This window comes from Amphiura filiformis, chromosome 19, assembly GCF_039555335.1.
Source record: "Amphiura filiformis chromosome 19, Afil_fr2py, whole genome shotgun sequence".
Taxonomy (NCBI): Eukaryota; Metazoa; Echinodermata; class Ophiuroidea; order Amphilepidida; family Amphiuridae; genus Amphiura; species Amphiura filiformis.
This window is the reverse complement of record NC_092646.1, coordinates 40,549,030-40,693,208: the sequence shown is the minus strand read 5'-3', so window position 1 is coordinate 40,693,208 and position 144,179 is coordinate 40,549,030. Positions and strand designations below refer to the sequence as shown.

The following is a 144,179-nucleotide window of genomic DNA, read 5'->3' as shown; positions in this document are numbered from 1 at the left end:
ATACACACACTGACCACCACTCACTTCAGGCAAGCGCAACATTTTACACTGTAGCCATTTTAAACCATCTTTTTAAAATTTTAAAATTGGCACATTTTTGAATTTCACCAATATTCATTTTTTCAAGCTTACATCATTAGCCATAGAATCAAAATAATTTTGGTGTTCTAATCATAGTTATAAACTAGGATTATTCATGTGAATATGGGCCCTGTTTGTTCAACGTATATTCTACATGTTGGTAGAACACTGAAATATCAACTGTAAGACCCATGCACATTTCTGCATGCATATAATGCAATACTTGTATTATATTGTTAATATGTTAGCATGTTGTTTAATATTCATTTTAAAAGAATGTAATATCATTAAAACCTTCACCCATCATGTTATAAGAGAAATATAATATTTGTACACTATTTTATTTGGTCATTACGTTTCACTACCTGAACAGAATTGATGAAAGATTGAATTCCCTCCTGAGGTTAGTATCTGTCAATGAATTGACCATCACCAGGCTGCCATTATAGCTAGAGGTAGTATATGACACACATGGGTCAATGAGTTACATAAAAATGACCTGATATTTAGGTCCCAGCTAATTTGTGGTTAAATGTTGATCCGTCACTATGGAGTTATTTCCATTGATTTGGTTGGAAAAGGAGGTGAGACATGATCAGTTCTGTTCAGGCAGTGGTACCTAATGTGATTTTTTATTAGTAATTGTATTGTGCATGTGACATGCTCACTTTTCATGCATTAGGCATGTACCTGCATTGTGCTATGTTGCATGATCATAATGATTTGTTGCATGAATGTTATAAATTTTTATCTATAGGAACCAAGGTACAATTAAGTGTTTTGTTGTAACTCATTTTACACTTACATTTTTGTGATTTGATTTGTAATTTATCACAATTTGTCAGTAACCTTTTGTTAGGATATAGTAAACAAATATTGAAAACGCAGGAATTGAATGGTTTATGTGAGATATAAAATGTATTGGCACAACTTCTTTCTATCAAGTGTTCAAAAAGGAACCGCATGCCAATCAAAGTAGATTCATCATTAACGTTCAATGTGAAATGTTTGAGTCATATTTGTTGTGTTTGTTTTTTTCTCCCATAAAGCCAGTCTATTCATTCCGGGTGATTATAAAAAAATCCACCCTCATCTCGGCCAAGTTCGTGTTTCAGGTAATAGACTAATACAAGTTTGGCTTGGGTGTCGTTGGTTTAGAGTTAATCTGTATGGCTTTTAATTCAGCTGACCATTTTCTTATATCCCCAAATTGAGCTATTCCAGTTCAAATCCATTACACCCCGTATGGTAGACATGATCTTAATCTCCCACATCTAGGGAGTGTAGATGTCAAATGGACTCACCCATTCAGATAATCCCATTTGAAACACACACTCCCTGTGTGAATGATTATAAGGTCATTTCTTCCACAGAGGGTGGATGGATTTCAATTAGAATAGAGGATACATCAACACCAGTGCACATCGTTCCAAACATGGTAATGCGCACATGTTGACTGATGCCGTTTTGTTGCACATGTGTACTGGTGTTGATGATGTAGTTGCGCTTTAATTTTGCGCTTATCATGATTATGGGAATTACCGAGATGGTCTATTGTTGGTGGTGTTTTGTTTGCTTACTATTAGGTTACAGCGGCTTTGTAGTTTATATTGGTCAGATGTGCAGTACTTGTTCTAATCATTGCGAGGTATAATCATTTAAAATTGATACTTGTCCACATGGTCCCTCCGCACGGTTATTAACTTTGTGTTAGTGCGCGTGTTACCAAAGAAATTTCTCTGTGGTAAATCTGTTGTGTTAAGCTTCGTGTTTATTATCATAATACTTGTTCAGACCGGCGCTAACACAGACAGGCGTTAACACTAAGTTACCTCAGAGGTAGCTTAATGTTAACACAAACTTAACTCTAAGTTGGAATTACCATTTGAACCCAGATGGGGTATGGTTTGGGGCACTCACTGATATTTGGTGACACAGTTACTGTGTGATATTAGGTGATGAGTGGTTGTGGGGGTGATGGTGCCAGTAATAATGATATGGGTTGGTGACTGTACTTGGTGATGCAGGGGAATGTTAAACCTACCTCAACCATCACCCACCTTTGGTGGTACAGGGTATGGTATAATTATTTAATGTGCATTATTAACAAATGTTGTGATTGTTGCTAGGTTTTTCATAATATTTCTTCATATTGCATATTCTGATAGTATCAAGCTAGATCTTTGTGCTTTTGGTGTCGGTTACCATGGTGTTCACTTGATGTGGAACAAGTAACTGGTGGTATTTGAAGTCAGCCATATTGCCTAGTTAACATCCTTGTTATTGGAAGAGTTAGTCGGCTCTAGTGTGTAATTTGCAAGTTTTGGAGTGGGAATAACCAACAGGTTGTGTGGATTAGAGTTAGGGTTCCTCTGTTACGATGAGCTGGGCCAGGCACAGGGTCAGAGGTTAAAAGAAATTGTACATCAAAGGTCTTCCTATTGGCAGATTGAAATGGGGGCGAACTTGGGGTTCTCTGTGTGCTTTTTTGCCCCTTGATAGAGGTGATCCTGTCCCCTATTAACCCTCATGTTGGTGGTCCTGTGTGGTGGCAGTTGGAATCAATACATGTATTGTGGGTTATGTATAATAACTTAATTATTGTAAATGTGGGTTTTGTTGTGGTTTATACTTGGGATTTGGACTTCCACTTGTTTTTCAACACAAGTTGTGTATCATAGGTGATTTCAGCTGTCCCCTGTTATTAATGGGTATAGTTTTTTAGAGAGTTTGCACTAGCTACAATCTTCCAAAAAGGCCAAAAGATGTATTTTGAACAATTATTGTCACAAACCGCTCACGGAAGTATCCTGCACCTTCTTGAGCCACTTCCGGTCCTGCCGGGACTCGAACCCATGACCCTGGGATTAAAAGTCGAGCGCGCTAGTGTATGAACTAAAAGAGGACTTCCCCCTCAGGTCTATAACACTAACGCACTTATACCTCTGTGACAGTATCTATAGTTTTCCTTGCAATTTGTCCTTTTGGAGGTAGGAAAATCTTGAAGAAAAGTTCCAGCCAACATAAATAGAAACAATAGTTAAAAGCTCAATATAGACAAGCATAGAGGAGAAATACAGAAGCTATTATTAGATGAAGCTAATTAATTGATAAAAATGCATAATATATCGTTATGAATTTGGCAGAGTTACGAATCGACAATTTTGAGCAAATTGAGTTAAAGCACTGATCAAAGTGTACACAAATTTTCAAACACTGTTTAATCATAACAGTATATTATTATTATATTATATAGAAAGAGAATGCATCGGCAGTTGCAATATTAGAGTAGGTAGGCAGATATATAGGGGTACATAATTATGCAACCGCCCTCATGGCAATTACAAAGATGTACCTCATTCATTCATGAATATTCATCAACTTATGACTAAAAATTACTTACCAAGAAAGCCTACTGTTTGATGCTGTTTGGTGAAGACCACCATTTGCCCCTCACTAGGATCCACAATATACTCATCTACATGTATCAGGGGCACAGTTCTTTAACGCCAATATATTTGTACATTTATTGAATGACCTTTGAAAAACTCATACTCTGTAACTTAAGGTCAAATTTTGCACTATGATTGTGTTATTGAGGTTATTGAACTATGCCATTGGGATGAGGCCATTGTGGTCCATAGTGCCTGTCACATCGGAAAATTCCACCCACGGACCAAAAAGGTCCACTTTCTCAAAAGATATCCTTTGGTAATGGCCTATATTTTACATACAAATCTGCACTTTCAGACATATCAGACACTCTCTCAATATGACACATGATTCAAAAATCATTCACTTTAATTTGTTTTATGGATGGGGTAGCACTGAGGTGCAAAGCATCATGATAGAAACTGAATATTGCATGATTTGCAATAATTTAGACAGTTACCATAGGGTATTAAATAAAATGCTCTAAATTTAATGCCCATGTGACCCATGGGCGCCGCCATACCAAGACCACCAAGTGATCAATAGATGTGCTACAATGCTAAGAGATAGGAATTTTTCAGACAAAGATCATCAAAATTGCTGAAAATTTTAAAAGACACCTTAATTATACATTGGGGGATTCTGTTTTTTAGTATGTTTTCAAGAATTAAATTTCGAAAGTTTTGATCGACGCAAAAAAAAGTTTTCGATGGAAACTCTTACAATAATACTACAAAGTTGCCAAAAAATGACAAATTTACTAGAAAATTTGGACATACATCCCACGTTTCCAATTGAAATACACAGGAAGACAACCCGCTGTGCCAAATGTCACTTTTCCAGACATCCTGTCTAGACGCTGTAATGTCAGCGCCCATCTGGTTACGTGGGCATTAAATTAAGTGCCTTTATTTAAATGCCCTAAGACGACTGTTAGAGAATTGACACCTGCTCCTAGATTGGGTCAGAGCCAGTTTCACAAAGAATGACCAATCTTACATTTAATTTAGTAGGGTTTAACATGTAATAAATCAAATGTAGGATTGATCATAAGTCTTTGTGAAATGAGTATTTTATTATATAAAGTTATATATTTATTAATTGAACTCTATACTGAATTAATATATACTTTGAATTTGTTATTAATTGAACTCTGTATAATATGCCCTTTGACCCACAGACACCAAGCCAGTGACCTCCATCATCAGCCTCAAACCAATAGAAAACGATGACAATCATGGCAATGGATTTGCTAACGGAAACTCGCCATCACACATGACAACATTCTCAACCTCTACACCTATACAAGGAGCTAATGGATCACATACAAACCCTATGCTACCTGGGATCCTTGAGGATGAGATTAATATCGGAGGGACGAGTATTCCGGTGGTGGAGTTGGAAGAGTATGTGATGAAGAAAAAAGCTAACCAGGGAAAGGGATTCCATAGTGAATATAAGGTAAATTGTGATTGGTAGAAAGAGAACTGATGCGATATAAGGTCATTGATGATTGGTTTATATAAGAATAAGAAGAGAGCTTATGAAGGAAACGTAGGCCCTATAGTGCAGGCCCTATAGTGAATATAAGGTAAACTATGATTGGTGGGAAAGAGAAATTGTAATGTTTGGATGAATTAGGAAGAGAGCTAATCAAGGAAAGGGATTCCATAGTGAATATAAGGTAAATTGTAATTGGTAGAAAGAGAACCGATGTGACATAAGGATAATGATGATTGGTTTAAATAAGAAGAGAGCTTATGAAGAAAAGGTTAAGGCCCTATAGTGAATATGAGGTAAACTATGATTGGTGGAAAGAGAAATTGTAATGAATTAGGAAGAGAGCTAATCAAGGAAAGGGATTCCATAGTGAATATACGTGTAAGGTAAATTGTGATTGGTAGAAAGAGAACCGATGTGACATAAGGACAATGATGATTGGTTTAAATAAGAAGATGATATTGGTGAAAGGGATTCCATAGTGAACATAAGGAAAGCTACGATTGGCTCAATCTGGTTTTGTATTGATTTTTATGTGAGTTGTGATTGGCTGCATTCAGAATATGAGAAAATAGTTATCTTTGATTGGTTAAGACAGATGTAATGTATGTATTAATGTAATGCTGCCTGAGATGTGAATTGAAGATGAAGTTTAAAGATATGTTCCTGGTTTAAAGATATGTTTATTTAAAGATATGTTCCTGGCAACATCATTTTGTACTCTATTTATGACATAAAAGAACCACGTTATACCAGAATCACCTTTTTGCTATACAGCTTGTGGTTTAGCGAATCAGATGCCAGTATTTCATGACATGATTCAAATAGCCAATCAGAGCCTTACTTCCATATTTATTGCATGCAAATGCAACATCAACAACAAAAGTGCGAAATAACTCTATTTCAGCAAAGGATGACAATGAGATTGAGCAGTGATTATTATACTTGATTGTGTTTTTGTTTTATGGATCATTATTTGAAGTATGAATCATTTGGTATTTCAGAAATTACCCAACAAGAAAGATCATGATTGGAAAGATGCGATGGAGAAGCAAAACATACAAAAAAATAGATACAACAATATTGTACCATGTAAGTCAAATGCCTTTGTTTGTTGTTTACTTGTAGGGTTGTATACAGATTTTTAGACAGCCAAAAACTGCATTGGTAGTAGAACTAATGCTTTCAGTGTAATATAGCCTGAAATGAACTTTTAGATGGACAAATGCCCAAATTTGTAAATTCTATAAAATAACAATATGAAGACACCAGTTGTCCTCTAAAACAACTGTAATGGGCTATTCCATTTAAAATCCACACTACCCCTGTGGAAGATTTTGGAAATATCTTCCATAGAGGGAGTATGAATTTCAAATGGAATGAACACATTAGCAGCTCCATTTGAATTTCATACACCCTCTGAGAAAGATTCAACCTGAATCTTCCACAGAGGGAGAGCGAGTTTCAAATGGAGCAGCTAATGTGTTAATTCCTTTTAAAATTCATACCCCCCCTGTGGATGAAATTTCAGAAATCTTCCACAGGGGTAGTGTGGATTTTAAATGGAATAGCCCAATGTGTTAAATCCAATACCTACCCCAAAGCTAGAGACTGGTTGAACTTAGCTAAATAAACTGGGGCTCAAAAGGAAACTTATAATTTTTCACAAGAACATATCTTAAAATCCTATCCAGAAAAATGAACCAAAATTGCACACATGATTACTTCAATACTCTAATACTGCTCAGTAACCAAACAGCTGACACAACAGCAAAATGCACTGACATGGAACAGTTTCCTGGACCACATTCACAGCCAAATAATTGGCACCCAACACAAGAAATCTGTGAGTAAGTGGAATAATGTGGAACAAGACCTGATTCTTGAAGAAAGAAATCATCACCTTTATAAAGATCTTGTACGCATTCTCACAGATTTCTTTTGCTGGGTGCCAATTATTCGTCTGTGAATGTGGTCCAGGAAGCTGCTCTGTGTCAGTGCATTTTGCTGTTGTGTCAGTTGGACAACTGCTTGGTTACTGATATTTGTTTAGAGTAGAGTATTGAAGTAATCCTGTGTGTAATTTTTGTTCATTTTCATGGACAGGATTTTAAGATATGACCTTGTGAAAAATTATAAGTTTCTTTTTGAGCCCAGTTTAGTTCTAAAGAGATTGATATTAGATTGGGCTATTCCATTTAAAATCCACGCTACCCCTGTGGAAGATTTTGGAAATATCTTCCACAGGGGGAGTATGAATTTTAAATGGAATGAACACATTAGGGAGCCCCATTTGAAACTCACCCTCCCTCTGTGGAAGATTCATGGTGAATATTTCTCAGGGGGTGTATTAAATTCAAATGGAGCTGCCTGATATGTTCATTCCATTTAAAATTCATACTCCCCTGTGGAAGATATTTCCAAAATCTTCCACAGGGGTAGTGTGGATTTCAACTGGAATAGCCCATTTTACTTAGAAGTCATTGTGATTGATATAATTATTGTCTTAGACAAACTTTTAACTTGACATGTTTCTTACATACTCCTTTCCCTCACATTTACACTATCATATCTTTATTCAATAACAGATGATCATTCTCGTGTTAAGTTGCAACCTAAAGATGGCATCTCCAACTCTGACTATATCAATGCATGCTATATTGATGTGAGTATCATAATCTTCCATATTTTTCTTTAATTATTAAAGCTTTGATTCTCTTGTCATTGTTTTTGTGATATCCATAGCTGGATCGAAAAATCAATTGCTGTAATATCGGTCAGAAGCTGCTATGCCCTAGTGTCAAATCGTAACTATACTGGGAATTTCAATACAATGAACACAGCTTTCAACAGCTGTATTCGACCCAACCGACACACAACCGGAGGTCACTCCCATTGTGGCCTGTACACCATCCGCGATAATGAAAACACATAAAAAGGGTAGTTTTTCGTGGGTAGGCACGATACGCGCGTAACACGTTTAGGGTGTCAAAAACATGAAAAATTGGAAAAAAGGGTAGCAAAATGACAATTGCTAATAAGCGGAAATGAAATTTAGGGTATGAAATTTGATGCAAGGAATAAAATCCCTGTTTAGGGTGTGAAAACATCTGTTTAGGGTATAGTTTTAGCCAAGGGTTAAATCCTAATTTAGGGTGCTTTTCAAAAGTTGATTATCGCGGATGGTGTACAGGCCACAATGGGAGTGCCCCGACCCCCACAACCTTAGATAAAATAATCAAAATACTAACCAAGTGTATTGGCATTGTCAGATTTATGTCCGAGTCCAGCACACTCGAGCGTTCATCACACAGTGTATGCTAAAGTCTTCCACAGAGGGAGTATGAGTTTTGATATGCAAGTGGGTAACTTGCATTTGAAATATGCACTCCAGTTGTGGAAGATGTATGTAAAGACATGATACAGGGGGAGTATGGATTTCAAAATGATTAACCCTGACCAAAACATACTCCCCTTGTGGAAGATATTTCCAAAATCTTCCGCAGGGGTAGTGTGGATTTCAACTGGAATAGCCCATTAATTTGCTAAGTACTGCCATTTGATCACTAACAATTTACTGTCTCTCTGTGACTGCTAGTATTATAAATGATGTTACTGGGAATGGCTTGATTCTGATAATGCAAAACTTAGATTTTTGCACTTTTTATGAATATGCCAATTTCGCATGTTGCCAATGATCTATTCATTATCATTTTTGTCTTGTTTCTTTTTGTAGGATTACAATCAGAAAAGGAAATACATTGCCACTCAAGGTAAGTAACTTGATTAGCAATGAATCTTTTAAGAAAATATCAATTTGAATTTGCATTTTTTTAGGTAATATTATCAGTATTATCTGTGTTCTCATCACACATGTGGCGTGCGTATGTGTTTGCCGCAACGAGGACACACACAAGATTTTTCACCCTAAACTGCGGACTTACTTCCAACCAAGGACAGTCCTCAGTCTTAACTGCTGCAAAAGACCTCAAATGCATGCTAAATGCATTATAGTGATATTGCTCCAAACCGTGGACCATATGTGTAAAATCTACATTCAGCAGTTGATGGATAAAATTCGTTTTTGTATTATACACAAAAAAATCCGCCATTTTAGTCCACGGTTAGGCGATGAAAACACAATACACAGGTCCTCGGTTCTATAGCAATACACACTGTCCTCGGTTGGCGGCAAACACACACAAAATAAGGAAATTATAGCCAAAGGACTTCATTATATATAGTAAGATCATCAACCTGAAACCTTTCAGCAAAACTTACCAACAAGATTATAAAGTATTCATGTTCACTAAAAGATAAAATTATAGCCCCTGTCTGTTCTCACAAAATACAGGAAAATATCAACAGTCACTTGCCGTATCCCATTCAGGCCATGCAAAATTTGAATGTGTTCGTATTTTATGAACAAGCAGGGCGTAGCTGTTAATAATACTTGTATCTTTCCGGGGTATCTTTATATCAACATTTTCTAACAGTTTGTTTTTTACATCTTTATTACAGGGCCACTTGATTCGACAATATCTGACTTCTGGCGTATGATATGGCAACACAAAGCAAGCAAGATTGTTATGTTGACAAACTGTGTAGAAATGGGAAAGGTATATTGGAAAGAATTCCCTTTAAAGTCAATAATCATCTACATACAATTCCCTTGAAATAAAGTCCCTACTACCTCCAACGAAATACTTAAAGAAGTATTTCGTGATCCTAGCATCGTGTTTTTATGACATTATCCAGTAGATATCCACAAAAAAAAACTTATTCCCAAAATTTCAGTTGATTCTGATTTTGCGTTTGCGAGTTATGCATGATTATGTGCATTACACTGCTCCATTGACAATGCGTTGTTATTTCATTCTGGTGTACCAGAACGTAATTCAAATTTCATACCACAGTGGTATGAAAAATCTCAACTTTTTTGAGAAAAGTGGGGGGATGATGCTGTGGATCACGAAATGCCCTTTTAAATGTGACACAACCAAGTGATAACAGTGTAGTGTTAAAAATATTCAATTTTAACTTGTTTACTATCATTCAAGCTAACAACCATGCAATATGTGGATCAGAAGGCGCTAGCATGTTCAACATCAAATCGCTACCAGTTGGGCTCCAGGCTACTTGATTTTGTCTGAATCCATTGTAATGTTTGCACAATGGCTACTAACATTTTTCTGCAAATGCTAGTATGATGCAGGCATCCATTCAATTGATATACTGCTTCAACCTAGAAGTACAAACCAAATCTGTGGCATCGGGGGTCGATGCTTTGTGTCACACGCACTGCGTATTAAAAAATGTGACGCATAAAGAACATGGTGTGCTCGGCAAGTACAAAACGCGCAGCAGTTGGCGCGCCAAAGAAGCATTTACACACAGAGTGCGCTGAAATAATTAATCTTGTACCTCCACTTTCCGAGGTCTATTTACTTTGTACTTCTGAGTTGACGGACTATATGTAATTTTGTTCTCTTATTTACTATTAATTTGTCATGTTGCAGAAAAAATGTGATGTGTACTGGCCGGACTTGGCAAAAGGTGTGACTCAGACATTTGACACAATAACGGTGATACCAGTCAGTCAGGAGGAGTACTTAGATTATACCATCAGAACTTTCCATATGAACAAGGTAAAGTCATCAATAATACAAAGATAGTTTGGATTAGGGTGGAGTAACTGGTTTCATACTTGTCTGCCCCTTGCCGCTCTGACGACGACAAGCCGATATTATATTCATCACTCTACCGCTTTGCCCAAGCAGCAGCACCGCTAGAAGTGTATGAGAACAGGAAGCAATTTTTTGAGCGGCAACATTGGCTTTCATAGTCATGCCGCTCCGCTTGCAGAAAAGTACAAGCGGCATGATGAAGAACTACACTGCTCAGCAGCAAGCGGCAGAAAGTATGAAACTGCATTAGGGTTGGATTGAGTGGTGTAACATTGTGACAAAATGATAATGATTAAACCAGGTAGTTATAGATGAGGACTTGGATTATATCATCAGAAATGCCCATATGAATTAAGTAAAGTCATCAGCAATTTTGGGTTATGATTGGAGTATACAGGTTACAGAAAATTTGCTTAGGTTTGAGTTGAGACACTTTGACACTATGATGGTAATACCAGTCAGCCAGGAGGAGGACTTGGATTATTCCATCAGGAATTTTCATATCAGGAATTTCCTATCACCACCAAAAAAACAGGAACATGTCCACTTTTTAGGCCAAAAATGGTCAGTTCTAAGCACATTTTCAGAATGTTGACCCCTAAACCCCCCCCCCCCCCCAAATGAACAAAGGTGTTGCTTCTGGTCACAAGCTCAAAATTAAAACAGTTACATCTAACATATGCCAGATCACCAGTAATAATCAAACGGACTAGCTTAGTTGACATTTTTCTTTTTTTATTTCAGATTGGTGAGGAAGGTTCAGTGCACACAGTAAAACAGTTCCATTTTACAACATGGCCGGACATGGGTGTATTACAGTATCCTAGTGCTATACTTAATTTCAGGAGGGTTGTCAGGGAGTATGAAGCAGATAGTAGTGCACTCACAGTGGTACATTGCAGGTGAGTGATCGAACTTTCATTCAACATTTTAGTAGAAATTTGACATAGTGTGTGATAGTTAATATATAGAGGCCTTGCATGTGACATATCATCCCGTAAATATGGCGGACTACTCAAATGCATTAAACAAAAGCATGATTGCAATCTACCGTGACAGTTCGTCTCACACACATAACCCTGCACTACGATCAAATAGGTTGATGACAACATTTGATTGAATGGACTGCACTCTGCCATAACTACGGTGAAGGACACCGGCTCAAATCCTTTGTTTGGAGCCAATAGATAATTTCATGGAGGGCCTCTATTGGTATGCTCATGGACGAAAGAGTAACAGACCGCGTACAACCAGTCAAAGTCCCCGTGCATTGTATGCTGTGAGTTCTTGCATATTCATGTGGGCTGATTGTTCGTTTGTTCTGTGTGTAACAATCACGCCAGCATTGCATTCCTTCATGTATACACGATAGAATAGAGTGTTGCATACTTTCGCAATAGACTGTAAAAATATGCGGTAAGTGTGTAGCAGTCTTGCCTGTCACATATTTCATGGAACAATCGGCCCTCATTATTGGGTGATGCTGAGACTTTGACTGATTGTATGTGGTCTGTTATCTCTTTCACCCATGGGTATGCTACTCATAATAACAATTACAAAATAACATAATGGTAGACATTACAATTATTTGAAACTTGACTGGTCCCATCATGATCCAAACATGTCTCCAAGCTTCCCCACACAGAGCGACTCTATAAATCATGCTTTGTAAACATCAAGTATTTTTTATTTGAGAGTTTCTGTATTTCAATAGCAATAAGTTCAAGGTCAGATTGAGATATCCAATCTGGAGAAAACATGGGTTCCAGCTATTTTTTTTCTTCAAAACTGTCGCCAGTTGGTCACCCTGTTGGACCTTTGTTGTGTTGCATTTTCAAAAGTACCCGCTTGTCTGGTGAGGAAAACATTTAGGATGATTAATTGTGCTTCTTTAATAGTACTATGGAGTGTGGCCCTGGTTCTGGGTAACATTTCTCATAATGTTATGAGTTACCTGCCCCACTGGCTAGTAGCCAAAAAAGTGTTAGCACACCCCTGGTCACACAAACTGCATACTGATAATTGGCACTTGAAATAACACAGTTTAAACGCATTTTATTTTGTCTTGCAGTGCTGGAGTAGGTCGTACTGGTGCATATATTAGCGTAGATACTCAGTTAGATCAGGCTCAACACTCAGGCATTGTAGATGTGTATAAGTATGTCAGTGAGATGAGACAGCAACGATGCAAGATGGTACAAACAGCAGTAAGTATAATTTTGTTCATGAGGAACATTGGCAGTTATTTCTATTAGGAGTGATGTCTGCTGTTTGAATTGGCATTTCAGCCTTTTGGTATAAAGATGACCTTTTTTTGTGTGAAAATTGGTATAGATGGGTCACTTATTAATAAATTCATCTCAAGTTTGTTGGAAAATTGACCTGATTTTGAGAATCTTGAGCCAAAATTTTCCCAAACATGCTAATATTTAAAAAAAAATCTGAGCATTGGGTATCAGTGGCAGGTCCCTTCCCATATCAAACCAAACCCCAAGGTTTGTATGCACAAAACAACGGTTAGACCAGGTCTACCTTTAAACCTGTCTAACTATGGAGATTCGTCCTACGGAGAAGGAACTTCTTGGTATTTACGTACCGTATTCTGTATTATTGTAGATCCTGTAAAAGTCAAATAGATAAGGAGTAAATAGGAGCAAAGGACAAAAAGAAAAGAGTTAAAGGATCCCTCATTAAACATAACCTCCATAGAACAGAACTGGTCTTACTTGTTTTGTACATCGTAGCAGTACATTACATTTCTTGATACAACTATCGCTATATTTACATCACATATTATACTCGTGCGGTACACTCTTTTCATGTGCATTCACTGTATAGGAAGGACCTTGTGCACAGAAAATAGGGAAAGGATTTAGCATAACAAAGGAACATGCTCCGAGATCCAGTGTGAAAGTCATGGAGCGTGAAATTGTCTTATTTACATAACAAGGCGTAACATTTTTAGAGCCAACGCCCTTACTATTAATTTAGTTGAGAGCAGATTTCTCATGAGTATCTGAACAGTTGGAGGAAAATGAAAGATGGAACAACGTAATACTAGCAAATCTACCCCCTGCATCATACATATTCCTTCATATTTTCTCTAATGTACAGGAGCAATATCAGTTCATATATGAAGCCTTATTAGAAGCAATACTGACAAAAGACACCACCATACCGGCCGCAAACTTTGAAGAAGTCTATGCTAAGTTGAAGATCCATCCTGCCAAAGGTGTTAGTATGCCTTCGTTGGAAGAACAGTTTCAGCTGCTTGAGAAGCTTACTGTTGCACCAAATGTAGGAAGCTGTAAGGCGGCAACTAAGACTGAAAACCTAGACAAAAACAGATATAAAGATAGGCTGCCAAGTAAGTATATGTATTTTTCTCTAATATTTAATTTTTTCTAAAATTTTAAGTTTGTTTTAGAAACAGTTTAGTTTAGAAGCATTTTAGAAACATTTTAGTGAGAAACATTTCAGCTTAGAAACATGTTAGTTTATGAGCATTTTAGTTAAAGGGGCATTTCGTGATCCACAGCCTCATCCCCCCACTTTTCCCAAAAAAAGTTGAGATTTTTACACCACTGGATACCTCTGGCTACATAATGTTTATGTACCAAATATTTCTTGCAGATTAACTCGTTTAGCAAAAATATCGCTAAATTTGAATTTCGTTCTGGTGCACCAGAACGAAATTACAACACATTGTCTATGGAGCAGTGTAATACACATAATCATGCATAACTCGCAAACGCAAAATCGGAATCAACTGAAATTTTGGAAATAAGCTTTTTTCGTGGATATCTAATGAAAAAGAGGATGCTAGGATCATGAAATCCTCCTTTAAGAAACATATTAGTTTAGAAACATTTTAGTTCAGAAACATTTTAGTTTAGAAACAATTTATTTTGGAAACATTTAAAAACAATTTAGTTTAGAAACATTTAAAAACATTTTAGTTTAGAAACATTGTAACTTTGTAAGTTTAGAAACATTTTAGTTCAGAAGTTCAGGTGAATTTGGTTTAGTTTAGTCTAACTCAGACCTGTTGTTGATCTGAACAAAGTACACATGCTTTTGCCACTTTGCCCTTTACCATTGATAACCTTACCCTAATCTTTTCCAAAACCATTTCCCAACCCTAAATTTAAAAGAAAAGAGTATCAAATGGCATGAGATGCATAATTGCCCAAAGGTGGTATCATATGCATCCTGTTGTTCATCAAATGAAACAACAGTTTCACCAAAATCAAAAGATGATTTGCACGACATGATAATGGATATTACAGTGTATTAAAATGGTATCTAAATTAACAGGTCAAAATCAGACCTATTAAACATTTAAGTCCATAATTGGTCTACATTCAGTCAACATTAGAAGGTATATTTTCTGGACACATGACCAATGGGTATCATATCAATGTGAGTGTAACCTCGAGCCTGATCCCTGACCCCCGGCGGTGACAATTCTTAGTAATTTTGAATTGGAATAGTATTCTTGGCGACAATTTCAATAGAAATTTGTGCATTGCAAATTTATTGAATATTATGCAATCTTAATTTCTTCACAATATCATCAAAACGTAATTTCAAAAATATCTACCTACGGAAAAATATTTATCTGCAGAAACTCTTACCATAATATTATTAATTTGCGACAAGTAACATATTTTCCATCAAAGGAGGAATTCTTCCTATTCAAATACATCGGTAGACCACCCGCTGTGCTCGGGGTCACATTCCATAATGCTAATATATCTGCGCGCATGGGTGTCACATGTCCAGAAAATTTTCCCATGAAAATTTACCTTTTAATTTTGACTTGACTTTGTGATTTGGTAAGTAAAGCATTGTGGGTATCATTGTATATCTGTTTAAACTATTTATTAAAATAATGTTCAAACTATTCATTATTTCTTCTCATTTTCAGGTGACCGTGTGAGGCCATTTTTAGTGACGCCATCAGCTTCATCATCAACAGACTACATCAATGCAGCTTTAGTACCTGTAAGTGTGCCTGCATGTGTTGTTTATTTTAGGACCTAAACTTGAGAAAGTACACAATTTTTCTGTGGACATTATATCAGCTGTTTTAGGACCTTGCAAATGTCTTCATAAATAATATTATAATAGTGTAGCATAGGGAAGAGGAGGGATATGCATGCACACACGGTCATGTTCCATTCAAACAAGGATATTGTGCGGAACACACATATCTGAAAATATTTTTGATCATATTACCTTTCCAAGTATTTGGAATCCTTGAGAAGGCACTGATACCGGGGTGTGGGGGTGGGAGTGCGTGTGTGGGGTGGGTGCGTATGTGTTTGCCGGCAAATAAGGACACACAAAGATTTTTCGCCCTAAATTGCGGACTTACTTTCAACCGAGGACATTCCTCAGTCTCAAACTGCTGCAAAAGACCTCAAATGCATGCTAAATGCATTTGAGCACTACCGTAAAATTCCGTCTGCAAGCATATATATGCCTCTAAACAAGGTTTTTTTGACACAAGAGACAAGAGGCAGACACTCTCAACAAAAACGTTATTTGGAGTTTGAACAACTATATTACTGATAAAGGCGGCTGTACAAACATGTATATTTGTAAGACCAATCTATTGCAATGTTTTTAAGAAGGGTATTGGCCTTTCATATCTTTCGTTAAAAAAAACCCTCGTTTAGAGGCATATATGCTTCTAGACGGAATTCTACGGTATTTGCCTTAAACCGAGGACCATATGTGTAAAAACTACATTCAGCAGTTGATGGATAAAATTATGTGTGCATAATGGATGGGTGGATGGATGGATATAGATGGATTGGGTATGGATGAATGCTCATGTGCTACTGCAGGTATGTGCATGGATAGACATTGAACACATGCAACTTGAGTAGCGATTTTAATCAAATATTAAAATATTTTGTGCTTTGCAAATTTACAACTGTATCCCTTGTTTTCATATTTGTGTATTGTTATTTTTGTGGTATCAGCTTGGCATGTGAAAAGCGTAAAGACAATGCTAACACTAATTCTCCTTTTTGTTACCAGGGATACAGGAAAAAGCATACATACATATCAACTCAGATGCCTTTACCCACCACAGTCAGTGATCTATGGAGACTTGTGTACGACTACAAAGCGACCTCTATTGTCATGCTCAATGTTATGAATAATAATAATGAGGTATGTAAGATTTAAAGTTAATTTTTTATTACTTCCGTGGCCCGGGTACGCGCTGGTGAATTGTGATCGCATAGAAGTGACAAGGTCCGCGCCGACAACCAATGGGTCAACCAATGGGTCAACCGGCTTTGTGTCACATGCGGTGATCAGCCAATCAGCGTGATTGTTTATTTCTTCTGTGTGTACGCTCGTCTGTGCTTGGTGCACAGCTTGGACCACGGAAGTAATAAAAAATTAACTTTAATCGAATAAATTGTTTTTAAATAAGTATGAAAGTTAATAATTTTGGTACAGGCTGTATACTGCAGAAAATATGCCCAGTGGCAGCACACAGAATTTATTTTCAGGGGTGGGCAAAAGAGGGGGGGGGGGCAAGAACATTTTAAGGGGAGTGGCAAAAATCTAAAATTTGGCATTTTTGACCTAAAATGTGGAAATTTGCCTGATTTCTTATTATACAGGTGGAAAAGTTTAAGAGGGGGGGGGGGGACTGCAAGCTTGAGGGAGGCCCTATGCTCCCCTGGTGCCATCAAGCATAACCATACTCAAAATTAATTGGAATTATTCTGTCACAGAAAAGTGAACCATTTTGCCAAAAGGTGGTGGAAGCAAACAAAATGCCTCAATTTTTACTTGTTTTTATAAATGTTTTCAAAGTATGCCCCCTCCCATTTTCTTGTCATATGTTATTTGTAAACTTGGTCAAAGTTGTTAGATAGTGGTTCATGAAACACAAGTGATTGCTCAAAAATATTACTTGGAAATCTGTCCCACAAAATGAACCTTTTTGCCAAAAAAAAGAACAGCAAATAATGTGACACTTCAAAATAACTTTTGACAGAAAATCAATTGCAGATAGATTTATATAGAGTTGAACTTGTAAGAAGTAAGAGCTGTTGTCGAGTAGAACTTTCATTATTGACAATCAAAATCCAACATCGGCAAAATGTTGACAAAGCAATATATATCAATAAAGTCAAAATGTTAAGTACATAGACTATGTTATGCGTCATTTATTTACATCAAAATATTACCATAAACAAAAAGCTTTTAAAGTTATCCCCCTCTGTTTTTTACAGTGGGTTTATTGGTTAGACTAGCCTATGTCCCTGGTTCTCATCAAGCTCGAGTCCCCACAGTATCTTCTTTTATTCTAGTCACTGCTTGGGGACTAATTGAGATAGCTTACTGCTAATTATTCCAGTCTACCTGTACAAAACTCGGGAGTTGATCCTGGCTGTGACGGTTGTTATATAGCCTGATTAGGGTACTGTGCCTGTAAAGAGCTGCATCCCTGAATGATGCTAAAATGTGGTCAGCAGCTTTCTTTAAAAGGGCAATGATCATTTTGTAATTGCACTATATAAATCTGTGTTTTTTTTATGTGCTGGTAATCTAGCAGTACATCCATCAGCATTTTCAAAATAAATTGGAATAACTTTTTTTTTTAATCGGGCAAATGCAGTGTATCTTCTTTAATTTTATCATATCATTATTTTCAGACTTATGGTCAGTATTGGTCAGAAAGTGGTTCTCATATATACGGTGGTAACCTAGCAGTAGATTTTGTCGCCAGTACTATGCATGCCGATTCCATCATGATCAGAAAGTACAAGTTGTATACCATCAACGATGGAGCGGTAAGATATTGGGTTATTTCACTTGTAAATTATACAAATGTGACATGATCTGGTCCACGGGGGCCAAGGGAGGCATTTTTGAAAATTGAGTTACTGTAATTATTACATTTTACATACAATAGGCTATCATTTACTAAAAACACCAAACACCACTAAATATTTTTACCTTTATCTCAGTTTCAAATTTGACGCATTTGACCCCCATGGACCAGATCGTGTCACAAATAACAATTACAATATGAACCTTTGTCTCGGTTCCAGAATGCTTGTGCTCCTACACTAAACAAACCGTGTGGCGAAAATCAGGAGAAACGTCTCTGATCTATAATTTTTTTTGGTTTGATGAAATGCAAATTTAGAAGTACAAGTTATACTAACAAAAATAAGTAAATCAGGGTTGCAGCATCAAATTTACCCGTCATAGACATCTCTCCTGAGACGGTCACCAGACGGTTTCTTTTGGTGAGGAACCTCATGCCATCTAGAACCAAGACTACATTGTCCTCATGCAAATCACATTTACTTTGTTTGGCGATGCTAGACATCACAAAATATTCACACAAAAATAGTGGCTGGTATAAAGACTATGCGTGTATGTACATTTATACATTAATGTGTCTGAAAATTGCCAACATTTGAGTAAATCTGCAGTAACAAATATAAAATGCTCAGGACAGAGGTTGTACATACTGCCAGGGGCGTAGCAAGCGCCTTGGGGGGGGGGGGCATGGACAAGGAGCAGTCTCCTTTATTAGTTCTATCCCTTTTTCGCCTTCGCTTGGGCCCCTGAACCTCCGGGCCCCTAGCCCACATCATTCCATAAACCCTAGGCGCATCTATGCATGAGCTTGTCGTTCACCCCGCACAGTCAGTGGTGTATGGGTATTAAATATCATCATGTTCAAAAGTGCCAGGTTTATAGTAGTTTGGTAATTGCCTTTTGAAAATGCTTTGACGATATGTCCATAACTAAGGCACCACATCCAATTTGGTCCTATAGAACTATCGGTGCCTGGTTAGGTACCCATGACTCTTAACATCGCTCCATGGAGATGTAATAAATTGTATCAAGCATAATAATTAACAGTTGCATAGCATTATTGTTTTTCATATAAATAAAAAACGAATGCACTGTACAAATGTTCAGGGTACGAAAAAAGTACCATCAGTACCTCTTCGAGCACAGACAGCGCTATAAGACCAAATAAAGATGTTGTGCCTAAACAAGAAATACATATTTTGCTCCATCTTACAGCCTTCTACCTCACGTATAGTTCAGCACTTTCAGTTCCTAAACTGGTTTGATGACCAGGGAGTACCAGCTGACTCCAATGAGGATTTGCTGGCTCTGGTTACCATGGTAGATGAGTGGCAGAAGAAAACTGGTTCTGGACCGATCATTGTGCACTGTGTGTAAGTTAATACTAGATAAGGGTATGGGGGTATAAGCATGATATGATGAAAGTGTGGTACAGTGGAAACTCATTAACACAAAGTTGTGCGGAATTTAAATTTTACTTTTGTTATCAGGAGTTTGTGTTATCCAGTTCTAATAACATGTGAAATGTATGCTTGGGAATGTAAAACATACTTCTTGTTATCAGGAACTTCATGATAAGAGAGTTCGTGTTAACGAGTTGCCAATACGATTACCATGGTATATGAATGGCAGAATAAGGACCAATCATTGTACACTGTGTGTAAGTAAACTGTAGATAAGGGTATGGGGTAAAAGCATGATATGATGAAAGTGTGGTATTGGTATGATCTAGGGGGTATTTTCTAACTTCTGTGAGGTTTTATTGTCCCTGGTTACTATGGAAGATGAGTGGCAGAAGAAGACTGGACCAATCACTATGTACTAAGTTAGTACTGCGTAGATAAGTGTATGGGGCTGAAAGCATGGTAAAAATGTGGTACTGGTATGGAAAATAAGGGGGTACTTTCTAACTTCGATGAGGCTTCATTTTCCCTGGTTAACCATGGTAGATGAATGGCAGGTTCTGGGCCAATAATTGTGCAATGTGTGTAAGTTAATGCTATGTAGATAAGTGTATGGGGATGAAGCATAGTGAAAATGTGGTACTGGTATGAAGACAGCGGGAACTGTCAACCTACCATGAGGCTTTATTGTCCATGGTAGACGAATGACAGGTTCTGGGCCAATCATTGTGCAATGTGTGTAAGTTAATACTACTACCTATTCCAGAAAAATACAGAGCTAATTTTTTTGGGATTAAAAAAATATCCTGTTTTGCCAAATGAAACATAGCTAAATCTTAATCCTTTAGTTATTTCTAACTAGCAATAAAATTCAAATTTTAATATTTAGCCAATTTTTGGAAATAAGGGCCAAAAATATGTGTTTTTAGGGTGTTTTTCATATGCTGTGACAATCAAGCCCTAATATAAGACTAATTTCAGTTTATGCATTCTAATTTCTGGAAAAGACATGTTTCTTTCTTTTAACCAACCATTTAATTAAAGTAACCCAAAAAAAGTGAAAATTAGAACAAAAAACTCAAGATTTTGAATGCTCAGACTTGTTCTGTGATTTTTGTGACTCGATTGTCAGAAAACATGCCAAAAATACATGTTTTTGGCTCTTTTTTTAAAATAGTGAACATTTTCTTTTTTTCTTTTATCTCCAGTTAGGATTAAAGGAATGAGTAGAATTGAGCTATGTTTCATTTGGCAGAACATAATAATATTTTTTAATCCCCAAAAATTAGTGCTATATTTTTCTGGAATGGGAAGTAGATAAGGGTATGGGGTAATAGCATGTGAAAGTGTGATGAAGATAAAGGGGTACTTTCTGACTTGCATCTGTCCATGAGGCTTTTACTGGCCATGTTTACCATAATAGATGAGTGACAGAAGAAAACAATCATTGTGCACTGTTTGAAAGTTACTATTAGATAAATGTTTGGGGTAAAAGCATGATATGATGAAAACATGGTATTGGTATGATCTATGAATTATATTCAGGTACTCTCTAACTTCTCTGAGGCTTTACTGACTAAGGTAACCATGGTAAATTAATCGCAGGATAATATTATAAGACACAAATTGTGCTGTATTTCATAGTTGATGTTTTTGCATTTAGTTACTTAGGCCTCAGGAGAGCCTTACGATTTTCAACAACGCTAACTGCACATTTTGTCAAATCCGAATCAGTTCCTGTTCCATGCATTTATAATACCTTTGGTTTATTTATTGCCCTCCACTGGGACACAATCTAAGAGCAATGATCTTTAAAAGGCCACACACTTTAACTTTACAGAAAAACACTGATCATGGTGGCTTGAAATTACCATTCAATAAACCATTCCTGAAATCATCATTCCATAAACCATTCCAGGGGTGGATTTCTAACCAATAATTTTTATATTAATTGAATTTCAATATAATTTTCTTTCCTAATGTCAGTGATGGTATCGGATGCAGTGGTGTATCACGGTGGCCTGAAATCATCATTCCATAAACCATTCCAGGGATGGAGCGGGTGAACTAATCATCTTTATATTAATTGATTTCAATATTTTTTTCCTAATATCAGTGATGGTATCGGATGCAGTGGTGTATATTGTGCCTTATCAACTATCTTACAAAGACTAGAAGAGTCTCAAACAGTGGACGTATTCCAGACGGTGAAGTCACTGCGTATGGTTAGACCTCACATGGTTGAAACTCCGGTAGGTGTTCATTTATTGTACCTTTTATATCACCAATGGGCTATTCCAGTTGAAATTCACCTCCCCCTATAAAAGACATGACCTTAGTATCAAACACATAGGGTGTAAATTTCAAATGGAGTCACCCATTTTGGTAACCCTATTTGAAATTCACACCCCCTGTGTGGAAGATTAAGGTCATGTCTTCCACAGGGGGTGTATGGATTTCAACTGGAATATCACAATCTTACATAGACCAGATGAATCGCAAACAGTGCACATATAATTTGCAGACTGTAAAATCTACACTTAGTATATGGTTGGTTTTGCTTTGATTAAGGGAGTATTTTGTGATTTTAACATCCTCTTTTATGGTATGTATGAGTTAATATCCACGTAAAAAGTTTATTTCTAAAAAATTTAGTTGATTCTAATTTGGTTTTACAAGTTACACATGATTGTGTATATCACATTGCTCCATAGGCCACTTGCTGTAATTTTGTTCTGTTAACAGAACATATGCACATTTAATTATATTTTTGCTAAGCGAATGAATCTGCAAGAAATATTTTGCACAAAAACATTGATTGATTGATTGATTGATTTTATTCGATTAAAATTCAACATAAAATTACAGCAAAAAACAGAATATACAATATAACTTTGAATTACAAATACAATGTATCAAACAATGTTGAATTAAAATCTTGGATTACCCAAGAAAGCCTCCAAAAGGGGGCTTATTTCCATTGGGGTCCAATTATAAAAACATATATTATATAATAAGAAAAGCACATTCAATTCAATACAGAATCAAGAAAAAACCTATATACATATTTAAAGAGAAATTGAAAAATAAGCATATATAAAAACACTAAAAAAATACCATGAAATTATGAATTGGTTTCACTTAGGTAGGTCTTTATTGCACTTTTAAAACAATTCTGATTTTTGATGGATTTGATATGATTTGGGAGTGAATTCCAATCTTGGATCGAGGTAAAATAAAAAGTATTGCACGCTTGACTTTTGGCACGGGAAGAATAAAATTAAACTCACTGGAGCAGTGTTATAGCCATGTATATCAGAAAAGAGTTTGAAATTGTCCGAAAGATAAGAAACTGAGGTGCCATTAAAAATTTTAAAAACATGATTCATTTTAAGTTGAGTAACCCGATCTTTTACATAAAGCATGCACAGTCTGTCAAGTTCCTGTTGCCCTATATGTGTCCGGGAGTCTAGGTTCAGGATGAATCTGACCATTTTGTTTTGTATAATTTGGAGTTTATTTTTGAGTTTTTGAGAGAGAGCCGAGTACCAGGAAGTGCATGAATAGTCAAAATGACATTGGATGAGGGCAGAACACAATGTTTTACGCGATTTTTTATTCAGAAACGAACCTTGTCTGTATAAAAATTTAAGCCTGGCACTAGATTTTTTAATGACATTGAAGGCAATTTCATCGCAAGACAAGCATTGATCCAGAGAAATACCCAGGTACTTGACAGAATGCGCACATTTAAGAGGCATTATCTGTTATTTTGGAGAATTTTTTTTAAATGTTTGCCACGGTCAAAAAATGGATTTCCTTTAAACTTTCATATTTGATGCACCTTGACCTGAAACAAACACACATGAAATAAATTTGGGGAAAATATCCCCGTTGCCATGGTAACAGCCACATTTTCATTTTAGGCCTATTTTCACAATTTTTGCATTTTTCAGCAGTCAATTTGTCAAGTTTTGAAGCCAGTGTTACTAATATACACAATATATATATACTGTTTTCTTTATAAGGTATGAATAGGTCAAACCTTAGATGCCGCATTGAAAGTATAAAAATAATCCCCAGATGTCAGGGTGGGTTATACCATTTATTTGAAATAGGGGTGTTTTTCAATTTTTTCAAAGTATGAAAATATACCAACCTTGTATAGCTCATAAACCATATGGTAGTGCTCCGATTTCAACATCGACCACAGCATGTTGAGATGATACATTGGTCTTATGAAAAAGTTACATTTGAGCTTGGGGAAAACACATCTGTATATACAGTGTTGCCAGACATTTTCCTATTTTTCGAAATTCAACACAAATCTCACCTTAAGTTAAATGATGTGAAAATGAAACATCATCCTTTCAAGGAACATTTATTAGAAAGAGAGTTTTTATTCATATCTAATTTGATCAGTTATAATGGTCAGTCTTGTTCTAAACCACATGGGTGTTGCCATAATTGGGGTTTTATTGTGATTTGTGGATATTTTCAACTTTTTAAAAGTTATAAAAATACCAAAATGCATTTCTATAATAAAGAAAGAAAGATCAACCTCGTCATGTTGAGATGATACATTGGCCTTATGAAAAGTTATTTTGATCGGGGAGTAAAACATCAGTTTATACAGTGTTGCCAGATATTTTCCTATTTTTCAAAATTCAACACAAGTCTCGCCGTAAGTTAAAAGATATGAAAATGAAACTTCACCTTCATATGGAACATATCTTTTTAGAAAGAAAGTTAATTTCATATTCAATTTGATCATCTGGGATGGTCAGTGTTATTCTAAGCCTTATGGGTGTTGCCATAGCTGGCGTTTAATATGACAATATTTAGATGTATGTGAATTTAAATTTTAAATTTGAGTTCGGAAAATATTTCCTTCTATACAGTATTGCCAGATATTATCACATAATTCAAAATTCAACGTATGTTGAGCTTTTTGCAGCTTTTTTTCAGCTTTTTCAGCTATTTTTCAGTCTTAAAAATGCCAAAATACAATGGCATGCATTCCTAAAATAAAGATGTGAAAATGAAACATCGACCTCATCATGTTGAGATGATACATCGGTCTTATGAAAAATTTACATTTGAGCTTGGGGAAAAACATCTGTTTATACAGTGTTGCCAGATATTTTCCTAGTTTTTCAAAATTCAGCACTAGTTTCACCATAGGTTGAAAATGAAAGTTTATTAGAAAGAAATTTACTTTCATATTAAATTTGATCAGTTGTATGGTCAGTGTTGTTCCAAACCACATGGGTGTTGCCATAATTAGGGTTTAATAGCGAGATGTGGTTATTTTGAACTTTTTACAAGTTTTAAAAATACCAAAATACCATGGTATGCATTCCTTAAAAAATATGTTGAAGTGAAACATCAACTTCACCATGTTGAAATGATACATATTTGGTCTTATGAAAAATTTACACTTAAGCTTGGGGAAAACATATGTTTATACAGTGTTACCAGATATTTTCCTATTTTTTCGAAATTTAACACAAGTCTCACCATAAGTTAAATGATGCGAAAATGAAACTTCACCTTCACAAGGAAAGTTTATTAAAATGAAATTTACTTTCATATTAAATTTGATCAGTTGTATAAATGGTCAGTGTTGTTCCAAACCACATGGGTGTTGCCATAATTAGGGTTTAATAGTGAGATATCGATATTTTTTATAAGTCATAAGGGTTCAAATAGCGACGTTTTCACATATTTTTTGTGGACCTGAGAGCACATCAGATATATATTGAAATTTGCGATATAATATGGCAAATGATTAAAAATTGATATGTTTGAAATTTAACAGATCTCAAAAGTAAATTGTATAAATCTAGTGATATGTACTTAAAGTGTATGTAGCTGGAATGAAAAGCCGTCCATATGAAAATTTGACACATTTATTGAGGATATAGATTTTTCACCAAAACACCTAAGGTCTTTTGGGGAAAAATCTATATCTTCACTATGAAAGGTCAAATTTTTCAATTAACATTATTTAATTGATTAGTGGTCGGCTTTTCATCCCAGCTACATACACTAAGTACACATCATTAGATTTATTAAATTAACTGTAATATGTCAACAAAAAAAAAAATTCAATATGCATAATTTACCCTAAATTTTTTATTGTATCGCGAATTTAAAAAAAATCAAAATTATTTTATATCAGAATGCAATTTGGTATGTCCGATGTGCTCTCAGGTCCGACATAAAAATACTGTGCAAAGGTGGGTGACCAACCCCTTAAAATACAACACAGAAAACATCAAACGTGTATACTTTAAAATATACATAAAAGCCGTAATGTTTTTACCAATATACACATACTAGCTAGGCTAAAATAAATTAAAATAATATAAGATTGTTACATTGCAAAAAGATGCATATAAGAGTAAGATAATGTTTAAATTACGCCTACCCCATATTATTAAAACACACATCCCAACTATACTTGCAAAAAAGATATGGGGAAGAAATGAGCAAAAACTATATAGATCCAGCAAGCGCACAGAACCTTTTCACAGCCAGACAAATTAATGTCCAGTTACCTTTCCCGAGAGGAGCTCGCAGGAGAGTCGAAAGTATGAAAAAGAAATGACCATTGAAATGTTGCATGATCTCATTCAAGCATCCCCTGCTCATTGATGACATGAATTTGTATGAGCTTGTAAAAAGGAAGCAACTAAAATTAAGCTTTCAAGACTGAAGGAGATTTATATGAACACTTTTGCAGATACTTGCAGGATTAAAGCAAAATAAAAAATCACCAAATGTTGATAAAAGTTGTCTGAGGAAATATCCGTTTCAAGTAGAAAAAGAGGACTACTGGGCACAGTATACCTATGACATGACCCAGGAGGGGGTTCTCCCTGGTTAAAGGTATACGGGGATGTGCCACAGTTTTGGGGGTACCTTAGCAATTTTGGTATGTCGATTGGTGGGTTTGCAGTGGAGACAATACACCAAATTGGGTGCATTAAGGCAAAAGTGCCCATAAAAGCGCCAAATTAGGACAAATTTGTGTGCTTTTTGGGTGTTTTTTGTGAAAAATTGGAATACTATAGCTGTAACTTTAATAAGGTGTCATTTTAAAATTGAAAATGTATCCACATTTCACTATTAACTCCATTTATAGTGGCATCATCCATGTGGTTTATTCATGGCAGCGATTTAAACAATATAAATCCTAAAGTGAGACATACGTTGAATTTTGAATATATGTGATAATAACTGGCAATACTGTATAGAAGGAAATATTTTCAAATTTAAAATTTAAATTCACATACTAAGTGTTCTTAGGGTAATTTTTAACCTTAATATTGCGTTCATTCCACAATAATTTTAAGGATGTGTACTATTTTTAAGACTTGTAGAAAGCTGGAAATATCTAAATTGTCATATTAAACGCCAGCTATGCCAACACCCATATGGCTTAGAAATAACACTGGCCATCCCAGATGATCAAATTGAATATGAAATTAACTTTCTTTCTAAAAAGATGTGTTCCGTATGAAGGTGAAGTTTCATTTTCATATCTTTTAACTTAGGGCGAGACTTGTGTTGAATTTTGAAAAAATAGGAAAATATCTGGCAACACTGTATAAACTGATGTTTTACCCCCCCCCCCCCCAGATCAAAATAACTTTTCCATAAGGCCAATGTATCATCTCAACATGACGAGGTCGATGTTTCTTTCTTTATTATAGAAATGCAATTTGGTATTTTTATGACTTGTAAAAAGTTGAAAATATCCACAAATCACAATTAAACCCCAATTATGGCAACACCCATGTGGTTTAGAACAACACTGACCATTATAACTGATGAAATTTGTTATGAATAAAAACTCTCTTTCTAATAAATGTTCCTTGAAAGGATGATGTTTCATTTTCACATCATTTAACTTAAGGTGAGATTTGTGTTGAATTTCGAAAAATAGGAAAATGTCTGGCAACACTGTATATACAGATGTGTTTTCCCCAAGCTCAAATGTAACTTTTTCATAAGACCAATGTATCATCTCAACATGATGTGGTCGACGTTGAAATCGGAACACTACCATATGGTTTATGAGCTATACAAAGTTGGTATATTTTCATACTTTGAAAAAATTGAAAAACACCCCTATTTCAAATAAATGGTATAACCCACCCTGACATCTGGTGATTATTTTTATACTTTCATTGCGGCATCTAAGGTTTGACCTATTCATACCTTATAAAGAAAAAAATCATATTTATATTGTGTATATTAGTAACACTGGCTTCAAAACTTGACAATTTGACTGCTGAAAAATGCAAAAATTGTGAAAATAAGCCTAAAATTGAAATTTGCCTGTTACCATGGCAACGGGGATTTTTTTCCGAAATTTATCACAGGTGTGTTAGTTTGAGGCCAAGGTCCATCAAATATGAAAGTATAAAGAAAATCTATTTTTGACCGTGGCAATTATATTCTCAAAAATAACAGATAGTTCCTCTTAATAACTTCATCATTACATTTAACCACAAAATCAGTAGCTTTATTGAGTTTTTGTTTAGTACCAAAGAGGATGGATTCGGTTTTGCCAAGATGAAGGGAAAGCTTGTTGTCAGTTAACCACTCTCTACATGAATTGAGTTCTTTGCTAAGGGATTTACCAATTTCGCTAGGATCCTTACCAGAAATGAGGAGAGCACTGTCATCAGCATACAAAAGTAGTTTACAATTAACACTCATTGGCATATCATTTACATAACATAAAAATAAAAGTGGGCCCAAAATACTTCCCTGCGGGGCTCCACATGAGATGTTTAGAGGATCAGATTCCACATCATTGACACTAACGATTTGCTGCCTATTTGAAAGATCTGAACGGAACCATGATGAAGAACCAATGCCCATAGCGATAAGTTTATGACATAATATATCATGGTTCACTGTGTCAAAGGCCTTTTGTAGGTCCAATAACACCATACCAGTATAATTGCCTAGAGAAGTTTGAGTGCGAATGTAATCGGTAAGATGGACAAGACATGTATCTGTGGAGCATGATCCTCTAAAACCAGATTGGTAATCATAAAGCAATTTCTTCTCCCTCAAGTAAGATTCAACTTGGACATATACAGCTCTTTCCAAGATTTTAGATGTGACACTGAGGATACTGACGGGTCTGTAGTTCCCAACATCAGTTCTGCTATTCTTTTTAAACAAGGGCTTGACACGAGCCAATTTGAAATCATTGGGAACTGTATTAGTGGTGATGGAAAGATTGACAATATGTGTTATTGGTTCAACAAGCACACAAGCACCATCCTTCAAAAATCTAGAAGGAATATCATCAATGCCAGTACTTTTACTTACATTAAGTTTGCTAAGTTCTTTTAAAACAAATTCCTTAGAAACATGAGAAAGAATCAAGTTATCTGGTTGCACGCCTTGATCTTTGTAAAAATCAGAGAGAGCTTTTGAGTCAGCACAAAACCTATTTGTAGATGGCGGGAGTTTTTTTACAAGCTCTGAAGCTATGGTGGTATAAAACATATTAATATGATTAGCAATTTTGTCTGAGTCAAAACACATTGTACCATTAATATCAAGAACAACTTTGTTTTTTACCTTTGACTTGGTACTATAGCCAAGAGATTTGAGTTGTTGCCATAATCTCTTAGAATCATTTTTATACTCATCAATTTTGTCTCTGAAGTAAACAGACTTCGCCTTTTTAACCTCTCGTTGAACTTTGTTTCTTATTCTACGGTACTCAGTGAACAATTCAGGTTCCTGTTCATTCTTAAATCTGTGGAGTAATTGATCTCTTTCTTTGATACTCTCCAAAATTTCATTTGACATCCATGGCTCAGTTCTAGTTTTTATTCGAACTTGTTTAGTAGGCTTAATTGAGTCCAGGATGGAGATAAAAGTCTTTTTAAATCTTAACCAAGCTAAATTCACATCATTACAATTACATATATCTGACCAATCAACTTCATTCAACTTCACTAGAAGTCCCTCTTTGGTGTAATTTTTGAGGGATCTAATTTTGACAGTATTGTGTTGATTAAAAATACCTCTCGACACCTTACGGGTGCAATAAACAGCCATATGATCACTGAGACCAATATTTAAATTCCCAAATTGGCATATTTTATCAGTGTCATTACAAATAATGTGATCAATAAGCGTAGCTGAAGTAGCTGTCACACGAGTTGGTTTGTTAATGATTTGACTACAATTAAACATGTCCAGAGTTTGTTTGTACGTTTTAAACATACACTCGTTCTTTTTTTAAAGTCAATATTAAAGTCACCCAATACTATGAGTTCACTACTAGGAGAGACTTTGGAAAGACAAGACTGAAAATGATCCAGAAATTTACTATTTGTTTGTGGCCGATAACAAATGCCGACAGTTATAGGCCTAGTCTTGGGAAGAAGAATATCAAACCAAAGATTTTCAATGTGCATATCTTGGATATCTTCTCTTAACATAAAGGCCAAATCAGATCTTACATAGGCACATACTCCACCTCCATTCCGGGTTCTATCACTGCGGAGTATAGAATAACCATCAATTTCAATTTCTGAATCAGGAACAGTTTCATCTATCTTAGATTCTGAAATTCCAATTACTGAGGCTTTAGAGTTCTGAACAATTATCTTAAGTTGCGATAATTTAGGAATAACTGAATCTATATTTAAATGAATAAAATGTAAACCCCTTCTGTGGAAACAGTCATACATGTTCTCAATATTTGAATCAGGTTTAATAGTTTTAGGTTGCGTTTGATCCTGCATTTGATCAGGTAGACTAGTTATCTTCTCATCTTTGACAGTTGGTTCAGCATTTTCTATAGTAGAAAGGTTCATTTGGTTGACGATGTTTGATATGAGCGCCAGCTCGACATCCCCGGGTTACAGGAGGGAAGTTAATCTTCAGATCTTTAATTGTTGACCAAGTGTCATTTGGCAGCCACTGGTTTTGTTTGTTTCTGTATTGAAGAAGTTCATCGTGTGTGTAGCTAATTTTTCGTATAGCAGAGTTAGTACCAGAAGCAGAGATTTTAACATTTTTCTCATTGCTATCATCAGGGCCTGGGTTGGACTGTATATCTCCACAACTAAGGGAGTGTTCATAAATACTTTGGTGGGGGGCTGGAAAATATTTTTTTCATGTCTAAAATTTTTTAACCCCCCTCTTCGCTAACACAAAACTTTTTGACCCCCCTCTTAATGGACCTAAAACTTTTTGACCCCCCCCTCATATAGGTTCAAAACTATTTTGACCCCCCCCATCATAATGTACCATTCTACTAATTCAATTCTACTACCATTCAAATGGCATTAATGGTATTAAAATTTGTATTCAAGTGCAATAAAATTGTACGCATGTCATTGATGTGGAAATGTGGAAGCTAAGCGAATGAAATTTGATGTAAAAGTGGATAACATATAGCGTGAAGCGCGCAAAAATTTGTACTTTGGGGGCTAAAATGGCCAAATATGAGCTTAATTTGGTCAGAAACACACATACAAGCGTCAACATTGGGGAGATGGTTGAATGTGCCATCCCCCACTATGCCTAGGCCTATGTATTTTAGCCCAAAATACAGGGGCGTACGTAGCAAGTTTTCTTGGTCGGGGGGTGAATAAAATTTCGGGGACACAGACGAGAAAATAAATTGCAGTTGCAAATACATATACCGGTTTTGTTTTTTAGAGAGACTGTACATGTATTTGAGCTTCAAAAAAAGGCTTTATTGGGACAATACGCGTGCAAAAATTTTGTATTTCGCCCATGATGGGATGAAAATGCCTTTATTGTGACAATGTGGGCACACAGCGTGCACACATTTTGTATTTTACACTATTTTGGCCCATGATCGGGTTGAATTTATATGGAATATTGTCTAGGCCCTATAGCATTGCATTGTTTGTTGCATCGTATAATTTTCATTTGTCCATGCTAATCTCCTTTTTTTGTCAGAGGGGCACTTTTCTCTTTCATTTTTTGTCAGGGGCCCTTCCGCCCCTGTCTACACTACTGCCGAAATGGTGTGTTTTGCTCTTAAATTGATGGGCCAGTTAAGCATAGCATAAAATTTTGCAATTTTACCCTATTTGGGCCCAAAACATGGTGCTTTTCGATGTGCTAAAAAAAGTTGCACATGCAATTATTATTATTGCTTTTTTTTTTTTCATCTTTAGGGGTTTTGAGGGGATGTCCCCACAGAGAAAAAAATTAGAGGGGAGGACGTGTACCCCGCTTCTCCAAGCCTCCTCCGCCTATTGTAATGCAACATGATTTAGTTGTATATTAGTGATAATAAATGAATAATCTGTACTACATGAAACATTATTGTAAAAATTGTCTACACTAAAGAAGAGCAAAGATATTGCAGCTTTTAGTGATTTAAAGAGCTGACCAGAAAGAACTGACACAAACCTCAAAATTAAGTTATAGATGACAATTTATAACACTGGATCAAATGTACTTTTGTTCTGGATTAATATGGGAACATTTAGTGGCAAAGCGAGAAAATTTTTACACCCCCCTACATGCCGAAAAACTTTTAACCCCCCTGTTCATACACCCAAAACTTTTTTAACCCCCCCTATTCAGAACTCCTAAATTTTTTGACCCCCCTACATATTTTCCAGCCCCCCACCAGAGTATTTATGAACACTCCCTAAGTAGCCCTATTTGGAAAGTTATTGTACTGTTTGGATACAATGAAATCGGTTTCTGAACAAATTTGTCATGCTGCAGTATGTAGCTCATTGATGAAGACTTAGAGTTCAGCAAAGTACATTGTTGACATCTCACACCTGAGAGTATCAGGGTAATTATCAGGTACTTGAGTAGCATGGTTCTTGATGAAGTTATAGTTCAATAGTTATAGGTTCAATATAAAGTGGCAAAAACTCACCAAGAGTGTGATGAAGTGATCAAAGAGATCAATAATCCAGTCAAGTAATTCAGTACAGTATTACTGGTTCAATATGTAGTTACCAGTAGCAGTGTAGTGCATACATTGTACATTGTAGATCAACCAAGTTGAAATCAAAATCATATTTCGAGAAAATACACAAAATTACGAATGTCACAAACAGGAAAAATAGCACAAAATAGTCAGTGTATGTTCCAAAATGAATGATGCAAAAATTGCAATAACAAGTGCCCTTAAGATGGAAAAATGGGCACAAGTTGGCAGAGCTCTGCAAAGGTGCTGCCAGTAGGCGCCAGAGTTGCTAATCATCTGCATTATGTAGCCAGAGGTATCTGGTGGCATAAAAATCTGTTTTTTTTGTTGAGAAAATTGGGGGATGAGGCTATGGATCACAAAATGATGGATTGATTCACTTATTGATTGATTACTTGATTATTATTTTCTATGCAGATACAATATAATTTCCTGTATGAAGCTGTTCAGCATCACATATCTGCAGCAGGACCATCAGCACTGTAACCATGGAAACAGACAGAAATAAACTGTCAGGAGATGAAATAAACAGGAAATCAAACGGTTACATTTTTCTGGACGTGGTGGCTACTTAGGTGGCTCAACCCATTGTACTTATGTTGGTCTTTCATGCAAAGCCTTGAGTTTGCCAACCCTCACATGATAAATTGTAAAACAATGAAGAAATAGACTTCAAGAGCACTCACAAAGGAATTATTTATAATATATATATGCGATGGATATGCATTGTGAGTGTGTATAACTTCTGGAGAACTGTGGCGTCAATGCTGTATATTTTGAAATTGTACAACTCAGAGTAAAATATTGTCAACAACTATAATAAGGCAACAGAACCAAATTAGTTTGATCTTTTGATCGACCGTTGAAGCTTGGTACATCCTTATTATTTACGAAATCAATTAACCCCATGAGAACTACCTGCCGATTGGCCAAAAAGAAGTTTTCATTATCAATTGGACCAATCAGCAACATTGTTAGAATAATTTCACCACACAAAATAAATGGGGTGAATTATTTACAAAGCTCCATTCTGATTGGTGATTAAAGTGAAAATATCATGTAATTGACCAATCAGAGGCAATGTTAGATCAGCAGGTAGTGCTCAGGGGGTTAATTGACTATTGTTAATTGTGATTACATATGAATCTGTGCATGTAATGATATTGACAAATACAAATTTAATTAATTACAAGCTTCGAAGCAGCGTCGATGGTTGATCCAATGATCGAACAAATTTGGTTCTGGTGCCTAAAAGCCTTAATTGTCAACTCTTCCTTATCTTAATAAAAGGCGGGCAGTGGATTAGCGGTAGTGTGCACCTTCATGAAAAATGTACTGGGGTAGCAGTGCAAATATGTGTTGGCTAAGGGGCTAAAAAGAAACATTCATGATACATGGAAGTTACAAGTGAATAATAAGTTTACAAATCTACCTTTTTGGTAAAAAGAGAAAGACCAGGGAGCATCGACAAAACCAATTTTCTGGAGGCTGTAAATAAACCCATGTTATGATGTTCCAGCAAAATGTTTTACAGTCTGCTTAAAAGATAGTAATATATTGCTTTATTTTAAATCGCCATCTTGGTTTTTCTACTGATGCACTACGCTTCCAGAGAAGAATGGTACCCTCTGATGAATGCGCCCTGTTAACCCCATGTGAACTACCTGCCGATTGGCCAAAATGAATATTGTGTCCAATTTGAACCAATCAAGGATGGTATTAATAAGATCATCTGCAAATACAGGTTTGACCATAAATAGTTTAAAGCCTAGTCATATAAATTGGCAATTGAAATGAGCATTTCAAGTTATCAACCAATCAGTAATGCTGTTAGATGACCAGTAGTGTCCAGGGAGTTAATGAACGGCATATGCCATGCTTTATTTGTTTTCCCTTCATCATGAGCGCCCCTGTGCGCTAAATGAACTTTGATTGGCCAATCAGATTACCGGTCTGCTGTTAGCATTGAATTATTCTTTCTTCTCTGGAAACTGCAATCGTGAAAAATATGTTGGCGCACTTTGATTGTCTTTTGGTGAATTTCTGCCCCCAGGCGCTCCCTCAATTCAATGTTGGACAAAGCCATGCTGTCACCAGGTCTGTGAGACCCCCCAACATTGACCGATGGGGAGTGGGGAAGGGTGGGATACAGGTCTTATTGACAGGCCTGTATTACTCACTTCATACTATTGGTATGACATGTATTTGGATTGTTTTAACCCCGTGAGAACTACATGCTGATTGGCTAAAAAGAAGTTTTCATTATCAATATGACCAATCAGCAATATTGTTAGAATAAAAAAAAAAAAAAAAAAATAATTGGGTGAATTATTTGCAAAGCTCTATTCTGATTGGTGATTAAAGTGAAGATATAATGTAATTGACCAATCAGAGGCAATGTTAGATCGGCAGGTAGTGCTCAGGGGGTTAAACAAGTGCAACAACTATTGTAGTAAAGGTTGTAACTAGGAAATAAAGAAGGTCAACTTTTGAAATTGTCTAATATAAGAAGAAATAAAGCAATAAATATGAAATTGAAGTAGGCAACAATTAAGATTGGAGGATAATGTGATTCCAACAAATATATCTGAGTTTTGTTTATTTATTATTTAGGGAAAACAACAGGAAAGACACTAATTAATAAATATATAGTCAAGAGTAGACAAAAGAGTCAAGAGAGAAGCAGTCAGAGAGATATATAACCCACTGCCTTTTTACAGTGCCTCTGATTGGTTAATTACATAATATACACATCTGAGTTACCAATCAAAATAAAGCTTTTAGGTAGAAACATCGGCTACGGTGTCATGCACAGATTTGGTTTAAAATGATACAGGATTTGTAGTTGGGTGAGAAAAACTTGCCTGCCAAGTTTTAATTTTTGCCAACAAAGCGTTTTTGAGTTATGCCATTTTTTATCATTAGAAAGCCCCGTTGACTTTGCACATAAAGTGGTTTTGACACTAAGCCTCGTTCACTAAAATTGGTAAAAGTTTGAAAATGGATACTATGTTTAAATATTATTGTTTCTCCTTTCTATCCCATTTATAGAACTGCTTTTTGGATCTTTTTATTACAAAAATGTTACCAAATAATATTAGTGACTTTTTTCCAATATATTGGTCAGTAATATAGGGGATATTTGAAGGTAATGTTAGTACTTGCTCAAATTTTCTTGACTTGATCTAGAAACACTGAATGACCCAATTTCATAATTATTGTCTGAGCTAACCGTAGGGCCAATTTTAACAAACAAGGTGTCATATGAAAGGTTATTAAATTTAGAAACTTTTCTCGCCAGCTTTTTTTAATAAAGTGTTTCTATTTTAAGTTATGGGTGTTTCTAGATTTCCCTAATTTAAAAATAGAAAAAATGATTTTTCTCAAAAAATAAACACTTTATCCAAAAAATCTGGCGAGAGAATTTAGATATTAGGCTTATTAACCACCCCACAAACTATGGAGACCATATCACATTCCCTCTAGGCTAGCAATAATTATTAGTAGAAAAAATTAGGGAATTTTCAAAAAATAAAGAAAAACATAAGAATTGTTTAAATTTTCATGAAACATTAAAAATCAGTGGAGTAAAGACATATCTTCAATTGGTTATATATTTGAAATGGATACATAATTCTGATTTGAAATAGTGGCCATTTTCCTGCATGGGTCTATTATCCGATGCTCCTACCTTTAGATGTCTTGGCACTTTTAACCTTAATTAGCTTCAGTCCTACAGACCATTCTTACCATAGGCCTATCTCTGATTGGTTCAATAGATGATATAGCCATCTTTGGAACCAATCAAAACAGTTCTTAAAAGCCGGTAGTGTTCATGGGATTAAGCTCAACATTCTAGTTCTGTTGTAGAATGTTAAATTTAAGTGTAGATTTCTAGAACATTTTCAAAAACGAGCCATTATTAAAACCATGTACATTTCTTTTTATTGTTGTCAATAAGATATGCCAATTACTATGTTAACCTTGATCATAGTAAAAATGAAACATTTAATCATTTTCAAAACCACCAAATCCTTAAAAAGGATGAATAATAATTATGTGAAATAATATTGTAAAATGATGGACATGTATTTTTAGATATATATATTTCGTATGCCAAATGGTATTATATGTATATTTTGTCTACTGCTATTTTATTAATTTTGGTCTTGATATTTTTGCACCTAATAATTGAACATCACCCTGTATTCAATTTTTTTGATAATTGTTGTTTACGAGTAAGCTTCTGGCATCTTGATCGTTGATGCATGCTGGAGTAGTCATGGTCGTTCAGCTCCAGAAAATGTGGGGCAAAGGGGGCATGTAAGGCAACTTAGGGGGCAAAATTTGATAAGAATTGTCAAAAATGGGCTAAAAGTACAAAACAAGGCCTTAAAATATTATATATGTGACCATCCATCTCAAACTGCTCGTAAAGTCGGCAAATTGTATTTCGAAATACAGTGCAAAATGTGCATAAAGCTTGTATTCATAATGTACCTAATAATTGTCCTACATGTTTCTCATTTTAGTCCAGTCAAACACCAATCTTTAATCCTATTGTTGAAGAGGATAATAAGCTTATACTTAGCTTTAGTCTTTGTTTGCTTTGGCTAAATCCTGTTCAAGTGGTGGGTTAACCAACAATAAACAATGAGAGGACATTCCTGAACCTCGTTGACTTGGGGATGATTTGAAGTGACCGCCAATTATGACCATTTGATATTTAATATCAGCAATGTAGAAAAAGAGAAATATTGTAGCACCAAAATAATGTACCCTTTTACTGAAGGAGCAAAGTTTAACAAGCCATAACTCCGCTTCTGGATACCGACTTTGATATGGACTTTACAAGCGTTTCGACGTGGATGGTCACATATTAGGACGGCCAGCCTCCCACAGGAGGAGGGGGAAAGACTTTACACAGAGGGGTAGACAACTACCTCCCCTGGCTAGGCTAGGCCACTGTTTGAAGTGCAGATGGACAAGTCGATAACCACATGAGCTGGTTCAATCAAGGTAAATGGTTAAATTGTGCCTTGTTACACAATGATATATAAATGTAGTTTATTTTGTATACATTCAGCCCTACCAATGTAATCATTTTTTTATGTATAATTGTATATATTGTAATTTATATTTGATGATGGAATATGAAGAACTGAAATACAGATTTGTTGATACGCTCATGTTTAAGCCTCGAAATAAGCAGATCTGGACCAGGAGCCACACATTTGGAAAAAGTGGCTCCTGGTCCTGTGATTATCTAGTGAACCAGGAGTCATTTTTAAAGAGCTAAGAGTCATTTAAATGTTAATTGTACACATAAAATACAAAAACCTGCTTTGTACCAGGCTCTATTCTTAAAAAAAATGTAGAGCCTGGTTCACCTAATTTTGGTGTGGACCAAGAGCCAAAATGTTATGACCATTGGGTAAATGGCTCCTGGGTGCCTGCTTATATCGAGGCTTGCAGTTTGGATGGAACAAAAGTCGAAGGAGAGCAGTTAGATTTTGTCACATTTTTTTATTGATCTGTGATCTATAATACTGCTTTCACAGTTAAAATTGCAATTGTTGTTGGATAAGAAAAAAACTCCTTGGCCCCTGAGCATGTTTAAAGGAAAATCTATGTCACCTCTTGGCAGTATTGTTTTAAACATCTTAAGGGCCACCAGTACAAGTATAAGGAGGTTTTTCCTTGCCCAGCGCCAAAATTTAGCACCACTCATACAAGACACTGCACATGCACAGAATGTCCCATCTGAAACTCAGTTTAAACTCCACATTTTTTAACAAGATGAATTCCATGTCTGTTTATAATATAATAGGATTTTGCACCAAACAGCATAATCTATGATAGGCGCAAGGATGCACCAAGGAGGCCGGAGGAAAGTTGTCTCTTTTGGCTTAAAATGGGCTGTTCCATTTGAAATGCATACACCCCCTATGGAAGACATTACCATAATCTCACACAGAGGGGGTATATATTTCAAATGGATTAACCCATACAGGTAATCCTTTTTGAAATTCACATACCCTGTGTTAAAAATTAAGGGGGTGTATGGATCTCAACTGGGTTAGTTTGATAAAACTTGTGGAGTGCATCAGCTTGGCCCCACTATGTATAAGCCGCGGTTTATATTCGAAAATTTGCGGTATGTGATAATTTCCTCTATGGCTAAGTTAGCCATTAAGTTACTATCATTTTAATATGTCATTGGTTTAACTTTTGTTTATCTATATAGTACCTATGCAAGAGTTTTGGAAAGATATGTTAGGGCCCAATGAATATAATACGCCAGGGCTTAAATGTTTTTGGCTCGATTTTTGTTTCGGGAATAAAGGACAAAGACAAATATGTCTCTAAACAAAAGAACAGGGAAACATTGAATTTGATGTAAGTTTATAAATGAGAAGTAAATTGTCAAGCGAGTGCAAGAAAGTTGTATGTGCAGTAAGTTGAAATGTCAAATTTGAAGTACTACCTGCTGATTGGCCAAAAAGGAGTTTTCATTATCAATTGGACCAATCAACAACATTGTTAGAATAATTTCACCACACAAAAATATTGGGGTGACTATTTACTGTGACTTATTTGCAAAGCTCCATTCTGATTGGTGATTAAAGTGAAGATATCATGTAATTGACCAATCAGAGGCCATGTTAGATCGGCAGGTAGTGCTCAGGGGGTTAAGGCATTATTGTAACAGTTGTATTTCTTTTCTGCAAAATATTAGTTTTCATTGTCAGATATGTCCCCTTTTAATTTTGAGCCAAACAAATTGTAAAAGTAAAACAAAGGAAATCACTACTTAATTTCAGTGATCCCATGCTCATAATCCCACCGAATGAATGACTGGATTTTCAGTATTCATTAAAATGGGCTTTCAGTGATACAGACAGTAGGAGTCTTAATTGGGATATTCTATTTGAAATCCATACCCCCTATGGAAGACATGACCTTAATCTTTCACACAGGTGTAATTTTCAAATGGAGTCACCCATTCAGGTAAACCCATTTGAAATTCACACTCCATGTGTGGGATGTTAAGGCCAGGTCTTCCATGAGGGGTGTATGGAATAGCCCATTTACGAGGGGGTATCAAAAAGTTTTGAAATCTCCCAGAAGTGAAAGAGCTATATCAATGAAATTTTGTCAGTGCAATCACTGGTCCTTATGTACACTATGGTGCAAAAATGGTCTCATAAGTATGCTGCCCCAGTAACTGCGCATAAACTGCAAGATTGAGAAAATTCAGGCAAGCAGCGTTATTAAGATCCTGCATTTTGAAGGGTTGCAGTGCCTAGAAAATTGACGATAAAATGAAAGTTATCTTCGGTGGTGATTGTGATATTGTCACTGTTGCTTTTTGGGCACTGTAACCCTTAAAATGGAACTTAATCATGCTACATGCCTCAATTTTCTCCATTTTGCTGGTTATGCACTTACATAGGCAGGTACTGACATCTAGCGCCTGTAAAAAAGGTAAACGTTCTTAATATGAGACCATTTTTGCATCATAGTGTACATAAGGACCAGTGATTGCACTGACAAAATTTCATTGATATAGCTCTTTCACTTCTGGGCATTTCTAAAACTTTTGATACCCCTCGATATGTGGAGTGAAAAGGATAGGGCCAAGAAAAAAAAATTGTTTGCTTGTCCTCCACCGACCGACCCTAATCTGGAATTTTTTTTCTTTTACTGTACAAATGAATACCGACCCTGATTTTTGAAATTCCAGAAAAAGGTTGTTTTTTTCATTCAATATTTTTGATGTCGGGAAAAGTTTTTTTTTACAGTTTCTACACACTTCTAAACTGTTTTAAAAACATGAATGAAGTAGTCTACAGTAGAGAAATATCCCAATTCACAACTATTTGGGCTATTAAAGGCATACAGTCATGTTTTGGCTATGACCTTTAAAAATTCCGAAAAAGTTGTGGAGGACAAGCAAACAATCTTTTTTTTGGCTAGAGTAGCTGTCATTTTAGGTTGTTTTGTGAGGTAAAGAGGTTCTAGAATTTGTTATTCTTAATGAAAACATTTTCAGCTTATTAATTAGGTCACAACATGAAATATATGGAGAAAGTGTGAGTTGTATTGACAAAATCTGAATGTCTCTTTATGTTTGTTAGTATTTCTAGATAGTTTGCTATATAATGTATTTATTCTAAATTAAACACCATCTGAAATATTGTGTAATTAATTTTGGTATAATATGAACATAATTGTATTGAAATATAGTACATGAAGAGTGCAGATGTAAAATGTGCATGCTATTCAAGAAAATTATCTTTATTTCACCTAATGAGGGAAAATAAATGTATCACATAACTCTCCTTACTGGTCCATTTGAAACACCTGTCCAACGACACAGAAATATCAGGGGGCTGGCACATATACTGTTCATTACAAGATAATAACTCAAAATCTATACAACAAATTTTAAAACTGAAATAGGTAAAAGAATCCCAGTTTTCTGTACTTTTTGATACCTCATTTGTCTTCATAGCCAAAAAATTGTTGTCATGGTGACCCTTTGAGTGAAAAAGATGGCGATTCGAAAGTTGCACCTAAATTCAATGTTGTTTTTGTTGCTAGAATGTCTGGTTGTCACTGGTCACTACGGGTCATCATTGACCAATCATGTAGACAATGTATTGGTACACTGACTCGATTGGCATTGTAGTGCAACTTTTGAATATTGAATTTGCATTTTTTTTTCAGTCAAGGAGTTGCCATGGCTACCAATTTTGAACTATTCAGAATAAGGTATCAAAATTTGTAGTATTCAACTGAGTTTCTCTTTGCTCTTTTACTTTTTAATTTGATGCATATATTTTGAGCTACTGTTGCATAATCAGAGGTGTAAGTCTTCCGGAAATTCCCGGAAATGTGGCCAAAATAATAAAAAATCCGGAAATGTAATTTTTTTTTTTTTTTTTGGTTTTTGATGATGATAATTTGTCATAAAAGAGCAAAAACTAATTTTTTTTTGAGGGGGTGATACCCTGCAGCCTGTTCCCCGGACAAGCCCTGTGCACTTCCGGAAATTTGGCGAGGTGCTCGCCTTTGGCTCGCATGTTTTTCAGGGAGTGGCTCGTTACCTCGCTTACACCTCTGCATAATGATGGGCAACTACCTATTGTTACTTACTCAGTAACAATGAAGATAAAAAAAAGTAAAGCAAGTCGTCATATCATATTTTGCATCTGAACTGTTCATTATGTATACATGTATAAACAGCATTATGTATACTCCTACTCTGCTTGCTTGATAAATGTTTGCAGCTAATAAAATGGTGCTTCATCATCGTAATGGCACATTAAATAAAACCACTACTTGTCCGATTGTTTATTTGCTTCTTGGTTCAATGAAAATGGTTAAAATGCATGGAAATCAAATAATGGTCTGATGCAGAGATGCAGTGGCGGTGCCAGGATTTTTTTTTTTGGGGGGCAAAGTGAATTTCAGGGGGGCAAAATTGCTGTAAAAAGTGGAAATATACGTGATTTGGGGGTTTTGCCTCAAAAGTGGGGGGCAAGAAAAATATGGGGGAAAATGCCCTCCTTGCCCCCCTAGCACTGCCACTGCAGAGATGTAGCCAGAGGGTGTGGGGATGCACCCCACCCAAAATGCCAATTTAAAAAAAAGGCTACTTTTTCTGTAAAAAAAGTTGAAAATCTGCCCCTTTTTGAAGGAAAAATTCACAAATGTTCACTTTTTAGCAACCTCCCCAAATAAAAATCGGCCAGATGATTATCTAGACTGTTTCATGGGACGACCCTTACATTTTTTTGTATTGTACAATCAATTGGATCAGATTGAGTTAACTCATTGGGCTATCCCAGTTGATAACCATACATCCCCTATAGAAGACATGACCTTAATCTTCCACAGGGAGTGTAAATTTCAAATGGAGCAACCTATTTTGATAACACCATATGAAATTTACACCCAATGTTTGCAGTGTGGGAGATTAAAGTTATGTCATCCATATGGATTTCAAATGGCATATCCCATTTTAAAGAGAAAAACTCGGAACTCCATTTCGGGTATGTTGCAATACTTATGGCCAGAGTGTGTAGTCTGATCAGGCTAGCTAAACAGGTGAGAATCCTATTGTGAATGCCTAACCACAAATCCCCAAGTATCCCCCTAGATGCACTTAACAATCAACAATTTCCATTTGACATACTAGGCAATAGCAATTTGATTTATCATAAAAATGTGCCACAGATTAATCCAACTGAATCTGGCCAGGAGGGACATTATTATAACCTAGTGAGCAATTTAGTGGTTTTGGCCCAAAACTTTGGTTATTCCTTCATGTAATTTTACACGAAATTAGGGTTAGGGTTAAGGTTAGTGTTAGTTTAGGGTTAGGATTAGGGTTATGATTAGGGTTAGGATTAGGGTTAGGATTAGGGTTAGAGTTAGGATTAGCTTACACAAAATAATTACATGAAGGATCGACCAAAACTTTTTAGACCACACTATAGCTATTTGCTATTGATACTGGTATTGATGAAGTAGCTATCTACTGCTGATTCTGGCATTGTTGAAGTAGCTATCTACTGAGGATACTGGTATTGATGAAATAGCTATCTACTGCTGATACTGGTATTGTTGAAGTAGCTATCTACTGCTGATAATGGTATTGTTGAAGTAGCTTTCTACTGCTGATACTGGTATTGTTGAAGTAGCTATCTACTGCTGATACTGGTATTGATGAAGTAGCTATCTACTGCTGATGCTGGTATTGACGAAGTAGCTATCTACTGCTGATTCTGGCATTGTTGAAGTAGCTATCTACTGAGGATACTGGTATTGATGAAATAGCTATCTACTGCTGATACTGGTATTGTTGAAGTAGCTATCTACTGCTGATACTGGTATTGTTGAAGTAGCTATCTACTGCTGATACTGGTATTGATGAAGTAGCTATCTACTGCTGATGCTGGTATTGACGAAGTAGCTATCTACTGCTGATTCTGGCATTGTTGAAGCAGCTATCTACTGAGGATACTGGTATTGATGAAATAGCTATCTACTGCTGATACTGGTATTGTTGAAGTAGCTATCTACTGCTGATAATGGTATTGTTGAAGTAGCTTTCTACTGCTGATACTGGTATTGTTGAAGTAGCTATCTACTGCTGATACTGGTATTGATGAAGTAGCTATCTACTGCTGATACTGGTATTGTTGAAGTACGGTAGCTATCTACTGCTGATACTGGTATTGTTGAAGTAGCTATCTACTGCTGATACTGGTATTGATGAAGTAGCTATCTACTGCTGATGCTGGTATTGATGAAGTAGCTATCTACTGCCGATTCTGGTATTGTTGAAGTAGCTATCTACTGAGGATACTGGTATTGATGAAATAGCTATCTACTGCTGATACTGGTATTGATGAAATAACTATCTACTGCTGATACTGGTATTGTTGAAGTAGCTATCTACTGCTGATAATAGTATTGTTGAAGTAGCTTTCTACTGCTGATACTGGTATTGTTGAAGTAGCTATCTACTGCTGATACTGGTATTGATGAAGTAGCTATCTACTGCTGATACTGGTATTGTTGAAGTACGGTAGCTATCTACTGAGGATACTGGTATTGTTGAAGTATCTATCTACTGCTGATACAGGTATTGATGAAGTAGCTATCTACTGCTGATACTGGTATTGATGAAATAACTATCTACTACCGATACTGGTATTGTTGAAGTAACTATCTACTGCTGATAATGATATTGTTGAAGTAACTATCTACTGCTGATACTGGTATTGTTGAAGTAACTATCTACTGTTGATACTGATATTGTTGAAGTAGCTTTCTACTGCTGATACTGGTATTGTTGAACTATCTATCTACTGCTAATACTGGTATTGATGAAGTAGCTATTGGTATTGTTGAAGTAGCTATCTACTGTTGATAATGGTTTTGTTGAAGTAGCTTTCTACTGCTGATACTGGTATTGATGAAGTAGCTATCTCGCTCATTCTACAAAATCCGGTGCCAATAGCCTTTTTTCCATTCTTTGGTCCGCAAACACTTTGTTGAGCATTTAGGGCATCAAATATGTTGTTTTTCTGGTAGAACTCAACGAGATCTACACGGACATATATAGTTTTCCATACTTTAAATGCTTTCTTCAGCCTGATTAACCCTTGCAAAGGGTCAAAAATCGCTAAAAATGCGTTTCCACTGCTCAAGTGTCACATCTGACCCTGAATATTTTTTTTTTTGAATAAATGCGATTTCTTTACATATTTGTTGTTTTTTAATTAGATAACGCACCATCATATTGTTTATCAACATTATTTTTTAGTGATAAAAACGTCTTTGTGTAATTCTAAATAAATTGCACTTTCCACCAAAACGCTGTCAGCTACGTTACCCCTTTTTAACACACGTTATTGGAAAGAAGTAAAACAGAGGTATCAATGTAATTTGCGGTTTTTGAAAGGAAACACTCATAGGTTTTTAAAAATCACAGTAAAAATCGTGATGCTGTAGCATTTGTGGCATAGAAATGTTGTAAACATTGAAATTTCGACCGACCATGTTAAGATTGGTGAGCTACGTTACCAGGATTCTACAGTATGCACTTGTATTACATGTACTTCCTAATAATATGTGAAAGCTACCAGTGGTCGAACCCCATTTATATTAGAATTAACCGACATAACGTTCTAACGTTCGCAAATCACATTAAAAACATTAAAAACCCACGAACTACGTTACTGTGAGCTACGTTACACACTCATTTACGCATCTTCAAAACTTCTATGAAATGGTGAAATCGGTTTTACATTTCACTCAAGTGATCGTTAGTTTGCTTTTTATGGCCTTGGATTGAGTAAAACCAGCCCATTTTGTAGTCGGTAACGTAGCTCACATTACATTGAGTTTTAGTGTTAAAAAACATCATGACTTCCTGAAAGAAAAATATGCAAGTGGTGTTGGCAATTTTTTACACCTGAAAGTAGTGATACATTTACTCTTAAAAAACACAAAAAGCAGGTGTTTTTGAACAACTTTTATTTTTTCAATTTTTATAGTGGATTGGCACCGGATTTTGTAGAATGAGCGATCTACTGTTGATACCAAATACTGATATTGTTGAAGTAGCTTTCTACTGCTGATACTGGTATTGTTGAAGTAACTATCTACTGCTGATACTGGTATTGGTGAAGTTTCCTACTATAAAGACCTAACTTTTGAGACGGTTTTTGAGATGGTTGATCAACCGTTGAGCCTGGTCCCATCAGGACTCAAGCGTGTCTCCACACGGAGCGACCGTTTAAACAAACAAACAAACAAACCAGGAATACGTGGTAACTTTGGAAAATTTCTTAGGTTTTCTGTGTTATAATTGGTTCCTTTTTTGTATCGACAATGACAAAAATTTAAGGGGTCTATGAATTTTTGATCGGGCCTGTTGGTCAGTTTCAACTTGTAATTATGGGGTCCAAAACAAAAAGTAAGGGTCCTGGACACACAGACGCACAAGAATGCGACACCTGAACAACACATATATGATGCGACCAAGCTAAATCAGTCGGAACTCGGAAATATTGATTTTGAGATATAGCCACACAAAGGAAATATTTTCTTTTGTTTCCTTCTGTTTTGGAAACTCTTTAATTGCTCATATCTTTGGAACAGGTTGTTCAATTTCAATGGGGTGTTTTGCAAAATGCAGCTTAGTAAATGATTTTTACTATCCTATAAGAAACTGAAAATTTAATATTTCCGAGTTCCGACTGATTTTGCTTGATCGCATCACATATGTGACCCCTCAGCACAACTGAGCCCGGATGTCGCCAGTGCCACTATTGAGATATGCTCCATCGAACTTAACAATAAACAATAGGAAACAAAGGATTTATTGACTGTTTTATTGATTTTTCACTACTTAAATGTCAAGTACTATAGACATGATATACATCATTTTGAAGCTAATTTCAAGCAGAATATTTTGGTTGAATATCTCAAAAATGATGATTGGCGACTTCAGGGCTCAGTTGTGCTGAGAGGTCACATATAGTAAATATTCATTAGAATAAAAAATAGGGTCATTATATTGCAGTCGATCAAATATGACTACAGTAATATAAACTGGCCTCAAAAAGAAACTTATAATTTTTCACAAGGTCATATCTTAAAATCCTCTCCATAAAAATGTACAAAATTGCACACAGGATTACTTCAATACTCTACTCTAAACACATGTCAGTAACCAAGCAGTTGTCCAACTGACACAACAGCAAAATGCACTGACATGGAACACCTTCCTGGACCAAAATTCTGAGATTGAGTTATATAAAATCAGAAACAAACGAAGTACTGTTATTCTGACATAATAATCTTATTCTGAAAGAAATTTTAATGAAGAGAATGGTTTTCTCAAAATACTCCCCAAATTATATGCGTATTTTACATAATTGTATTGTTCACTTAATTTCAATGATATCTGAATAAGATAATACATTGCTGTGTTTTATTTACTGATATAATAATCATTGTTTGCCATATACCCAGCAAACACAAACATGTTTTTAAACGTGTTACAATTGAAGACCTGAGCGCAAGAAGACCATAAGTCCACTTGGCCCCTCAACATGTATACACTAAACTTGCGTAGTTTTGTATAGTTTGGTAATATTTTATACATGTTCAGGGGCCAAAACAAATCTTTCACAACCTTTTATGATGTTTTCACCCTGGAACATGTATTAAACATTATAAAACCCTAAGAAACTATACTTAACTTTAGTGTATACATGTTGAGGGGCCAAGTGGACTTACGGTTTTCTTGCGCTCATGTCTACAATTGTGTTTTGATTTGTATCAGTCAGAACATTTTGATGACATTTAAAGGTAGGGATATAAAAAGTCATGAAAACGTTTTTAAAACGTTTTATATGAAAAATACTACAACATTTTATATTTCTTTTGCCGACTTTTTTCTCCTTCGGAGCCAAATTTTGTAATTTTCTTAATGCAAACTAAACTGGGGGAACGCTAACACGCAAAATCGCAATGAAATTATTTTTTACTAATAAAAGTGATTTTCTCTTTCTATCTTTCTTTCATTTTCTTCCTTCCTCTATTCCTTTGTTTTGTTAATTCCTTTCCATTTCCTCTTTTTTTACCTTTAATTTCCACATTTTCATTTTTCCTCCTTTGAATTCAGCTCAATTAATTCAAAACATACGGTATTTATTATTGGTTCTGCACTTTGAATATCTTTATACAGTAATCTTCCACAACAACCAATTGATTTTCATCATTCATCAATGCCAAACCTGCAGGCTTGCTTACATCCTTGGTGAGGCAACCAATGTAGGCACCTGTCTCAGCTGAGTAGCAATAGATAACACCTGATGAGGTGTTAGATATGTAGATTTCATTTGCTGAAGTGCAACACATGCCATATGGACTCCACCCTGAATCTTGTGGTGCTGTAAGGGTCTGGAGATGAACTCCGTTTTCGTTGAGAATATGAACATCAGTGTCCATGCCTCCTGATATGAAGATTTTGGCATCAAGAGATACCGTAATAAACACTGGGCTAATGGGCACCTTGAAGCTCGTGATGTGCGCCCCATCTAGATGATGCTTGCTGATGTATTTTTGTCTAGTCTCTCCAACTAGTAGATTGTTGTAGTTGTCAATTGCTAAGCCCCAATGCGTTGTATCTCGAGTATCTGATGACACATTGTCAGGTGATTTGGTTGGGAATTGATGCTTCTGGTTACCTTTCCCATCATAAATACTGACAGACGCTGAGAGGTTGGTTACTATCAGTTTACCATCTGAGCTGACTACAACATTCCATGGATTATCGGGTACCGTAATTGAAGATTTGAATTGACCATCCTTCTTGTATATCTTGACTGCTGAATCAGCCATATCCGCAACTGCAATATCTCCTTCCTGTGTTATCGCAACACCACGTCCATATTTCAGCTTCTCAGCCCCAACATCTCCAAATGATCTATCCAATTTCCAAAAACCAACCCCTTCTTTGCGTTGCTTGACTAACACGGAGCCCAGCTTTTGAGCAGTTTTCTGGCCTATATGAGCTGGTTTGAAGTGAACTGCTGCTTTCTGCTTATCAACAGATGCTAGTTTTACACCCCGTAGCTCAGTCAAGTTGGTTTTCAGGGATGTGTAGATTAGAGCCAAATCATAATCAGATCCTGTCTTCACCACTTCATTTGCCATCTGTAATGCCGTTTGGAGTCGTGTTTGCTGAATCATAATTTCATCCTTTTGAGCATCAAGCTGTTTCTTTCTATCAGATGCAGCTTTCGTCAACTCTCCCTTCAGTTGGTCTCTACTGTCTTCCAATAACTTCATAGCCTCGTTGAAAGACTCATCTATTCCAGCTTCTGCTGTGGCAGCATTTTCGACAAGTTGGTCTAAGACACTGTCAATCTCCTTCAGCGCATCGTCTGTTTTTATTTTTATTGTGTCACAACCCTGTATCAGTTGTTCGATTTCCTTCTTATGTCCCTTTGAAGCGCTCTCCAGGTTCACCAAATTATGACTCGATGCAGGATGGTCTACAACAGTGCAGTCACGGCATGTCAACACCCCACACGTTTCACAGTAGAAGCGCACCACCTGTTCTTCATGGATCTTACAATACTTCTTCTGAGATAGATTCCTAATATCTACCTTCCCTGACTTCAGATCTTCATATGGAATTACTTTATGATTGCTATAGATTTTGAGCTTACTATGCATAGCAATACAACCCCCACATATGAAACCTCCACACGCAGAACAATGTCCTTCAATTCGTTCATCAACAGCTCCACAGCTTGCACAAGGCACAGTGTCTCTTGATTGAAGCGTCATTGCAGTAGCCTGTCTATCCTTCAGTGTGTTGATAAAGAAGTTCGTTCTGAAAGCTTTAACACCATCACCTGGTATGGAAAAATCTTGGACGCAAATTGGACATCTTATTATATCTTTTTTACCTTCAGCCCACTGACTAAGACATTTCAGGCAAAAGGTATGGAGACATGGTAAAGCTTTAGGTTCTTCAATCGTACACAGGCAGATTCCACATTCTGTGAGGTCCTTGTTGTTAGATATAGGTTTGGATTCTGCCATGATGACGCAACCTTAAATAACAAATGAAAAACAAAAAGGAACCTTATTACGTAAGATAATTATGAAAATCTATTTCTAAAGAATTTCGCAAAACCTGTGGCGACGAAATGAAGGCTGAGAAACTGTAAATTGTTGCACCACCTTGTAAAGTAAATTAAATAATTAAAAAATAGACCAAGGGAATTTAAAGCCACAATGTACGATTTCTATCCGATTTTAATTATCTTATTCTTTACCCAAATTGCTGAAATAATATTAGTAATACCTGAGGGGAAGGGTTTCTGTCCATTTTTAGCTAAAATAACCAGGTTTAGTGAAAAATACCCCAATGACTATTTTGGCCGTTTAACATGGAGTTCTGGGGGGCGGAACTTAACGTCATAATTATGAATTGCTCTATTGACCTAAAAACACAACAAATGTGGCCGATTCCATTTAGGTGTAAGTTGGGACATTGTAAACATTACTAATATGGCAAATAATGAAGTTAAAAAAATTTACTAATTTCATATTATAAGATCGTACGTTATGACTTTAAATAACACAGTGAAGAACATGTACTTGTATCCACAGCTGTATAAGTTCACAATTATTTCTCTCCTACATCGGGTTTTTTTTTTTTTTTTTTTTTGGGGGGGGGCAGTGTGCATCACCCCCCCAGCAACTGGTTATATCAGATTACATCATACATGTATATTATTTGGAAGCATATGACTTATGTGGAGTGAATTTGTAAATTGGTCAACACACCCCAAAAATGTAATTTTTTCTTATGTTTTTCTTGCTTCTTATTTTTGTCTATATTTCTATTTCATTATTGCTGATTTTCGGCTGATTGGATTAGGTCATGTCACCTATTGCACTTAAACTCGGAAGTGAAGTTTGTTAAAGGTACCGCTGTCCTGGGTTTCGTTTTAATATCATTGAGGTATCTAGGACTTCTTGTTTTTTCGGAGAAGAGCAGATAAGGCAACTACTAGTATTTGATTATGTTTCTACATGTTTATACTGCATCCTTTGAAAATTTCAGAAAATTTGAAAGAAAGTGGCCTTTATATTAATAACATTTGAGGTTATTGCGTCCTAAAAGGGCATATTATCCAAACGATTTCATGTAAACACAATAATTTTTAGAAAAACGGCCTTAAGATTTATAAACGCCCCTTTCTTTTACACCCACATTTTGCATACGGTGTAGATTCAATATCTGGAATGTAATGCAAGTGATGTCTTCGCTGATCTTCTAAATTCAGTTATAAAATATCCACTCTGACCAAGGTGGGTAAGAAATGAATGTAAACATACAGTCGGGTAATCATGACATGATTGACTTATTTCAGTGCATTGTCTTCAATGTATGATTTATTTTGTATTACGTAAAATTAAAATGACCGGAAAATGATGTTCATTTTTTTAAAAATCTGGTTAACCAAAAGCATATATTTTTATGTCAATTTATTATTGATTGATTGATTGATATATTGTGGTGCTCTTACCTTTTCCATTTGATTCCAACTGTACATAAACCACACTGATAACATAGATTTGATGATGGAAGTGAAACAGCTCAGCAACAATAAAATACCTTCTTGATATATCTTCCTTCGGTAGTTCTACACATCTACAGAAACAAAAACAATATGTTGGTTATTGCTTTATCATCCTTGAAAATAAACAGGTATGATAGTGGCAAGGGTAGCGCTAGGCTGCATTTTGGGGTCCCGGACTCGCCAAAATACAGTTCGGACCCCCTATTTTTAAATTTTCTGCAAGTTAAGGGGTCCCCGCAAACCCCAGTTTTTCAATCAAGCGCTACTATACTGCACACATACCATAATATGCTGCATTTGTACAACTCAGACTCACTAAACTCTACTAGGGACCCCTTACTTTTTTATTTTCTGAAAGTTCTGGGGTCCCTGCAGACTCGAGAGTGTTTTGTTCTAGCGCTACCCTAGATAGTGGACAATGGGCATCTCCGTTGCGTTGAGGGCAGTATTATATTATAAACCATTGATCAATGATGAAGGAGTAGGTCTATGTTACCGTACAGTAGCACAAATGGTACTCATGGTTTAATAGAAGGTTGTGGGTTCAAACCCCAGCGGCACCATCATGTTGCGACGTGTGCATTAACCTCTATGTGGCAAAAGTTTATGTAAACATATTCTTGTTTAAAGGCTCTGACACGTTGTTAAAAGGTTTCGGGCTCGAATCCCAGCAGTGCCATGTGTTGTGATGTGACAAGGACTTGAATTCTAGATGGCAATAGCCATTGTGAACAAATAATTTGTGTTCTTTTTAGAGACAATGTGTTCTTTCTGCAGACTATGCCAAAAGCAATTGATCAATTAACGTGCAAAATAGCACACATCTTACAGACTGAAAATAGTAATGGCCCTGTTGATGCGGCTCATATCTAAATATTATGCGACTTCATAAAATTTCATAATTTGATATCATTTAAGGGATCTAGAATGAGCGTTTATAGGCGTTTCGACAGTATTTTTGTGGGACATGAGAGCACCTCAAGCGTATCGAATTGCATTCTGAATACTGAAGCATGTCTTTCTGATATCAAATAATTTTCATTTTTGAAATTCACGATATAATACAAATTTTATGACAAATTATTAAAATTTGATATTTTTCAAATTTTTGATATATAACAGTCCTCGAAATAAATTTTATAAATCTAATGGTATATTCTTAAAGTGTATGTAGCTGGGAGGAAAAGCCGACGATCAATTGAAAATTTTGACCTTTCATATTGAAGATATGGATTTTTTTCCCAAAAAGACCTATTTTTTTTGTGTGTGTTTTGGGAAAAAATCCATATCTTCAATACTGAAAAGGTCAAAATTTTCAATTGATCGTCGGGTTTTTCATCCCACCTACATACACTTTAAGTATAAAGCATCAGATTTATAAAGTTTACTTCAAGTACTTTTAAATATCAAAAATATCAATTTTTAATGATTTACCATAAAATGTGTATTACATTGCTAATTTCAAAAAATCAAAATTATTTGATATCATCAGGACATTCTTCATATTCAGAATGCAATTCGATATGTCTGATGTGCTTTAATGTCCCACAATAAATACTGTCCAAACGTTCATTCCCTTAAAAGAAATACAGTGGAAACTTTTGAGATATTGTCAAATGAGTCAGAAAAAGAAGCCTACTTTTATACATTATTTTTTCAATGGGATAGTGGTAAGTGATATAAGTTTCACATGCAAGATATTGATTGATGTCAATATAATTATTACATGGTTGGTATACACACCACAATGACATTTAATTAGTAAGGGTGATATAAACGCTATCTGCCCACTGGTTACCAATCGTCGCGTGACTGTCAAAGCATGAACGTACTACCATTAGCGACCATTGACATGGTCAAATTTATCATATTATTGTTCAAGAATAAAATATGCTGAACAACCTGCAAGTGTTGTGTAACAAATAGTAAAAATTGTAATTGTATCTGCCTAACAGGATCCACAACTTTAAATATGTTCCCCGAAACATGTTTTGAAATAATTAAATCTAATTTTCTCTCCAAATGTAAAAATGCATGTGTAGCCTTATTCGTTGTACACATCTGATTCTGGACCATTTCACACAAACGATTTATAGCATCATGCTTCCAATCACAACTTGGTTTAATCATGGAAGTGGTTTAATTGTGTAGAAAAACAGAGGCCCTTTTAAAGGTTGCATCTGAGTCAATAGGAGTCAACTCTCAAACAATACAGGCATATTCTTGTGTTTGATAAAGCCTTAATTTCCGTCAAATTTTAATTTTGTTATTCTTTATTCAAAATGTTGGAATAATATTAGTAATAACTGACGGGAAGGGTTGGAGTCCATTTTAAGTTGAAATAACAAGGTAAAATAAAATAAACCCCACTGGTTATTTTGGCCAATTGATATGCAGTTCTATGGGAGGACATATTATCATAATTGTTAAATTTAATATGATAATATGTCGAACTTTGCTCTGTAGACCTACAAAGACAACAAATTTGGCCGATTCCATTTAGGTGTAAGTTGGGACATGTGTAAACATTACAAATAGGCCAAAAAATCAGGTTTGAAAAAAATTAACCAATTTCATATTATAAGATCGTACATTATGGCTTTAAGGAAAGTTGATGCCTATAGACGAATCCAACGAGCCAAGTCATGGTCAGGATTTGGTCGGCCATTTTTGGGTAGCCGCTAGCACCATCCTGGTGTTTTTAGCGCCCCATTGTGCAAATAAAAGCCGCCTAACACCTAGAGAAGATGCAAGGACGAGGATGGTTAATAGAATAATATATACTATAGAGATAATTCCGCAGGTAATCCCGTCGCATCTATTCATACATAGTCCTTTTGTTCGCAAGTACATCCATTTGTAGCGTTTGGTGTATGAGACCGCCATGGTTGATCAATTTCCAATGTTTCTATAATTAAAGGTCCGTGACCCGATCGACAGCATCATCCCCCCGATTTTTCTCATTTTTTTTCTAGGGTCTGTGGTTTTTGGTATCATTTAATAAATTATATTTTTCTCATTACCATCCTGAAATTTGACGATCCAATTTGATGTATTTTCGGAGAAATCAAGAAACAAACAGGCTATACTGGTAACCAGCTTCGACATTCTGGGTAGGAAAAATGATTCCGTGAATAGGAGCCGTGTTACTCCCATGCCAATTGCATTTAACGAAATAGGTCCGAATCAATGAGGCGCTATAATGATAAACGCTTAAAACAAAAATAAAGAAATACATAAGGGATGAAATAAATACAAAACAAGACCTTATCTTGTTAAGTATGATACGAGGAATATGAAAAAAATATGAGAAAAATGTCCCCACTATAAAATTAATTAATAAATTAATTAAAATATTATAAAAATCCCATTTTTCATTAAAACAGTTCCTAAAATGAAAGATAAGTGTAAAATGTACCGGGGTGCGTGATGATAATATACAAAATTAAAAGGAAATGTATCAGGGTCAAATAAAAATAAAAAGAATGAGATATTTTGTCACAAGAAATATGAGCGTAGTGGTATGGCGAAGCACTCGACGGGAGTGTTGTTTCTGGATGCCGGACCACAATGCAATTCATGGTACCAACGTATTGGCTTACTAATTGTGCTAATTATTCACTTTTACGCTGAAAATATTCTCGTTTTCTCACATAGATGCATAAAGGGGACAATATTTGAAATTGTATGTAAGTTTGAAGACAATCCATATCCTAAACTGATAGGGTTACCCCCCTTTAATTTGTTGGAAAGTATTATTATTAGTAGTAAATATATGCCTATAAGTTTATGATTTTTAGCATTTTTTCAGAGAAGTGATGATTATTGATCATTTTTATTTAGTTTTTTTCTGTATTTTCGGTGGTTTCCTGACGCCTGATAACCAAGATATTCTGGTACAAGCACTACAAGCAGGTTGCACTCATCACCTGTGTATGTCTGCAATCATAGATTGAATACAATACTGCTTTTTTCAAAGATACTTATCGTACAGGTGCGAGCGATCAGAATGATATGGTTCAATGCATAGATACCACGTGTAGTTAATCCGATTATTATGTCACTTCAACAGCGAATAGACCATGTAGAAGCTGTGTGTTTTGCCGAAGGGAGGGCCTATTGTGTTGTAAACTTTAATCATTCTTTTGTCTACCTGTGTTTTCACGGAAGGTGTAAAACGGGTGATGTAGTGCAGTTTAAAATTTCCGCCAAGGCCGAATCATTTCACATTTTGGGTGCATTGTAGCCGACGGCTACCCAACTAAAGGCTGCTAGTCAGGTACTGCAGGTGTAGGAATGCGTGGATTTGGATTCGTCTATATGGACTCAGGTGCAACATAGTGGTGCAAGAGGCAGGAATCACTTAGTCCTCTCTCGTTATCTAAAAGGCTGGAGCAAATATTGTGACATCCAAAAAAGGATTGTCAAGATGCAAGTATTACAAAATGACATTTGCTGAAAGACTTCTAAATTTGTAAAAATTGACTAAGTTGTGCATCTTGACATACAGCTGGACATAGACTAGGGATGGAGTATCGAGAACTGCGAGTCATAACCCAATATCTCCTCTTAAAATTATGGGTCATTGTCGAGTTCTGTCGGGAAGATCATTTAAAACAAACTTTTAAAATGGCCTCTTGTTAAATGAAGCTATAAATTCATGGTCAGATGTGTAGGCCTATTACAAAATACAAATAATACAGCATAGATTTTTTTAAATTCTTATATTTTCTATATAGTGCTGCGTTTTGGTGCTGTGTTTGAAATTCAGCATGATTTTTTTTTTAATTCCTAAGTTTTATAAACATCAATGCCGCATCAATGCCTTATTTCCAAAATACAGTACCAAAACACAGCACTATAATAGAAAACATAAGAATTAAAAATCCCAAGATGTATTTCCGAATACAGCACACAAACACAGCACTATATAAATACAAAACATAAGAATTAAAAATCTTCAAGATGTATTACCAAACACAGCACCAAAACACAGCACTAATTATATATTATACTATAAAACATAAGAATTAAAAATTAAAAAAATTCTGTCCCTAAATCCGGCATAGGACACGCAACACGGACGTACGAGGCTGGCGAAGATACAGGGCTGACAGCCCCATTCACAATACACGGTTAGCGATTATAAATGGACAATTAACATACTTGCAGTGGGGTACTTTGCAGAACCCCAACGGTTTTAGAGTAAGATAATTTTGCTTTGACACCACATAACAAATTTAGAATTGTTTGTGAAGATTTCATTATGTGTTAATCCAATGGCGACGTCAAAAATAGCGATATCGCATCCACCATCATCTGCCTAAATCGTGCAGCACAGGTTTTTATTTCCCCATGCATTGGGGAAACAAAAGTTGTGGATCCTATGAGTAGACATGGAATTTAATATCCGATTCCGAGTGTCTGGGTAAGTTTATAAAACATGTAGCAGGAGACTAGCATTCAATGATGTGTATCAGGATCATTACCATGTGACCGATGCAATTGATGATACCTGGATTGCAAATGTGAATGATAATATTGGTTTTACTTAAACTTACCTAGACTCGCTGAGTCTCATGGACGCCGTTCCTATGTCCATCAGACTCGTATTTCCCATTTTGGATGTCAATGGGAAATACACACTTAACGATTTTGCCGGTTAGAAACTTGAAAAAAATCTTTAAAATTTCATCAATGTATATAAAAGTGGTACCAACCGTATTGTGCTTGCTAATTTAAGACTCGGTTGAAACAAAATTAAGGATCGAAAGCATTTTAGTGTCCAAAAAGGCAAAATTATCGTCAAAGTTCTGCCGAAATCGGCACCCTTGCGAAGGGTTCAGAATTCGAATCGGGAACGAAAATATCCGATCTTTGCGATCAAAAACACAAAATTACAACTTTAAACATACTATTGGCAAAAGACATTATTGCCAAACAATACAGAATAGAAAATTTGACATCATTTTCTCAAAATATTGAAAAAAATTGCTCACTAGACATCGAAAAAGTACGCAATCCAATTCCCGTTCAAACGCGTGGGAAACTGAAAGTGCGATAATCGTGACTAAACTTACCCGTTTGGTGTTGCATATCTAGCAAGGATATAAGACGAAATTGATGCAAACAAAATGACAACACAACCACAAAATACTGGAAATCCCCGACACTGTTGTAATTCCGTTATTCACAACCCGTAGTCCTATGACCTAAAGGGCGCACACCACTATTATCACCACAGGTTTTGATTCTCCTGCTGACTTCACTGAGACTGAGTATGAGTCGCATTGTTTTTCGCGGGTCATTTGATTGGTAGGCTTATCACTCTTACCATCAAATCACTACAAGACGGTAAAGGTAATATATGTATAGAATAATATATAGTATTTGAAAAGTCATCAAGTTACTGTGGAATGAAAAATAAAACAGACAGTACCTATAGGCCCCCTAGTACTCGATTTGTTTTTGGGTGGGGTGTAGATTTGTTGTAAGTAGGAGAATGAATAGAACGGTCGATGGGCGTAGAACGATAGTCGCATCAAGAAGCGCAAGCATAACGGCATGGGGTCCAGAAGCTCACATGGCCCATCAGGGGTCATGGGCCCAGTTTAAGGGAGAATAGTTTCAGTTTGTACTATTTGTGATGTGAAGTTCAGAGCTTTCAGGAGATAGATGACACATAAACACAAAACGTCATTGAATCCTATGAAATCCTACTGACCATGTAACTCTTTGCTACGTAACATACCGTAGTCTACTATAGATATCGCAAATAGTGCAAACTGTTCTTTTCCTGAAACCACTAAGCCATTTGCCGTTTGAACCCTGCACTCATAGAAATGACTTGTTCGCCTTGTTGGCGCAATTCAAACGGAGTAAGTTTGGACAACTCAAAAATAGTGTAAAAGTTGCCAACACTAAATTCATTTTAGTTATCCGAACTTAAAAAATGCTGAAAAAGCTCAAAAAGTTCTGTCAACTAATCAACTTTGTTGGCATTACTTAAACAGTTTTTTAAGTAGCGTCAACTTTTTAAGTAATGCCAACTTCTGAATTGAAGTTCAGGGAACTTAGAAAAATAAACAAGGTTCAAAGAACCAATTAGTTGAGTTATTGTAACTCAACAAGTGATGTAACTCGTTCATATTAAGTTACTGGTACTTATTGTTTTGCGTTATCAGCTGCGTTATTCCAATTTGGTACTTGGTTACTTAATTCACGTAATTGGATCATTTTCTGCACAATTAGCAGTATTCAAATATTTATTTTTGTAACCAGTGCAAAATTTTGTATACTATAGCACACCTCTAGAAAATTATCCTAGGCTAGTTTCACTTTCTGAGTTGTAACAACTCAATAAAGTAAGTGCCAATGAGTGTGACCAACATAATGATATCGAGTCAGCGTTACTCAAAATTGTACGCGTTGGCATTATACTCGGAAAGTTGACGCAACGACTTACATTAACTTACTGAGTAATGCCAACGAACAATTTCTATGAGTGTGTACACACAATCCGTTAAACTTCTAAACGCTATGTCCTACGCGCACAAACCTTACATTTCTGGGATCCAAATAAATTATGTGATATGTTTACTGAAAACTGAGATCGGGTTTGGAAAATCTATAATTATGTAAATTGATATACAAATCGGGGTTTATGTATAAGCTAGAGTATGGGAAAGTGGACTACAGAGAAGTCTATATCGTAGCTAGGGTAGTAGCCTACACGTCACGAAATAAAATGCTTCGTTGTTTGCATAGGGCTAATTACCTATTTAATTGTTATGCATGTGGACATAATAAAGTACCAACAATTCCATAGTTCCCTATAGCTTTTATTATTTTCCCCTCGTGCGCTTATGTTTGTGTGCAGGGGGAACCAGATATAAAAATACTAGTTTGCGTCTGATGTCACCTGTCAATCAAACTCAGAAACGACGAGTAGTCGTTATAATCGAGTCTCTGAACGCGGCGGTGAAGTAGAGTGTACTAATGTTAATTCAATGCATTGAAATCGAATTGAATTGAAATGAAATTTGGGCGATTTTCATTTCAATGCATTGGAATTGAATTGGAATCGAAATGAGTGGGCTTGGGCATGAATTGAATTGGATTGGAATTGAAATCATCGTGAGCAATGAAGAATTGAATTGGATTGGAATTGAAATCAAGTTGAGTGATGAAGAATGAAGTGGAATTGAAATGAAATTCAGCTTTGATTTCAATTCAGCATTTCAATTCACAAGCAGATGTCTGTGATTCCAGATCATTCCACCTGTAAAAAGTACCCTTCCCCCATGAAGTTCTGCTCTGTTTAAACAAGCAAACTGTTTTCCCTAAACATGATAAATAAAAAGAAACAGTGGTCACCATAAACTGGTACAAAACATAAACATAAAGTGTTACAAAACATATTGCAACTAAGTAATCTGGAAAGCTTTCATTTAAAAATGATAGCATAAAATACACGTATATTGAAGAAAATTAGAAGTATTATGATATCATTTCTCACACACAGGTATAGTTAAACTTTTTGAGACTTTCTTGGAATTCTTCTTAATCTTTCTTTAGAAGAATATCAACTGTCTCTCTTGTCATGTGGAAAATTAGGGCCTATAGGTTCTATGTTCATAAAGACACTAATATCTTCTAACATGATGCAAATTGATTCTTAGCATTCCCAATCTTTTAAATTGCTTGATATGATCGATAATGTGAGTATGAGACCCCCCCAACTTGCCAAAGATCTCAAACTTTTGGCACTGATCATAAAGCCCTTATTTTTCTCAAGCTCCTAATTTTTATGCTCAAATGTCATTGTACATTTGAACAAATTTTGAGAAAACCATTAAAGAAAATGCTTAGGCCTATATCTTTGACAGCTTTTTCACACTTTTCAAAAGTACAAGGATTTTGGGTGTAACAAGTAGGGGCTATGTAATAGTATCAAAACCTTGATTTTTGACATCTTTGAGGTCAGTGTGGGGACAGGGTCCCATTATCAATCATACCACACACCTTAAGTTTAGAAAATGATGTGCATGGTGGACAAGAAGTTAGGACAAATATTAGGAAGTCAGTCACCTAAGAACTAAGAAGTTCCAAAGTTTCATAAAAATAGGACCCAGAGGTCAAGGATCACTCGCATTGTTTGAATGTGAAAAGTGAGTATAATTGGTATAACATTTAAAACATGCACTGCAAAAACAGCGTCTAAATGTTAAACACCATTCTAGACACCATCTTGTCCTCGATTTGTAAACATTGCTATTTGCTAAACATGTTTAGTAATTTGATTTTGATGCCTTGTGTTTAAAATTAATATTAAACACTTAATGTTTTGAAGTTTGACATTTGTGTTTAGATTTTATATGTGTTTACAAATCGAGGACAAAAAAGTGTTCAATCTCTAGACACAGTTTTTGCAGTGTGCCTTTGGTAAATTAACACAAACTGCAACTGTATTGGAATTGGAATTGAATTGGAATTGAAATGAATGCTCAGAATTGAATTGAAATGGATTAGCTGTTAATTTCACTGCATTGGATTGGAATTGAATTGAAATGATTTTGAAATTGACAAATTGAATTGGAATCGAATTGAATTAATTCTAAAGCAAGGTGGATTGAATTGGAATTGAATAGGAAGACTCTAGGTATAGAAAGAATTGAATTTGAATAGAATTGAAATCAATTTTCTGGAGTGAAATAACAATAGAGTGTACTATGGTTAACTCTGCACCTTCAAACATACAAACCGTCTCAAAAGTTAGGTCTCAATAATTAGGACACATTTTTTTGATGAGGGTATCATGTCAACAATGCCTTGAAAAGCTGTTGCATTTTGCTTTGTATAAGTACTGTAATTGACATTTTCTGTGATTCTTTTTTACGATGAAAGCATCAGATGAATCAACCTTCTTTTTGCGCGCTACTAACCAATCAAGGGTCACAGGAATTTTGATTGACAGTGACGTCAGATGCTGTCAAATTAGTCTTCTAAATTCAGTCTCAGATTCTAGGGAACCAACCTAACTATCTTATTATGCTACCCCTTGCACACTAAGGGACATTTTGACCCTGTATGTATACAGTAGTATTAGGGAACGTTCATAAATACTTTGGTAGGGGGGCTGGAAAATTTTGATTTCGGTATGTCAAAACTTTTTTGACCCCCCCTCTGTCTGTATGTTAAACTTTTAGAACCCCCCCTCTTTATGGACTGAAAACTTTTTGGACCCCCCCCTTTTGTATACACCCAAACTTTTTACCCCCCCCACACACACACATAATGAAGGTATACTAGTACTTAATATAATCCGCACTTGTTTCCACTATAAGTAATGCTTTATTTTACTAGTATAGTGGATTAAACGTATACAGTTTGAACCTCAGTGTTACAAATTCAAGCAAACAGATCCGCAATAAATTTCTCATTTATCAGTGTCACTCTTACAGGCCTTATGTCTATAGGCCTAAATTGTCAGGACATCATAAAATATGAATAAATTGCTTTCAAATAAGGTCTCAAAAGTTATTGCACGGATGTATCAGGGGTGGATCCAGCTTTCTTGGTGTGGTGTGGGGGCAAATAAAATTTTGGGGCACAGACGAAAAACAATTGCAGTTGCTTTACATACATATATACCGGAGCTTTAAAAAAATGCTTTACTGGATGTGCGCGCGTAGCGCGCAAAAAAATTGTATTTTACTCTATTTACACCTATGATCGGGATGAAAAGGGCTTTATTGTGACAACTTTTAGACCCCCCCCTTTATGGGTGTCAAAACTTTCTTGACCCCCCCCTTTTGCCACGTTAAAAACTTTTTTCCCCCCCCCTTTTTGGAAGGTCAAAACTTTTTGACCCCCCCTACAAATTTTCCAGCCCCCCCACCAAGGTATTTATGAACGTTCCCTTAGTAATATCATTTTGACCCTGAAGTCAATTTGGGCTATAAGGTGAAAAAGAATCAATCAATGGAAAAAAGGGTCAACTCCATAGCATTTGATACTTTTTCAAAAAAAGGGTAATTTATTTTTTCTATATTGCAGTTAAATTTAACTTGAGTACAGGGTGTACCAAAAGTCTCGACACCATTTTAAACGTTCATAACTCTAGTATACAACAAGCGACAACAAAGATGAAGGTATCGTTGCACAGAAAAAAATCGTGCAATTATTATTGTGACACCAAAATTGACATATAAACCCACTAACAAAATAAACAGTCTACATGTACGGTGAAACAGTTGGGCATATTACACACAAAACCATACAATAAGTTTACAGTACATCTCCGGATCCCAAGTATCCACCTCCTTCTCTCAACTTCTAAACCAATATCTCCCATTCAATTCCATTGCCATATCAAACAGTTTCCTATTATAAAAAATAGACTATATACAACACTATACTGCACCAAGAAATGTGGACTTATGCTTTGATTTTATTACGAATTTAAGCCAGTGAAAGCCATCTTCTGAAGTTGTGTAATATTCCATCCTTCAATTCTCTGTTCTGTCACAAGAAGCTACAAGACTCCTGCACCAGGACTGTAAGAACAAAATTTTATAATAATTCGCAGTGGATGATGGAAGACGGGCGGGGAGGTGAACATTGAAACATACATTACGTGTCGTTCTTCATAGTTTAACTGCAAACCGAAGTGTTTCAAAGTCAAGGCAATATTCTAAACATCAATTGTCACATTCGATCTTCAGTTGGTGCTTCATCATCAGTGTGATCAGGGCCAATGCTGATACTATTTGAATTGTTACGTTGGAAATTCTATGAAGAAATAATTTGAATTTATCATCATCAACCATATCATAACAGAATAAGTTAAGATTTTTGTTCGAAATTTTATTAGAAAAGAAGGTGAAGCGCATAGTCTAAAATCGATTTCATAATTCTCAACCAGAAACGCAAATTTTTGGTTACCAATATTGGCATGCCGCATTTGAGTTGTATTGTTCATTGGTCATGTATATCTTATGAACGAAGGGAAATGTATCATGTTTGGTATCCAAATAAATACACGCCACTCAAATTGCTTATTTTTCATGACGAACAATTTTTTAGATGACGAACAATTTGAGACCATTTTCTTTCGGAGCATTTTCAGTTTTTGACCCCTGTGTGGCCAAACCTCACCACCCACTAATTTTAACCATTCAGCTTATAACTCAAGAACGATCTGTCGCAGATAGGTTAAACTATACTTGCTTTGAATCGATCTACTTTGGCGCGGTTTTGGACAAAATCTGAGTTATTTTGAAATAATTTCAATCCTATTATATGAAATTTGACCCGTGTTGACCCCTAGGGACACTTTTTGAATTTTTAAACATTTCTACGCATGTTTTCTGATCTAGAAACGTTGATTGGAAGTATATATTTTTGAGGGTGCACGCTTGGCCCTTCTTCCAACTAAACTATATATATGTACGTAAATTTTTAAAATGCATAAAAGCTCCAAAACCTTAAACATGTTAAATTGCTGAAATTCAACGAACTCCCTCATTTTTGTTGCCATTACATCGACCATGTTCATAATTTTTCATCTTTTGAATATGACTAATAATATTAAAGAAGTCATCGCAAGGAATTGGTAAAGCCCATATCTGGGTATCCGTGGTGCAAGATATTCACGAGTTATACTAGTGTAAAGACTCAATTGAGGAATAAAGCAGCTTACAGAATAAAGCTGTATATCCTGCAACATGTTCAACAGCAGATTTCTGTGCTAAGCTACACAAAGGATAAATCCATATTTTTGCATCTGAGATTGAAATCAAAATCATAAAATCAAAATCAAACTAAATAATATGACACGCCAATTTTGACACGTATGGTGTCAATACAATTCATGCGTCTTATAACACGTTTACAGAAACTACTTCACATGGAACTGTTATTCGGACATCATAATCTTATTCTTTGAGAAATTTTAACGAAGGACAGTGGTTTTCTACAAATATTCCCCAAACCACATGCGTATTAACAAATTTGCATAGTTGGTATTCGCCCAGACCGCCCTGCACTACAAGCAGATGACACTAATCACCTGTGTATGTCTGCAATCATAAATTGAATACAATACCGCTCTTTTCAAAGATACTAATCTTACAGGTGCGAGTGATCAGCCTTTCTTTGTGGTTCAATGCATAGGTACCGCGTGAATGTTGTAGTGCAGGGCTATATATTCAAAACTGTATTCCTCTATTGCTATGGTAGTTAATCCGATTAATTACGTCACTTCTACGGCGAATTATTCACTAAATTTTTGCCAATTATAAGTTTCAATGATATCTGAATACAAGATCATACAGATTTGACATTAAGTAATGAATATTTCTTCACGAAGTGCCAAGACTCATCTGAAAGGGGTCTGCATAAACCGCACGGGATAAATATTTATTGGGGTGTTTCGGGAGATGGTGTTAAATTATGTTTGGTAGAAAATGTGCTTTCCAAAAGTTTTGTGCTCATAATGTAGTGAATTAGTCTAAAATGGCGGATTTAAGGAGACTGAATTTGTGGTGTTTTCAATAAGTGTTGATCGGAACTATAATGCACTTGTAATGTACCACTTTCTAAAGTGGGAGGAGCTTTAGAAATATGGCTCTTAAAAGTGGTACGTACTCAGAAAGTTTGAACGGCCCCCTGAGGCCAACTGTTATTAATTATTGTACACAAAGAAACAGCGTGAGGTAATTGGACATCCAGTAATCTGCGTAGCTGTGTTTGTACCGTATAGTTGACCCCAGGGGAGGCATTCAACCTGTCCGAGTACGTGCCACGCTTAAGAGCCATATTTTTAAGGTCCTCCCATTTTCAAACAATTGGTACATTGTAAGGGCATTTCAGCCATGACGAGCTCCAATTTCTGATGAAGTTTAGGAAATATCACCTCAAAACCCCAATAAATTTGATAATAATAGAACAAAATTGTGTCCCCACAAAACTCAAATTCAGCCTGGTGAAATCCACTATTTTAGGCAAAATTTGCTTTTATGAACACCCTAATGTTGACTCATTGAAAGCACATTTTCTATCAAACAAATATTTTACACCATCCCGACACACCTCAATTGATATTTATCCCGTGCGGTTTATGCAGACCCCTTCCAGACTAGTCTTGGAATTTAATGAAAAAAAAAAATCCATACTTAGTGTCAAGTCTGTACGTTGCAGCGTTTTATTGACTGCCATATTGATCAATTTTTGCAATATACCCAGCAAACACAAACATATTTTTAAACGTGTTACAATTGTGTTTTAATTTGTATCAGTCAATTCGTTTTGATAACATTTAAATGTAGGGATATAAAAAGTCATGAAAACGTTTTTAAAACGTTGTATATGAAAAACACTGCAATATTTTAAATTTTCCCACTTTTTTTTCTGCTTCGGAACCAAATTTTGCAATATTCTTAATGCAAACTGGGGGAAACGGTAACACGCAAAATCACAATTACATTTTTTTTTACTGATAAAAGTGTAATTTTCTCTTTCTCTCCTTTTCTTCCTTCCTCTATTGCTTTGTTTCGTTAATTTCTTTCCATGTTCCTGTTTCTTTTACCCTTAATTTCCACATTTTCATTCTGCCTCCTTTGCATGCAGCTCCATTCATTCAAAACGTAATGTAATATGTATGACTACTTCTGTAGTTTGAATATCTTCATTCGGTTAGTTTCTACAACAACCAATGTTTCTTCGTCATCCATCAATGTCAAACCTGTTGGGTTGCTTACATCCTTGGTGACGCAACCAATATAAGCACCTGTTTCAGCTGAGTAGCAATAGATAACACCTGATGAATTGTTAGATATGTAGATTTCATTTGTTGAAGTGCAACACATGCCATATGGACTCCACCCTGAACCTGGTGGAGGTTTAAGGGTCTGGAGATGAACTCCGTTTTCGTTGAGACTATGAACATCAGTGCCATAGCATCCTGATACGAAGATTTTGCCATCAAGAGATACCGAAATAAACAAAGGCTTAATGCGGACTTTGAAGCTTGTGATGTGCGTCCCATCTAGATGATGCTTGCTGATGTATTTTTGGGTAGTCTCACCCACCAGTAGATTGTTGTAGTTGTCCATTGCTAAGCCATAATGCGCTGTATCTTGAGCATCAGATGACACATTGTCAGGTGATTTGGTTGGGAATTGACGCTTCTTGTTTCCTTTCCGATCATAGATATTAACAGACGCTGTTTGGTTGGTTACAAAGAGTGTGCCATCTGAGCTAACTACGACATTAAATGCCCCCCTGGACACCTCAGTTGAAGATTTGAATTGCCCATCCTTCTTAAATATCTTGACTGCCGAATCTTCCTTATCCGCAACTGCAATATCTCCTTCCTGTGTTATCGCAACACCACGTCCATATTTCAGCTTCTCAGCCCAAACATCGCCAAATGATCTATCCAATTTCCAAACACCAACCCCTTCTTTGCTTTGCTTGACTAGCACGGAGCCCAGCCTTTGAGCAGTTTCCTGGCCAATGTGAGCTGATTTGAAGTGAACTGCTGCTTTCTGTTTATCAACAGATGCCAGTTTTACATCCCGTAGCTCCGCCAGGTTTGTCTTCAGTGATGTGTAGATTAGAGCCAAATCATAATCAGATCCCGTCTTCACCACTTCGTTTGCCATCTGTAATGCCGTTTGGAGTCGTGTTTGTTGAATCATAACTTCATCTTTTTGAGCATCAAGATGTTTTTGTCTGACAGATGCAACTTTCGTCAACTCTCCCTTCAGTTGGTTTCTACTGTCTTCTAATAATTTCATAGCCTCGTTGAAAGATTCATCTATTCCAGCTTCTGCTGTGGCAGTATTTTTGACAAGTTGGTCTGCGACACTGTCAATTTCTTTCAGCGCATCGTATGTTTTTATTTTGATTGCGTCACATCCCTGTATGAGTTGTTCAATTTCCTTCTTGTGCCCCTTTGACGCGCTCTCCAGGTTCACTAGATTATGACTCGATGTAGGATGGTCTACTACAGTGCAGTCACGACAAGTCAACACCCCACACGTTTCACAGTAGAAGCGCACGACCTGTTCTTCATGGATCTTGCAATACTGCTTCTGAGACAGATTCCTAATATCTACCTTCCCTGACTTTAGATCTTCACATGGAATGACGTTATGACTACTAAAGGTTTTGAGCTTACTATGCATAGCAATACAACCCCCACATATGAAACCCCCACACCCAGAACAATATCCTTCAACTCGTTCATCAACAGCTCCACAGCTTGCACAAGGCACCACAGTATCTCTTGATTGAATCGTCATTGCAGTAGCCTGTCTATCCTTCAGCGTGTTGATAAAGAAGTTCGTTCTGAAAGCTTTAACACCATCAGCTGGTATGGAAAAATCTTGGACGCAAACTGGACATCTTATTGTGTCTTTTTTACCTTCAGCCCACTGAGTAAGACATTTCAAGCAAAATGTATGTAGACATGGTAAAGCTTTAGGTTCTTCAATCGTACACAGACAGATTCCACATTCAGTGAGGTCCTTGTTGTTTGATGTAGGTTTGGATTCTGCCATGATGACACAACCTTAAATAACAAATGAAAAACAAAAAGGAACCATTATTTGGAGGCATATGACTAAGGGAACGTTCATAAATACCTTGGTGGGGGGGGGGGGCTGGAAAATTTGTAGGGGGGGTCAAAAACGTTTTGACCTTCCAAAAATTGGGGGTCAAAAAGTTTTTGACATGGCAAAAGGGGGGTCAAGAAAGTTTTGACACCCATAAAGGGGGGGGGGGTCTAAAAAGTTAAATACAAATTTGACACAATAAAGCCATTGACAAAATTGTCACAATAAAGCCATTTTCATTGTCACAATAAAGCCATTTTCAACCCGATCAATAAAGCCATTTTCATCCCGATCATAGGCATAAATAGAGTAAAATACAAAATGTTTGCGCGCTACGCGCGCAGTAAAGCATTATTTTAAAGCTCCGGTATACTAGTATATGTATGTAAAGCAACTGCAATTGTTTTTCGTCTGTGCCCAAAAATTTCATTTGCCCCCCCCCCCCACACACACACCAAGAAAGCTGGATACACCCCTGATACATCCGTGCAATAACTTTTGAGACCTTATTTGAAAGCAATTTATTTATATTTGATGATGTCCTGACAATTTAGGCCTATTAGATATAAGGCCTGTAAGAGTGACACTGATAAATGATAAATTTATTGCGGATCTGTTTGCTTGAATTTGTAACAAGGTTGAAACTGTACTAGTAAAATAAAGCATTACCTATAGTGGAAACAAGAGTGGAGTATTTTAAGTACTAGTATACCTTCATTATGTGTGTGTGTGGGGGGGGGGTAAAAGTTTGGGTGTTTACAAAAGGGGGGGTCAAAAAAGTTTTCAGTCCATAAAGAGGGGGGGTTCTAAAAGTTTAACATACAGACAGAGGGGGGGGGGGTCAAAAAAGTTTTGACATACCGAAATCAAAATTTTCCAGCCCCCCCTACCAAAGTATTTATGAACGTTCCCTAATGTGGAGTGAATGTGTAAATTGGTCAGCACCCAAAAAAATGTAAGTTTTCTTAATGTTTTTCTTGCTCCTTATTTTTGCCTATTATTTCTAAACACATCAAAAGAAATAAGTCCCCCTCTGAACATGTCGTCATAACATTGTAAGGTTTCGTTTTGTACCAATAAAACTAACTTTGAAATAATGACTGTTTACTAAGTGCTGTGTGAAAATGAGAGATTTCCATGACTTCAGGGCTGAATGAGCCTAAATTGAAGGCAAAAACTGCCCTTTTCAAAAGTCACAAAGTAGGCCTATGCTTGTCACAAAAGTTGATTCATGGCTTGTTACTAATGGAAAACCCCATGTGCTTGAGTGCAGTTTACAATCCTCACCAAGTGTTACTGTAATGTGTATCGATTCTTGATCATTCAGCCATGCAAATCCCCTTGGCGCAGAGTTCAGCACAGTGAGTTGTAAGATGGCCAGTTCCATACCTTGTCCCAATACGCCTTGCAGTTAACAAGCATAGGCTTACTTTGTGACTTTTGGAAAGGGCATTTTTTGTCTTCAATTTGGGTTCATTCAGCCATGAAGTCATGGACATCTTTCATTTTCACAAAACACTTAGTAAACAATCATATAATTATTTCTAAGTAAGTTTTATTGGTACAAAGTTTTACTTTACGATGTTATGACGAAATTTTCAGAGGGGGACTTATTTCTTTTGATGTGTTTATTTCATTATTGCCGATTTTCTACATGTTCATACTGCACACTGTGAAACTTTCAGAAAATTTGAAAGGAAATGGCCTTTATATTAATAAAAATTGAGGTTATCGCATCCTAATAAAAAGGGGACATTCTCCATATGCTTTCATGTAAACACCATTTATAGAAAAAAGGTCTTCAGATTTATAAACGCCCCACCATTCTTTTATACCCAAGTTTTGCATACGATGTAGATTCAACATCTGGATTGTAATGCAAGTGTTGTCTTCGCTGCTCTTCTAAATTCAGTTATATATGAAGAGCTTTGTTGCAAAACCCCTTGCCCAATTTTGAGAACACATTAAAAATCATCAAAAAGATCACTGATATAATTATGGGGGTTTACAACAAAAGTAGTTTTTAGTGGGATGCTTGGGTAGGATGAGCATCCCGCCAAAAACTGCTTTTGTTGAAAACCCCCTTATATCAGTGATTTTTTTCATGACTTTTTGATGTGTTCTCAAAATTGGGCAAGTGGGTGTAAGGGGTTTTGCAACAAAGCTCTTCATATATCCATCCCCCGGATCCATCCTGAGCATGCAAGGTGGGTGCATAATGTAAACATACGGTCGGTAACATGGTAACTAATCTCAAAGCAATCATGTATTCAATACGTGATTTATTCTGTATCACTTAAGAATTCAAACGACAGGAGAAAGATTTCACATTGACTAAATATTATAATTGATTGAATATTTGTTGCTCTCACCTTTGAAAATTCAGATGTCACTTGATTCCAATTGTACACAAACCACAAGGATAACATAGGTTTGATGCTGGAAGTAAAACAGCGCAGGTACAAACAAAATATACCTTCTTGTTGAAGATATCTTCATGCAGTAGTTGTACACATCTACAGAAACAACAATATATTTTGTTAATTGCTTACTCATCTTTGAAATAAACTGGGTTATAGTGGACAATGGGCATCCCTTTTGTGTTGAGGGTAATGTTATTAAATATAATGCATTGATCAATGATGAGTAGAGTCTATATTACCGCACAGTGGCACAAACAGTACTCATGGTTATGTTGTGGGTTCGAACCCCAGCGGTACCATCATGTTGTGACGAGAGCATTAACCTCTAGGTGGCAAAAGTTTATGTAAACATATTCTTGTTTAAAGGCTCTGGCACATCGTTAAAAGGTTGCGGGTTCCAAGCCCAGCAGTGACATTGTGTTGTGTTGTGACAAGGACTTGACATATATAGCAAAACCCAATGTAGAGAAATGTGTGTTCTTTTTGCAGACAATGTGTTCTTTTTGCAGACAATAGGCCTATCAACGCAATCGATTAATGTTCAAAATATCACAAAACAACCTACAGACTGAAAATAGTAAATAAATGGTTCTGTTGATGCGGCTCATATCTAAATATATGTGATTTTATAACATTTCATAATTTTGATATCATTTAAGAAAATACAATTCAAGCTTTTAAAGGAGTATTTCGTGATCCTAGCATCCTCTTTTTATGACATTTTTCAGTACATATCCACGAAAAAAGCATATTCCCAAAATTTCAGTCGATTCCGATTTTGCGTTTGCGAGTTATGCATGATTATGTGTATTACACTGCTCCATAGACAATACGTTGTAATTTCGTTCTGGTGCACCAGAACGAAATTCAAATTTCGCGTTATCTTTGCTAAACGAATTAATCTGCAAGAAATATTTTGTACATAAACATTATGTAGCCAGAGTATTCCAGTGATATAAAAATCTCAACTTTTTTTGAGAAAAGTGGGGGATGAGGCTGTGGATCACGAAATGCCCTTTTAAGATATTGTCACATCATGTGGCAGAAAACAAGCTTACTTTGCATTATTTTTGCAATGGATTTTATTTTGTGGCAAGTTACGTGGACATCATATCAAACCAAACGAATCCATGTGTAGGGACTATAAGTTTCACATGCAAGATATTGGTTGATATCAATATATCACATCCCAGCAAACACAAAAATGTTTTTAAAACGTTTTAAATAATTTATATTATATTTTGGGTTTTGGTTTAGGTAAAAACGTTTTAATAACATTAAAAGTCGGGTTATATAAAGGTCATGGAAACGTTTTAAAACGTTTTGTATGAAAATACACTACAACAATATTTTAAAAATGTTTTAAAAATGTTATTGTAAAATATTTGTTACAAACATTTTTGCCAAATATTTTGTCAACACATAAATAACATTATGTTAGAATATTTGCAGTAGGTTATCAACATATGTTTTTGAATGTTATGAAAACGTTTTATACCTTTTATGCACCCTTTATATAACCCGACATTTAAACGTTTTCTGACAACCTTTTCTAACCTTTTGCGAATGATGTCGAAAACGTTTTTTGCTTGCTGGGATGGTTGGTGTGCACAGTGACATTTAGTTTATATAATGCGTTATTTGCCCACTTGTTACCAATTGTCGCTTTGAGAGTCATTGACCACCATTGACTTGGTCACATTATCATATTATTGTTGCATAGAATACAACCTGCAAATGTTGTGTAAACAAATTAATAGTAAAAATTGTAATTGTGTCATCCTTATAGGATCCACAACTTTAAATACATTCCCCCAAACATGTTTTGAAATAAATCAATCTAATTTTCTTTCCAAATGTCAAAATGCATGTGTATAGCCTTATTTTTGTACACATCTGGTTCTGGACCATTTTACACAAATGATTCATAACATCACACTTTATGCATTCAATCACAACTTGGTTTAATTGTGTGGAAAAACAGAGGCCCTTTTAAAAGTTGCATCTGAGTCAATAGGAGTCAACTCCCAAACAATACAGGTCTAATTCACGCGTTTGTTTAGGAAAGTTGACGCCTATCGACTCAGGTGCAACTTAGTGGCGTAAGAGGCGGGAATCACTTAGTCCTTTCTCCTTACCCCAAAGGCTAGAGCAAATTGTACCATCCACAAAGGATTGTCAAGATGCAGGTCTTACAAAAGGACATTTCCTGAAAGACTTCTAAGTTTGTAAAAATTGACTATAAGTTGTGCCATCTTGACATAGACCAGGGATGGAACATCGATACTGCAGGTCATAACCCTATATTCCTATTAATTATGGGGTCATTGTTGAGTTCTGTCGGGAAGATAATTTAAAACAAACTTTTAAAATGGCCTCTTGATAAATGAAGCTATAAAATAATAAATTGGTCAGATGTGTAGGCCTACAACAAATAATACAGCATAGATTTTTTTTATTCTTATGTTTTCTATTATAGTGCTGTGTTTTGGTGCTGTGTTTGAAAATTCAGCATGATTCTTTTTAAATTCCTATGTTTTATAAAAATTAATGCCTTATTTCCAACAGAACCAAAATACAGCACTATAATACAAAACATAAGAATTAAAAATTCCAAGATGTATTTCCAAATACAGCACCAAAACACAGCACTATAATAGGAAACATAAGAATTAAAAAAATCTATCCTGCATTCATACAAACACAGCACTATAGGCCTAAATACAAAACATAATAAAAAAAATTCAAGATGTATTTCCAAACACAGCACTTTAATAGAAAATATAAGAATGAAAAACTCAATGATGCACCAAAACAGAGCATAAAACACAAGAATTAAAAAATTCCATACTGTATCAATTCCAAACACAGCACCAAAACACAGCACTATTATATAATAGAAAACATAGCACGATATATTTGCTGTGTTTTAGTGCTATATGTTCGTAAACACAACACATTTTTCTGTCCCTAAATCTTGCAGCACATGGATTTCTTTCCCCCATGCATTGGGAAACTATAAGTTGTGGATCCGTTGTCTAGCTAGACATGGAATTTAATATCCGAGTGTATATTATAAAACATGTAGTAGGAGACACACCGACATCGCCTGGCTAATAATTATTTGGTGCAGCAGAGACATTAAAATGAATACACAGGATCGATACACGTGAATTGCTATGCACGATTTTGATATCAGACGAAAATCTTCGGATACTGGGTTAGAAAATGATGAATATCTCCCGTAAATGATTTTTTCCTAAGAAACCAGATGTGGTCTCATACACTTGAAAATACGTGTTGAACAGATATGATAGTCGTTAGCGTGCGCTTTGAAAATTGGCCGTGCGTCTTGAACTCAAAATTTGACCAAAACTCTAATTTTATATTGCGTTGGTCCTGTATGGACTACAGCGCGCAGCAGGCTATAGCGGCACTCACTCAAGTGGAGACAGTTAAACCATTGACCGCAATGTCGTATACAAGCTTACTCACACAGCGAGAAATCAATTACCCCGTCTATTGTCCCCTATTGTCATAGCCTTAGTCAGGTCACTTCACTAATTAGGCATCTCATAAGGTCCGAATAAAATGGTTATGGGTGGCTGTGGATTCAACCTACCATGGCGATTTCTACCATGAAGATCACACCACTCCACGCCATACATAAATTCTGCCAGTCACATTTCCCCAATATGAAATTTTTTAAAAGTAAAATTTTAATTTTAATTTTACTTCATTAAAGTTTGGCGGAGGCGGGGTTCGAACTCACGGCGGTGGACTGCTTTGGATACACTATGAACCCAGCGCCTTAGACCACTCGGCCACTTGTCTTCTTGGAATTCATTTGAAACTTATTTGAAGATATAATCGCAACTTCAACATAGGCCTACCACGTGACAAGCAAAGGCAGAAAACGTACCATATTTTGGAATTTTATTTGCCTAAAAACATTTATGTGTATTATTAGCGATCAATTATTGTTAACTGCGTGTTTTATACAAAAAAAATCCAATAATAAACATGATAACTGGGCGTCTGTATGGACAATACATTAGGCTAATGGAACTCGATTGTTAGTTTCCTATTGACCTCCCGCATCACCTTTTCAATTTGACAAAAACTTTCATTATTTTTTATAAAAAAGTCAATTATCTGAAAATTGAGATGGAACTAATCAAAATTGATATTCTCAAAATGTCTGACATACCCTGCTGATCATAATCAGCAGTTTTTCTTAGTTGTAGGGGTAGAGGATGTGGTAAATAATGGAAATTTACGGATTACCTCATCATGTTTCTGGTGATTACAAAAATTGCAAATTTCTTTTCATTTTAATTAATTAAAAAAAATCTTTTCTCAATCTGTTGCAAAATGTCTGTAATGATGATCTAAGCATTAATACCTGTTTTGAAATGGTCTTTCATCAACAATATATACTTTGGTACTGGTGGGGTACCTAAATTTGGAGAAAGCTGTTCATAAAATCATTGATTTTGTTGACATAATGGATAATGAAAAGAGACCGAATAATGAATAATGAAATAGCGACCTCGTCCTTTTTTTCACACATCCAATCGGAAACTAATAATTGAGTTCCATTGGCCTTATATCGATTTTGACACGTGCTTGTGTCTCAGTACATTTCCATTGTCAGTAAAATACTATAGAGGAAAACCTACCATTTTCTTGTATACACGTTCGATGTTTTTATCAATTACATAAAAAATCCATTTTAGACCCCAAATGTTTTTTTCAGGAAATGAAAGATTAGATTACCATAAAAACGAAACAGTAATCTTTTGCCGGGTCTAATGTAATATTCACATAGGATTTTCAACGTTTTTTCTATCCTTATTTTTGCTCAATTAAAAAAATATTTTGGCGTATATAAAATTGAAATAAAATTCTCTGCTTCTTAAACGACATCAAATGTGGCACAATTGGGTATCACGAATCGTTATATATGATGTGCAGTTAATATTCATATTTTCTTTTATACAGAGCTAAGGATGCTTCAGTTTTGACAGGAAAAATATTTTCTTGAAAACCCTCTCACTCGGTTATTTAAAAAAGGTAACCACGCTTCCCTAGAATGTGCAATAAATTAGCATTAAAATTTTTCTTATTCTAACAGCAAGCGTTTCTAGAATGTATTATGGCGAAATGTGGTGTACATGAAGATCGACACTGCTATATACCGGTAGTCTCATGCTGTACGTCATTATGTTAATATGAATATTAATGAGTAATATCAGGGCCACTTTCGGGACAGCCAGTGGCATATTAAACCACTCTCGCACCACTGGCACCGGGCAGTACAGTATGGCGCGCGATGGCTGTGGTGTGGGTTTTTCTGGCTGGGTATTTTGGTTAGAAATAAGAACAATAGTTCATAATATTACAAGGTAATTGGTAGAGACAATTAAAAGAGTTGACACGATATTTTTCTCCTTCGCTGCTCGCTCGCACGTACAATGAGCAGTTGGCATGAAGTGCCGCTATGGTATGAGGCATCACACGTACGTGGTATAGGCTACAGTAGGTATACTACGTAAAACCCTGCAGCTGACCCTGGTAAAACCAAAACCCAGTAAATGTGATCGGGCGGGGCCCAGAAATATTCTTGACATTTATCTTACTAAGGGAGCGATCGTTATTTATGGCAGGGGGGGAATGGGTAAATTTAGGGGGAACATGAAATTTTTTTGTGGTCTTGAGGGGGAACCTGAAATTTTTAGTTGAACCAGGAGGGGGATTGTTAAATTTTAAATGGAGAAAATTGGGAAAACAAGGGGGAACGCGAAAATTTTGAGCGGACGGGAGGGGGGAACGCGAAATTTTTTGTCGATATTTTTGCCAAAACACCCATTCCCCCCCCTGCCGTAAATAACGATCGGTCCCTAATATAGGTCAACTGACATGTTTGGTGATAGGCCCTAATAGGGGTGTAGTAAAATTTTGTGGAAACAATGAAATTGCAACTGAATATGGCTCAAATTTTTTCTATGATCACTGCACTGAACTAATGCAAGAGAAGACCAATAAGGGACGCACCATAAGATATAAAGGGGGGAGGGGGCTTGATAGTTTTATGGAAAAAAATGTCTCGCCATCTGAGCAAAGAAAAGATATAACGTCAAGGGTAGAAAAAAATCACAGTTTGATTAAGGAAAATTGACGTCCTATAGGCCTATTATTAATAGTTTGTCTTAAAATTGGATTTGAATTTGTTCCAGCATGTAGGCCTACAGTTTGATGCGGACACTCAGTGCACTGGTGCGGGCCTACTGTAGGCCCTACTGGGTTTGGATGTGAGGATGTGAGCATGAATGATGATGTGTGTTATGTGTCATCACTGTCATGTGAGTAACTGATAGGCCTAGATGTTTACGCACAGAATTATATATTTTTCGTGAGAAAATTAGTAAGAAAATATCATGGATCTCCTTTGATATTTCTGCGCAAAAAAATCACTAGGCCTATTTTTTAAAACCTAAAGATAATGCTTTTTACGGCACATGAGAATTTAGGTGCTATATAAAACGTTAAAATGGTAAAAATATAGACTTAGGCGGCCTAGGCCTATTAATAGGTATGTCACAGTGGCTGCACAATAATTCTGTCATACTGTGCACGCATACATAACAGTGAATCAAAAAGCGCGCGGATCAAAGTTGGCCAATTTTTGAAAACATACATGTCAAAACACGATTTCCTCGTTATGTTTCATTGATCACAATAATTTGTCTTTTTAATATATGGTAGGTGAAACATTTCCTAAATCATTATCAACTCCGCCGAAATTAAACACTGCCTAGTTTAAGAGTTAAGACCTGTTTTATGAATTTTTTTAGATCGTCCATAAATCAATAAGTATAGGTCTCTCGAAATAGAGGACCTAGTACCACCGGTCTGAAATACCAGTGTTTGTTATCATGTATTTTTTTTCCTTGGACAATGAGTGAAACACTTCCCTATACCAATTGAAAACTCGGTGCACTTAGGCAATTAACTGCAGTTTCTTTATTCAACATCACAGCAGGTTCATATTTGACAAAATCATGCTGTATGAATAAAACATAAATAAAACATTGAAAAAGTAAAAATTACATATGCCTAATTAACATAAGAATGGCATAAATATATAATTAGATGTAATTAGCTAATTTGCATAATTAATGACTTTTTGTGTATTTTTTGTTACCAAATGAAAGAACTTTAAGTACTTATGTGTGCAAAAAAAACCGCATCCTCATATCATGTACGGTTCTCTGTTGGCATTATTTTTGCATATTAATTACTTGGACTTAGTCAATTTTGAAGCTTTTATTTGTCTGCAGATTGGTCAAAATGGCTAAAATTGTATATTTGGTGGATTTATTACATTTATTCGAGCATAGATTTTTTAATCTTGTTTTCTTTAACGAAGTCCGGAAAGATATGCAATTAATCTGTGATACTTAAATCAATGCTACCTTTTCAAGTAAGTGTCCGAATAAGCATTACAAATCCAAAAAATTACCATTTTGCCATTTATAGCAATTTGTGGCAGGTTTTCACCCGATTTCCGGGTATCTTCAAGTTGACGTTACATCACTTTGCATTATCCGATTTCAATTCTGTTTTTGTTTTTTGAAGCATTCATAACGATGATTCAATTAAAAGCGTCAAATAACATGTTTCTGCTGCGCTTATTTTTGGGGTGATATACCTACTATTAAACAACATAAAGTTGTTTAACCAATCCAAACAAAATAGAGAACTTAACGATGAAAACAAAAAATTGAGTCTCATGTTAATGAAAAAAACTTGCTTCACCATGGTGTTAAAAAAACCCACAAAATTGCTTCACCAAGGTGTTAAAATAATGCTTCACCGAGGTGCTAAACAAATGGACCCAACTACCCTACCCAGTCGACAGTCCCCCATTGATATCTATCGGTGCGTCCCTAACTGTCGTGTATTAAACAGGCTCTGTCGTGTAACTTGTTTTTCGCGTAGACGTTCAAGGCCGTGTCAGTATGTGGGTGTTGCCACATTGAAGTAGTTAAAAATAAAATGAAACTAGTTTTCCTCTTTGAAATCGAAATGCTATTTTCAGTACCCGGTCATTTTTCTACGAATGTTATTTCATTATTCTATAAAACTGCCTATACACTGAAAATATACTTTAGTCAATTGACAAATAAAAAATTGTCATACGGCATGTCTAAAACGACAAACTATAATTTGTCATGCAATTTGTCATTCATATGCACGACAAACTATAATTTGTCATGAACATGCACCGTATGACTAATTTTGATTTGTCATGCAAAAAGTGTCTAAAACGACAAATTTCTGAAATAATTTGTCATGCAAGAAAATTAATTTGTCATGCATGAAAATTAATTTGTCATGATGAAAAAATAACTTGTAATGCTTGCTTGTTTAATTTGTCACTTAACAAATTAGTGACAGTGATTTGCCACCACGCCGCCATTATCAGCATAATGATAGGCCTACATGCAATAAGCATGCAGATGATTATTCATGAATCCGTTCGTGAAATTCGTCATCTGATCTATAGCTAGGACAGGAACGAATTTGTTTTTTTTTGCCATGTTTCAACTGTAATAATTTGCACAGTGACTTTTGTGCACGGTAAGCTTAAGTGCAGTACGGTGTGCATGTGTGGTGCCGTACATCAATCATCGTGTCAATGTTTTCACTGATGGTTTGGTCCAAAATTTCAGCCTTAGTTGTCACATTTACAGTGCACAAAAGTCACTGTGCAAAATATTACAATTGAAACATGGCAAAAAACAAATTCTTACCTGTCCAAGCTATAGATCAGATGACAAATTTCACGAACCGGGATTCACGTATATCGTCTGCATGCTCATGTATGCTGGTAATGGCGACGCGGTGTCTTGCACGTAGGCTCGGAAACCCGTTGCTTCTAGCTAATTCGTCAATGGAACTTGTCAGCTATAAAATTTAATTAGTCGTGTTCAACAAAGTTTGTCGGCACGATTCGTCATACGATGTATTAACTTGTCAATTCTTCATCTCCTGACGAACTGGATTCGTCATGACCAATACATATTGTTCACGCAGATTTGTCAATCATTAAAATTTGTCAATCACTAATTTTGATTCGTCATGCGAATGAAATGATTTGTCTGGTAGTTTGTACAATTTGTCGAATAGATGTGATTATAGTCAAACGACAAATTACCTTGAATGACAAATTTATATCCCCTGTTTGACAAATTTTTCATCGAATTTGACTAATTGTAATTTTCAGTGTAGGGCCTACCACCGGCATATACAAGATTAAACAAACAAATATTTTAAATAATAGACCTAACAATAAGAGCTCACAGACTCACTGGTAGTCTCGGGTTGTTTGTGAAGAAGACATTGCTAGGCAGTGAAGACGACTGATGTCGACTGTCTCATGATAATCTTCATAATTACTGTTTATAAAGAAGCCCCTCTCACTATATTTAAAGATAAAGAAAAACCCCTTTATTTTATTGATAATAAAATGTTAAACTCTCCGGTAGTCTCATGTCTAAACTAAATGAATCCCTCTATGCACACAGATATATCACGGACATGATAAAAAGACCCACTATCGCCCGGTAGTCTCATGTTTATGACAAAAATATAAAACGGACATGAGAGAATGTTAAATGTTAATGAAAAAAATATCACGGATATGATAGGACACGGTTGTTTGATGTATATAGAATTAGCTTCATTATTAACTAAATACAAACTATAGATGGCGCTATTTATCCCAAATCATATTTCTTTATTTGCAAGAGGTAGGTGATTAATACTGCCATTAAAACAGCCGGAATAGCTGCAACAAGCAACATGTAAATTTTATAAACATATTTTATCAAACAATAAAAGGAATTATTTGTATCAAGTTGAAAGCTTGAAAGAGTAATTTCCAGTAACTAAATAGCGCCACCAATTTTGTCATTAATAGGCACATTTTACATCCGGAAAAGCTTTTAAAAATGCTATAAAAGTGAATAATTTTGTAAAAGAGGGCAAATTAAAGTTGCGAATGACTCAAAAGCATTTGTATTCATTAGCATGATATCGCATTTAGCTGCTTAAGCCTAAAATTTGGTTGTACATTATGTTTTGTTTGAAAAACTAATAAATGATCCCTTCAAACAACCGTGAGGAAGACCCCCCTATAATCGCCCGGTAGTCTCATGTCAATGAAATAAATATCACGGATATGATATGCAGACCCCCTATGTCGACCGGTAGTCTCATGTTAATAAAAACAATCACGAACATGATAGAAAGCCCCCCTATATCGTCCGGTAGTTTAATGTTAATGAAAAACATATCACGGATATGATAGGAAGACCCCCTATATCGCCCGGTAGTCTCATGTCAATCAAATAAATATCACGGATATGATAGGAAGACCCCCCTATGTCGACCGGTAGTCTCATGTTAAGGGGTGGTGCAATAATTATGTGTACCCCGGGGTGAATTCTCAAAATGGTCTGCCAAAATCGCTTGCCCCCCCTTTGGCCGTGCCAAAAAAACCTTTGCCCCCCCCCCACTTTCAACGTGCCAAAAAAACTTTTCCCCCACCTTTGACGTGCCAAAAAATCTTTGCCCCCCCCCCCTTACACATGCAAGATTTTTGGGAACCTGAATTTAAAACCTTAAATTGTCTTAACATATAATGCGAGCGCAGCGAGCAGGAAATTTTGCATATTTGAACGTGTTCGTAGCGTTTTCCTACACCTTTTAGGGCATAATATAGAAACGGTGCCCAAAATATCTGTGCCAAAAATTGCTTGCCCCCCCTTTCGACCTGCCAAAATCGCTTGACCCCCCCCTTTCGACCTGCCAAAAAATGCTTGCCCCCCCCTTTTGGCCTGCCAAAAAATCTTTGCCCCCCCCTATAATTCACCCCCGGGGTATACATAATTATTGCACCACCCCTAATGAAAACAATATCACGAACATGATAGAAAGCCCCCCTATATCGCCCGGTAGTATCATGTCAATGAAATAAATATCACGGACATGATAGGAAGACCTACTATGTCGACCGGTAGTCTCATGTTAATGAAAACAATCACGAACATGATAGAAAGCCCCCTATATCGTCCGGTAGTTTAATGTTAATGAAAAAAATATCACGGATATGATAAGAAGACTCCCCATATCGCCCGGTAGTCTCATGTCAATGAAATGAATATCACGGATAGGCCTATGATATGAAGACCCCACTATATCGACCGGTAGTCTCATGTTAATAAAAACAGCACTAAAGTCACGGAAATGGTAGACCCCCCCCCCCTCCCCATATCGACCCACTGTGATATCGACCGGTAGTTTCATGTTAATGAAAAAATATACTCACGGACATGATAGAAGACCCCTATATCACCCGGTAGTCTCATGTTAATAAAAAAGACTCATCACGGACGTGATAGAAAGACCCCCTATATCGCCCGGTAGTCTCATGTCAATGAAATAAATATCACGGACATGATAGGAAGACCCACTGTGTCGACCGGTAGGTAGTCTCATGTTAATGAAAACAATATCACGAACATTTTAGAAAGTCCCCCTGTATCGTCCGGTAGTTTAATGTTAATGAAAAAAATATCACCATATGATAGGAAGACCCCCCCTATATCGCCCGGTAGTCTCCTGTCAATGAAATAAATATCACGGATATGATATGCAGACCTCCAATGTCGACCGGTAGTCTCATGTTAATAAAAACAATATCACGGAAATGGTAGAACCCCCCCTATATCGGCCGGTAGTTTCATGTTAATGAAAAAATATCACGGATATGATAGGAAGATCCCCTATATTGCCCGGTTGTCTCATGTCAATGAAATAAATATCACGGACATGATAGGAAGACCCCTATGTCGACCGGTAGTCTCATGATAATGAAAAAAATATACTCACTGACATGATAGAAGACCCCCTATATCACCCGGTAGTCTCATGTTAATAAAAAAAAATACTCACGGACGTGATAGAAAGACCCCCTATATCGCCCGGTAGTCTCATGTCAAAGAAATAAATATCACGGACATGATAGGAAGACATAGGTAGTCTCATGTTAATGAAAACAATCACGAACATGATAGAAAGCCCCCTATATCGTCCGGTAGTTTAATGTTAATGAAAAAAATATCACGGATATGATAAGAAGACCCCCCATATATCGCCCGGTAGTCTCATGTCAATGAAATAAATATCACGGATATGATATGAAGACCCCCTATATCGACCGGTAGTCTCATGTTAATAAAAACAATACTAAAGTCACGGAAATGGTAGACCCCCCCCTCCCCATATCGACCCACTGTGATATCGACCGGTAGTTTCATGTTAATGGAAAAAATATACTCACGGGCATGATAGAAGACCCCCTATATCACCCGGTGGTCTCATGTTAATAAAAAAAGACTCATCACGGACGTGATGAAAGACCCCCTATATCGCCCGGTAGTCTCATGTCAATGAAATACATATCACGGACATGATAGGAAGACCCACTATGTCGACCGGTATTTAGTCTCATGTTAATGAAAACAATATCACGAACATTTTAGAAAGCCCCCCTATATCGTCCGGTAGTTTAATGTTAATAAAAAAAATATCACGGATATGATAAGAAGACCCCCCCCTATCGCCCGGTAGTCTCATGTCAATGAAATAAATATCACGGAAATGATAGGAAGACCCACTATGTCGACCGGTAGTCTCGTGTTAATGAAACCTATATCACGAACATGATAGAAAGCCCCCCTATATCGACCGGTAGTTTCATGTTAATGAAAAAAATATCACGGATATGATAGGAAGACCCCCTATATTGCCCGGTAGTCTCATGTCAATGAAATAAATATCACGGACATGATAGGAAGACCCCCTATATCGACCGATAGTCTCATGTTAATGAAAAAATATACTCACTGACATGATAGAAGACCCCCTATATCACCCGGTAGTCTCATGTTAATAAAAAAGATACTCACGGACGTGATAGAAAGACCCCTATATCTCCCGGTAATCTCATGTCAAAGCCCCCCTATATCGCCCGGTAGTATCATGTCAATGAAATAAATATCACGGGAAGACCCGATATATCGACCGGTAGTCTCATGTTAATGAAAACAATATCACGAGCATGATAGAAAGCCCCCCCCATATCGATCGGTAGTTTCATGTTAATGAAAAAATATCACGGACATGATAGGAAGACCCGCTATGTCGACCGGTAGTCTCATGTTGATGAAAACAATATCACGAACATGATAGAAAGCCCCCCTATATCGATCGGTAGTTTCATGTTAATGAAAAAAATATCACGAACATGATAGAAAGCTCCCCCCATATCGCCCGGTAGTATCATGTCAATGAAATAAATATCACGGACATGATAGGAAGACCCGCTATGTCGACCGGTAGTCTCATGTTAATGAAAACAATATCGCGAACATGATAGAAAGCCCCCTATATCGCCCGGTAGTATCATGTCAATGAAATAAATATCACGGACATGATAGGAAGACCCGCTATGTCGACCGGTAGTCTCATGTTGATGAAAACAATATCACGAACATGATAGAAAGCCCCCCAATATCGATCGGTAGTTTAATGTTAATGAAAAAAATATCACGGACATGATAGGAAGACCCCCTATATCGACCGGTAGTCTCATGGTAATAAAAAATGTACTCACGTACATGATAGAAGACCCCCTATATCGAACGGTAGTCTCATGTTAATAGTACTCACGGACATGATAGAAAGACCCTATATCGCCCGGTAGTCTCATGTAATGAAAATAAGAGGTCCAAATCTCCCCGGTAGTCTGATGTAGTTTGTAGAAGAAGACAATATCTTTGCTAGGCAGGGTAAAAAGACATTAGGAAGCCTCCCCCACCCACCCTATATTTTAAAGATATATCACGGACATGTTAGAAAGACCCCATTATCCCGGTAGTCTCATGTTAATGAAAAAATACTCACGGACATGATAGAAAGACCAGTACATCGCCGGTAGTCTCATGAATAAATATAATCAAGGATATGATAGATGACCCCCTATATCGTCCGGTAGCTCTCATGTTAATGAAAATAAAATAACCAGACTCCGGTAGTCTCATGCCGTATGTATTAGTAAATCACTCTATGAACACAGATATATCAGGGACATGACAGAAAGACCCCCCCCCCCACATATCGCCGGTAGTCTCATGTCAATGAAAATAAATATCCCGGACATGATAGAAAGACCCCCTATATCGACCGGTAGTTTCGGACATGATAGAAAGACCCCCTATATCGACCGGTAGTTTCATGTTAATGACACGGACACTCGGACAGAAAGACCCCCTATATCGCCCGGTAGTCTCGTGTCAATGAAATAATATACTCACGGACGTGATAGAAGACCCCCGCTATTGCCCGGTAGTCTCATGTTAATAAAATAATAACGGACATGATAGCTGAAAATATCACAGACATATTAATGAAATAAAATATCACGGACATGATGGAAAGACCCCCTATATCGCCCGGTAGTCTCTTGTAATTGAAAATAAGAGGTCCAAATCTCTCCGGTAGTCTCATGTCGTGTGAAAACGAATCCTTCTATTACACAAATATATCACGGACATGATAGAAAGACTCCTATATCGCCCGCTAGTCCGGGGGTCACTCTCACACAAAAGTGCCTCCCACCCACGTCCGAACACCTCTGAAATGCACCCTTAGTGGCGAATTTTCACATAACCAAATTCCACCCCTTAATAGCGAAACACATGCAAAATCCTACCCTAAATGACGTAGCACATGCAAAAACCATACCCTAAATGGCGTCAACTAAGAAATATCTATATTGATACCATATTAAGTGGCGTAAACAGGGAAATTAGCTAATTTGATACCCAATCAGTGTGTCTTTTTGATGTTGCAGACAAATGGATACTGAAGAAAACATGCACAAAAGTAACAAGAATCAATTAAAAAGTGGTGATTTTTATCAAATTAGTGCAAACTCACTCAAACAATAATATTACTAACCCTAAACGTCTAAGGATTTGGCTGAAAAAGGACCCCTAAATGGCGATGCCTTCTGAAAAAGGACCCCTTTTTCAAAAAGACGTCGACGACGCTGTGTGGTGAAAAACATACCCTTTTTTTAGACGTTTTTCTTGGACACGGGTGCGTAGCATGTCAAGTAGTGAGTGACCCCCGGGCCGGTAGTCTCATGTCAATGAAAACAATATCACGAGCATGATAGAAAGCCCCCCCATATCGATCGGTAGTATCATGTTAATGAAAAAAATATCACGGACATGATAGGAAGACCCGCTATGTCGACCGGTAGTCTCATGTTGATGAAAACAATATCACGAACATGATAGAAAGCCCCCCCCTATATCGATCGGTAGTTTCATGTTAATGAAAAAAATATCACGAACATGATAGAAAGCCCCCCATATCGCCCGGTAGTATCATGTCAATGAAATAAATATCACGGACATGATAGGAAGACCCGCTATGTCGACCGGTAGTCTCATGTTAATGAAAACAATATCGCGAACATGATAGAAAGCCCCCCTATATCGCCCGGTAGTATCATGTCAATGAAATAAATATCACGGACATGATAGGAAGACCCGCTATGTCGACCGGTAGTCTCATGTTGATGAAAACAATATCACGAACATGATAGAAAGCCCCCCAATATCGATCGGTAGTTTAATGTTAATGAAAAAAATATCACGGACATGATAGGAAGACCCCCTATATCGACCGGTAGTCTCATGGTAATAAAAAAATGTACTCACGTACATGATAGAAGACCCCCTATATCGAACGGTAGTCTCATGTTAATAGTACTCACGGACATGATAGAAAGACCCCTATATCGCCCGGTAGTCTCATGTAATGAAAATAAGAGGTCCAAATCTCCCCGGTAGTCTGATGTAGTTTGTAGAAGAAGACAATATCTTTGCTAGGCAGGGTAAAAAGACATTAGGAAGCCTCCCCCACCCACCCTATATTTTAAAGATATATCACGGACATGTTAGAAAGACCCCATTATCCCCGGGTAGTCTCATGTTAATGAAAAAAATACTCACGGACATGATAGAAAGACCAGTACATCGCCTGGTAGTCTCATGAAAAAATATAATCAAGGATATGATAGATGACCCCCCTATATCGTCCGGTAGTCTCATGTTAATGAAAATAAAATAACCAGACTCCGGTAGTCTCATGCCGTATGTATTAGTAAATCACTCTATGAACACAGATATATCAGGGACATGACAGAAAGACCCCCCCCCCCACATATCGCCGGTAGTCTCATGTCAATGAAAATAAATATCCCGGACATGATAGAAAGACCCCTATATCGACCGGTAGTTTCGGACATGATAGAAAGACCCCTATATCGACCGGTAGTTTCATGTTAATGACACGGACACTCGGACAGAAAGACCCCTATATCGCCCGGTAGTCTCATGTCAATGAAAAAATATACTCACGGACATGATAGAAGACTCCCTATATTGCCCGGTAGTCTCATGTTAATAAAATAATAACGGACATGATAGCTGAAAATATCACAGACATATTAATGAAATAAATATCACGGACATGATGGAAAGACCCCCTATATCGCCCGGTAGTCTCTTGTAATTGAAAATAAGAGGTCCAAATCTCTCCGGTAGTCTCATGTCGTGTGAAAACGAATCCTTCTATTACACAAATATATCACGGACATGATAGAAAGACTCCTATATCGCCCGCTAGTCCGGGGGGTCACTCACACAAAAGTGCCTCCCACCCACGTCCGAACACCTCTGAAATGCACCCTTAGTGGCGAATTTTCACATAACCAAATTCCACCCTTAATAGCGAAACACATGCAAAATCCTACCCTAAATGACGTAGCACATGCAAAAACCATACCCTAAATGGCGTCAACTAAGAAATATCTATATTGATACCATATTAAGTGGCGTAAACAGGGAAATTAGCTAATTTGATACCCAATCAGTGTGTCTTTTTGATGTTGCAGACAAATGGATACTGAAGAAAACATGCACAAAAGTAACAAGAATCAATTAAAAAGTGGTGATTTTTATCAAATTAGTGCAAACTCACTCAAACAATAATATTACTAACCCTAAACGTCTAAGGATTTGGCTGAAAAAGGACCCTAAATGGCGATGCCTTCTGAAAAAGGACCCCTTTTTCAAAAAGACGTCGACGACGCTGTGTGGTGAAAAACATACCCTTTTTTTAGACGTTTTTCTTGGACACGGGTGCGTAGCATGTCAAGTAGTGAGTGACCCCCGGGCCGGTAGTCTCATGTCAATGAAATATATATATATATCACGGATATGATAGAAAGACCCACAATACTGCAAAAAAAAACACCATCACGAACATGATAGGAAGACCCTTTAGGCCTATTGACCGGTAGTCTCATGTTATGAAAACATATATATATCACGGATATGATAGAAAGACCCACAATACTGCAAAAAAAACACCATCACGAACATGATAGGAAGACCCCTTTAGGCCTATTGACCGGTAGTCTCATGTTATGAAAAAAATATCACGGACATGATAGAGAACCCCCCTATATCAACCGGTAGTCTCATGTTAATGAAAAAAATATCACGGACATGATAGGAAGACCCCCTATATCGACCGGTAGTCTCATGTTAATAAAAAAAAATGTACTCACGAACATGATAGAAGACCCCTATATCGCCCGGTAGTCTCATGTTAATTTAAAAAAAAATAGGCCAAAAACAAACAAATAAATAAATCAATCAATTAATTAATAAATTAAGTAACTAAATAAATAGGCCGTAAATAAATAAACAAATAAATAAATAAATAAATAAATAAATAAATAAATAAATAAATAAATAAATAAATAAATAAATAAATAAATAAAATCACGAGGAGTGCTATTTTGTGAATGAGGAGTGTGGTTATATGCTTAAAGTGATGTAAGCTTAGCGATTAAGGAGTGTGATAAATCGCACTCCTTATGATCATTTAAGGAGTGTGGAGGAGTGTGATTACACTCGCATACTCCAAAACTCAAAGTCTTTCAATAATGTCCGTGATATTTCTTTCATTAACATGAGACTACCGTGCGATATCGGGGGTCTTTTATCATGTCCGTGATTTTTTGTTTTCATTGGCTTGAGACTACTGGGCGATATAGCATGTATAGAGGGTCTTTCTATCATGTCCGTGATATATATGTGTGCATAGATGGACTCACTTACACACGACATGAGAGATTTGGACCTCTTATTTTCATTAACAAGAGACTACCGGGTGATATAGGGGATCTTTCCATCATGTCCGTGATATTTTTTCATTAACATGAGACTACCGGGCAATATACAAGCTGTATCAAAATGATTGGTACCCATCAGTTTTCATCGATAATGGATGAGCCTGACAGATCAAAATTCAACATAAGATCCAAATAATTTGTAAATTAATTGCAAAAACAAGTCATAAACTATACATTCTGGATATTTCAAATGTATCCAAAAGTGTATTTGGAAGAGGTAGGCTTTTCAATAAACATCAAAATTGATGGGTACCAATCATTTTGATACACCCTGTAGGGGGTCTTTCTATCATGTCCGTGATGTTTTTCATTAGCACGAGACTACCAGGTGATATAGGGTTTTTTTTCTATCATGTCCGTGGTATTTTTTTCATTGACATGAGGCTACCGGGCGATATAGGGGATCTTTTCATCATGTCCGTGATATTTTTTCATTGACATGAGACTACCGGGCGACATAGGGGTCTTTTCATCATGTCCGTGATATTTTTTTCATTGACATGAGACTACCGGGCGACATAGGGGTCTTTTCATCATGTCCGTGATATTTTTTTCATTGACATGAGACTACCGGGCGACATAGGGGATCATTCTATAATGTTCGTGATATATTTTTTTCATTGACATGAGTCTAACGGGCGAAGGGGTCTCTCTATAATGTCCGTGATATTTTTTTCTCCATTAACATGAGACTACCGGGCGATATCGGTGATCTTTCTATCGTGTGCGTGATATATTTTTCATTGACATGAGACTACCGGAGGATATCGGGGGTCTTTCAATCATGTCCGTGATATTGTTTTCATTAACATGAGACTACCGGGCGATATAGGGGTCTTTCTATCATGTCCGTGATATTTTTTCATTAACATGAGATTACCGGGCGATATAGAGGGTCTTTCTATCATGTCCGTGATATATTTTTCATTGACATGAGACTACCGGGCGATATCGGGGGTCTTTCAATCATGTCCGTGATATTGTTTTCATTGACATGAGACTACCGGGCGATATAGGGGGGTCTTTCTATCATGTCCGTGATATTTTTTTCATTAACCATGTTAACATGAGGGTACCGGGCCATATAGGGGGTCTTTCTATCATGTCCGTGATATTTTTTTCATTAACATGAGACTACCGGGTTATATCGGGGGTCTTTCTATCATGTCCGTATAATATTTTTTTCATTAACATGAGACTACAGGGCGACATAATGGGTCTTTCCATCATGTCCGTGATATTTTTTTCATTGACATGAGACTACCGGGCCGGCGATATAGGGGTATTTCTATCATGTCCGTGATATTTTTTTCATTAACATGAGACTACCGGACGATATCGGGGGTCTTTCTATCATGTCCGTGATATTGTTTTCATTGATATGAGACTACCGGGCGATATAGGGGTCTTTCTATCATGTCTGTTATATTTTTTTCATTAACATGAGACTACCGGGTTATATAGGGGGTCTTTCTATCATATCCGTATAATATTTTTTTCATTAACATGAGACTACCGGGCGACATAGGGGATCTTTCTATCATGTCCGTGATTAACATGAGACTACCGGGTTACATAGGGGGTCTTTCTATCATGTCCGTGGTATTTTTTCATTAACATGAGACTACCGGGTTATATATGGGGTCTTTCTATCATGTCCGTGATATTTTTTTCATTAACATGAGACTACCGGGCGATATAGAGGGTCTTTCTATCATGTCCGTGATGTATTTTTTCATTGACATGAGACTACCGGGCGATATCGGGGGTCTTTCTATCATGTCTGTGATATTTTTTCATTGACGTGAGACTACCAGGCGATATCGGGGGTCTTTCTGTTATGTCCGTGATATTTTTTTCATTGACATGAGACTACCGGACGATATAGGGGGCCTTTCTATCATGTCCGTGATATTTTTTTCATTAACCATGTTAACATGAAACTACTGGGCCATATAGGGGGTCTTTCTATCATGTCCGTGATATTTTTTCATTAACATGAGACTACCGGGCGATATAGAGGGTCTTTCTATCATGTCCGTGATATATTTTTTCATTGACATGAGACTACCGGGCGATATCGGTGTTTTTTCTGTTATGTCCGTGATATTTTTTTCATTGACATGAGACTACCGGACGATATAGGGGCCTTTCTATCATGTCCGTGATATTTTTTTCATTAACCATGTTAACATGAAACTACTGGGCCATATAGGGGGTCTTTCTATCATGTCCGTGATATTTTTTTCATTAACATGAGACTACCGGGCGATATGGGGGGTCTTTCTATCATGTCCGTGATATTTTTTCATTGACATGAGACTACCGGGCGATATAGGGGTCTTTCTATCATGTCCGTGATATTTTTTTCATTAAATATGTTAACATGAGGCTACCGGGCCATATAGGGGCCTTTCTATCATGTCCGTGATATTTTTCATTAACATGAGACTACCCGGTTATATAGGGGGTCTTTCTATCATGTCCGTGATATTTTTTTCATTAACATGAGACTACCGGGCCGGCGATATAGGGGGTCTTTCTATCATGTCCGTGATATTTTTTTCATTAACATGAGACTACCGGGCGATATAGAGGGTCTTTCTATCATGTCCGTGATATATTTTTTCATTGACATGAGACTACCGGGCGATATCGGTGTTTTTTCTGTTATGTCCGTGATATTTTTTTCATTGACATGAGACTACCGGACGATATAGGGGCCTTTCTATCATGTCTGTGATATTTTTTTCATTAACCATGTTAACATGAAACTACTGGGCCATATAGGGGGTCTTTCTATCATGTCCGTGATATTTTTTCATTAACATGAGACTACCGGGCGATATGGGGGGTCTTTCTATCATGTCCGTGATATTTTTTCATTGACATGAGACTACCGGGCGATATAGGGGGTCTTTCTATCATGTCCGTGATATTTTTTTTCATTAACCAAGTTAACATGAGGCTACCGGGCCATATAGGGGGTCTTTCTATCATGTCCGTGATATTTTTTCATTAACATGAGACTACCCGGTTATATAGGGGTCTTTCTATCATGTCCGTGATATTTTTTTCATTAACATGAGACTACCGGGCCGGCGATATAGGGGGTCTTTCTATCATGTCCGTGATATTTTTTTCATTAACATGAGACTACCGGGCGACATAGGGGTCTTTTCATCATGTCCGTGATATTTTTTTCATTGACATGAGACTACCGGGCGATATAGGGGTCTTTCTATCATGTCTGTGATATTTTTTCATTAACATGAGACTACCGGGTTATATAGGGGGTCTTTCTATCATATCTGTATAATATTTTTTTCATTAACATGAGACTACCGGGCGACATAGGGGTCTTTTCATCATGTCCGTGATATTTTTTTCATTGACATGAGACTACCGGGCGATATAGGGGTCTTTCTATCATGTCTGTGATATTTTTTTCATTAACATGAGACTACCGGGTTATATAGGGGGTCTTTCTATCATATCTGTATAATATATTTTTCATTAACATGAGACTACCGGGCGACATAGGGGGTCTTTTCATCATGTCCGTGATATTTTTTTCATTGACATGAGACTACCGGGCGATATAGGGGTCTTTCTATCATGTCTGTGATATTTTTTCATTAACATGAGACTACCGGGTTATATAGGGGTCTTTCTATCATATCTGTATAATATTTTTTTTATTAACATGAGACTACCGGGCGACATAGGGGGTCTTTTCATCATGTCCGTGATATTTTTTTCATTGACATGAGACTACCGGGCGATATAGGGGTCTTTCTATCATGTCTGTGATATTGTTTTCATTAACATGAGACTACCGGGTTATATCGGGGGTCTTTCTATCATATCCGTATAATATTTTTTTCATTAACATGAGACTACCGGGCGATACAAGGGGTCTCTCTATAATGTCCGTGATATTTTTTTCCATTAACATGAGACTAACGGGCGATCTAGTGGGTCTTCTATAGTCCGTGATATATTCTTATATTTTTTCATTAATATGAGATTATCGGGCTATGGTCAGTGGCGTAGATTTCTTTTTGACATTGGGGAGCTGAGGGGGGATCATGGAGTTGGAAAATTTTTCTTGAAGTATTAATGTGAGCCTATTTTAGCGACAAAATAAGTTTATGGTACAATTATGGTTTGCGCGCGAAAAAAATTGGTATATTGAAGCTAAACATGGTACAAAAGTTGAACAAATGCGCGCGAGGAGCGCAAAGAGGTTTTTCAAGTTAAAATAACCAAATATGAGGTTAAGAAACCCACTTAGAGACTATTGGCGTCAACATGGGGGGGGTGACTGTATGGACCATCCCACAAGCAAAATATTGGGGATTCCCCATCTACGCCTATGATTATTATCAATAACACGAGTGAGACTACTGGGGACATAGGGGTTCATCATTTCCGTGATAAATCTTGATAGCTCTTGATATTATAATCTTTTAAAAACGACGCGAGACTACCTGAGAGTTTTTGCCCTTTTCAAGAACATAGGCCTACTACCTGAGCGTCTAAACATGTCACATTTATGACATGAGACAAACAGAAGTTGCACCTAGCACCTCTCAGTTTTTATCATCAAAACATGACAACATGAGGGAGGGGTAGCCATGAGATACCCTTTTGAAACCTATTTAAAACATGAGACTACCATGGTAATCATATATTTTGCATTATGTTCTGATAGCCTGCTTGTCTGACCTTTGAAACAACGTCGTAAAGTGACCACATTGAAAATTTGCTGGGGTGGGGTGGGGTGGAGGGGGTGGCATGTTGTTCAGTTCCCCCGAATGGAGTCTGATTTAGGTGTGTAAGGTGCGGTTTTAGCGTTTTCCCCGAATGCCCAACAAAAGTGGGGGAGGCACGTGCCCCCCTGCCCCCCCCCCCCTTGGCGCACGCCACTGTGACGTGAACAACAGTACTTTATATAGGCCCTACTTTAATACCAAGTATCATTTTAAATATATTCCAGCTCCTTGCTTGAGCACTTTACCGTGGATGATTTACCTTACTTGGATTTATTTATATTTTGAATTATATATTTAGTTAATATTTATTTATTAATATTTAGGCTGTATAATTTATTTATTTTATGGATCTCGATACAATTTAAGAAAACAAACTTTCTTTAATTCTTCCTTCTTTTCTTTTCTTCTTCTTTCTTTCTTTTTTCTTTTTTAAAATTTATATATTTATTTATTTTAAGATTTATTTATTGAAATAATAAGAATTAGCATGCTAATATCAAATTAATAAACAGGACGACTTTGGCAAGTCTAATTTCCCACTGCCAAAGTTTAAAGATGCGCGCCGCATAACACTAAACTCCTTTACGTTTCAAACGAGCGGCATTTTTCAAGGTAAATATACCTGCATTTCAGTGTGAATGATTATTTAGTGGTGTGTGCCTGTATACTGGTGGCCCTATTTGACTAAGTTGCCAGTTTATTACTAGGTCATATAAACCCGATCTTGGTAAATTTCTCATTATTATTCATAAGATGACGCACGACATGAGACTACCGGTATATAGCCAAAGCCACATGAAGATATCGGGGCGATGTCACTGTGGGAGACTCATTCAAATTCAATGTTGTATCATGATCATTAGGCCTACCATGTGACTGTGCATGTGACCGAAGCAATTAATGATGCCTGGATTGCAAATGGCGAATCTACATCATACTGATAATATTTGTTTTACTTAAACTTACCCGTCTGGTGTATATCTAGCAAGGATATTACGACAAAATTGATGCAAACAAGATGACGAAACAACGACAAAATTCTGGAAATCGGCTTTGGCTATATACCGGTAGTCTCATGTCGTGCGTCATCTTATGAATAATAATGAGAATTTTACCAAGATCGGGTTTATATGACCTAGTAATAAACTGGCAACTTAGTCAAATAGGGCCACCAGTATACAGGCACACACCACTAAATAATCATTCACACTGAAATGCAGGTATATTTACCTTGAAAAATACCTCTCGTTTGAAACGTAAAGGAGTTTAGTGTTATAATACCATAACAATGCTATACGGCGCGCATCTTTAAACTTTGGCAGTGGGAAATTAGACTTGCCAAAGTCGTCTTGTTTATTAATTTGATAAGCATGCTAATTCTATAATAAATAAATCTTAAAATAAATAAATATATAAATTTTAAAAAAGAAAAAAGAAAGAAAGAAAGAAGGAGAAAAGAAAAGAAGGAAGAAATAAAGAAAGTTTGTTTTCTTAAATTGTATCGAGATCCATAAAATAAATAAATTATACAGCCTAAATATTAATAAATAAATATTAACTAAATATATAATTCAAAATATAAATAAATCCAAGTAAGGTAAATCATCCACGGTAAAGTGCTCAAGCAAGGGAGCTGGAATATATTTAACATGATACTTGGTATTAAAGTAGGGCCTATATAAAGTAGGCCTACTGTTGTTCACGTCACAGTGGCGTGCGCGGGGGAAGGCAGGGCGGCACGTGCCCCCCACTTTTGTTGGTCATTCGGGTGAAAACGCTAAACCGCACCTTACACACCTAAATCAGACTCCATTCGGGGGAACTGAACAACCCATGTCATAAGTGTGACATGTTTAGACGCTCAGGTAGTAGGCCTATGTTATTGATAATGAAAAGGGCAAAACTCTCAGGTAGTCTCGCGTCGTTTTTTAAAAGATTATAATATCAAGACTCAAGAGCTTTCAAGATTTATCACGGAAATGATGAACCCCTATGTCCCCACTAGTCTCACTCGTGTTATTGATAATAATCATAGGCGTAGATGGGGGAATCCCCAATATTTCGCTTGTGGGGATGGTCCATACAGTCACCCCCCCATGTTGACGGCAATAGTCCCTAAGTGGGTTTCTGAACAAATTAACCTCATATTTGGCTATTTTAACCTGAAAAACCTCTTTGCGCGCCTCGCGCGCATTTGTTCAACTTTTGTACCATAGGCCTATTTCATCAGTTTAGCTTCAATATGCCAATTTTTTTCGCGCGCAAACCATAATTGTACAATAAACTTATTTTGTCGCTAAAAGGTGCTGATTCACAATACTTCAAGAAAACTCCATGATTCCCCCCCCTCAGCTCCCCAATGTCAAAAAGAAATCTACGCCACTGACCATCGCCCGGTATAATCTCATATTAATGAAAAAATATAAGAATTATATCACGGACTATAGAAGACCCACTAGATCGCCCGGTAGTCTCATGTTAATGGAAAAAAATATCACAGACATTAGGCCTATAGAGAGACCCCTTGTATCGCCCGGTAGTCTCATGTTAATGGAAAAATGTATCACGGACATTAATTGATCCCCTATATCGCCCGGTAGTCTCATGTCAATGAAAAAAACTTAACGGACATGATGGAAAGACCCCCTATGTCGCCCGGTAGTCTCATGTTAATGAAAAAAATATTATACGGACATGATAGAAAGACCCCACCCCCGCCCTATATAACCCGGTAGTCTCATGTTAATGAAAAAAATATCACGGACATGATAGAAAGACCCCCTATATGGCCCGGTACCCTCATGTTAAAATGGTTAATGAATAAAATATCACGGACATGATAGAAAGACCCCCTATAATCGCCCGGTAGTCTCATGTCAATGAAAACAATATCACGGACATGATAGAAAGACCCCTGATATCGCCCGGTAGTCTCATGTCAATGAAAAATATATCACGGACATGATAGAAAGACCCCTATATGGCCCGGTAGTCTCATGTTAACATGGTTAATGAAAAAAATATCACGGACATGATAGAAAGACCCCCTATATAACCCGGTAGTCTAATTCAATGAAAAATATATAACGGACATGATGGAAAGACCCCCTATGTCGCCCGGTAGTCTCATGTTAATGAAAAAAATATTATACGGACATGATAGAAAGACCCCCTATATAACCCGGTAGTCTCATTTCGCAATGACAAAAATATAACGGACATGATGGAAAGACCCCCTATGTCGCCCGGTAGTCTCATGTTAATGAAAAAATATTATACGGACATGATAGAAAGACCCCTATATAACCCGGTAGTCTCATGTTAATGAAAAAAATATCACGGACGTGATAGAAAGACCCCCTATAATCGCCAGGTAGTCTCATGTCAATGAAAACAATATCACGGACGTGATAGAAAGACCCCCGATATCGCCCGGTAGTCTCATGTCAATAAAAAATATGTAACGGGCATGATAGAAAGACCCTCTATATCGCCCGGTAGGCTCATGTCAATGAAAAAAATATATCACGGACATGATAGAAAGACCCCATGGCCCGGTAGTCTCATGTCACTGAAAACAATATCACGGACATGATAGAAAGACCCCCGATATCGCCCGGTAGTCTCATGTCAGTGAAAACAATATCACGGACATGATAGAAAGACCCCCGATATCGCCCGGTAGTCTCATGTCAATGAAAAAATATATAACGGGCATGATAGAAAGACCCTCTATATCGCCCGGTAGTCTCATGTCAATGAAAAAATATATCACGGACATGATAGAAAGACCCCCAATATGGCCCGGTAGTCTCATGTCAATGAAAACAATATCACGGACATGATAGAAAGACCCCGATATCGCCCGGTAGTCTCATGTCAATGAAAAATATATCACGGACATGATAGAAAGACCCCCTATATGGCCCGGTAGTCTCATGTCAATGAAAACAATATCACGGACATGATAGAAAGACCCCCTATATCGCCCGGTAGTCTCATGTCAATGAAAACAATATCACGGACATGATAGAAAGACAACCGATATCGCCCGGTCGTCTCATGTCAATGAAAAAATATATCACGGACATGATAGAAAGACCCCCTATATGGCCCGGTAGTCTCATGTTAACATGGTTAATGAAAAAAATATCACGGACATGATAGAAAGGCACCTATATCGTCCGGTAGTCTCATGTCAATATATTAGAAAAATATCACGGACATGATAGAAAGGCCCCTATATGGCCCGGTTGTCTCATGTTAACATGGTTAATGAAAAAAATATCACGGACATGATAGAAAGACCCCCTATAACCCGGTAGTCTCATGTCAATGAAAAAATATAACGGACATGATGGAAAGACCCCCTATGTCGCCCGGTAGTCTCATGTTAATGAAAAAAATATTATACGAAATAACCCGGTAGTCTCATGTTAATGGAAAAAATATCACGGACATGATAGAAAGACCCCTATATGGCCCGGTACCCTCATGTTCGATGAAAAAAAATATCACGGACATGATAGAAAGACCCCCGATATCGCCCGGTAGTCTCATGTCAATGAAAAAAATATATCACGGACATGATGGAAAGACCCTATATGGCCGGGTAGTCTCATGTTAACATGGTTAATGAAAAAATATCACGGACATGATAGAAAGACCCCCTATATGGCCCGGTACCCTCATGTTAAAATGGTTAATGAAAAAAATATCACGGACGTGATAGAAAGACCCCGTATAATCGCCCGGTAGTCTCATGTCAATGAAACAATATCACGGACATGATAGAAAGACCCCGATATCGCCCGGTAGTCTCATGTCAATGAAAAATATATCACGGACATGATAGAAAGACCCTCTATATCGCCCGGTAGTCTCATGTTAATGAAAACAATATCACGGACATGATAGAAAGACCCCCTATATGGCCCGGTAGTCTCATGTTAACATGGTTAATGAAAAAATATCACGGACATGATAGAAAGGCCCCTATATCGTCCGGTAGTCTCATGTCAATGAAAAAATATCACAGACATGAAAGAAAGACCCCGATATTGCTCGGTAGTCTCATGTTAATGAAAAATATCACGGACATGATGGAAAGACCCCCTATATCACCCGGTAGTCTCTTGTTAATGAAAATAAGAGGTCCAAATCTCTCATGCCGTGTGTAAGTGAGTCCATCTATGCACACAAATATATCACGGACATGATAGAAAGACCCTCTATATCGCCCGGTAGTCTCAAGCCAATGAAAAACAAAATCACGGACATGATAGAAAGACCCGACGCGATATCGCCCGGTAGTCTCATGTTAATGAAAAAATATCACGGACATTATTGAAAGACTTTGAGTTTTGGAGAGTGCGAGTGTAATCACACTCCTCCACACTCCTTAAATGATCATAAGGAGTGCGATTTATCACACTCCTTAATCTCTAAGCTTACATCACATTTCAGCATATAATCACACTCCTCATTCACAAAATAGCACTCCTCATGATTTTATTTATTAATTTATTATTTATTTATTTATTTATTTATTTATTTATTTATTTATTTATTTATTTACGGCCTATTTATTTAGTTACTTATCTTCTTATTAATTAATTGATTGATTGATTGATTGATTGATTGATTGATTGATTGATTGATTGATTGATTGATTGATTGATTGATTGATTGATTGATTGATTTATTTATTTATTTATTTATTTATTTATTTATTTATTTACTTATTTATTTATTTATTTATTTATTTATTTATTTATTTATTTATTTATTTATTTTGGGCCTATTTATTCATTTATATGACCCCCACCCCCGATCTACGCCTATGATTATTATCAATAACACGAGTGAGACTACCGGGCGATATAGGGGTCTTCTATCATGTCCGTGACATTTTTGTCATTAACTTGAAACTACCGGTTGATATAGGGGGTCTTTCTATCATGTCCGTGATATTTATTTTCATTGACATGAGATTACCGGGCGATATGGGGGGGGTCTTTCTGTCATGTCCGTGATATATCTGTGTTCATAGAGTGATTTACTTACACACGACATGAGACTACCGGAGTCTGGTCCTCTTATTTTCATTAACATGAGAGTACCGGGCGATATAGGGGTCTTTCTGTCATGTCTGTGATATATCTGTGTTCATAGAGTGATTTACTTACATACGGCATGAGACCGTAGTCTGGTCCTCTTATTCGGTTTCATTAACATGAGACTACCGGGCGATATGGGGGGGTAACCTATCATATCCTTGATTATATTTATTCATGAGACTACCGGGCGATGTACTGGTCTTTCTATCATGTCCGTGAGTATTTTTTTTATTAACATGAGACTACCGGGATACTGGGGTCTTTCTAACATGTCCGTGATATATCTTTAAATAATTATAGGGTGGGTGGGGGAGGCTTCATAATGTCTTTTTACCCTGCCTAGCAAAGATATTGTCTTCTTCTACAAACTACATCAGACTACCGGGGAGATTTGGACCTCTTATTTTCATTACATGAGACTACCGTTCGATATAGGGGGACGGTCTTCTATCATGTCCGTGAGTATATTTTTCATTGACATGAGACTACCGGTCGATATAGGGGCTCTCTATCATGCCCGTGAGTATTTTATTTTAATTAACATGAGACTACCGGGCGATATAGGGGGTCTTCTATTATGTCCGTGAGTACATTTTTTTCATTAACATGAGACTATCGGTCGATATAGGGGTCTTCCAGCTCTTCCTATCATGTCCGTGATATTTATTTCATTGACATGAGACTACCGGGCAATATAGGGGGTCTTCCTATCATATCCGTGATATTTTGTTCCATTAACATGAAACTACCGGTCGATATGGGGCTTTCTATCATGTTCGTGATATAGTTTTCATTAACATGAGACTACACTCTTAAAAATACCTAGTCGTTTTTTCGACTAGAAATCCTAGTCAAAATAATTTGACGAGATTCTGGTCATTTATGCCTGGTCAACGCATATCTAGTCATTTACGTCTGGTCATAAATTCTAGTGAAGAAATTCTAGTCAATTCCAAGTCGAGGATGCAGAATTTGGTGTGAGTTTTCACACCAATTTCGGTAACAAATTGGGTAACAATTTTGTAACAAATGATTATTGTGATGAGTGCTAGTGTTTGGAGGACCTTCTCTAAATCCTAAATATTATACTCAGTTGAAATAATAGGAAACAAAACCACGGATGAAGAACACAGGGCAAACGCTATTTAACACCATAGATTTTATATTTTCAAGCAAATACATTATAATTTTCTGCCATCCTCTTTTAAGAGCTTTTAAGACCGTAATTTTATAGATAATTTCTGTAATACGTGTCACCATGCTATCAAATACACTTGATGGCACTTAACACCACAGTGTTGAGGCGTAGTGTTCCTCTCTAAGCGTGAAGCGGACAAGAGATGATGCATTTCCCCAAATTAACATGACTAGAATTTAAAATGACTAGAATCTAGTAAGATCCTATTGCACCCCGCAATCTAGTCAAATTTGACTAGTTTCTAGTCAAAAGTGAAAAAAATGACTAGATATTCTGGTCATGTTTTGACAAGACTCCCTAGTCGTTCCTGTCGACTAGATTATCCTAGTCAAAATGACTAGAGTCTAGTAAGATCCTATTGCACCCCGCAATCTAGTCAAATTTGACTAGTTTCTAGTCAAAAGTGACTAGGGATTTTTAAGAGTGTACCGGTCGACATTTTTATTAACACGAGACTACCGGTTGATATGGGGGGGGGGGGGGGCTCTCTATCATGTCTGTGATATTTTTTTCATTAACATGAAACTACCGAATGATATCGGGGGTGGGCTTTCTATCATGTTCGTGATATTTTTTCATTAACATGAGACTACCGGTCGACATAGTGGGTCTTCCTATCATGTCCGTGATATTTATTTCATTGACATGAGACTACCGGGCGATATAAGGGGGATCTTTCTATTATGTTCGTGATATTGTATTCATTAACATGAGACTACCGGTCGACATAGGGGGTCTTCCTATCATGTCCGTGATATTTATTTCATTGACATGAGACTACCGGGCGATATAGGGGGTCTTTCTATCATATCCGTGAGTATATTTTTTTCATTAACATGAGACTATCGGTCGATATAGGGGGTCTTCCTATCATGTCCGTGATATTTATTTCATTGACATGAGACTACCGGGCGATATAGGGGGTCTTCCTATCATGTCCGTGATATTTATTTCATTGACATGAGACTACCGGGCAATATAGGGGGTCTTCCTATCATATCCGTGATATTTTTTTTCATTAACATGAAACTACCGGTCGATATAGGGGGCTTTCTATCATGTCCATGACATTGTTTTCATTACCATGAGACTACCGGTCGACATAGGGGTCTTCCTATCATGTCCGTGATATTTATTTCATTGACATGAGACTACCGGGCAATATAGGGGGTCTTCCTATCATATTTTTTTTTCATTAACATGAAACTACCGGTCGATATAGGGGGGCTTTCTATCATGTTGGTGATATAGTTTTCATTAACATGAGACTACCGGTCGACATAGGGGGTCTTCCTATCATGTCTGTGATGTTTATTTCATTGACATGAGACTACCGGGCAATATAGGGGTCTTCCTATCATATCCGTGATATTTTGTTCATTAACATGAAACTACCGTTCGATATAGGGGGGCTTTCTATCATGTTCGTGATATAGTTTTCATTAACATGAGACTACCGGTCGACATAGTGGGTCTTCCTATCATGTCCGTGATATTTATTTTATTGACATGAGACTACCGGGCGATATAGGGGGTCTTTCTATCACGTCCGTGAGTATTTTTTTTATTAACATTAGACTACCGGGTGATATAGGGGGTCTTCCAGCTCTTCCTATCATGTCCGTGATATTTATTTCATTGACATGAGACTACCGGGCAATATAGGGTCTTCCTATCATATCCGTGATATTTTTTCATTAACATGAAACTACCGGTCGATATAGGGGGCTTTCTATCATGTTCGTGATATAGTTTTCATTAACATGAGACTACCAGTCGACATAGTGGGTCTTCCTATCATGTCCGTGATATTTATTGTATTGACATGAGACTACCGGGCGATATAGGGGTCTTTCTATCACGTCCGTGAGTATTTTTTATTAACATGAGACTACCGGGTGATATAGGGGGTCTTCTATCATGTCCTTGAGTACATTTTTTCATTAACATGAAACTACCGGCCGATATAGGGGGGCTTTCTATCATGTCCATGACATTGTTTTCATTAACTTGAGTCTACCGGTCGATATAGGGGGCCTTTCTATCATGTCCGTGATATTGTTTTCATTAACATGAGACTACCGGTCGACATAGGGGGTCTTGCTATCATATCCGTGATATTTATTTCATAGACATGAGACTACCGGTCGATATATAGGGGGTCTTCTATCATGTCCATGAGTATATTTTTACATGAACATGAGACTACCGGGCGATATAGGGGGTCTTCTATCATGTCCATAAGTATATTTTTTCATTAACATGAGACTACCGGTCGACATAGGGGGTCTTCTATCATGTCCATGAGATATTTTTTTCATTAACATGAGACTACTGGGCGATATAGGGGGTCTTTTATCATGTCCATGAGTATATTTTTCATTAACATGAGACTACCGGTCGATATAGGGGGTCTTCATTATCATGTCCATGAGTATATTTTTTCATTAACATGAGACTACCGATCGATATCGAGGTCTTCCTATCATGTCCGCCATATCATTATTTTCATCAACCTGAGACTATCGGTCGATATAGGGGGCTCTCTATCATGTTCGTGAGTATTTTTTTACATTAACATGAGACTACCGGTCGATATAGGGGGCTTTCTATCATGTCCGTGATATTGTTTTCATTAACATGAGACTACCGGTCGACATAGGGGTCTTCCTATCATATCCGTGATATTTATTTCATAGACATGAGACTACCGGTCGATATAGGGGGTTTTCTATCATGTCCATGAGTATATTTGTTTCATTAACATGAGAACACCGGTCGATATAGGGGGTCTTCCTATCATGTCCGTTATATTATTTTCATTAACATGAGACTACCGGTCGATATAGGGGGTCTTCTATCATGTCCATCAGTATATTTTTTCATTAACATGAGACTACCGGTCGACATAGGGGTCTTCTATCATGTCCATGAGTATATTTTTAATTAACATGAGACTACCGGGCGATATAGGGGGTCTTCTATCATGTCCATCAGTATATTTTTTCATTAACATGAGACTACCGGTCGACATAGGGGGTCTTCTATCATGTCCATGAGTATATTTTTTAATTAACATGAGACTACCGGGCGATATAGGGGGTCTTTTATCATGTCCATCAGTATATTTTTTCATTAACATGAGACTACCGGTCGATATAGGGGTCTTCCTTATCTTGTCCATGAGTATATTTTTTCATTAACATGAGACTACCGATCGATATCGGGGTCTTCCTATCATATCCGTCATATCATTATTTTCATCAACATGAGACGTGACTATCGGTCGATATAGGGGCTCTCTATCATGCCCGTGAGTATTTTTTTTACATTAACATGAGACTACCGGTCGATATAGGGGGTCTTTCTATCCGTGAGAATTTTTTTTACATTAACATGAGACTACCGGGCGATATAGGGGGTCTTCTATCATGTCCATGAGTATATTTTTTCATTAACATGAGACTACCGGTCGATATAGGGGGTCTTCCCATCATATCCGTTATATTATTTTCATTAGGGAGTGTTCATAAATACTTTGGTGGGGGGGCTGGAAAATATTTTTTCATGTCGACAATTTTGTAACCCCCCTTTTCGTGAACCCAAAACTTTTTGACCCCCCCCCCTCTTAATGGACCTAAAACTTATTCGACCCCCCCTCATATTAGGTTCAAAACTATTTTGACCCCCCCCCCCCTTCACACTCCCTTACTACCGGTCGATATAGGGGGTCTTTCTATCATGTCCGACTGTCCGTGAGTACATTTTTTCATTAACATGAAACTACCGGTCGATATATGGGGGCTTTCTATCATGTCCGTGATATAGTTTTCATTAACATGAGACTACCGGTCGACATAGGGGGTCTTCCTATCATATCCGTGATATTTATTTCATAGACATGAGACTACCGGTCGATATAGGGGGTCTTCTATCATGTCCATGAGTATAGTTTTTCATTAACATGAGACTACCGGGCGATATAGGGGGTCTTCTATCATCTCCGTGAGTACATTTTTCATTAACATGAAACTACCGGTCGATATATGGGGGTCTTCTATCATGTCCATGAGCATATTTTTTCATTAACATGAAACTACTGGGCGATATAGGGGGTCTTCTATCATGTCCATGAGTATATTTTTTTCATTAACATGAGACTACCGGTCGATATAGGGGTCTTCCCATCATGTCCGTTATATTATTTTCATTAACATGAGACTACCGGTCGACATAGGGGGTCTTCTATCATGTCCATGAGTATATTTTTTAATTAACATGAGACTACCGGGCGATATAGGGGGTCTTTTATCATGTCCATCAGTATATTTTTTCATTAACATGAGACTACCAGTATATAGGGGGTCTTCCTTATCTTGTCCATGAGTATATTTTTTCATTAACATGAGACTACCGATCGATATCGGGGTCTTCCTATCATATCCGTCATATCATTATTTTCATCAACATGAGACGTGACTATCGGTCGATATAAGCGCTCTCTATCATGCCCGTGAGTATTTTTTTTACATTAACATGAGACTACCGGTCGATATAGGGGGTCTTTCTATCCGTGAGAATTTTTTTTACATTAACATGAGACCACCGGGCGATATAGGGGTCTTCTATCATGTCCATGAGCATTTTTTTTCATTAACATGAGACTACCGGGCGATATAGGGGGTCTTCTATCATGTCCATGAGTATATTTTTTCATTAACATGAGACTACCGGTCGATATAGGGGTCTTCCCATCATGTCCGTTATATTATTTTCATTAGGAGTGTTCATAAATACTTTGGTGGGGGGGGCTGGAAAATATTTTTTCATGTCGACAATTTTGTAACCCCCCTTTTCGTGAACCCAAAACTTTTGACCCCCCCTCTTAATGGACCTAAAACTTGTTCGACCCCCCTCATATTAGGTTCAAAACTATTTTGACCCCCCCCCCCCTTCACACTCCCTTACTACCGGTCGATATAGGGGGTCTTTCTATCATGTCCGACTGTCCGTGAGTACATTTTTTCATTAACATGAAACTACCGGTCGATATATGGGGGCTTTCTATCATGTCCATGATATAGTTTTCATTAACATGAGACTACCGGTCGACATAGGGGGTCTTCCTATCATATCCGTGATATTTATTTCATAGACATGAGACTACCGGTCGATATAGGGGGTCTTCTATCATGTCCATGAGTATAGTTTTTCATTAACATGAGACTACCGGGCGATATAGGGGTCTTCTATCATCTCCGTGAGTACATTTTTTCATTAACATGAAACTACCGGTCGATATATGGGGGTCTTCTATCATGTCCATGAGCATATTTTTTCATTAACATGAAACTACCGGGCAATATAGGGGGTCTTCTATCATGTCCATGAGTATATTTTTTCGTTAACATGAGACTACCGGTCGATATAGGGGGTCTTCCCATCATGTCCGTTATATTATTTTCATTAACATGAGACTACCGGTCGATATAGGGGGTATTTCTATCATGTCCGTGAGTATTTTTTTTATATTAACATGAGACTACCGGGCGATATAGGGGTCTTCTATCATGTCCATGAGTATATTTTTTCATTAACATGAGACTACCGGTCGATATAGGGGGTCTTCCCATCATGTCCGTTATATTATTTTCATTAGGGAGTGTTCATAAATACTTTGGTGGGGGGGCTGGAAAATATTTTTTCATGTCGAAAATTTTGTTAGCCCCCCCTCTTCGCGAACCCAAAACTTTTTTGACCCCCCCTCTTAATGGACCTAAAACTTTTCGACCCCCCCCCTCATATTAGGTTCAAAACTATTTTGACCCCCCCCCCCCTTCACACTCCCTTACTACCGGTCGATATAGGGGGTCTTTCTATCATGTCCGTGAGTATTTTTTTTTATTAACATGAGACTACCGGGCGATATAGGGGGTCTTCTATCATGTCCGACTGTCCGTGAGTACATTTTTTCATTAACATGAAACTACCGGTCGATATATGGGGGCTTTCTATCATGTCCGTGATATAGTTTTCATTAACATGAGACTACCGGTCGACATAGGGGGTCTTCCTATCATATCCGTGATATTTATTTCATAGACATGAGACTACCGGTCGATATAGGGGTCTTCTATCATGTCCATGAGTATAGTTTTTCATTAACATGAGACTACCGGGCGATATAGGGGTCTTCTATCATCTCCGTGAGTACATTTTTTCATTAACATGAAACTACCGGTCGATATATGGGGGTCTTCTATCATGTCCATGAGCATATTTTTTCATTAACATGAAACTACCGGGCGATATAGGGGGTCTTCTATCATGTCCATGAGTATATTTTTTCGTTAACATGAGACTACCGGTCGATATAGGGGGTCTTCCCATCATGTCCGTTATATTATTTTCATTAACATGAGACTACCGGTCGATATAGGGGTATTTCTAGCATGTCCGTGAGTATTTTTTTTTATTAACATGAGACTACCGGGCGATGTAGGGGTCTTCTATCATGTCCTTGAGTATATTTTTTCATTGACATGAGACTACCGGTCGATATAGGGGGCTCTCTATCATGTCCGTGAGTATTATTTTTTTAATTAACATGAGACTACCGGGCGATATAGGGGGTCTTCTATCATGTCCGTGAGTACATTTTTTTATTAACATCACCGGTCGATATATGGGGGGCTTTCTATCATGTCCGTAATATTGTTTTCATTAACATGAGACTACTGGTCGACATAGGGGGTCTTCCTATCATATCCGTGATATTTATTTCATAGACATGAGACTACCGGTCGATATATAATAGGCATTATAGGGGGCTCTCTATCATGTCCGTGAGTATTTTTTTTAATTAACACGAGATTACCGGGCGATATAGGGGTCTTCTATCATGTCCATGAGTATATTTTTTTCATTAACATGAGACTACCGGTCGATATCGGGGGTCTTCCTATCATGTCCGTTATATTATTTTCATTAATATGAGACTACCGGTCGATATAGGGGGCTCTCTATCATGTCCGTGATATTTTTTTCATTAACATGAGACTACCGGTCGACATAGGGGGTCTTCCTATCATATCCGTGATATTTTTTATTAACATGAAACTACCAGTCGATAAACATGATATAGGGGGGCTTTCTATCATGTTCGTGATATAGTCCGGGGATATAGTTTTCATGAGAATACCGGTCGATCATGCCCGTGATATTTATTTCATTGCCATGAGACTACCGGTCGATATCGGGGTCGATATAGGGGACTCTCTATCACGTCCGTGAGTATTTTTTTTATTAACATGAGACTACCGGGTGATGGGGTCTTCTATCATGTCCGTGTATGTTTTTTTCATTAACATGAGACTACCGGGCGATATAGGGGGTCTGCCTTTCACGACCGTGATATTTATTTCATTCACATGAGACTACCGGGCGATATAGGGGGTATTTATTGTGCGTGAGTATTTTTTTTCATTAACATGACTGAGACTACCGGTTGATATAGGGGGTATTCCTATCATGTCCGTGATATTTTATTCATTAACATGAGACTACCGGGTGATATAGGGTCTTTCTATTTATTCATTAATATGAGACTACCGGGCGATGTTCTGGTTGTCCGTGAGTATATTTTTTCATTAACATGAGACTACCGCGATGGGGGGGGGGGGTCTTTTTAACTTTTCCGTGATATATCTTTAAATACAGGTTGGGGGGGCTTCTTTACAAACAATATGAAATGTTATCATGAGACATCTGGGTCTTTTTACCCTGCCTAGCATAGGTACTGTCTTCTTCTACAAACGATATCAGACTACCGGAGCTGGGCCTCTTATTTTCATTAACATGAGGACCGGGTGATATAGGGGGTCGTCTCTCATGTCCGTAATATTATTTTTGTCATAAACATGAGACTACCGGGCGATATAGGTGGTCTTTCTATCATGTCCGTGATATATTTGTGTGCATAGAGGGATTCATTTAGACATGAGACTACCGGAGAGTTTGACATTTTATTATCAATAAAATAAAAGGGTATTTCTTTATATATCTTTAAATATAGTGAGGGGGGCTTCTTTATAAACAATATTTATGAAATATTATCATGAGACAGTCGACATCATATGGGGTCTTTTTTATTCTGCCTAGCAATGTCTTCTTCACAAATAACCCAAGACTACCAGTGAGTCTGTGAGCTCTTATTATTAGGCATATTATATAAAATATTTGTTTGTTTAATCTTGTGGTAGGTAGGCAGCTTTATAGAATAATGAGTGATTATGATATAACATGGCGTAGAAAAATGACCGGGTACTGAAAATAGCAATTCGATTTCAAAGAGGAAAACTAGTTTCATTTATTTTAGCTACTTCAATGTGGCAACACCCACATACTGACACGGCCTTGAACGTCTACGCGAAATACAAGTTACACGACAGTTAGGGACGCACCAATAGATACCAATGGGGACTGTCGACTGGGTAGGGTCGATTTGTTTAGCACCTCGGTATTAGCATTATTTTAACACCTCGGTGAAGCAATTTTGGGTTTTTTTAACACCTTGGTGAAGCAATTTTTTCATTAACATGAGACTCAATTTTTTGTTATCATCGTTAAATAAGTTATCTATTTTCAGCAATACTAGCAATTTGTGTGGGATTAAACAACTTTATAATGTTGTTTATGATATAGGCCGCCTAAGTCTATATTTTTACCATTTTAACGTTTTATATAGCACCTAAATTCTCACGTGCCGTAAAAAGCATTACTAAAGTATCTTTAGGTTAAATGACACCAGTGCAGCATGACTCCCGTGATTAGGTCTAAACTGGACATGCCGACAAATTCGCGCAAGCGCGAGAAAATTTGCAATTTTAAGCCAAACTAATCAAATAGGCCGTCAATTTTCCTTAATTAAACTGTGATTTTTTTCTACCCTTGACATGAAATCTTTTCTTTGCTCTGAATTGCTCAGATGGCGAGACAATTTTTTCCATAAAACTATCAAGCCCCCCCCCTTTATATCTTATGTGCGTCCCTTGGTCTTCTCATGCATTCGTTGCAGTGATAGAAAAAATTTTGAGCCACAGTTGCAATTTTATTGTTTCCCCAAAATTTTACTTACAGCCCTATCACCAAACATGTCAGTTGACCTAAATTAGTAAGATAATGTCAAGAATATTTCTGGGCCCCTCGATCCCGATCACATTTACTGGGTTTTACCAGGGTTTTACGTAGCGTAGCCTACTGTATAGGGCCTAGGTGTGTGATACCTGATAGGCCTATCGATACCATTGCATGGGCAGTTCATGCCAACTGCTCATTGTGCGAGCGAGCACTGATGGAGAAAAATGTCGTGTCAACTCTTCGAATTGTCTCTACCAATTACCTTAGAATATTATGAACTATTATTTTATTTCTAACCAAAATACCCAGCCAGAGAAACCCACTCGGAGACACCCCAGCCATCGCGCGCCATACTGTACTGCATCATGGTGTCGGAGTGGTTTAATATGCCACTGGCTGTCCCGAAAGTGGCCCTGATATTACTCATTAATATTCATATAACATAATGACGTACAGCATGAGACTACCGGTATATAGCAGTGTCGTCTGGAAATCCCCGACACTGTCGTGGGCGCACACCACTAAATAAACTCCCATTGAAATACGTGTAAAAATACATGAAAGTAAGTTTGTTTTTCTACCCCATGTAAAACCATTTTTCATATTTTGGTAGCACCGATGTCTTAAATAAAGATTAAAATTTAATTTAAAATGGGTTTTTTGACACAAGTTGAGACTAACTTTTAAGCTACGGGGACCTGAACAGCGCCACCCTTATTTTCAGCTTGCACGAATGCCTCCTTACCATGTCCGTACGCGGATTAGTTTTGGGAGCCAAACTTTTGACCAGATCAAGATGCATCATTTTGTGATATTCTGAACATTTACCAATTGCATATCTTTTAATTTAATTATAATAAACAATCATGGCTACTCATCTTGCTCCCAAGGGACACCCACTTGTTTGCACTACCGACCTATGTTTACCGGGACTATCAAGGGTTACACCAAATGCGGAAGGATTTAGTGGTGTGCTGCCTTCTAAGAACAAAATATTTTGTTTTTCCTTATTTTTGGAATCAGTGTTAAACATCTTAAAAAAGTGTCATTTCTTTTTATTGCTAGTCGCTCCAAAGTTATAAAACAGCGCTTCAAACAAGTTCGCACCTAGTGAAAAATGTGCTACTTTTTGCCCTTTTGAGAATTATAGGGTCACAGCAACATAGTAGGCCATGTTAAACTGTATTTATATTCCCATTGATATCAGAAAAGTGATTGATTTCTTTCAAAAATATTCACAATCATAAATATGACATGGTGGACAAACAGTATGTGAGCATTCCGCCCCCCGCTCTTTATCATGCAGTATATACGGATATGCCAAAGGCCTATGTTCTAAAGTTTGGGGGTATGGGTAGCTGGAACGTCATTTTGGCACTTTAAAATGTTCATTTTCCAAGTTGTGTGTATTATTGTGGCAAGATCTAAAATTAAGAAAACCCATCATTCAAATTGTTTGATATATTTCTCTCTTGGGAATTGAATATTTGAGAATATCTTAAAAATACCGGCATTTTGGGCCGTGTATTACGAAAAAAGCATGCATTGACTTTCAAAGTCTATTGCGACCCAATTAAATGGTCAGTGATTATTTTAAAAACGTTAATATACGAGTTTTGTTCTTATAATTACATTTTGCATCAAAATAATTTCAAAGATGTTTCACTTTTTCTGCGCCGGGATAATCAAAAGTGACCACTCCTGTGATGTTAAGGCCAAAATAGCTCATTTCTATAGCACGGTCTTAAATTGTCAATTCGATGGGAACTTGTGTTTTGAAGACAATTTCGTGTGCGTTTAAGAATGAAATCGCGTATTTGTACACAGTAACAGAAAATAGACATGTTTTCTTTGCAAGTTGAAAAGTTTCAGGCAAAAATCTCAACTTTTTGGCACTTAAAATCAGGTATCAATCATGCCCATAGCCTAAAAAAATGAGTCTTCGAAGGGCGCACACCACTAAATAAACTCCCATTGAAATACGTGTAAAAATACATGAAAGTAAGTTTGTTTTTCTACCCCATGTAAAACCATTTTTCATATTTTGGTAGCACCGATGTCTTAAATAAAGATTAAAATTTAATTTAAAATGGGTTTTTTTGACACAAGTTGAGACTAACTTTTAAGCTACGGGGACCTGAACAGCGCCACCCTTATTTTCAGCTTGCACGAATGCCTCCTTACCATGTCCGTACGCGGATTAGTTTTGGGAGCCAAACTTTTGACCAGATCAAGATGCATCATTTTGTGATATTCTGAACATTTACCAATTGCATATCTTTTAATTTAATTATAATAAACAATCATGGCTACTCATCTTGCTCCCAAGGGACACCCACTTGTTTGCACTACCGACCTATGTTTACCGGGACTATCAAGGGTTACACCAAATGCGGAAGGATTTAGTGGTGTGCTGCCTCGTAATCCTATTATTCACAACCTGTAGTCCTAACCACTTTGACCTAAAGGGCGCACACCACTATTAACGCCACAGGTTTGGAGTCTCCTGACTTCAGACTGAGCCTGAGTCACCAATTGTTCTTTCGCGGGTCATTTGATTGGTAGACTTACCAATCTTACCATCAAATCACTACAAGACGGTAAATGTAATACTGTATGTATAGAATAATGTAAATAAAATTAGAAAAGTCATCAAGTTACCGTGAAATGGAAAAAATACACCGACAAGGGTGTAGACCGGGAGCTACCGGGGCAGATTTGTAGTACAGCTCAACTGATCATACTTTTCCTACATTCGACCTTGCATGATTTTTGAGTTGACACAGTCATGAAAATAACTATAGATACTTGACAGACCATTAGTAGCCCAGCCCAGTTCTGAACCTTTTCATTGATCATTCATAACAATAGGTATCTGATGGATCAGTGAAGATAAGAAGGGATTATAATATATCTGTAACCTTGATATTATAGTACATCTCGAGGAAAAAGTGCAATGGACATGTTTTCATTTTATGTTTCAAATATCCCGCGCATGAAAATTGTGTATTTAACCCAAAATGGAAAATGGAACAATTTATTGGAAATCTGTTTTAAGAGATTTTTTTGACATCTTTTTCTGCACTGTATTATACCTAAATTAAGAAATTTGATAAATATTCAAAGAAAATATAGGTCATCCAAAAATGTTGATTTTTACACATTTTGGGGCAAAAAAGGAAAAATAAGCAAAAATATCAAAATCTGTTATAACAGCTTCATTCATCAAGTCATAACAAACGGCCTACATGCTTAATTTCTAATAAAATATTGAAATTGTGAAAAATATAGGTATTTATTGATTTTCATGTTTTTTCTTGCAAATATGCTAATAATATGCAAATTATGAAATTGCAAAATAAAGTTTCTACATAGCATACATCTTTCAAGTGTGATGTTCAAAATGACAGACATCAAAAAGAGATTCGATGAAATGTAAAGGTGTAGTAACAATTTTGGCATGGACTGTCTGGTTAGGCAAAGTACGGTAAGTTGAGCTGTATTTGTTGTAGAAAGTAGGAGAATGGATATAATTAAAGGTCGATGGGCGTAGGACGATGGTCGCATCACGAAGCGCAAGCCTAACGGCATGATGGGGTCCGAGATCTCGAAAAATGCGCTATACTGATAAAATTTATTTTATTTTTTAAGCTTAAGGGGTGGGGTTTGGACAGTATTTACTGTGGGACATTAGAGCACATTAGACATATCGAATTGCATTCTGAATACGAAGAATGTCCTTCTGATATCAAATAATTTTGATTTTTTGAAATTCGCAATGTAATAGGCCTACACATTTTTTGGCAAATGATTAAAAATTGATATTTTTGATATTTAAGTAAACTTTATAAATCTGATGATTTATACTTAAAGTGTATGTAGGTGGGAGGAAAAGCCAGTGCCGCCGAGAGCCATTACGGGCCCGGGGGCAATGTGAACGCACGGGTCCCTTTGATCAGTGATGACGGTGCAGGACTTCATAGGTGTGTGTGTGGGGGGGGGGCAACAGTGGCATAAATTGGTGTAAAATCCTTAAACATATGTTGCAGCGGAGCGAAAGTAGCATGTTTAGCTGACAATAATTAAATATGAACATTGAAGGAGACAAATGCGTGCGAAGCGCACACAGATTTGCAATTTGAACGGCATTTTGCTCCCAGATTAAGTTTCTCTTAACAAGTTCCACGCGAAGTGCAAAAAAAATTGCCAATTTAAAGCCAATTTGAAGCTAAAATAATCCAAGTATGAACCGGTGAATTCAACCGGTAATTCGAATTAGCGACTTTTGCTCCCAGATTGGACTTATTGAAACAAACTCCGTGCGAAGCGCGGAAAATGGCCAATTTTAAGGTAAATGGTCAAATAATAAAGTGAAGGGCACAATGCGCGCGAAAATTTGCAATTTGTGTTCCCACGATTAAGCTGCACTCCCCTGATTTCTCGAAGATTTCATTATATCGAGGATGATCATTTTGGCAAAAGCAAAGAGTAAATTCAAGTGAAATATTTATTAGAGTGTATGCTTCAAAGGCTATTTTGTGGGCCGTGAGAGCGCAAAGAAAACAGACCTTATAATGGACCCGTAAAGGCAAAGAAAAGAGACCGTAGTGGGCCCTGTAAAAAGCAAAGAAAAGATACCATAGGCAAGATAGGCCCGTAAAGGAAAGAAAAGAGACCTTAGTGAGTATGTAAAAAAGCTTAATAAGCAAAGAAAGGATACCTTAATGGACCCATAAAAAAAAAAAAAGAGACCTCGGAGGGCCCGTAAAAAGCAAAGAAGAGATACCTTAGGCCTAAGAAAAGAGACCTTTGTCGGCCCGTATAGTAAAGCAAAGAAAATATGCCTTAATCGCAAGGTATCTTTTCTGCACCTTTTACGGGCCCCTGGAGTCCGTTTTCTTTGCCTTTACTGCCCCATAGTAAAGTATCTTTTCTTCACTTTTTACGGGCCCCCTTACAGGACCCCGGGGTAACGCCCCGGTTACCCCCCCCCCCCCCCTTGTCGGCGGCACTGTGAAAAGCCGACGATCAATTGAAAATTTTGACCTTTCGTCTTTTGGGGAAAAATCCATATCTTCAACATGAAAGGTCAAAATTTTCAATTGATCGTCGGCTTTTCCTCCCAGCTACATACACTTTAAGAATATATCATTAGATTTATAAAATTTACTTCGAGGACTGTTATATATTAAAAATATGAAAAATATCAAATTTTAATAATTTGTCATAAAATTTGTATTATATCGTGAATTTCAAAAAATGAAAATTATTTGATATCAGAAAGACTTTCTTCGTATTCAGAATGCAATTCGATATGTCTGATGTGCTCTCATGTCCCACAAAAAATACTGTCGAAACGCTCAACACGCTCATTCTAGATCCCTTAAGGGATTAGAAAGAAAAGAAATGTTTGCACTATTTACGATGTGAAGTTCAGGAGACAGATGATAGGCCTACATAAAAACAAAGGACATCGAATCATATGAAACCCCGCTGACCTTTAACTCTTAGCTACGTAGCCTACTAGACTTCGCAAATAGTGCAAACTATTCTTTTCTGAAACCTCTAAGCTATAATTGCCTCGTTTTTTCGGAGAATTGGAGCACTTTGACCCTTGTACACACAACACTAAGCAAATCAAGCTTTGACCTATAACTTCTAAACTCTTATGTCGTACGCGCACTGAAACCTTAGGCCTACATTTCTGGGATCGACGTGACCAAGTCGACGAATAAATTATGTGATATGTTTATCACTGAAAACTGAGATCGGATTTGAAAAATCCGTATTGTGTAAATTTATACAAATCAGGGTTTATGTATAAATAAGCTAGAGTATGGGAAAGTGCACTACAGAGAAGTCTATATCATATCCGGGGTAGTTCACGTCAAGAAATAAAATGCTTCGCTGTTTGCATATGGCTAATTACATATTTAATTGTTATGCATGTGAACATATTCAAGTACCAACAATTCCATAGTTCCCTATAGCTTTTATTATTTTACGATGAAAGCATCAGATGAATCAACCTTCCTTTTACGCGCTACTAACCAATCATGGGTCATAGGAATTTTGATTGACCGTGACGTCAGACGCAAATTAGGCTTCTAAATTCAGTCTCGGATTATAGGGGCCCAACCTAATTATCTTACTATGCTACCCCCTTGCACACTTTTAAGATGTTAAGGGACATTTTGACCCTGTATGTATAATAGTAATATCATTTTGACCCTGAAGTCAATTTGGGCTGTCAACTCCATAGCATTTGATACTTTTTCAAAATAGGGTCATTTATTTTTTCTATTTTGCAGTTAAATTTAACTTTAGTATAAATATATATATAGTATAGGCCTACTTATTTGTAATTTATACAAAGTCAAAATAACAAACAAGAAACTGCAAAGAAACAAAGACGATTGCTAGGAGTCATGACAAAACTCGCGAAGCGCTTATTCGAGTCATGACCCCTTCAGAAAAACTTAAGTTACGAACAAATATTACAGGCAAAACACAAAATGTTATTAATTTTGAAAACGACCTAGAAAGTAGTCAAAATGTGTATATAGCGTGCACCCTCGGAAATACACCTATTTCAAAATTGCTCAGATTTTGTCAAAAACCATGCACGCCAAAATATTCTTTTGGTCATCAGTCGTCTTAGGGCATTTAAATAAAGGCACTTAATTTAATGCCCACGTGACCAGATGGGCGCTGATATTACAGCGTCTAGACAGGATGTCTGGAAAAGTGACCTTTGGCACAGCGGGTGGTCTTCCTGTGTATTTCAATTGGAAACGCGGGATACATGTCCAAATTTTCTAGCAAATTTGTCATTTTTTTGCATCTTTTGTAGTAATGTAAGAGTTTCCGTCAATAACTTTTTTTCCGTCGATCAAAAGTTTCAAAATTTAGTTCTTGAAAACATACTAAAAAAACCAGAATCCCCCAATGTATAATTAAGTTGCCTTTTAAATTTTCAGCAGTTTTGATGATATTTGTCTGAAAAATTCCTATCTCTTAGCATTGTAGCACATCTACTGATCACTTGGTGGTCTTGGTATGCCGGCGCCCATGGGTCACGTGGGCATTAAATTTAGTGCCTTTTATTCAATACCCTTTGGTAACTGGTCATAACGATTCAGAAAGAAGTGTAGTAAAAAGCCCATATCTGGGTATCTTTGGTGCAAGATATTCACGAGTTAGACTAGTGTAAAGACTCAATTGAGGAATAAAGCAGCTTACAGAATAAAGCTGTATATCCTTCAACGTGTTCAACAGTAGATTTCTGTGCAAAGCTTCACGAAGGATAAATCCATATTTTTGCATCTGAGATTGAGCTAAGTTTCATAAAATCAAAATCAAACGAAATATTGTGACACGCCAATTTTGACAAGGTGTCAGTACAAATCACGCGTCTTAAACTCGTTTACAGAAACTAGTTCACGTGGCACAGCGTCATCATCCCTATATATCTTCGTGTCAAAAATTAGTACGGCGAATCGAGATAGGCCGAGCGACTCAGGCTAAGCGTACCATTTAGACGATATGACTAACATATGAGATACAATTAGTTTCTATTCTACACATTTTTACGATTTGCGCATGCTCAGTACCCCATATGATGTTGCCATTACAAGAACTCGATTTGTTGTCAGGTAAAACCCAGGTTTTGTTTTTGAATACACTAACTGGAAATGCAATACACTAATTAGCGGCGATTGCTGTTTGCTGTGGATATATTTTACTGCATTTTATCCATAACGATTTTTAAATCGTTCATCACAATAATTGTGATATATTCAACTGTTTGAGAATTACAATTATATAAAGGAACACGTGTAGCCCATTCAGCTAAGATCCAGGTGCTGTATAGAATATTAAATCACAAGTCTGCGTCAATAATAGAATATTGATTTGAATGTAATTGAATACATCTCTACATTTTGAGTTTGTACTTCACCACTGAGCAATCTAGCGATCGATTTCTAGCCAATCAGATAGGACTCCTTTTCTTGCGTTCGGTGAAATACCAATCGCCCGTCACTCACCAACACCGTATGGAAAATATTTATAATACAGGGTGTCGAAACTGTGCGTGGAATTGTTATTCCGACATCATAATCTTATTCTTTAAGAAATTTTAACGAAGGACAGTGGTTTTCTACAAGTATTCCCCAAACCACATGCGTATTAATAATTTTACATAATTGTATTCGCTGTAGAAGTGACGTGATAATCGGATTAACTACCATAGCAATAGAGGAATACAATTTTGAGTAGATCGTCCTGCACTACAAGCAGATGGCACTCATCACCTGTGTATGTCTGCAATCATAGATTGAATACAATACCGCTCTTTTCAAAGATACTAATCTTACATATGTGCGAGTGATCAGCCTTTCGCCGACATCTTTGGTTTAATGCACAGATACCGCGTGAATGTTGTAGTGCAGGGCGATATATTCAAAACAGTATTCCTCTGTTGCTATGGTAGTTAATCCGATTAATTACGTCACTTCTACGGCGAATTATTCACTAAATGTCTGCCAATTATAAGTTTCAATGATATCTGAATAGAAGATAATACAGATTTGACATTAAGTAGGGGACCATTCACAAGCACTTGTAAGGGGGGGGGGGGCCTGATGCAAAAAAAATTATCGCGAAAATTTTTCGGGGCCCCTTTACAGACCTCGAAAATTTCAGGGCCCCTTTTTGACATGAAAATTATGGGTCAACCCCATAGAAAAGCATATAAACTCAATTTTCCAGGAACATTTGTGGTCATTTTTTCAGGCCCCCCCCCTCAGGAGGGGCAAAAAATTTCAGGGCCCCCTTTTTGCATCAGGCCCCCCCTTACAAGTGTTTGTGAACGGTCCCTAATGAATATTTCTTCACGAAGTGCCAATACTCATCTGAAAGGGGTCTGCATATAAACCGCACGGGATAAATATTTATTGGGATGGTGTTAAATTATGTTTGGTAGAAAATGTGCTTTCCAAAAGTTAACATTATGGTGCTCATAATGTAGTGAATTAGCCTAAGATGGCGGATTTAGGGAGACCGAATTTGAGTTTTGTAGGGGGTAAAATTTCTGAATTTGGGCAGCATTGTTCTGATATTATCAAATTCGTCGGAACTATAATGCACTTGTAATTATGTTCCACTTTCGAAAGTGGGGGAGCTTTAAAAATATGGCTCTTAAAAGTGGTACGTACTCAGAAAGTTTGAAAGGCCCCCTGAGGCCAAAAACAGCGTGAGTTCATTTGACATCCAGGAATCCGCGCTGTGTTCGTATATACCGTAAGTTGACCCCAGGGGAGCCATTCAAACTTTCCGAGGACGTACCACGTTTAAAAGCCATTTGTTAAGCTCCTCTCATTTTCAAAACATTGGTACATTGTAAGGGCATTTCAGCCATGACGAGCTCCAATTGCTGATGAAATTTAGGAAATATCACCTCAAACCCCAATAAATTTGATAATAACATGAGAACAATTTTGCAGGAAGTCCGAAATTGTGTCTCCCACAAAGCTCAAGTTCAGCCTCCTTAAATCCGCCATTTTAGACAAATTCACTTTTATATGAACACCCAAATGTTATCTCATTGAAAGCATATTATCTATTAGACAATTATTTTATAGTTTACACCTCAATTAATATTTATCCCGTGCGGTTTATGTAGACCCTTTCCAGACTACATGTAGTCTTGGAATTTTATGAAAAAAAGTGTTTTATAGTGATCAATTTTTGCAATATACCCAGCAAACACAAACATGTTTTTAAACGTGTTACAAAAAATTGTGTTTTGATTGAAACGCTTATAAAAGCAGACATAAAACAACACCACTGTACATACAAAATCTCCTAAAATCACACACATTTTCTGATGGTGTGTTCCTACGATCACATGGTGATGGCAATCTGCTTGAATGTAATAGAACTCACACAACATATGGGGATAATGCCTTCTGCAATTCTGTGCCAGCTCTCTGGAACCAATTATTACCTGTAAAACTTCGTACTTCACCTTGTCTGGCCACTTTTAAATCTAATCTGAAAACCCATTTGTTTCCAAACTAAGTTTTTTATTTTTTAATTAAGTTGTACATCGTAGCCTAAGCTAAGATGTAGTGTAAGTTGCACTTTGCACAGTGGCTGCGCAATAATTCTGCCACACTGTGCATGCAAGCATAACAGTGAATTAAAAAGCGCGCGCATCAAAGTCGGCTGATTTTTGGAAAACATCAATGTCAAAAATGAATTTCCTTACTATGTTCCATTTATCCCAATTGTTTGAAATTTTAATATATGGTATGTGAAACATTTCTGAAGCTACCATTGAATCCGACAAAATCAAATTTTGCTTTGTTCAAGAATTACTGCCTGTTTAATGGATTTTTTGACGATCGCTCATAAATCAGTAAATATAGGCCTATTGAAATAGTCTGATCTACCACCATTTAGCTAAAATACTAATCTTTCTTAGCATGTAAATTATTTCCGTCTACATTGAATGAAGCACTTGAGGAACACTAGTTAAAACATAATATTATCAAAAGATATTCCATAGGGAGTAGTTTTCCAAACCACAATAGCCTTAAGCCATTGTGTGTGTCCAAGGCCATACTAGTTTTGTATACGCGCTAGAGTGAAATGACGGTTCCTTTTACCATTTGCCCTCCTACGTTAATCCAGATAACAAAATGTTAATTTTAAGTCTCATTGCAAATGAATTTTTATTTTTACTTTTCGGATTTGGCTTTGAGAAATGGTGACACATACCATGTTGACAGTAAAAAGAAAATTCTATTCCAGACACCATCAAAATGTCAAACTTTGTATTTTTTGTATTATTTTTAAGTAATTAACTGCAGTTTCTTTATTCAACAAATTTATGGTGAATGAATAGGCTTTCATTAAATATTAAAAAACACCAAAATTACTCATGCATAATTTACATAATAATATCATGAATACATAATTAGCTGTAATTAGCTAATTTGCATAATTAATTACTTTTTGTGTATTTTTTGTTATCAATTGAAAGAACTTCGTATACATATGTGTGCAAAAAAACCCGCACCCTGATATCATGTACGGTTTTCCACTGGCATCAATTTTGCATATTAATTAGCTGAACATAGTCATTTTTTCAGCTTTAATTTGTCTGCAGATTGGCCGAAATTGCTAAAATAGTACATTTGGTTAATTTATTATAATTATTCAATGATAAATTTTTAATTTTGTTTTCTTTAACGAAGTCAGGAAAGATAGGCATTTAACCTGTGATTTTAAATTAACGCTGCTTTTTCAAGCAAGCGTCCAAATAAACCGTCAAAATCTCGGAATGTGCCAATTTTGTCATTGCAGCCATTTTGTGGCAGGTTTTTATTCCATTTACGAGCATCTTTAAATTGACACTACATCACAATGCATTGACCGATTTCAATTCCGTTTTTTGATTTTTGATGCTTTAATAAAGCTCATTCATGTAGAAACATTAAATAACGTGTTTCTGCTGCGCTTATTTTTAATGCGATATGCCTACTTTTAAGATCATTGTAAAGCGCTTTGTCCATACTTATGCTAAGGCGCTATATAAATGCCGTTTATTGTATTGTATTGTAAACGTTTTATGTGAAAAACACTTCAACATTTTAAATTTTTCCCACTTTTTTCTGCTTCGGAACCAAATTGTGCAATTTCCTTAAATGCAAACTGGGGGAAACGGTAACACGCAAAATCGCAATTACATTATTTTTACTAAATAAAAAAATTCTATCTTTCTTTCCTCTCCTTCCTTCCTCTATTTCTTTGTTTCGTTAATTCCTTTCCATTTCCTCTTTCCTTTACCATTAATTTCTACATTTTCATTCTCCCTCCTTTGAATGCAACTCCATTTATTCAAAATGTACTGTCAATGACTGTATATATGATTAGTTCTGCACTTTGAATATCTTTATACGATCATCGTCTACAACAACCAATTGATCTTCGTCGTCCATCAATGCCAAACCTGCTGGGCTTCTTACATCCTTGGTGACGCAACCAATGTAAGCACCTGTTTCAGCTGAGTAGCAATAGATAACACCTGATGATTTGTTAGATATGTAGATTTCATTTGTTGAAGTGCAACACATGCCATATGGATTCCACCCTGGAGCTGTGAGCGTCTGGAGATGAACTCCGTTTTCGTTGATGATATGAACATCAGTACCAGCGCCTCCTGATATGAAGATTTTATCATCAAGAGATACTGTAATGAACCAGGGGGAAATGGTAACCTCGAAGCTCATGATGTGCGCCCCATCTAACTGATGCTTGCTGATGTATTTGTAATTAGTCTCTCCAACTAGTAGATTATTGTAGTTGTCAATTGTTAAGCCCCGATGACTTGCATCTTGAGTATCTGATGACTCATTGTAAGGTGATTTAGTAGGGAACTGATGCTCTAGGTTTCCTTTCCCATCATAAACACTGACAGACGCTGTGAGGTTGGTTACAATCAGTTTACCATCTGAGCTGGCTACGACGTTCCATGAATTACCAGGTACCGTAATTGAAGATTTGAATTGACCATCCTTCTTGTATATCTTAACTGCTGAATCCTTCACATCCGTAACTGCAATATCTCCTTCCTGTGTTATCACAACACCACGTCCCCATTTCAGCTTCCCAGAACCGACATCTCCAAATGATCTATCCAATTTCCAATCACCAACCCCTTCTGTGCGTTGCTTGACTAACACCGTTCCCAGCTTTTGAGCAGTTTTCTGACCAACGTGAGCTGATTTGAAGTGAACGGCTGCTTTCTGCTTATCAACAGGTGCCAGTTTTACATCCCGTAGCTCAGTCAGGTTGGTTTTCAGCGATGTGAAGATTAGTGCCAAATCATAATCAGATCCTGTCTTCACCACTTCAGTTGCCATCTGTAATGCCGTTTGAAGTCGTGTTTGCCGGATCATAACTTCATCCTTTTGAGCATCAAGCTGTTTCTGTCGGTCCGATGCAGCTTTCATTAACTCTCCCTTCAATTGGTCTCTACTGTCTTCCAGCTGAGCAGTCAATAATTCCATAGCCTCGTTGAAAGATTCATCTATTCCAGCTTCTGCTGTGGCAGCATTTTTGACAAGTTGGTCTAAGACACTGTCAATCTCTGTAAGCGCATCGTCTACTTTTATTTTAATTGTGGCACATCCCTGTATGAGTTGTTCAATTGCCTTTTTGTGTCCCTTTGACGCGCTCTCCAGGTTCACCAGACTATGACTTGATGCAGGATGGTCTACTACAGTGCAGTCACGACAACGCAACACCCCACACGTTTCACAGTAGAAGCGCACGACCTGTTCTTCATGGATCTTACAATACTTTTTCTGAGATAGATTCCTAATATCTACCTTCCCTGACTTCAGATCTTCATATGGAATTACCTTATGATTGTTATAGATTTTGAGCTTACTATGCATAGCAATACAACCCCCACATATGAAACCTCCACACGCAGAACAATGTCCTTCAATTCGTTCATCAACAGCTCCACAGCTTGCACAAGGCACAGTGTCTGTTGATTGAAGCGTCATTGCGGTAACATGTCTATCCTTCAGCGTGTTGATAAAGAAGTTCGTTCTGAAAGCTTTAACACCATCACCTGGTATGGAAAAGTCTTGGACGCAAATTGGACATCTTATTGTGTCTTTTTTACCTTCAGCCCACTTAGTAAGACATTTCAGGCAAAATGTATGTAGACATGGTAAAGCTTTAGGTTCTTCAATCGTACACAGGCAGATTCCACATTCTGTGAGGTCCTTGTTGTTCGATATTGGTTTGGATGCTGCCATGGTGACTCATCTGATAACCTTAAAGAACAAATGGAAAACAATGACCTTTGTTACTAAACATGTTCATTCTAAAGAGTCGAATGCAACCATTGTTATTACATTCCAGGAGAAGCTAACCTTTGTCAGTGTTAATACCATTCCTATTGAATGTTCCCCAACCATGGTCAATTCTCTGGAAGAATCTCAGGAAACTTTTGATCGTTGAACTGACCATTCCCTTTGAGCATGGTATTAACAGGGCCCCATCAATAGTATGCGCCTCTTATATGTTTAATTCACAAGGTTTCCAAATTATCCTTCATTGCTTCTTTTGTCATTTACCATGCCAAAAACGAAAGGTCTTGGGACCAGTGGAATTTGCTCAATGCATATTTTATTTTAAAAATTCATGTTTTTATGTTTTTGAATAATGTTTTCCCAGTGCTTTATATTTGTTTTAATTCTGTAATTGTCCGCCCTGCATTCATGATCCTTCATTGAAGAGATTCATCAGGATTGTCTATATGAATTATTACTAGAGTTCTCATAATAAATCCAGGTAATCACAATTAGTAGTGACGTTTCGCAACCTTACTGGCTGGTTGCTTCTTCTTGAATATGCTGTATCCAATACTAGTACTTGCTGTCTTAGCTGTAGTGTTGCCAGTTGATTTTTCCTGGATAAGCTGGTTGTATGCATGACTGAGAAAATAAGCTGTGTATGAAATTCCATGTCGCAACTGCACCCACACATATGCTGGGGAAACACTAGACAGTTTGGAACTAGAATGAAAGAACATCAGAAGAAGCAGATAAAATCAGTCAAAGGACATGCACCAGAGCCGCTCGGTTATCATCAGTTTCAGAACAAGACAAGTCTGCCATTTCAGATCACGTTGCAGAACACAATCACATCATAGACTGGGAGGGGCCAACATTTTTCATAGTGAAAGTGATAAGTTTCCAAGATGGATAAGAGAATCAATCTGAATCAGGAGGCGCAACGAGCTAAGACAGCAAGTGCTAGTACTATATAAAGCTCAGTCAAGATGAAGCAACCAGCCAGTAAGGTTGCGAAACGTCACTACTAATTGTTAGTACCTGGATTTGTTATGAGAATTCTAGTAATAGGGATGACCATCATAATTTCATGTTGCCCCTTTTTCTACAAAAGATTGTTTTCTGGAAAGAACTCATCAACAGAAGTATTTTGGTGGTTAAATGGTCAAAATCGGTCAAAAACTTTTCGAATTATGAATTTTCAAAGTTTCCCATTCTGACCGGTCATTGGAACGAAATAAATTGACAAAGTCTAAATATAGCAATGTGAGCCAAATTGGTATAAGCATATATTTACCTTTTTATATTTCTTTATTTTAATATATATGCAAACATGAAACAAGCATATTGTGATAGTATCAAAGGGGGTTCTTATGAAATGGCACTTTACTAGTCAATAGCATTAAGTATTTCTTCAAACCGAGGCACTGAAATCATGCTTTTAGAAAACATTTGCCAAAAATCATCCATAATGGCCAAAGTGGCACAAAATCAAAAGTCCAGGTGAACTTTTATCAACAACAATATACACTACACATAAGAAAAATACTAATGTACTACAAGGGATTTTCAACATAGGAATCCAAACAATCAAGTACCAACATGCACAGCTTTGTCCTGATATCACTTCTGGGGTTTTAACAAAATGTTTAACCTCTATTGTGATTGGCAGCAGCATAAGGTATCTCTTTGATAGCTGATAATGCCCAGCCATTCAGCAAGTGGCTAATAACTGACCTTGATAGGCTTGAATGAATACTGTCATGTGCTACAAAACCATCACACTCCAGGGCATGGTCACTCCATATGCTACAGGGAGCACAGTACTTTAACAATGGAGTGAAAGACTCATTATTGATTAGGCGCGTATTTTAAAAGTACAGCTCCTGTGCATGTATAGCAGCAAGTCAGTGCAGATGGTATAAATATAAGAAAATGTTTAGGGTTGAGATCAGGTGAATAATACAACAAATGAGCATGAAACTTCACATTTATGTTCAGAAAGGTGTCTATTTAAGGGCTGGGGTATGAGCGACCTTGAAGTACAGGTATCTGGAGAAGGGAAGCAACGAGTTACCCCAAATCACAGCGACAGGTAGTGACTGGGCCGCCGAGTGATAATATATATTTATTTTGGAAGGTTCGTGTTTGTTTTAAATTTTGGGGCATTTTTCCAAAATTTCATATTTTTGGCGATATTTCAAAAAAGCGACGTGCCAAAGACAAATCTTTTTGCACATACTTTGTTATTGCTAATACAACTCTTTTCTGCATACCTACGTTACAATTCGTTGTGGTGATTTAGTAATATTATAAATTTTGTGACTGCATTTTTGCGTTTTCGATGCGATTTTAGGCTTACCGTGATTTAACGTTGATATCTGGTCTTGCTCCTTTTATAATTTTACTTAGACCGTCGGCTTTTGTAAATAACAGAATGTAGATTGGCTCTGAATAAGTATCGTAGTCCTCTTGGTGGGTTTTTTCATGATATAATTAGTTTGTATTTGCATGTAACAACCCAAAATCGACCTCTGAATTCGGGGTTGAATGCTGTTTCCGGAATACCTGTGGACTCAAACAAGTGCACGAGTGGCGACTATGGTTTTATACTTTCCGCATTCATGATTGCGTCAACGCCTAATAATATACTTCTTTGTATAGGTTGAGTGTAGCTGGTATACAAAAAAATTGGTTACATGTCAATGACCATTAACTTCAGGGATAGATCCTTTGCACGCCTTTCTATCATGCAGTATCTTTACCCACAGACATGTGCCCGTGTCATGTGCCAATATTGCGCAACGTTAAAGGTTAATATATATTTTTTGACATGGAGAAGACTGTGTGCTTCTATGGCCGAGTGGTCTAAGGCATTGTGATTTCTTAGTTGCTGTTCTCAGTGTCGCTTGTTCGAATCCGAGCGTCTGTTTCTTTTTCTTATGCGCTGATTTATTTTTCCAGCGTTGGGCCTAGAAAAACTAATTTATAATTTCTTTTTGAATTATTTATTTATTTATTTATTTATTTATTTATTTATTTATTTATTTATTTATTTATTTATTTATTTATTTATTTATTTATTTATTTATTTATTTATTTATTTATCTATTTATTTTATTTATTTGTTTAATGACGTTTTGGGGCTCGAGAGAACGGACACATTTATTTATTTATTTATTTATTTATTTATTTTTCGATTGATTATTTGATGATTGAGTGAGCAGATTTATCGATTGCTACTTTAGTTGTGGGACTTCTATTAGAGTTTGAATGACATCGTACATTAGTATTGATTTTTCCGTTAAACATCAAGAATTAATATCACATGTTTTATTGCAGATAGGAAGTTGGCTTAGTGATACTATCTGTTGATTCGGAACCGGAAGGTGCCGGGTTCGATTCCACCTATGTCTATTTTTTTAAAGACTTGGAAAATTACTGCAGTAACTTTATTTGGCGCGCGATCTCAGTTATTCATTTTCTGATGGCTGTGCCTCTTACAGGCACCCTCCCTCTGGAATCCAAACCACGGTTCGCTCATAACACCTCCCTTAACATGATTCGAAAGGTGTTTGGAAATTCCAAAGGGAAGCTGGTGATTTAATTTTTAACTCGAGATCTACTTGTCCGTTTTTTTTCTTTTTACAGAGGGTATGATAGAGGTAATAACAACAACTCTGCCAAATTACAGCTCAGTAGGTCAAGGTGTTCACCTGATCTTATTCATCTGAATATTTTGTGCCATTCTGAGCTGTGCTGCACTGGGCCACTGGCAATTAAGCGCACTGTGGCGATGGACCAATTTTGACTCACACTTACAGAAAAACCAAATGAGTTATGATGCTGTAATTTGCAGCATAGTTACAAAACATAATTGGCATTAACATCTCCAATTTTTACAGAAACATCATGAAAAATAAAAGAATGAGCTCAATTTAGAAATGTCTGTGCAAGCAGTGCACAGTTGAGCTCCCTGCATGTCTATGGGAGTGTTCTAATCAAGTTGATGGTTCATTGATCATCCCTACTAGTAATAATTCATGATCCTTATCTGTCCTGGGCTTATATATTATATTACTTTACTGTTAAATTGTTTTATATGTATTTTGATTATGAAAGGATGTGATGATAAATAAAGGGACAAAATGAAGGATGGGAAATTGTTGAAATCGGATTGTTGCACTGCATTTAAAATATAAATAAAACTATTACAAAAGCAGAGGAAGTAAACACAAATAATACAGCCAAAAACATGTACCATATACTTGTTGCTACAGCTGTATAGTTTCACAATTTCCCGTTCACATTGATCAACTTTGTATTACTGGTTGATAAATTTCTTGCTCCCCTTTTTCAATTTGAGATAGATTTGACGGAAGTAAAAAAGCTCAGGTACAGAAATATCTTCCTTCACAGTAGCTCTACACATCTACAAAATAATGATAATAATAATAATAATAAAAACACATTCTATCAATTCGCCGTAGAAGTAGTGATGTAACAGGATTAATTACCATAGCAATTGGTTTAAACTACTTTTGAATGCACTTCAATTCCCCGCACTACAGTATGCCAAATAATTCAGGTACCAGTACTGTTATGTTCACCCATGTATATCCTAAAAGACAATGTCAAAATTAGAACAAATAGCCAATACTTGTACTCTTTAGCTATGAATTATTAAAGACCTTATTTGTTGAAATTGGTTGAATGGGAGCAAACTGCAACTTTTAAATTGCCATCTTCCTTGGGTTTTTGGATCGTTGTGTCTTATTTTTTGAACGATTTCAACGAATGAGGTCTTAAATTCGAGCTAAAAGACGCAGCAATTGACTGCTGGTTCCTATTACGACATATATGTGATGCGATCAAGCAAAATCAGTCGGAACTCGGAGATATTAAATTGTCAGTTTCTTACAGGATAGTAAAAACATTTACAAATCTGCATTTTCCAGAAAACCCCATTGAAATTGAACAACCAGTTCCAAAGATATGAGCAATTGAAGAGTTTCGAAAACAAGAGGAAACAAAAGAAAATATTTCCTTTGTTTGGCTATATCTCAAAATCAATATTTCCGAGTTCCGACTGATTTTGCTTGATTGCATCACATATGTCTTTGTTTAGGATATACAGGGTGAATATAACTGGTACCTTAATTCTTTGGCTTACTGTATAATCAGCCGCACTCATCACCTGTGTATGTACCGTAAACGTTCGCCTAATGGCGCTTTTGGATTCATAGAAATGTGAGAGCGCCCTCCTTGTAAAATCTCAACAGCATTAAGGATACGTGTATGTGAAATTGATCAACCTGGACATAATGCCTCAGAAAAAAAAATCGTGACATGACCCAATACTTTAGGTCACTGGGTAAGTTGCTAGTGCAGCAAATGTTTTGGGTGGTTTTTTTTCAGGTATTCTTTCTCAAAGTGCCATTGGTCTTAATTAATTTTGTAAATCGATTCATACGTTATACGAAACTCATTTTGCTAAATCTTTTTATAACATTGTAATTTCGTTATATTTTTTAAATATTCTTCAGTTCAAAATTACACCGTTCTGCTGTCTGACTCGTTAGCTCAGTCGGCAGAGGGTGCGCCTTGAATGATGAAGGGTAGCTGGTTCGGATCTTGATTACTGCCCCCACTTTTGTGTGAAGAAGGGTCAAGAAATGTTTTTGGATTTTGTCCCCATTTTACGAACGAATATTGTGATTTTTTTTTAATTTAATTTTAATTTTCTTATTTTTTTTTAGATAAATAGGCACTGCGAACAAACAACAACAAATTTGCTCCACCTGCTACCCATCAATGCGTGATATATTCCACTACATTTAACAGTTAAATGACCTTTGAAAAATAGAACGGCCTCAATGAGCGTGTTTATAGTGGGAGCAGATGTGCGGTACATTGCGGTACAATTTCTACCCGGTTAGAGTTTATCCGGATACTTGCCCACTATAAACACTAGCAGTATATGCATGTACGGTACATCGATATCCTTCTCAACCGAAGGATATTGTGGCGAGATATTCCCACTATAAACACACCAGTATAAATTGTGTGCGGTATTACCGGAAGTAGGAGCTTCTACATGATGCGTAGGATGCGCGCAGGACATTCGGAACGATTCTCATCCCCAATAGTTATCAAAACAGAAGCTACATGTTTGCCGCCATGATCATATTGTTGAATGGGCTGTTTATAGCTCGCGCCACAATATTTACACATTCCCTGTGTGACCTCGGGGTCATTGCAAATGGACGATAATGTTAGTTGGTATATAATTTGTGCGGTGACTGTGTCCCACTATAAACAGCAATGGTATCGGTACATATACAAGGATTATCGTGTACGGTATACTCAAAATGCGGTATATTCACTATAAACACGCTCAGTGTTTCAAATTGTGTAACTACATTACTTTATTCATTTATGCATTATAAATAAACAGCTATTTTTTCTTTTCTTAAAAGGATCGAACCCAAGTAGATCAGACCATTGATCATAACTATCAGACCACGAAGTAGTTACGTAACTCCGTGGTATCAGAACCAAGCAATGTTTGTATGGCGATCATTACGATCACGCTATTTTGGTATGCCTTTTTTGTGTAATGATTGTTTCGATTGTGGTTCATTACTTAAGCGCGTGATCCCGTTGAGGCGTTGACATAGTAACATTACGTAACTTCGATACTGAATAGTTGTCGAGTGCACATACTATGGAAAGTCATTCAAAAGCGCCTTATAACATGTTCTCATTGTGTTGTGGAATCCTAGCCAGTATTCAATGAGCGTGTTTATAGTGGGAGCAGATGTGCGGTACATTGCGGTACAATTTCTACCCGGTTAGAGATTATCCGGATACTTGCCCACTATAAACACTAGCAGTATATGTATGTACGGTACATCGATATCCTTCTCAACCGAAGGATATTGTGGCGAGATATTCCCACTATAAACACACCAATATAAATTGTGTGCGGTATTACCGGAAGTAGGAGCTTCTTCATGATGCGTACGATGCGCGCAGGACATTCGGAACGATTCTCACCCCCCAAGAGTTATCAAAACAGAAGCTACATGTTCACCGCCATGATCATATTGTTGAATGGGCTGTTTATAGCTCGCGCCACAATATTTACACATTCCTCGTGTGACCTCGGGGTCATTGCAAATGTACGATAATGTTTGTTGGTATATAATTTGTGCGGTAACTGTGTCTCACTATAGACAGCAAGGGTATCGGTATATATACAAGGATTATCGTATACGGTATACTCAAAATGCGGTATATTCACTATAAACACGCTCAAAGATAGTCAGTCATTTACCTATAGAGGCCTTGCATGCGTTTATCGATTGGCTCCAAACAAAGGATTTGAACCGGTTTCTGCCCCGTAATCATGGCGCAGTGCAGTCCATTCAATCAAATTTATTTATTATTTAACCTGGGGTGACTAATCAATGAACTGGCATTGTTCTCCCTAGGGATTATTGGAGCAGAGGTTATCTTTTGAATCCTCTTAGTTAGGGGGCTATAATTTTTTTCGGAAGGGGGTCCCAAATTTACAAAAAGTCTGCGTCAATAAAATTGCGCACCCCCTATTTCGGCAACAAAAATTTTATGACCCCAACCCCAAAATTGAATTGAAATCAGTCTTTTTGAATAAAATAAACACACTATCTGAGGTCATCGTGTGACTCCCTACATTTTGGTCATGAAACATTTTATGACCCCCTCCTATTTTTCTTTCCAAGAATTTATGACCCCGTATATTTGGGATCCCCCCCCCTTCGAATAAAACGATATACCTCTAAGGCTGAGTTCACATAGAAGTATACGGTATACGGTATTCGCTATACGAAATACGCTCATTCGATCAGGCTGAGTTCATATAGGAGTATACTATGTGAACTCAGCCTGATCGAATGAGCGTATTTCGTATAGCGAACAGCGAGTATGTCAGTTTACCCATTTTCTTCGTCTTATCAAATGCTTGTAACTTTACTTCTTGAGGTCACATTGCATTCAATGAGGTGTCATAATGTGCAGAATTACATAGTGAAAATATTAAAAAAATGAATTTACCCACATATGGTTTAGGTTTTTAAAATTTGGACGGTATATACGCTGCACTAAAATCGAACACGCGCGATTCCCACTATACTATACTAAACGCAGGTATACGGCCTTTACGAATAGCTCTTATGTGACCCGGTAGCGGATTATTTTACCGTAGTTCACATTTGAATAGGGAGCCTGTTTAGGCAATTATATACCTATTAATATTGATCGGAGATTATACCGTATTCACTAGTAATAGTATATCGTGTGTTTGCGCTTTATTCCGTAATCAATAAGTACGTTAAACAGACGCATTTCTTGCAGAGCTACTCGTAGCACAGTGGTAAAGCGTCTGACTATGCATACATAGGTTGTTGGTTCGAACCCCGATCAATCCTTTGGTAGAATTTTAAATCTAATGTATTTTTTCTTTGTTAAGTAAGAAGAAATTAATCGCAATGTGGTGGAACCTAGCCTATAATACATGTAACACTATACATGTACATTATGCATTATAAGTTTCTCCTATTCAAATGTTAACTACGGAAAAAAATATTGCGACCCGGTACTATGAAATTACCTTGCTCGATTTAAGCTATACGCGTCCACCTGCAAAACGTGCATCGTATACCCGAATAGTATACTTCTATGCGATCGTAGCCTTATGTGACCCGGTACTATGAAATTGCCTTGCTCGATTTAAGCTATACGCGTGAACCTGCAAAACGTGCACCGTATACCCGAATAGTATACTTCTATGTGAACGCAGCCTTATGACCACTGAAGCATAGGCAAGGACACTCGCGCGAATTGAAAGTTCGTCTCACACACATAACAAATGCACTACGATCAAATAGGTTCATGACAACTTTTGATTGAATGGATTGAGTTACTCTATACAACGAAAAAGAAACGATAAAACCTATAGAAAACCAAAGAATCATGAAAAAAGACACATAAAAGATAAAATAATAAAAATATATAAACAATGTTCAAGATAAAATCAAGAAAATAGAGAATAAAATTTCCCCCAAATAAGAAAAAAACATTGACAGACATCATAATCTGTCAGAAATTACTGCATGAGATTCGAACCATAAATCTTCTCCACAAGTTCTCTTTATCCTCGCACTATAGTCTAATGCTCTGCTCACTGGGCCACAACGTGGATGGTGAATGATTACCGCATTATCACGAACAAGTTTGTTTGATCTTGTTCATAATTGTGTCGACAGGTTTCACCCTTTAACTACACGTATCCTTAATGATCAGAGATAATAGTCGGCTTTTACAGGGATGGCGCTCTCTCATTTCTATGAACTCCATAGCGCCATTAGGCGAACGTTTACGGTATGTGTACAATCATTGTTTGAATACAATACCATTCTTTTTAAAAGATCCAATAGTCTTAAATGTGCAAGAAAAACATGCTCTGACTCGTAGTTAAAAGGTTGAGGGTTCAAATCCCAGCGGTGCCATTGCGTTGTATTGTGATGTGTATATTTTTTTCAAACCCTGGTGTTAAACATAGGTGTGAAGTTGCGAGTTGCTGCAACTTTTAATGACTCTGTAGGTTTGGAAATTTCTTATCGCCTAAACTTTCTTATACAAATATTCCATAGGCACATTAAAGGTTTTCTAAGCATCACTCACTGGTGTTGCATGCACCAGGGGACTCGAGCAGTGCAGCATAAATATTGTGACAATCACATTAGAGAATGACTTTGGAGAAAACCTTCTGATAATTACAAACACTCGCTGAGCAGCAAGACCTTCCCTATAAGCATTTAATCCGATAAGATGATTGTCTATTTGTTTTCATGAATTGGAAGACATTCTTTGATGTATTACTGAGCTGATTCATCTGAAATTACTGGAGCATGAGCCACCCAGGCTGGTGGCTCAGCATAGTATTTTATTATTAAAGGTTTTCTCCAAATTCATTTCCTAATGAACCTCAATGGATGATGAATATGATATTACATTTTCTTTGGGATCATATCCCGGCGTAAATGAAGTGCACTAAGAACCTCTCTCACAAAACCCGTTTTTTCATTCTATCAATTTTTATCTGGACACTGACAAGAGTTTATGCCATGATGGAAGATAGAAAAGTAATGCATATTTACAGTCTATGTCTGAGAAAACGGAAATACAATATCAATTATCCGTAAATAAATTCATCAGGATTGTTCATATTTATATTTTGCAAATGTTCTTTTGTACAAATCCAAATGTATTTCGGTATAAAGATCTTAAACATACCTCAATGACGTTTCGTACTACACCGTAGTACTTTCTCAAATTGACTGATCAATTGGTCATAAATGTGGGGTAGGAAGCCATATTGATCCGGCAAAAGGGGGCCAACACTTTCAACCGAGACGAGGGCAACCACTTCCTACCCCACATTTATGACCAATTACAGACCAAAACGCCACCAACGTCGAGTTCCAGCAGGAAACAGACAAGGAGTGTGAGAATTGATCAGTCAATTTGAGAAAGTACTACGGTGTAGTACAAAACGCCATTAAGATTTTTATACCGAAATACATTTGGATTTGTACAAAAGAACATTTGCAAAATAACAATTTCAATTATTTTAAGTTGATATTCGGGTTCCATTTTGTAAACCACCCCTCTAGCAGCACATTTCAATTAAATAGCACGACGACTCGCTGTACGAAATTACACAAAAGCTATGGTAACTTATAAAATATCTATTTGTAGTATATTTTAGTAGCGGTCATGTTTTTAAAAAGCGCCCTCTATCGTTGCTTTTCATTTACAAAAGTAGTCTTGAGTCAATATTGTACCATATTTGAAAATAAAATAAAATTTAAAAAATCGAACCATTACTTCACATTGATATCTTTATTTTGGGATTTTAAGGCATTTTGGCGGCCATTTTGAAAATAGCGCCCTCTTTCAATGCCTTTTATTTGCAAAAGTAGGCTTTGGTCAATATTTCACCATATTTGCAAAGAAACTTACAATCTCACAATGACTTTCAAATTGGTATTTTTAAAAATGCCATTTTATGGGATTCTGACGGCCATTTTTGCAGACAACCTGATTTCAATAATCATACGGGTAAAGGTTTCCAAAAAAGTTGTCTCAAAAAATCCCCAGGGGGTCGGATGGTTTCAGTTCCTAGCCCAGGGCATATAGTGGTTGTGCGTGAAATTATTGATTGGCTCCAAACAAAGGATTTGAACCGATGTCCTTCACCGTAATCATGGCGCAGCGTAGTCCATTCGTAGTGCATTTGTTATGTGTGAGAGGAACTGTCGCGATAGATTACAATCATTCTTTTGTTGAATGCATTTGAGTAGTCCGTCATATTTACGGTATGATTAGTCATATGCACAACCTCTATACGGAAAGATTATACTGCAATAACCAGCTACATGGCAAATTGCTGACATGATCGTGAACATGACTAATGCTTATATGATGCCTAGTATTGACCACAACATAATATTCGTTTTACTTAAACTTCAGTTTAAGTGTTATTCGCCATACAACAAAATAAACAATACAGATCAGTAGGCCTATATCAATTCTTAATTACAGATAATATGTTACAAGAGTAATACTACAAATACATAATACTTACCCGTATGTTCCGGGTGTATATAAAGCACGCGTCTACCACAAACTGAAAATCCCCAATAATCAGAAAGCAGAGAGCAAGTAAAGGGCAGAGAGTTTTGAGAGGGCACTCTATTCACGTGGTTTCTTTTCCAACGCAAAAATATCATAAATTTGGGTGATTTGCGAGTGAAGACTGTCCGCACTATCGACTGATTACGTAACTGTTACAATGTATTAGGTTTTTCAATGCAATCGCCTCGATCCATTAGTAGTGATTATAGTGCATAATATGAAAGTACAGCCTGTCTCAAAAAAAATTGTGCAAGTGAAAAGCGCCCTCTTAGGCAATTAGAAAATACCGTTGTGACATGATGCTTACATCAACATCAAGGACGCAGTCTTAGCTCTCGAGATATTATTATTTAACAACGAAAGGGCAAAATCACAATTGTGCCACTTTTACTAGGGAAGAGAGCTGTACATCAATGATAGCTGAAGTTGATGCGTCTAATGCACTCCCCCTTCGGGGCTCGTGCATTAGACACATCATTCGCATCAACATCAGCGTGCGTGCATTATTTTGTCTAATTTCTCTCCCAACAAGTAATAGAAGCCTGTAAGGTCCGTATGCACAGTAGAGTTAGACCGGGTCTAAAGGTAGACCTGGTCTATAAAGTGGAATTTAGTACAATGAGAAAGGACATTTTCCTTCACATTTGCTTAAGTTATTTTGTATTATTTTTGAACGTTGCATTAAAATCTTTAGATTGTGCTAGCTACTCTAGGAAAGAAATAAGAGTAAAGGACCATTCATGGTGGAACTTAATTCCAGATAGACCAGATCTTACTTTAGACCCTGTCTCACTCTTTTGTGCATACGGACCTTAGTGTCTTATACCACGTCTTGAGTGACTAAGAGAACTGTATTTACCATGATAAAGTCATTGACGTGCACATTAAATTTACAGCAGAATGTGAAATATTTATTCTTATATTCTGCAGGAAAAGAGAATCATTATTCCTGCATCATGATAAAATAGTTAAAACAGTAAAAAACATTTGTATTGTGTAATTGATGCATTCTTTTGATTTCACGAAGAAACCCATGATATATTGATGCTATCATTGATTTACAATAAAGTCCTCTTCCCTATAGTAAAAGTGGCACAAATGTGATTTTACCCTTTCGCCGTTAACTAAGCATATCTCGAGATTAAAACAAGCAAATTGAACCAAATAAACGGCATTTAAGAGCAAAGACTACGCCCTTGACGTTGATGTAAGCACCATGTCACAACAGTATTTTCTAATTGCCAAAGAGGGCGCTTTTCACTTGAACAATTTTTTTTGAGACAGGCTGTATTTGCAATAGCAGTCCGGTGAGTTCAATGAACCCCACTGAGTTTTGGCTCTACATACACAGATATACAAGTACACTCCTCAAAAGAATTAAAGGGTCAGTAAATAATCAGCATTTTTGAAAACATTGGATATAATGATAATATTATTGATAATTGTGCTTGATCTTTCACTACATAACTTGTTCCCTAAGTTGTGAACAAAATTCACTCATTACAAATATCCGCTATCACCCACATCTTGAGGGGATGGGGGAAAAATGGAGGCTAAAATTTCGATTTTGAAGCCATTTTTCAAACGTCACCACGGTCAAGGTCAAGTCACATATAGAGATGGGTTTGTGTATGTGGTGTGTGTTTGCGTCTATACGTCACATTAGTGGGTATAAGATGCCCTCAATGTATCCCCGGGGGTGGGAAAATCATTAATGTAACCGCACAAAAGGTGATCCTCCGGCCCCCTCCTCACATATCTCAGGGTAGGGGTCATAATTGAGCTCCCTTAATAGTGCAACGTAATGCATAAATGAATACTTAATGTGTTCTGTCGTTAGACCCCTACCCTCAAAGAAACGAGGAGGGGGCAGGTGGTCATCTTTTATACGGTTACATTAATGACTTTCCCCACCCCCAGGGATACATTGAGGGCATCTTATACCCACTAATATGACGTATATACCCATACACACGTCACGTACGCAAACCCATCCCAATATGTGACTTGACCTTAACCGTGGTAACGTTTGAAAATGGCTTCAGAATCGAAATTTTGGCCTCCATTTTCCTCCCTCCCCCTCAAGATGTGGGTGAAGGCGGATATTTGTAATGAGTGAATTTTGTCTGCAGCTTCGAGAACAAGTGATATAAATGAAAGATCAAGCACAATTATCAATAATATTATCATCATATCCATTGTTTTAAAAATGCTGATTCTATTCAACTGATCCTTTAATTCGTTTGAGGAGTGTACAATACAAGAAGACCAACACATGACATGTTATATGTTGTACAAAAAGCTTTTCGTTTTACCTTTTCAGTTTCTGTGTCCGTATCCGTATCCGTTTTTGTAAGTTATTGTTATTCTGAAGTGGTAGTCTCCCAGGTGTGACCAATCTTTTATTCTAGCCTTTTGTTAGTTACTAAAAATTTGAAGATCGTGAATTTCAGTTTTCGTTTTGGTAAGTTATATTGATTTTTGACATACAACCTTGAGATGTGCGGTTGGGTGCTAATAATCTAGAAAAAAGAAGAGTCTAAATTCTACGGTCCTAAATTCGCGGTAAATTGTACTAAGGCAGTATTTTTATGGGACCTGAGAGCACATCAGACAGTATACCAAATTACATTATTAATACGAGGAATATCCTTCTGATATCAAATAAGTTTGATTTTTTTTAAATTCACGATATAATACAAATTTTATGACAAGTTATTAAAAAAATGATAATTTTGACATTTAAGGAATCGGATAGCAACGTTTGCACTGTATTTTTGTGGGACCCGAGCACATCAGACATATCGAATTGCATTCTGAATACGAGGAATCTCCTACAGCTCCATGAAAGTACACACCAGGTTCACTAATGTCATTAAGTTTATGGTAATAATGGTATTATGTTTAGACAATGTTAATCAGCATGCAAAAACGAATACAAACTCTGCAAAAGTGCATAAAATGCACACAGGTGCCTACAATTGCACGAAATTAATTTCTGTAAAATGTAATAATAATTTAAAAAAATTTTTGGATTTACTTTATAGAAGGGTAGGTTTTCATTTACAATGCCAATCCATTTTATTATCGTCGATTAATGTACAAAGCTGGTTTTCTGATATCAAGTTAATCATGAAAATGAAAAACGCATACAAAACTCTGCATTAAAATTGCATGAAATGCACACGTGTTCCAACCTTTGTCGCACGGTGGCGTTGAAAATTCTCAAAATGTGATAACTTAAGTGAGGCAAAGGTACATATAAAGTTGTCAGCAAATTGTATACAATTCAGCATACAAAGTTGCGTTCAAATTTTATTACAAAAGATTACGCAAAGCCGCGCTATTAACACCAATTGTAAATTTGGATCATAAATGGGTCTAAAAGAAGAGGTCCAGATCAACTGCGCCGATTTTGTTGTTGCCCTTGCTTTTTTACTGTTGTCCTCACTCCTCAGTGGCATAAGCTGGCATATCAAGGGTGAGCTGCAATGAAAATGTTGGTAGTCATAATTTATTGCCTGTTTTACTGGGACAATTGCGCACGAACCGCGCAAAACTTTTACACCTTTTTTAGCACAAAACAAACTGACTGTTGTGGTAATTTACAACATTTAGCTCAAACTATACCCTTTTTGCATATAGGATTTTCCGACTCGATCAGTCTTACTTTGTGCAGGAACTTCCTGGTAATTTTTCGGGCTGAAACTCGCCATGTTAGTATAGAAATATTTTCCGGCACGGGTTTTTAATTCTTAATGCACGGAATTTCATTCTCACTGCACGAACGCACCAGGAGGCACGTTAAAATAGCCCCTGCAATGTTCTTTTACACTGGTCAGGACCTTGGCGAGTTGGACACTTTAATTATCATAAAATATGTTTTGCCATAAAATGTTGAGCTTGTGTAACACTTTATGAATAAATCCAGATGTCTGTGTTGTTAACTCTTTAAGGTTCGAGTCCCGGTAGGTAAATTAAGGTAAGTGATAATTATTAAATTAACCTATAATCCCGCGCGAAATGCTTGGGACAGTTTGTTTATTTTACGCATCCCCTTATTCAATGTTGAATGCTGAAAATAGTAAGAAGTGGTTGCGTTCAATGTCTGCTCCAACATTTTTTCCAGGGGGAGGGGAGGGGGAATAAGCAAGTACATAACATGAGCTATAGAAAGGACATATCATTACAAAATGAAATTCATCCTCCACCTTATTTAAATTACAAAGTGTACAAATTCTATTCTCTGGATTAATTTTTGGAGAGAAGTGACGCCCCTTTTCGATCATGAGATTATGTGCGCTTATTCTTAATTTACAGAATGCAGCCCTGGAAGATCTTTTAGCGATAATAACATAATTTTCTGCACTGAAAGAATTTTTGAATGTACAATATGTTCTGAGTTTAGGACTAAAATTATTAATATGATTAACCCAAAGATTGTTATAGACGATTTGAAGTTTAGATACAATAATTTCATTAAAATTGGAAGCGGTGATCGTATTTGGTTTATCCCAAATGTCAATCCTATTGATAAGGCTAAATATATTTTTATACCTGTCGACCATGTGAAATTATTAGTACACACTAACTTTCTGTTATCTACAAGTGCTTGAATTACAAGAGAATCATTACCATTCATACATTTTTCGTTTAGCTTCCACCAGTATTTTACAGATAAAGAAAGCATAGTTGTGAGCAGTGGAAAACTACCTAATTCGCCTCTTACTGCATTGTTAGTGGATTTTTATGAACTCCGAGTATAATTTTGCAAACCTTAATGTGAATAGATTCACTTGGAAGTTTATCACATGTTGTAAGAAAGTTTGAGTCGTTCAGTTTGTTTAACAAATATGGTGCCCAAACCTCACATCCATAGCTAAGGATTGGTTGGATGAGGGTCTGAAATAATTTCATGCTACATTTGTAGGAGTCACTTATAAAATTATCCCTAATTTTATAATATGCTTTCATTGCTTTGTCTTTAAGTCTAATCATTGCTTTTGTAAATGAACCAGATGGTACAAAAATGATACCCAAATAGCAATATTCATTAGTTATGTTGATGTTACAATTACCATAATTAAATTTACAACCTTTCAAAACATGACCACCTTTATTGAATATCATGACATTTGATTTGTCAATGTTAACTAACAGTTTCCACTTTCTGCAATAATTGTGCAATTTATCAAGGGCATGTTGAAGGCCATTTGCACTTTCAGATAAAATGATTAGATCATCAGCATACATGAGACAACTGAGAGGTGAGTTGTTAAGCCTCACTGGAGCGCAATTAGCATCAAATATTTTTGGAAGATCGCTAAGAAAAATATGATTGAAGAAAATTGGCTAAGGACACAGCCTTGTTTCACGCCGACTGTGGTGTTAAACGCATCAGTAAGTTTGTTGTCACATTTTACAGCGAAAGAAACAGATGTATACATGTTCTTAATTATTTGAAAAAGTTGCCGCCAATACCCGTTTGGCTTAATTTATATAAAAGAGCATTTCGCCAGATGGTATCAAAGGCGGCAGAAAAATCAATAAAACATACATATAAATAAGATTTACTAGCACGATGAATATATTTATTAATAAGTGTTTTGAGAACTAAAATGTGGTCACTGGTTCGAGAGCCCTTTCTAAAACCAATTTGATTATGTGGAATTATAGTTTCCTTATCACAAAAGACATTTAAACGGTTATATAACACTAAACAAAATAATTTACATAAATTACTCGATACAGCGATTCCTCTGTAATTTTTGGCTGATTTTTGTCGCCTTTTTTGTGAAGTACTGTTACTGTGCTAAGTCTCCAGGAAGAGGAAAAATTCCCTGCCTAAAAATTGAATTAAAAAGACAGGTTAAAGATGGTGCAAGAACTGATATACCCTCTTGTAACATTTCGTTATAAATACCGTCAACTCCAACTGCCTTTCCTTTTTTTAGAGTTGAGATTGCTTCTTTGACTTCGTTGATGGTAATAATAGCATTAATGTTATTTACATCATTAGTAATAATAGAATCAATATTATTTACATCATTTTCATTAAAATTTGACACAAAATTATTTATATAATCTTCAAATAGTGTATCATTATGAGAAACATTTCTATTCATGAGAGTCAGAAAGTGTTCCCACCACTGTTTAGGTGTGATAGGATTCTGGGATGAAGACTTTTGGTAGTGCATAAACCTTCATAAACTTTCCAAAATCCCTGCGGATCATTGGTTTCTAATTTGTCAAGCGTCCGAAAATGTTATCTCTAAAAAGCGTCTTTTAGAGTTCAAAAGTTTCTTATATTGATTACATAATTTACGGTAATCATGCACTAACAAAAGATTATGTGGCTGACGTTTAATAGAGCGAGATATCGATTTGATTTTACGATACATAGATTTACAATCTTGATCATACCACTTATTTTTGGAACGTTTTTTGCGGGTAGTAGGCCTACTCTTCTTCTTTAAACCCGCTTTAGTTCCGACACACTCAAGTAAATCATAAAAATCATCAATACAATTCTCAACTGAGTTTTCCGTCCCGTTTTCCGTGTTGGATGATTGTTCCAAATAAAAACGGTCAATTTTTGACTTTATATCAGGCTGTTTCAAAGCCCAGCGCCATTGTTTACCTGATGTAATAGACCAGATAAAGTGATCAGGGGGATCATTAAGTATGCAAGTGTCATCATTAGCAAAAATGGTTTTATACTCGCACCAGCCTGTTTTTAAGGTGCATGAGATCATGCAATGGATGGAATAAGGAATCAGTTCATGGACTTTGAAATATTCAATATCGTTGAAAAGATCAGTATGGCATAACAAGTAATCAATTAAGCTAGGGTTACCCCAGTGATTATAACATGTATAGTTGCTACATAAATCTCCGAGTTTACGACCATTTACAATTCGGAGACCACTACCTTTACACATGTCTAAAAGAAGTTTACCATGTGTGTCGATCATTTTGGTATCCAAATTTCTTCTACAGATAGGTGTATCGATCGTATAATCGGAATGAACGTTTAAATATTTACAAGTATCATTTTCTACAAAATCAGGTTCAACACTAGTTCTAGCGTTAAAGTCACCCATTAGAACGCAATTGCCATGTTTAGAAAAATTAGTGATGTCTTTTTCAATTAATGTGAAAATGTCATCACTACGTAAATTATAACTTGAACCCGTAGGACTAATGTAGATGTTGCAAATATAAATATCATTTTGAATACCAAAAATTTCTTACATAATTTAAACCACATAAACTCTGAATGAGAAGGTTTGAGGAATTTAATTCCTTTAACTAAACTGAGACGGACACCGACAGCAAGGCCCCCAAAAGCATGAGGGGCTTTTAATGAACGAGGCCTATGATTTTGTTCGATGTGATATCCATCAAGATCAATTATGTCAGAAATCTCGCAGTGTGTCTCAGTTAAGCAAAAAATATCTAAACTTTCAAGTAATCTTCGAACTGGATTGAAACCTAACTTAGATGTGCGAACATTAGCGATCCTTGAAAAAAGACCGTCGATGTTCCATGCACCTATTTTGAGCGACGATCTAGAAAATAGAGACATGATGAAATCTTAATTTTAAATTACCCTTGTATCTGTGTTTTACTCCAATATCTTGAGTGGAGGTTTAATACCTTTTCTATCTTACACCTTAGGTTGCTTGAGAACACTTTTGTACCTTCATCTGAAAGGTGATATCCATCAGTACCAAATAAGTGACGATGGGGATACCATTTCTGGAGAAGTTACCGTGGTCACAGAATGTAGTATTATCGTTCCCAGTTGAATTAATGAGACCCTTCAGGATCGCGTTAACTATCTCGGTGGCGGTGTTTAATTCTTGGTTGTCAGTTCTTGATATTCCAAGTGATGTGATGAATTTAGTCTGCGGGTATTTTGAACTGTAATGATCTACTACAGAATGAAGGTACTGGGCGCACTCATTTGGACTTGGTGCATATTTTATGTCATTTGTTATCTCATGAATAACTATGCAATCGGGTGCAAATGACAGATGTTCAAGTTGATCGGCTGCTTCAACAATTGTGTAGGCCTTGAGCAATATCACCTGTGCGTCTGGAACCAACCGATTGGCTTCCACTGGTGCGAGGTGGGAGTTGCCGATTACTACCACTGTTGGTTTAGTAGAGGCCGGGTGATCATGTCTACGATGAAATGATCTCGTGCTGTTAGCACTGTTTGCTC

At 36.8% G+C, this 144,179-nt stretch overlaps 3 protein-coding genes across 5 annotated transcripts; 1 reads left to right on the top strand and 2 right to left on the bottom strand.

The window, feature by feature from the left end:
• The first annotated feature begins 5,176 nt into the window (after positions 1-5,176).
• On the top strand, positions 5,177-35,238 carry LOC140141305 (receptor-type tyrosine-protein phosphatase mu-like). The gene is made up of 15 exons (XM_072163132.1): positions 5,177-5,197; positions 6,018-6,105; positions 7,602-7,678; positions 8,750-8,786; positions 9,535-9,632; positions 10,533-10,661; positions 11,445-11,602; positions 12,772-12,907; positions 13,815-14,067; positions 15,631-15,707; positions 16,752-16,886; positions 18,389-18,526; positions 19,782-19,939; positions 22,086-22,221; positions 33,363-35,238. Exons 2-15 carry the CDS (start codon positions 6,057-6,059, stop codon positions 33,429-33,431), a joined length of 1,650 nt encoding a protein of 549 aa, XP_072019233.1. The 5' UTR covers positions 5,177-5,197; positions 6,018-6,056; the 3' UTR covers positions 33,432-35,238.
• A 9,718-nt stretch (positions 35,239-44,956) lies between these two features.
• On the bottom strand, positions 44,957-111,123 carry LOC140141303 (E3 ubiquitin-protein ligase TRIM56-like). Of its 3 annotated transcripts, none has more exons than XM_072163130.1 (3): positions 111,073-111,123; positions 51,587-51,711; positions 44,957-50,101 (listed from the first exon to the last, which is right to left on the bottom strand). In XM_072163130.1, exon 3 carries the CDS (start codon positions 50,088-50,090, stop codon positions 48,189-48,191), a length of 1,902 nt encoding a protein of 633 aa, XP_072019231.1. In that variant the 5' UTR covers positions 50,091-50,101; positions 51,587-51,711; positions 111,073-111,123; the 3' UTR covers positions 44,957-48,188. The 3 variants fall into 3 exon arrangements, with proteins under 3 accessions (XP_072019231.1, XP_072019229.1, XP_072019228.1); XM_072163128.1 differs by lacking the exons at positions 51,587-51,711; positions 111,073-111,123 and adding exons at positions 70,635-70,778; positions 94,839-94,921; XM_072163127.1 differs by lacking the exons at positions 44,957-50,101; positions 51,587-51,711; positions 111,073-111,123 and adding exons at positions 65,726-68,219; positions 70,635-70,778; positions 94,839-94,921.
• Positions 111,124-122,140: 11,017 nt separating this feature from the next.
• Positions 122,141-124,183, bottom strand: LOC140140727 (uncharacterized). Its single transcript, XM_072162478.1, has one exon. It carries the CDS (start codon positions 124,166-124,168, stop codon positions 122,267-122,269), a length of 1,902 nt encoding a protein of 633 aa, XP_072018579.1. The 5' UTR covers positions 124,169-124,183; the 3' UTR covers positions 122,141-122,266.
• Between the last annotated feature and the right edge of the window lie 19,996 nt (positions 124,184-144,179).

Bases quoted from the DNA above. Each gene is read 5' to 3' on its own strand.
- LOC140141305 (XM_072163132.1), top strand. From the start codon at position 6,057: ATGGAGAAGCAAAACATACAAAAAAATAGATACAACAATATTGTACCA. The intron at 9,633-10,532 runs GTATATTGGAAA...GTCATGTTGCAG, and splicing joins ACTGTGTAGAAATGGGAAAG to AAAAAATGTGATGTGTACTG. The intron at 11,603-12,771 runs GTGAGTGATCGA...TTTGTCTTGCAG, and splicing joins CTCACAGTGGTACATTGCAG to TGCTGGAGTAGGTCGTACTG.
- LOC140141303 (XM_072163130.1), bottom strand. From the start codon at position 50,090: ATGGCAGAATCCAAACCTATATCTAACAACAAGGACCTCACAGAATGT.
- LOC140140727 (XM_072162478.1), bottom strand. From the start codon at position 124,168: ATGGCAGCATCCAAACCAATATCGAACAACAAGGACCTCACAGAATGT.